This window comes from Urocitellus parryii, unplaced genomic scaffold (genome assembly GCF_045843805.1).
Source record: "Urocitellus parryii isolate mUroPar1 unplaced genomic scaffold, mUroPar1.hap1 Scaffold_164, whole genome shotgun sequence".
Taxonomy (NCBI): Eukaryota; Metazoa; Chordata; class Mammalia; order Rodentia; family Sciuridae; genus Urocitellus; species Urocitellus parryii.
The window spans coordinates 67094-206162 of NW_027552152.1; the positions used below are offsets into that span (position 1 = coordinate 67094).

At 48.7% G+C, this 139069-nt stretch overlaps 1 protein-coding gene across 1 annotated transcript; it reads right to left on the reverse strand.

Annotated features, from left to right (window-relative positions):
- Window positions 1-9481: 9481 nt before the first annotated feature.
- LOC113177158 (ubiquitin-protein ligase E3C) lies at window positions 9482-103130 on the reverse strand. Its single transcript, XM_077794489.1, has 23 exons — window positions 102967-103130; window positions 84336-84389; window positions 81420-81494; window positions 80862-81008; window positions 76550-76665; window positions 72378-72535; window positions 69160-69313; window positions 68579-68799; window positions 67457-67608; window positions 65004-65191; window positions 60409-60495; window positions 55241-55398; window positions 54866-55098; window positions 48522-48626; window positions 47769-47856; window positions 46171-46268; window positions 44800-44932; window positions 41334-41581; window positions 26740-26952; window positions 20213-20401; window positions 20041-20107; window positions 14515-14645; window positions 9482-10833 (listed from the first exon to the last, which is right to left on the reverse strand). Exons 1-23 carry the CDS (start codon window positions 103030-103032, stop codon window positions 10663-10665), a joined length of 3252 nt encoding a protein of 1083 aa, XP_077650615.1. The 5' UTR covers window positions 103033-103130; the 3' UTR covers window positions 9482-10662.
- Between the last annotated feature and the right edge of the window lie 35939 nt (window positions 103131-139069).

The window sequence follows — 139069 nt, forward strand, 5'->3', positions numbered from 1 at the left end:
TGAGCCCAGCAGATGCCAGCAGCTGTGATGACCTCAACTGTCTGCACATATGGCCAAGTCCCTGGAGAGACAGGACAGCACAGTGGGTTGTGCCTCAGGGCGTAGGTGTACTGGAAGGAAGTCACCTGGGCCCAGGCAGCTAGTGTCAGCACTCAGGTCCCCCCTCCAGTAGAGACTCAGCGCAGCGGAGGTGGACATGCCTGGTTGGTCCCTGGGTCCCCAGAAGGCAGGAGGAACGGGGCCCAGCAGCCCAGCCCAGATGGGACCGTGAGCGGGTTCCGCCCAGCACCTCTGGGAGCTCTGATTCCCGGAGGAGGAGGAGCCAGTCAGTTACTTAGCCTGTGCCTTGGTTGCTCATGGTCCCGCTGAGCGGGTGGCCCTGGTTCCTGGGAAGGTGACCTGAGTCATTCCTGAGAAACCCAGAGCATCTGCCGGGCCTTCCACGCCCTTGGTGGCAGCTGGCCACGGTCAGGGTGTGCCTCCCGAGGAGCTGCTCTACAGGTCTCTCTGCCAATTTGCTGGCAATGCCAGCTGTCCCTGGGAGCTCTGTACCCTCCTTCTAGACCCCCTGCTGCTCCCTAGCACTGTCCAAGTGAAGCCCGAGGCCTGCAAGGCCTCCTTCCTACACCTTCCCACACCAGCTCCTGAAGGTCCTCCCAGCCCTGGCGGCTCGCACCTGGCTCCACCAGGCTCTCCCCTCTGCACCCAGCTCTCTCCCCCATCCCAAACACAAGGGGACTGGACTCCCTGACTGTGCTGATAGAGGAAGCCCAGGGCGCAGAACAAGGCTGGTGCAGGACTTAGGCTCTGTAAATATTTATTGAAAAACGCAGGAGTAGGAAATGAAATCAATTCATCACGGTCAGTTCAGGTCAGGCAGATGACCACTGTAAATAGAGCATGCTCCGTGGATCTGTAGACCCCATGGTCTGTGGCCCGGCAGGATCGGAGAGCCAAGGGTCCTCCATAGAGAACATGGGGTCCAGGGGGCCCCCACCCCTGGACGGGCTTTTCTTCCTGCCTGCTGGGGGCTGCCGCTGCCCATGGGGGAAATGAACAGCTTCAGGGTGAGGCTTCTGCCAAATGCAGGGAGCCCCTTGAAACCCGATTTCAGATAAGCCACAAAATTTTTTTTTTTAATATTTATTTATTTTTTCTTAGTTCTCAGCAGACACAACATCTTCATTTGTATGTGGTGCTGAGGATCGAACCCGGGCCGCATGCATGCCAGGCGAGCGCGCTACCGCTTGAGCCACATCCCCAGCCCCACAAACAAATTTTTTACAAAAAGTATTTTTCACTCATGGAGAGAGATGTGCTTGAGCTCCAATCCATCCGCAGACTCTGTGAAGCCCTGCCCTGACTCGGTCCTCGCTCCCTTCTGCCCTGTGCTGCCCCAGGAAGGAAGGGCGCCTGGCAGCAAGAGCCCTTCTTCAACAGGCCTCAAAGAGTCCTGGGCTCCCCGCACGCGCGGGTGCTGTATCTGTGAGCGCTGCGGATTGTTCCCAGGCCCTCCCCACCAAGCCACACCACCAGCCCTCTTTTTTTTCCCTGGTACCAGGAATTGAGCTCAGGGCACTTGACCACTGAGCCACCTCCATAGCCCTATTTTGTATTTTATTTAGAGACAGGGCCTCACTGAGCTGCTTGTGCCTGTTTTTTTTTTTTTTTTTGCTGAGGCTGGCTTTGAACTCTTCATCCTCCTGCCTCAGCCTCCCAAGCCACTAGGATCACAGGCATGTGCCACCATGCCCGGCTACCACCAGCTCCCCCCTTTTTTTTAATTAAAAAAAATTTAAAAAAAAATATTTTATTTATTTATTTTTTTTTTTTAGAGAGAGTGAGAGAGAGGGGGACAGAGAAAGAGAGAGAATTTTAATATTTATTTATTTTTTCTTAGTTCTCGGCGGACACAACATCTTTGTTGGTATGTGGTGCTGAGGATCGAACCCGGGCCGCACGCATGCTAGGCGAGCGCGCTACCGCTTGAGCCACATCCCCAGCCCAAAAAAAAATATTTTTTAGTTTTTTCGGCCGACACAACATCTTTATTTGTATGTGGTCCTGAGGATCTAACCCGGGCTGCATGCATGCCAAGCGAGCGCGCTATCACCAGCCCTTTTATTTTTCATTTTGAGACAGTGTTTTGCTAAGTTGCTGAGACTGGCCTTGAACATGGCAGCCCCCTGCCTCAGCTTCCCAAGCTGTTGGATGGCTGGCGTGAGCCAAATCTGACTCTTTTAAATTTTGAGACAATTTATTTTAAATTGCCCAGGCTGGCTTCAAACTTGTGATCCTTCTGCGTAACAGGATTACAGGCATGAGCTACCAGTGACATTGCACGTGTAGCTTTAACAAAGGGAGATTGTAAGAGAGATGTGGTGGCGCAGGCCTATAATCCAGGGGCTCCAGGGGCTGAGGCAGGAGGACCACGAGTTCAAAGCCAGCCTCAGCAACTCAGAAAGGCACTAAGCAACTCAGGGAGACCCTGTCTCTAAATAAAATGTAAAAAAGGGCTGGGGATGTGGCTCAGTGGTTAAGTGCCCCTGGGTTCAATCCCTAGTACCAAAAAAAAAAAAGGGAGATGCTAAAATGAATTTGTATGCTGAAGTGTGAGGATGAGCCAGGCCTCCTGCCCACAGCCTAGGAACTGTCCGACCTGGCACTGGACACCACACAAAGAGCCTTGACCCACGTGCCCAACTTTCATTTGTACCCAGGGAGGCCGAGGCCCAGAGAGGGTCAGTGGTATAAAGGAGAATGTTTAAAGATTAAGACCATCGACAAGACAGGGGTGAAGCAGCCTGACGGCGCCCTCCCGTCAGGAATGTGGGGTCCTAACCCTGGACCCATGCCCGCCATGCAAGGTCTAGAGCTCAAGAGGTGCCGAGGTTGTGAAGGTGTCATCTTGGTGGGCTCTCCATGCCATCGTGTGTGGCTTCAGAGGGACAGTCATGGACAGTGAGCTGCATGGGCACCTGGCAGAGGCTGGGAGACAGCCCCGAGCCCAGGGGACCCAGGGGCTGGATTTGGAGCCCTGAAGGAGCAACACCTTGGTTTTGGTCCAGTGTCACCAAGACAGGACTTCCGCCTCAGAGAAGGGCAGGAGGGGCTGGTGCTGCAGGAAGCCACCAGCCCACAGCAATGGCCAGGAAGGCCTGCCACGGGCACCGGAGGGACCCTTGCTGCAGTGGGGGGAGGGCTGAGGCCGTGACAGGGTACGAGGTGGCGACTGCCTGTGTGGAGATGGCAGGAGTGCTGACAAGCAGGCGTCTGTGACACAGGTGTGTATGGCAACTTCAGACACACGATGATGGCTTGTGTGGATGGCTGTGACCATGGCGTGACCACTGCTTCACGAGGACTGCACGTGTGACGTGAGGTGTGCTCACTGCATGTGACATGGTGCGGTCATAGCGGTCCGTGGGGTGACTGCAGGGGGGACAGGTCCAAGGGTGCCGGTCAGCAGGTCAGCCCTGCCCTGCAGCTGGCCATCTACCTCAGCCACTTCCCAGCTGGAACCCAGGCCTGGGTGTGGAGGCCTCCTGTGCTCGGGGTCAGGCGTGGGCGCTGTGAGCTGCTGCCCACTCCCACAGCCCACTCCCAGTGCAGGCTGGACACCGAGAGGGCAGCACCAAGGAGCCTGCGCACGATCCCCTCTGGTGGAGGGGGGTGGCGGACGCGGCGGGCACTTTCCAGTGGAGAGAATGCCCAGGAGGATCAGTGCAGTCTGGGTCCCCTACACGGGGACCGTGGGAGACCTGGTGGGCAGAGAGGCAGCATGGAGAGAGTCAGCCTCCACTACCCTGGAGGTGGAGGAGGGCTCTGAGGACAAGGGTGGCCTTAAGGCTGGGAAGGCAGGAAGTGAGTGTCCCTGCGGGCCCACCGTGGGATCCTTTCCATTTCTTTTTTTTTTTGGGGGGGAGGGGGCACTGGGGATTGAACCAAGGGATGCTTTACCAGGAGCTACATCCTAGCCCTTTTTGTTTTTTTATTTATTATTTTTTAGTGTGATTTTTAGATGTCGATGGACCTTTATTTTACTCACTTATTTATATGCTGAGAATTGAACCCAGTGCCCCACACATGCCAGGCAAGCACTTTTACCACTGAGCCACAGTCTCAGCCTCCTTTTTATTTTCTTTTAAGTAACTCGCTAAACTGCTGAGGCTGGTCTCTAACTTGTGATCCTCCTGTCTCAGCCTCCTGATATTGGGATTATGGGTGTACACCAATATGCTTAGTTCATTTTTAATATTTTTTTTGTAATTGAGATTGAACCCAGGGGCACTTCTCTCTCTCTCTCTCCCCTCAGGATCTCACTAAATTGCTTAGGGCCTTGCTAGTGGCCGAGGTTGGCCTGAAACTTGAGATCCTCGCACCTCAGCCTCCCCAGTCACTGGGATTACAGGTGTGTGCCACAACGCTCACCTCATTTTCATCCTTTGATGATGCAAATCTCAAATCTCACAAGGCAATAGAACTGCTTAAGTCAATTTTATTGATATGATCCACAATCTGCAATCCACTTTTAAGGTCTATAATTCTGTTTTCAGTACATTCACCAGGATGGCAATGACCACCACCATCTGAGCATTTCCGTCGGCCCACAGAGACATGCAGCAGTCCTGAGCAGTCACTCCCTCCCATCCCCAGGCCCTGGTGGCCACACAGCACTCTCCTCTCTGTGGACTTGCCCTTCTGGTGATGTCCACAGATGCATCCGTACCGTGTGTCCTTTCGTTTCTGGCTTCAAGGCTCATCCGTGCTGTGGCGGATGTATTCTGTGAAAGGGGATCTTGCCATGGTGCCCAGGCTGGCCTCGACCCCCCAGCCTCCGGCAGTCCTCCTGCCTCAGCCTCGGCAGCTCTGCCACAGTGCTGCATTCTCACGTTTTCCCGGGGTGTGGATGGACCACTCTGTGCTGATGGGCCAGCAGGGGACAGGCACTTACATTTTCCTGGCCTGCGGACAATTGTGAATTGTGGCTTTCTGGACACAGATCTTGTCACCCAGGAGTGGAGCAGAGGGCCAAGGTGACAGACATGAGCATCAGCTGTATCTTTCCATCACTTTAATGGCCACCTCGAGGTGCGGGCCACAAGTGGCGGCAGCACTTCAGCTTCAGCCAGCAGCAGGCATGGGAGGCAGGGGACGTCCCAGGGTGCAGACCCTGGCCTGGCCACTGGGTGGCGCCAACGCCCCGTCCTGGCAAGCAGGTGAGCCCATCTCCCAGTCAAAGGCAGGCTCCCCCGGGGGTGGGCGAAGACCTGGGCCCATCAACAAGAATCTGAACGCTATAGATGGGAACTTGAGGTTCTCTTGACCAGCTGCGTCCTGGGCCTTATTCTGGGTGCCTGGCACTCAGTGGGCACCCACAACACCACACAGTGATGTTTATTCTGGGAGGAAGGTGGAGAAAATGACGAGGGAGACACACCAGTCTGTCAGACTGCACTTGGTGCCACAGGAGAGGCGTGAACAAGGAAAGGGAGGTGTGGGGGCACGCAGAGGGTCTGAGAGGGCGCTGGGTGCCGGGCGTGCACTCTGGGATGTCAGAGACCTGGGCAGCCACGGCTGGAGTGTCAAGCTCAAGGCCACCCTCACAAACCCAGGGAGGCCCATTTCAAAATAACAATGAAAAAGGCTGGGGATGCAGCTCAGTGGTCAAGCCCCCCAGTCCAGTGCCCAGCGTGGGGGAGGGTGGGGCAAGGAGGAGGGAGAGTGACTGTGAAGGTGTGACACAGCGTCTGGGGACTGAGTGACAAAGGCAGAGATGTCCAGTGGCACTGGCCCAGGGGTGCTGGTCAGCAGCACGGGGTGTGGCCTGGGCCAGGCCCTCCAGTGAGACTCTGCCGCCTGCCTCCCAGGAGCCTGGGCATCAGGAACCCTGCAGGAGACATGCCAAGCCCCTGCCATCCATCCTGGGCTCAGCACGGAAGACAAACGGAGAGTATGTACCTCCACACACCGCCGGGAAGGTTGACCTGGGACGCTGGACGCAGCCTCGGCAACCACAGGGCAGAGCCCCAGGGCCCTCAGTGTGCACTGGTGCCAAGAACTCTTCACTGACGGGCAAGGCCTCAGCTCCAAGGACAGCTGAATGCAGAGGTGAGAGACGGTGGCCACTAGGGGACCCCACGTCCCAAGTCCCAGAACCTAGGACGTGGCTTTATTTGTGGAGAAGGCTCCTGGCTGCTGTAACTGAGGATCAGTGGGCTTTGATTCCCGTGGACAGCTGTCCTCGTGAGACAGGCGGCCACATGGCTGGGGGCAGGACCAGAGCCAGGGGCCCTAGGCTAGGGGAGGCAGCAGGTGCTAGGAGCTGAGGAGGAGGCTCCTGCCCAGAGCTCCCAGAGGGAGTGCGGCCCCCAGAACTAGGAGCGCTGCTGAGAGCGCCATCTGTCCTGACTTGTGATGGCGGCCACAGGAAGCTACCGACAAAAGGCTTCTCTTCCCCCATGACACGCGCCTGTCCTGCTCCCCACTCTATACCCTAAGGATGCTTGCTTCTTTTTCTTTGGCACTGGGGATTGAACCCAGGAGCATTTGCCCTTTTTGTTTAATTTTGAGACAGGGTCTCCTTGAGTTGTCCAGGCTGGCCTTGAACCACTGCCCGAGCTGCTGGAACAACATCCAGCAAGGACGGTCATTTCTTTTCAATACCAGGGTCGAACTCTGGAGCACTCGACCACTGAGCCACATCCCAGCCCTATTTTATATTTTTTCTTTAGAGACAGGGTCTCACTGAGTTGCTTAGCGCCTCGATATTGCTGAGGCTGGCTTTGAATTCTTGATCCTCCTGCCTCCAGAGCTGCTGGGATTAATATTTCGGATGGGCATTGCCTCCTCTCAGTACCCAGGAGCGTGCGGGGAGGAGTCCAACATTAGCTGTCCATCTTGAGCCATGCACAGTAACAAGGAGGTTATCACCCTACATGCACACGTGACTCTGCACCACTGCAGCCAGAGGGAGGAGGAGCTGTGCTCCATTTCCGTACAATGTGTCAAAATGCATCCTCCCGTCAGATACAATGAAAAACCCAGACACCAGGATCCCGGGAACCCCCACCACACATTACTTCACAATCCCGGGCTATGGAAATGGATGGGGCAATGGAGCCCACATGGACCTCGCTGCCCATCTCCATCCAGCCTCCAGGTGACCAGGCAGGCTGTCCAGCAGCAACGAGGCTCAGGAAGAGACCTTTTCTGAGCAGCAGCCCAGCAGTCAGGGCCCCTAGGGTACAGCTGTGTGCCATCCGGGCTCTGTGGTCCATTCAGAACTCGGGCAGAGCAGGCAGGACAAGTCCCCGAGGCCAGGATTGTCACAGTGGTGGACCAGCACTGGCTTCAACCTGACGTCACCACTGTGCAGGCGCCTGACAGGAGAGACACCTGCCTGGCTTTGTGGCCTGGCACTGACTTCTCTCTGCTGTGAACACCAGGGGCACGCTGGGCACATGCCCTGCCACTGAGCCTCAGCTGGCCCAGGACCCTGCCCTGGACGAGGCTCCGGCTTGAGGATGGGCTGTGGCTGGCTTCCCTCCTGTCCAGGCCCGTGAGACTCGCTCCTTCACGGGGCAGCGCGTGCCATGTCCTTCCCCTGGACTTCTTCTGCACTCACAGCATGGCTATCGGCCTGGAGGCCTGGCTGCTGGCCGCCTTTACAGTGCCATCATTCTAGCTTCTGATTCAAAGTGAGAGGCGTGCAGCTCTTCCTTTCCCTGGGACACTCTGAGGCCACTGTTGGGCTGCTACTGGCCTAACTTCAACACAGTTGTGTCTCAGGGCACAGGGAGGCCAAGGTGGACAGCGACGGGGAGATGGTCAGTGGAGCAGTCAGAACACAGGACAGAGTTCACAGTCTTATCTGGATGCAGTTCATGGTGCCCCCAAACAATTCCACTTGTGGCAAAGACCGCTGCTCACAGGTCACCACCACAGACATAAGAACAGAGTTGGAGATGTCCTCAGACTGCTGAGATGCGGCCTCAGGGGATGCACACCTGTGATTCCAGCCACTCAGAAGGGTGAGACAGGAGGTTGGAAAGTTCAAGGCCAGCCTCAGCAATGTAGGGAGGCCTTAAGCAACTTATTAAAACCCTCTCTCAAAATAAAAAGGCCTGGGGAGGGGCTGGGGATGTGGCTCAGCAGTAGAGCCCTTGCCTGGCGTTTGAGAGGCACCTGGTTCCATCCTCAGCACCATATAGTACAATCAAGTCATTATGTCCACCTAGAACTAAAAATATTTTAAAAAGAAGTAACCTTCAACTGGGTGTAGCGGTGCAGGTCTGCAACCCTAGCTACTTGGAGGCGGAGGCAGGAGGATTACAAGTTTGAGGCCGACCCTATCTCAAAATACAATAAAAATGGCCAGGAGTGTGGCTCTGTGGTAGAGCTTGCCTGGCATGTCTAGACCCTAGGTTGGACCACAAAACAAACAACAAACAAAAAACCAACCTTCGGAGGCTTCTGGAATCGGAGATCGTGTGGTCAGTGCATCTTCCCACTGGACCTGTGTGTCCACTGCCTCGGCAGATGGCCATCCAGCACCAGAAGCCCTGAGGCTAGTGGGGCCACCAAGTGCACGACTGAACAGTCTATTGGCCGTCCTGGGAGGTACGCTTGGCGGCAGGAGAAGCTGAAAGAGCGTCCCTTCCTCTTTTTAAGGGACAAGACAGTTCACGTGGAGCACCCCCATGCTGTGCAGAGCTCACTGTGGCCCGCACGCTGGCACTGTGTGGCCAAGAAGCACAGCTGAGCAAGGGTAGACTGCAGGTCAGACTGGGCGGCCCTGCAGCTGGGCTGTGCCGCTCTGACAACGCTGCCTTCACAAGCCCGATGGCAGACAACAGCTCGTGGAAATGCCTGCCACAGCCAGCCACGAACTCAGCACTGAGCTGAAACCAGAACAGAACAGAACAGAACCGAACCGAGAAAGCAAATAAAAGGATGAATGAGTCCTCTCTGAAAAGTTCTCAACACCCTGAGGCAAACCAGAGACCTGGGAAGGGCTGGGGTGTGGCTCATGGAGAGCACTTTCTTAGCATGGGTGAGGCACCACATATAAATAAGTGAATAAAATAAAGGTCCATCCACAAATAAAAAAAAAAGATCTGGCAAGACAGCATCTGAGACTGGGCGGGCACTGGCCTCTCAACACCCTCCTGACCCTCACTGGCCAGCAGCCTGCCTGGGGAGCTGTCACCTCACTGCAACAGCCCTCCGGGGCAGGGCTCCAACGCGATCTTGGGGAGAAGATAGAGTGCCAACCCTCAGCCACTGGAACATGAGTAAGTAAGTATAGAGGGCCAAGGAAAGACACGGCCTGCGTCCCCGCCAGTCCTCTTCAGTCTCAGACATTCCAGGTCTAAAATACCAATAATCAAATACACAAAGATATGAGCACTCTGCATAAACAACCTAAAAAAAAAACCCCAAAGACAAATGCTATTTATTTGTTTATCAAGACTACAAATAGCATTTAAACACTTAATTTATTATTCAAATTAAGAAATTATACATTTTGTTTTGATAACGGTCATTGTCTTAAAAGTGTCGTTCTGTTTTCCCATTTAGAAGCGTATTGCTGATTCTGGTCTATTGACTTCAATGGCCGACAGGCCTCCAGCGGAGGGGACGCGGGAGCACAGGGAATGGGTCTGCAGCACTCCCCAGCACCAGCTCGGCTGCCAGAGCAGCGAGCACCCGGTGCTGCTGAGGAGACAGAGGTCCTGATAAAGTGCCTTTGTGAGACTCCCCCTCCCCACACGTGCCAGGAACGCCAGTCTCCATGTCAGAGCAGCAGCCGGAAGCACGGGAGTGAGGTACCCCAAGATGCCCTGGGTGATGGGCACTGCAGCCGGACTGAGGAGGGCGCGTGGTCACGGAGAGACGCAGCCCGCCACTTTGGTTCAAATGACTTTAATAGAAGCTGCAGGGCCTCCACGCCCCCAGCCACCACTCACTGCAGGCCACACGCGTGCGGTGGTGTGTGGACCCTCCTTGGCCTCCCCCGGAAGCTCTCCAGGCACCACGTGGAGACAGACAGACGAGAATGCATGACCACCTCACACCCCACAGCAATACCCAAGCCATCATGATGCAGGTCGACGCTACACTGAGAACAAGCATGCCGGTCCCACCTGGGAGAAATGGCGAGAGAAGCACAAGTACACTACCACCACCTACTGTCCAACCTAACCACGGGGAGGCAGCAGGAAGTGCCTTCAGTTTTAACAATTAGGCTGTAAACAATCAACCACAGGAGAAGCAGTGGCCCCAGAGGGCGGTGCCTTGGCCCCTCAGTCGGTCACAGACCGTGGGGTGCCCCACAGGAGGTGGCAGCCGCGGCTCAGAAGGAGTCTAACAAGGTCAGCAAAGCCAAAGCTTCATCTTTGGTTAATTTCACTGAGTTGCCACTAGTCTAAAAACTGTGCTCTTCTTGGCAAAGTTACTACATCAGCCACCTGGCACGAAACAACTGTTAAGCAATGTCCATCTAAATAAGTGACCATGTTGTAATAAAAATCATCTAAAAAATGAGGGAGGGAGGAATGCCAGGAGGAGGGAGGAGCCTGGAGAGCCGGGGTCCAGCCGGAGCACTCTCTGGGCCTGGGGAGGTGCTGGCTGCTCTGGGAGGGTCGGGTCCAGCTCAGCTCAGCTCAGCTCAAAGCCAGCAGCACACTCGATGGCATAGAGCAGCTTGCTTCGCAGAAGGGTCTCATCGTAAAACTCTGGGAGCTTCAGTAGGTTCATGCAGGTGCTGGCTGTGGGGAGCCGCTCGAGGTCAGAGCCTCCGTTGTGAATGCAAAAGGCTGGGTACAGCTCCTGGAAGACAGCAAGGCACAGGACACACCTTACCCACACAGTCCTGCAGAAGCACGCACATGAGCGCACACAGGGACACCCACTCCACAAGGAGGGGCCGAGGAGGACCTGCTCGGCATCAGCCCAGTGCTGTGCCCTGTGCTCCAGGGGCAGGCACACGCGGGCTTACTGGAGGCCACCTCTCCAGGGGGCAGGGTTCCCGCAGGCTCTGCTGTTGGACCTTTAGAGATGTGGAAGGTGCAAAGGTCAAGAGCTGACTTAGGGCAGGGTGGGGTGGCCATCAGCTGATGCAAAGATCAAGTGCTGTCTGTGTCACTGAAGGGCCATGCAGACAGCCATGGACAAGCCTGATCCAAGTGAGAGGAGGAAGGGAAGGAACCCGCAGACACTGGGGAAATTTAATAGAGCCCTCTACCTAATCCCTGGTCCAAGCAGGGAATAAAGGTCATCACTGGGAAAAGAGACCAAATAGAAAACCAAAGGAACTCGGGCACAGGGTGCACACCTACAATCCCAGTGGCCTGGGAGGCTGAGGCAGCAGGATTACAAGTGCAAAGCCACCCTCAGCAACTTAGCAAGACCCTATCTCTAAATAAAATAATTATGACTCAGTGGTTAAGCATCCTTGAGCTCAATCTCTGGTAACCAAAACAAAACAAAACAAAACAAAACTTACAAGTCTACATCCATTTTTTTTTTTTTTTGGTAGTGCAGAAATGAAACTCAGGGGCTCAAACATGCTGAGTAAAACACGGCAGCCCCACACCAACTCGCCAGCTTAAGTCGGAGCTGGATAGTCTGAATTTGAACAAGCTTTCTCTACTCCTGACATGATAGGCAAGTGCTCTACCACTGAGCCACAACCCCACCCCCTTCTAATTGTAGTTTATATGCTACTTTTAAATTGCTCATGAAAATGTTAGAACAGGAACCAAAGGACAACTAGAAATTACATTTAATTTACCACTCACCATTTTGAATATTCAGGGCAACTACTCTCTCAAGTGCTTGAAGAAACTAAAATGAAATCATCCTGTTTTTGAGGCAGAAAAGGATCTCTGGTGACAGGGGTGGTGAGTGCTGGCAAAGCCTCTGAGTAAGTGGGAATTCTCAGTGAATTCTGCAGTGAAACGCCACCCTGTAGGGTTTCCTTCCTAATGCTAACTGAATTTTCCACTTGCAGCCTAAAAGGTGAAAAAATGAAGTTCTTCATTGAAATCCAAGTCGAGGGCACCTTTCAGTGTACGATTAAACATAGTTTGACGGGAATCTGCATTAATCCAGAGTGAGAAAATCATCAATTTATTATGTGGTCTGATGGTAACTTAGTGCTTTGGTACAGCACTTTAATGATTTTTTTGGTCTGTAACAACCACATTTATTAAACACATTAAACTTTAATTAGCTTTAGCAGACGTTATTCTTCTGAGGGTTTTGTCACTTTTAGTGAGGCCTGCCTCTGCAGCCTGCAGGATGACAGCCCCTCCAGCCTGCAGGGTGCTGGCAGCCTCCTAGGGGCACGCCGAACCACGTCACAGGACAGCTGCACAAACACTTAGCGTGGAGAACTCTTAAGTTTTGTGTGTAGCATGTAAGACAAAGTCCAGAACAGGAAGACCATCTCCTAGCACAGCGCAGCGCACCTTCCTGGCCTAGCAACTCAGTCATGCCTGCGCAGGGCCCTGTCAGGGAGACAAGTTCTCACCACCCTTTGTTTGGGATTTTAAAAGCTAATGAACCAAAGCCTGGCACAGGAGCTGTATTCCCTGCGATTTGGAAGGCTGAGGCAGGACAACCAAAACTTAAAGGGCCAGCTTCAGCAACTTAGCAAGACCCAGCCTCAAAATAAAAAATAAGAGGGATGATGGAGATGTGATTCGGTGGTCAAGTGCCGCTGGTTTAAATCCCCAGAATTAAAAAAAAAAAAAAAAAAAAAAAAAAGAAAGAAAAGAAAAAGAAAAGAAAAGCAGGGCATGGTAGTGCACGCCTATAATTCCAGTGGCTGGGGAGGAGGATTGGGAGGAGGATTGGGAGTTCAAAGCCAGCATAAGCAACTTAGTGAAAATTAAATACAAAAGAAAAAAGAAAAAAAAAAAGGGGATGTGGCTCAGTGGTGAAGCATCCTGGGTTCAGTATCCAGCACCAAAAAGGAGCTAAGGAACATGCCCTCCCCAATGTCTATGACCCCTGTGCAGGAGATGGTCTGGAGGTCTCTGCGTGCCAAGGCAGGCTAGCATTCTCTTGCACTCTCCCATGCGGGTTTCCCCATGCCCACTGGTTGGCACTGACTGCTCACCAGGGTCAGGAGAGCATCCCTGCCCCACTCTCTTTGCAGGGGAACAGGACCCTACCTAGACTCTTCCTGGAGAGTAGTGACCTCGAGGTTGGCACTGTTTTGAAAGGAAGATTCCAGAAGACCTGTCTCTCAGGGCAAGTGTTACTGGTAAAATCACCTGTGGCACTGAACTCTCAAGCTGCATTCGGGCACGGTGGCACACGCCTGTAACTGCCCAATTCTGGAGGCTTGAGCCTAAGTAACACCATCTACTTGGAGACTTTGCCATAACTCGCCATCCTTGCCATCAGAGATCCTTTCTGCCTCAAAAAGGTAATGCTTTCATTTTAGTTTCTTCAAGTACTTGAGAGAATACTGCCTCATGTCCTCAGAATAACGCTGAGTGTTGAATTATTAATGTTATTTCTAGTTCTCCTTTGGTCCCTGTCCTAACATAAGATCAAGGCCAGCCTGGGCAACGTGGTGAGACCCTGTCACAAAATAAAACAATGCTCAATACGGCTCAGGAGGTAATGCCCTGGGCTCAATCCTCAGTACCAAAAAAGAACAGCAGAAAAACACACTTAAGTGGCAAGACTATTCTCGGTGCTGCACATGGCACCTGCACTCTTTCACTCGCCGATGCCCTGGGGGCGGGCAGGCAGTGCTCCCTGCCATGAGGGCCACTCTCCACCCATGGGAGGAAGAGCCAGCCAGGAGCATCCCCCGGTACAGTGCCGCTTGCTCACTCAGGACCACACACTTTTTGTGGTACAGAGACTGAACCCAGGGCACTTTAACATTGAGCATCATCCCCAACCCTTCTTAATTTTTTCTGAGACAGGGTCTTGCTAAGTTACCCAGGCTGGCCTGAATCTTACACCCTTCTGCCTCAGCCTCCTGAATTTATTTATTTTTTGGTACCAGGGATTGAACCCAGGGGTGTTTAACCACTGAGACACATCCCCCCTTTTTAATACTTTATTTACAGAGTCTCACTAAGTCGATTAGGGCCTTACTGCATTGCTGAGGCTGGCCTTGAACTTGTGATCCTCCTGCCTCAGTCTCATCAATTCAGTGAGGCCCTCTGCCACCATATCCAGCTCCTGCAAGCAATTTCAATTGCTAAAAATAATAATCCAAGTTATATGAGGTCAACATTAATACCCAGAGGTAGAGCTAGGCAACACGAGGTACACAGCTGCGAGGGTCAGGACGTTTTCTTCCAGTCATGCTAAGAACTGCCCCAGACCCCGAAGACCCACAGGACTCCTGCTTGTCCACACAGCTACTCCAGCTGGATGCAGGGTCACCCCTGGGCCACTCCAGCACAACGTGCGCTGCCGTGGCAGCAGGCTGGTGCTGGGCGCATTCCAGGCCGGGAACAACGCATGCAGGTGGTGTACCTTGAACCCCAGGAGAGGGGGGCGGGAACAGCTCGTCACAAACTTGAGCAGCTTGCGCTTCTCTTCATCAGTGAAACCTTCTACGACTCTCCAGAAGATTTTAATGACAGGGTGATCGGCAGAATAGCCTCCTACAATAAAACGGACAGACATCTTATTGAAAGTAAAACACACAGGGCTGGGGCGGGGCTCAGTGGCAGAGCACTTGCCTACCCTGTGTGAGGCTCTGCTCACATGACTGAGTCGGAGGCACTGAGTCTGCTCAACCCTTCACACCACATGAAAACAAATACAGAACACATGCAAAAGCAGGGTGCGCTTTCTTGCGCTCTGTGGCCCTGGGCTGAACCCAGGGCCTCGTGCTTGTTGGGCACATGCTCTGCCACAGAGCCACATCCCAGCCATTTTTACTGTTTCAGTGTCTCACTGAAGCGCCCAGGCTGGCCTGGGACTTGGGATCCTCCTGCCTCATCCCCGGGAGGGGCTAGGAATAGAGGGTGTGCTGCTGTGTCTGGCCAGCAGGGTCCCTGGGATGCTCTGCAGGTCTGAGGTCAGCAATCAGAGGGAACTGCAGGTTCCACCAGGCCTGTCTTGAAAGCTAATCCTAAAAACCATCTGGCCCTCACCCCAGAGACGGTGGGCAAAGCATGAGGGACCAAGTGTCAGAAGGCTGAGGCAGACAAGAACAGAACAGGAACAGGCAGGTGGTTGGTCACAAGACAAACACTGGTGGCACGAGGCTCTGCTTTCTAGGAACTCTGCTGGTCAGAAACCAACACCTGCTGAGCAAACCAGAACGTGCAGGGCTTCACAAGTGGTCAGCGCACCCAAACATGGTGGACCCTGGGTACTGGCCATGCCTAACAACCAACCTCACATGTGAGCAGGAGACTATTGTTGGGTCTGCTACTTACAACTTTTAATCTCCTTAAGTGCTTCCTAAAACTAAGATAATTGCTCTAGTTGTTCCCTTATTCTTAATACACTACAGAAATAACATCAATAAGACATCTTAAGTGCATCAATTGGCACCAAATGAATATGGTAATTCTTTAACCCTATTTATTGGAACAGCCAAGATCATTCAAGGTGGAAGGTTTCAGTGAGAGCGGGTCATTCAAACCACCCAAGACAAATTCTTGGCAAAGAAAGGTCAGATGGATTTCACTTTCTTAAGCTTATGACCTGAGAGTGAGGACAATGTGATCCTGGTGCGATTTGCCTTCTCATAAAATCTGAGCTCAAATTTAGAGCAAACAGGTTAACTACAGAATACACATACATACACACACACACATACACACACGATATTTAACATATTTAGAATTTGTATGGTAAACATACTTTTAGGTGTTTCATATACAAACAGCATTCAGCAGAACACAGGGAGCTGGGTAGAATTTGTTGTTATGGTGGTAAAATACATAAAATTCACCATTTAAACTACCCCACCCAACCCCACACTGGGGATTGAACCCAGAGCCCTTTACAACCCCTTTTGTTGATTTATGAGACAGGGTCTGTCTGAGGCTGAACTTGGGATCTTCCTCCCCAGCCTCCCCAATCACTGGGATTACAGGAATACATGACTCCGTCTGTATATCTTGATGGTTTCTTTTGAAACACAAAATATTTTAACTCAGAGGAAGAAGGAGGTACCGATTTCCTTTTCTGGATCACATGTTGGTATAACAACTACAATCCGACTGCTCTAAAGCCATGAAGCCCTGCCGCATGCTCTTCATAGATTCTCGAGCCCTAGCGCTTATCCTGAGTTCACCTTTGGGTGTATGTGACATAAGGTTCTAAGTGCAGTCATTCTCAGATGGGTACCGTCCCAGTACCTGCCGAATCGTCCTGGGTCCTTCTGAAAAGCCAGCTGACCAAACTGATTCCAAACTGGGTTCCGCTGAAGGCGCGCCTGTGCCTGGGTCGAGACCATGCTGCAGGACTGCAGTGGCTTGGTACTAAGTTCTGAATCAGGACTAGGTCTTTCAATCTTCTTCTACCAAATTACTTTGGCTAACCTTGATCCTTTTTAACTTTTAAAAATATATTTTTTTAATATATATTCAGGGGCAGTTTACCACTGAGCCACATCCACAGCCCTATTTGGTATTTTATTTAGAGACAGCGTCTCACTGAGTTGCTAAGTGCCTCGCCACTGCTAAGGCTGGTTTTTAAGTCAGGATCCTACTGTCTCAGCCTCCTGAGCTGCTGGGGTTACAGGCATACACCACTATGCCTGACTTGATCCTTTTTTAAAAACACAACACACATATTAGTTGTAGATGGACACAATATCTTTATTTTATTTACTTACTTATTTTTATGTGGCACTGAGGATCAAACCCAGTACCTCACACATGGTAGCAAGCACTCTACTCCTGAGCTACAACCCCAGGCCTAATTTTTTTTTTTTTTTGGAGGGGGATATAGGGATTGAACTCGGGGACAGTCGACCACTGAGCCACATCCCCAACCCACTTTGTATTTTACTTAGAGACAGGGTCTGAGTTGCTTAGCATCATTTTGTTGCTGAGGCTGGCTTTGAACCTGTGATCTTCCCGCCTCAGCCTCTCCACTCACTGCATCTGGCCCTAGGCCAAATCTTGATCCTTTATTTTCAAAATATATTTTAAAATCAGCTTTATTATTTCTACAAAAAACTCTGCTAGGATTTTGACAGAGACCAGACTAGATTTATAGATCAATTTGAAGGGAATTACCATTTTAACGATGGAATGAGTCTTCCAATCCATGTACTTAATCTCCTTTAATTTCTCTTAAAATGTTTGCAGTCTTCAGTGTACAAGTCTATATTTACTTTGCTAAGTTCATTTGGGTTTTATCCTTTCTAATGCTATGATGAGTGGAGTTATCTGATTTCATTCTTGGACTGTATACAGAAATACAACCGGTGTCTATGTATCAACCAGAACAATCCTGCTGAGTTTTTGGGGCTTTTTTTGTCACTTTATCCATGACAAGTTTTATTTCTTTCTCTGGCTTTCACACTGACGTCTTTCTTCCCACGTTCTCTTCGGTTTCCTACTGCCTGCCTGCCTTGTCGCACCAGCTAGAGACCCAGAGCCACACTGCAGGAATGGTGGCAGGCCACCCTGTCTGGTATGCCTGGCACTCAGGGTGCTGCCAGGGGCCATGCAGGGTCTGGGGCAGGCTCAGGGGCTCCCTCCCAGCCCGGCCGCCTGAGCATTTTGTCTTGAGTTCAGAAGCCTCCGGTGCTGGCTTTCCCTCTACCGAGAGGCTCCTGTGGGCTCTGTCCTTCCACTGCCCTGTGTCAGACTGCAGGAATGGACCTGCGGGTGTCTGGGTAAACACCCTGGCTTAGTCCCTTCAACTCGCCACAGCTTCAGTTCCCGTTCCCCAACCTTGCTGCAGCGCTGGGGGCTGAGCCCAGTGCTCCACCTGAGTCACACCCCCAGCCCTTCTTCACTTTCACTTTTAGACAGGATCTTGCTAAGCTGACCAGGCTGGCCTTGGACTCATGACCCTTCTGTTCCAGCTCCCAGAGTTGCTGGGACTGCAGGTGTGTGACAACGTGCTTGGCTCCTGGACTCAGTTTTCTGATGTTCTGCTCAAGATTCCTACTTATATGTTCATAAGGGATATTAATCTATACTTTTACTTGTGTGTATTTTTTGGTCTGCTCTGATATTAGACTAATGAAGACCACTGAGCAGGGGATCTTTTGATCTCCTTGGCCTGAGCTGAAAGTCCTGCCCAGGGTATGTGTTATGGCTTAAAAATTATTTGAAAAGGAATGTACACTAATTTCAAGATGTTTAAAAAAAAAAAAAAAGAAGAGCACATTGAAAATGTGGGATGACACAAACTGTTTCAGAATCTGCTGCGTCTTCCACTCCAAGTGTTTTCTATGAGCCACATAAAGTACTCAGCGTGTCAGGGCCCATGACAGTAGGGATGGGTGGCTCACAGCGCCCACCCCTTTCACACTCCCATTGAGCCTGGTGTCCAGGTGAGGAAGGGCTGCAAGGGCAGAGGGTGTGCTCGGCCTGGTCAGGGACTGGCGCGAGCCAGATCCACTTGCAATTCACCTCCCGGGATGCTCACACCCTGTGGAGGGCAATCCTCCACCTCGCGCCCATCTTCTACTGAGGCAATTGACGACACACTGCGCTCACTGTGCTCTGAGGTCAAATACACCAGATCAACTGCACCAACAGGGACAGTGCAGAAACACGTTTTTACTACTGATGTTACACAAACACACAAAATCCCAGAATATCTACTCTCAACACAAGCTCACATAGTACTAGAGAAATGAAGTACAATGGAAGACCACACCGACACCACAGTGGTTGTGTAAAATCTTGCATTAAGGGCGACCCCTTTCTTTTTCTTTCAACTATTACTGAGTAGACACAGGGCTTAAACAAAAGAAAGCAAAGCAAAACCCAGGAACTTGTAATACTCAGGATGTCGGAGGACTCTCCACGGGCCTAGGGCCATGTGCCTTCTTGGGGAAGTAGAGGTTTAAGGCTTTTTGCCCATTTGTATAAGTGGGATTTTGCCTGCTCAATGAACTTACAGAATATTAATAATATACTCTGGGTCCAAATTCCTTGTCAGATATATGTATTCTGAACATTTTTGACTCATTTGTGCCTTTTCATTTTCTTAAAAAGGAGAAAGGTATACATTTAATTTAGTCAGAAAGTAAATAGTGTTGTGGGAGGATTGTGAAGTGAAATCAAATTCCATGCATGTACGATTTTGTCGGGACTAACTCAATTACTGTGTATGACTACAATGCTCTAACAAAACCTGCAGGGTGAGTACTTAAGTCCTGGCTCAGTGGTAGAGTGCTTGCCCGGCACGCACAAGGACCTGGGTTCAATCCCCAGCACCATAGGGGAAAAAAGCCTCTTTATTAAGGCTGATTGTGTGCATGGGGGTGAGCCTATTTGTTTCTTGGTGCTGCACCTCTCAGCCACAGCCCTGGCCTCTAGCTCTCACCTGGAGACAGGTGTTGCCCAGCTGGGATGTCCCAGGTGTGTCCCCCTGCACCAGACCCAGCACTGCTTTTAATAGCAAAAGACCAGAAGCACGCCTGGGGTGGGGCTCAGGGGGAGCTTGCCTCCCACACGGGGACCCTGGGTTCCCCCTTCCATCCCCAGCAACACCCCTCTTAAAAAAAAAAAAAAAAAAAAAAAAGCAAATGCTCCCAAGTGGAAACTTATGGAGGGAGGATATGAAGAGAGGCAAAGAAGCCCAGAGACAAGGGGACAGGAAGAGGTTTCGCCAGGCACTGTGTCCAGCACTCTGTAGTCTTGTCTTTCTTTTTGGTGCTGGGGATTGAGCCCAGGGGTGCTTTAATAGTTAGCCATATCCCCAACCCTTTTTGAGACAGGCAGGGTCCTGCAAGTTGCACAGGTTGGTCTTGATCTTGAGATCCTCCTGCCTCAGTCTCCTGAGGAGCAGGGATTACAGGCGTGTACCTGACTAGCACTCCAGTGTTTGAGCAATGCAAATTAAACGTACCTGAATAGTTCGTAAAGGATTTTAGGTCCTCCAGACTTATGGGAACTTGTGCACCAGAAATTAATACCTGGGGGAAAAAAAAAGTCTGAATAGTAGCACATGAGGTAGATTTTAAGGAAGGCTTTTTATTCCTCGAGACGACTACATCCCTGAGCGTCAGCAGGCAGGGTACCTGAATCTCCTGCTGGTCGAACATCCGGAGCCACTCCAGGCTGACGACGTTAGCCAGGCCCTGTCGGAAAGCCAGGCAGTGGGGGCGGATCTGCTTGTTCAGCCTGTAGTCTGCCACCAGGTGGATGTACGCGATGCGGTTGGCACTGGTGACGGGGATATCCTTCCCACCAAGCTTGAGTTCAACCACCTGGGAGTAAAATACAGCACCATCAGGACCCTCCAAGCATGTGACAGGGCAAAACGAGGCTCCCTGCTGGTTTTTGAGAGCCACCATTCTGCCTTTTGTGAGCACTAAGGCAGCCCGCAGCAGCGTACCCCAGGGCTTCATTTTAAGTCAGTAGTCACAGTGGGCAAGGACACAAGTCCAGGGGTCACACAAGTAAAGGGTCCACGCGGGAGGAGACACCCTAAGGAACTAAGGCTGTGGGAAACAGCCACTCGAGTCCGTAGCACTGCTGGGCTTCCCCTGTGAGGAGCCGGGCTCAGGACCTGGCTCCAGGGCCTGCAGCAGCGCTGGTGAGCACAGCACTGTGGTGAGGACGCACAGCACTGTGGTGAGGACGCACAGCCAAGGGACACGGCTGCCCCTCGCTGTGCCCTTAAACCTCTCCCCAGGACGAAGCCGCACAGCCTGCTTTGTGCATCTGGAGTGTTGTGAGGGTGTAGCCGCCTGGCAGAACCCCACAGACCACCCAAACACAGCAGTGCCTTCTACACAAGAGCTCGCTTTTACTTTATTTTGCAATGCTTGGCTCAACCCAGGGTCTCACTCATGCTGGACAATGCTCTACAACTGAGCCACACCCCCAGCCTAAGAGTTGACTTTTAAAGTTCCTTGAAGGGGCTGGTTCAGTGATGGAATGACATATTGACAAGGGCGCTACTCTGGTGGACACCAAGAATGGCCCACAGTGGGCTCCCTAGCCTGTTTTGGTTTTTTGGGTACTAGGTATTGAACCCAGATACACTTAACCACTGAGTCACATCCCAGCCAAGCCCTTTTTATTTTGTATTTTGAGACAGGATCTTGCTAAGTCCTTAGGGCCTTGCTAAATTGCTGAGGTTGGTCTCCACCTTGCAATCCTCCTGCCTCCGGCTCCCGAGTCCCTGGGATTATAGGTCAGTGCTGCTGTGCAGGGCTTGCTAGCCTTCTCTCAGACGGCCCGTCATCAACACTCCCAATGACTTTCTTCTCACAGCCTTTAGACCTTGTACATGTTTCACATTCCCAGAGTGACAAGATGGGGCCGTCTCTAGGCGACGGCTCTTTACCTGATTTCTTACCGCATCACAGAAAAGCCATTTCAATCACCCTACATTTGCATAGTCTGCTTATTCTTATTTTTGTAAAGATTATGTACCTTTAAACCTCAGAGTTGAATTTGTTGAATTTCAACTCTTTGGCTCCATCTTTATTCTGATGAACTTGCAATTGTAGGAATAATGGGTTTGACAGTGAGCTTTCAAACCGTGGCCTCTGGGCGAGCAAAAACTGCTCCTTACCTTAAGTCCTTCACTTACACTCCAACAGTCCACCTGTTGGCCAAGTCTCACCAAACTAGCCATCACATTTACACGCATTAAACTTTAAACTGATAAAGGCAGGTAATGAATGATGATGTGCCTGTGTGATCTGGAAGACAAAGAACCACTGAAGTTCTCAGCTAAAGGAACATATGACCCTGCCTCATCACACAAAACTGGTATTTCTAACAACTTTAAAATGCTTGCATTACTTTTAAACCAAAATCCTCTCTTAGGCTAAATCTAAATAACTGGGGATTGAATTCAGGGGGCACCTGACCACTGAGCTACATCCCGAGCCCTATTTTGTATTTTATCTAGAGACAGGATCTCACTGAGTTGCTTAGCACCTCGCTGTTGCTCAGGCTGGCTTTGAACTCATGATCTCCTGTCTCAGCCTCCTGAGCTGATGGGATTATAGGCTTGTGCCACTCCGCCTGGCACAACTATGTGTATTTTAAAAGTCACATCAAGTGCCTACTGAAATTCAGAGTGGGAGGGCACACTTAAAGAGGCTCCCCCAGCAGGCACTGCACCTCTGGGCTGGTGACAGCTGGCTGGGGCCTGCAGCTGCACTGCTCACTGACCCTCTAGCACCATCTTTCTGAGTGAGGAGGTGGCCTGCCCAAGGCCACGGGGCTCAAGTGCGGCCTCCCACGTGGCAGATGACCCTCAGTGATCTGCTCCAGGAGGATGTGTACATACATCAGCAGTCTAAAGTTTCATGTACATTATTAAACAGCACAGACACAGCCATATTGATTATAGCAAAGAAAACAAATCTGGCAGCAGCAGCATTGCTGTGAGAGGGAAGAATGAACAATGAACAATGACCTGCCAGCAGGATGAAGGATCTGTGCATTAAAGACCTTTAAATCACAGTGTTATAAAGAGAGAACTACCTATGTTTATCTACCTCTACAGAAAAGCCAAAAGATTCTCTCCAAACTAGGTGGCTTTACCACTGACTTTCTCAGTTCTTCTAATGAGCATCTTTAGTGCAATTCTTCTCCTTTTTTTTGAGAGGGGTGCTGGGGTTGAAACCAGGAGCTCTCAACTACTGAGCCATACCTCCAGCCCTTTTTTGTATTTTATTTAAAGAGAGGGTCTCACCGAGTTCTTTAGGGCCTTGATGTGTTGCTGAGGTTGGCTTTGGGATTTTAAGTATGTGCCAGGGTGCCCAGTTGCAATTACTCTAACACATTGCCATCTACAACTCCTAAACTTAGTAGGCAATATGTGCTTATAGCAGACTCCAACACTGCCTGCAGGGACCTGATGGAGGCCCAGGTGGGGCCCAGCCCTGCAGGGCTCAGAGCTTTCACTCGCTCTCACAAGTTACCCAGGAGGCACAGAGCACATCACCCTGAACTCTGAAAACAAACCTCACCTGCCAACTAACCTTGGAATTTTGCACTATTGAGACTTTGGCTGTACACTACGAAGAAGACACCAAAACTAAAGCAGCTACATAAGTTGCAACAAAATTAAAACATGGTCCTGCATCTCTTGTCCCCCGCCCTCACACTTATTTTGGTACCAGGGATTGAACCTGGGGTGCTCAGCCACTGAGCCACATCCCCAGCCCTCCTTTTTATATTTTATTTAGAGACAGGGTCTCACTGAGTTGCTTAGTTAAGTTGCTAAGGCTGGCTTGGAACTTTCGATCCTCCCGCCTCAGCTCCCAAATGGCTGGGATTACAGGTGAGCACCACTGCATCCAGCTAAAACTCTTTATTTTTATGTGGTGCTGAGGATCGAACCCAGTGCCTCATGTGTGCCAGGCGAGCGCTCTACCACTGAGCCACAACTCCAGCCCCTAAAACTCTTTTCTGATTGTGACCCCCAGGTGCAGCTTTTCTGTGGGCTGGCTCAGAGCCGTCAGAGCTGGCTTCCAGGTCCTGCGCGCTCAGTCGAAACCTCTTCTTCTGCAGAGGTGCTCAAACGTGTCCTTGCTCCTGGTTTTCCCACCAGCTCTGACGCCACCCACTACAGGATGTCACATACTGCAGGCCCGACACGCCCAGCACCAGCTCTGGAATGACACAGGGGCTCTCCCTGGAGTCCAAGAGGAAGCTGACTTCCTAGCAGGTGAGACCCGACAGCAACCTGCATCTTGACCTTCCTCTTGCCCTGGGTTCTGTTTCCTCCTCCTCCATTTTTGCTGGAGCATCACAGTTAACGTTACAGTGGGCTTTGTCACACATGTGCACACGCACACCGTGACACCACACTCTGGCCACACCCAGCCCAGCACTTCTCTGCTCCCTCTCCTCCTCTCACTGGGTCCCTTTCCTCGACTGATCTTCCTTTGATTTTCATGAGATCTGCCCCCAGCTTTTCCTTTTTCCTCTCTAGATTCCACAGATGACCCTTGACCTTCTGAGTTTGGCTTATTTTACTTAACATACTGTTCCCAAGTCCCATCCACTTTCCTGAAAATGACATCATCTCATTTTTTCTTTATGGCTGAGTCGAACTTGGTTGTGCGTGTGCGCCACATTTCCTCCACCCACTCACCCACTGATGGAACCTAGGCCGGCGCCATGTGTGGCTGTTATGGACTGTGCTGCTATATACATGGGGATGCGCATGTCATATGACTTGAGTTCTTCAGGTCAACACCGAAGGGTACAACAACTGGGTCACGTCTAGCGGTTCGGTGTCTAGTCTTTTGAGCCTCAGCCTCCTGAGCCGCTGGGATCACAGGCGTGTGCCACCAGCGCACCCAGGTATTTTCTATTTTTGAGACAGGGCCTCACTAAGTTGTCCAGGCTGGCCTTGAACTTGTGATCCTCTTGCCTCAGACCCTCACGTCACTGGGATTACAGGTGCATGTGTCAACATGAGCAGCTCTAAGTTTATCTTTAAGTGATACATAAAAACAAAATTGTATGAATTTATGGGATACTATAGGTATTTGATACATTTATGCACTGTGTAATGTTTGAGCAGGTTAAACATACCCATCTCATCTACCATTTCTGTTATGGTGAAAACATTCAAACTCCTTTCTTGGGGCTAGGGCTATAGCTCAGTTGGTAGAGTGTCTGCCTTACATGCATAAGGCCCTGAGTTCAATCCCCAGCACCACAAAACAAGCAACAGACTTTCTTCTGGATTTTTACTGTGGTCTGTAGTCAGCCTACTGTGCACACCAGGTGTGATTTTGTGGTGTGGGGATGGAAGCCCAGGGCCCACACCCATCTTGCACCAGAACTTATCCCCATCTAGTGGAGGGATTTCTAAGCTGGGCAAAGCTCATGAATGACCCGAAGGCCTAGATTAGAACCGGGTGACAATATCCAAATGCAAAGTTTACAACAGTATATTTGTGGGTAAAATCTAGCTGTTAGATTCAGAAAAGCTCTGCTCTAGAGAAACACCAACACACCTGTCTTTCCTGTGATTTGACTTTTTACTCTGAAAAGGAAATGTGAATTGAGAAAGCACAGGAAGTCACTTACACACCTAACAAGTCTGGGCCACAAGATATTAACAAGTATGCCTTGCAACTCCTGCGGGAGCCTCTCGCGTCATCCCTGAGCAGTCTGACTGTGGCCGTTGTGTGGGGGATGACCAAGGCTGGAGCGGACAGGCCCTGCCAGCACCTCAGGTGCTTCTACCTCAGGCCATCCAGGCCCACTGAGCCCCACCCGCTGCCTGTGCTCTCCATGTCTAAAGCAGGGCTCAGGTGGCAGCCACTCATCTACACATCTCAGCATGCTGCACACATGTCCACTGCAGCCTTCGGCCAAAAGAAGGGCGAGGAACCAGAAAAAGGAGCCCAGTCCTGGTACCCACAACTGCAAAGAACGCATGAGAGTCCATGGTGTGAAATGTCCAGGAGGCAGGGGGAGAGCCTAAGTGGGCTGCAGTGCTGAGATGTGGCAGGGGCTACTGCTGACGAGCAGCTTCTTTTCTAGGACAAACACTATTTTGGTTGGGTGCAGTGGTGCCCACCCACCTGCAGTTCCTGTGAACTGGGAGGCTGAGGAGGGCGGACTGCAAGTTGAAAGCTAGCCTCAGCAGTTTAGTGAGGCCTGTGGCAACTTAGTGAGACCCGTCTGAAAATATAAATAAAAAGGGCTAGAGGGCAGGGGCTGTGGCTCAGTGGTAGAGCACTTACCTCACATCTGTGAGGCCCTGGGTTCAATTCTCAGCACTGCATATAAATAAATGAAAAAAATAAGGTCCACCAACAAGAACAAGTACAGGGCTGGAGCTGGGCACTGTGGTGCACACTTGTAATCTCAGCAGCATGGGAGGGAGGCTGAGGTGCTAAGCAACTCAAAATAAAATATAAAAACGGATGGGGATGTGGCTCAGTGGTTAAACATCACTGGGTTCAATCCCAATGCCAAAAAAAAAAGGCTGGAATGTGGCTCAGTGGAGAAGTGCCTCTGGAAGAGCTGAAAAGGAAACACTCTAAAGGTGGCTGACTCTACAAACACGCCAACACCACCGAGCTGCACATTCAGGGAGGCTCCAATTCATGCTGTGACTTCTCTCTCAGTAAAGTTGTCTCTGAGAAAGTTAAGAGGGTGCAGGTCAGTGGCAGAACACTGAAAAAAAAGGGGAAAAAACCCCCAAACTAAACCAACCCCCCCAACATAAAACTTAGTTTGAACCTCCAATATAGGCCTTCTTTTCCTTTTAAAAAAGAAAAAGTAAAGTAACAAGAACCACCACTCATTCAGCGAGGCCAGGAAGCCTTCCACATGGGCTGCACCTGGAGCGGCATACTCCCAAAGGTCCCGTGCTGGTGGTGCTGCCCCACGCTGTGGCACAGGAGCAGAGGACATGGGTCTTGAGAAGGCAAGCGGGCAGGCCGGGCCGACCTGTCACTGCAAGCCCCCCCCCCCCCCCCAGCTGCTGGGATTCCCGACTCCCAGCCACAGTGACTCTCTTAACTAAACCATGCAATCTCAGGTGAGTCAAAAGGGCGGTGGAGGAAATGCTGCCCCAGGGCTGGAAACAGACGCAGGGGGCCCTGCTCACCTGGGCCTCTCCCAGGTCGTTGTTCACCACGGTGAAGTTCAGCCCCAGCTCCTCCACGTCCTCCTCGTAGCTCTTGAGGAACAGCAGGTTCCTGTAGACCTCCGGGTCCAAGGAGGCCAGATGGTGGATGTCCACGTCGGCACTGGTGCCCAGCAGCTTGGAGAGGAAGAAGCCGGCAAAGGGCAGCTCCACCAGCATGTTTTCATAGAGAGCCTTCAGACAGGACAGAGCAGGGCAGAGGGTAAGCATTCACGGATGCTTCTGTCATGCTTCCTCAACCAAACAGGGTCCTAGGACAGCGAGTCTTTCTCTGAGGCCACGGCAGGGTGAGCCCATGGGCCAGGCCTCGACCGAGGCACTCCCTGGGAGCGTCCAGTCTGCCACAGCTCACTGCAGACTCGGGGCTGACACACAGTGCTGAGACAGAAGGGACGTGGGCCACTGCTCTGCACTCCCAGAGGGTCAGAGGGGATGGTAGACGTACAGCCCTCACTGATGTCCCAAGAATCACTAAGAACAAAGCAGCAGCAGGGATCCGTTCATAGCCCACAGGACAGAGCCTGGGCCAGGCTGCAGGCAGGGAGACTCCTTCAGAGTCCCCAGCTCCTGGCTCTTCTCAAGGTCATCCTCCTCCCTGCGTGTCTGCTTTGGAGGTACTGGAGACTAAACTCTTTCTCTAAAGACTGGCCGCTGACTTTGAGACCCACTCTAACCCAGCACTGACCCTGTTTCCAATGAAGTACCATTCACAGGCAGGGGATGTTAGGTGGTGAGCAGAGCTCCCCAGGGTCGCCGGCCAGACCACCTCTGCCCCACTGTCCCTGCAGCATAGCACACGTGTGGCTGTGTTCCACAATGGACGTCATGTGATTTCACAAGTTGAGAAATACCATCGATGCCCACCTTCATATCTAAGGATGTGGACATATTTATAGCATAGTTTGTAAGCAGTGAAACATACACAGCTAACCGGTAAAGCTTGAGGACGTCTTCACCTGGTCATGCCTGAGCAGGGACCCTGCAGACCAGGATGTGGAGCCCTAACCCCACACACGGCACTCTCGCCCTTCCCTCACACCCTCTGCGTCAACCCCTTGTTGCTGCTACGTGGTGGGCAGGGTTCCCTGGTGTCAGGACCTCCTGGAGGAGGCACGCAGCACGCAACCCTTTGTCTGAGATGCCCGATGCTGCCTGTTCTTTTGTTTTTTTTTTGTTTTTTTTTTAAGAGAGAATGAGAGAGGAGAGGGAGAGAGGGAGAGAGGGGGAGAGGGAGAGAGAGAGAGAGAGAGAGAGAGAGAGAGAGAGAGAGAGAGAGAGAGAGAGAGAGAGAGAGAATTTTTAATATTTATTTATTTATTTTTTTAGTTCCCGGCGGACACAACATCATTGTTGGTATGTGGTGCTGAGGATCGAACCCGGGCCGCATGCATGCCAGGCGAGCGCGCTACCGCTTTAGCCACATCCCCAGCCCCCTGCCTGTTCTTTTGTTTCTTGCTGTGTGATGTCTTTTCCTCTTCACCTGGAAGTGGACACACAAGCTGATGAGTAAATACTGAAGGACAGGCTTGGAGAGCACTCAAGGCTGGGCATGGGGTGTGCTTGCCCACATTAGGTACTGCCCAAGCAGTCTCCAAGGTGCCCAGGGCTGGTGTCAGCACCAGTAATGTGGGTGTCCGTGGACACATCCTCCTGGGCATGGCACTGTTGGCCTTCTCATCTCAGCCATGCTGGGTGTAGCAGGGGGCACCTCGCTGTCTCTCCTGGTAATTAAAGGAGTCAATCAAGCCCTGGTGCTAGCATATCACGCTCCAGAGACCCTCTAGTGAATGCAAGGTTCCCTGCATCACGTCAGGGGTTCCCGTGGCCCAAGGCTGTAAAATCCAACAAGAACCAGAATTTCACTGTGATGTTTTCAGAAGTCTTAGTATTTTGTTTGGACAGATGGGCCTGGAAGCCACAATAAGCCTTTCTAATGTAGCGGCTGGCTGCCACCTCCCAGTTCTCACTATGTGCAGGCGCCATGTTGAGCACAGTGCAGGACATCTGTGACCTCACATACATGTGGCTCTGGGACAAGGTCGGAGGACGGCTCCCACAGAGGCCAAGAGAAGACTGGGTTTCCTCCGTGAGCGCCTCGTCTGTGGAGGTCTGCGTTCACAGTGACCCCATGAAATGCTCCCTGTCTTAATTTCACAGGACAAGAAGCGCAGTGCGATTACCCTACTTGGTAAGTGGAGAACTTGGGCCTAGTTTTAAAGTAAAAAGTGCTCTCTAGCAGAGAGGTCGAGAACCCGTCTTGTGTTTGGAGTACATGTGGTCCTGGGACCCTGCCTGGGCCTGAGGGACACCAGCAAGGACAGACAGAGGCCAAGAGCTGCACTGGCCCTATAAAGAGGGTTGTGCTGAGGAAGATGTGCTGGGCATAGCCAGGAGCCCTTTGTCCCAGGATTTAGAGAGGCGCATGTCGCTGGGTGCCTCATGAAAGGCCCCGACAGACAGCTGCTTCATCTGTGGGGTAGCTTCCCACAGATGGCCCAATCAGGAGTCACTCTTCTGCCAGATCATGTCCCACACACTCAGGCAAAAGCAAATGGTCCACAGCAAACAGCTCCTGGGAGGTGGGGTGCGCGAGGTGCCTCTGGGGAGCTTCTAGAAAGCAGCCCCGGTACTCTGTCATGGTTCCCAGCACAGCACAGCATTCAGTCATCTCTTTCAAGCTTTCTATAAAGTCACGAGCTCCTAAACACACGCTGAAGCCTATATACTCCAATAGAGCGTGCTCACATGCCCCCCCGCCTTTGGTACCGGGACTGAATCCAGGTGTTTACATCCTTAGCACCTTTTATTTTGCATTGAGACAGGGACGCACTACGTTGCTTAGAGTTTTGCTAAGGTGCTGAAGCTGGCCTCCCACCTCAGCCTCCTGAGCCTCTGGGATTACAGAGGTGTGCCACTGGACCTGGCTCAGATGCCCTTGAGGTATGTCATCTAAGAACTCACCTGTTGCCATCACCAAAAGACCCAGAAACAGCTGTGAAGGTTTTCTCAAAAAGTAACGAACATTTCAATGTCATAAATCATGCTGGTCATTTTTTTTTGCCTGGTGGTGCTGGGGACTGAACCCAGAGCCTTGGGCATGCGAGGCGAGCACTCTACCAACTGAGCTATATCCCGGCCCCTTGCTAGTCAATTTTGACAGGCACTCTGGAGAGTGCTTTCTGCCCGGGCTGTCTCTGTAAGAAGCTCAGGATCCATCAGGTCACAGCAGCCCCTCCAGGAGACCCTGGCATCCCGCTGGGTCAACCACAGCACCCTGGCCTGGTGCTCTATTTCTCATCTGAAGACTAATGATTGCCCAATTAATTCTGAAAAGATGGCAAAAAAAGACCCCTTAAGGACAGAAGGAGTGATAAAACGGCAACTCACACTCAGTCATCTATCTACTGACAATGCCAATGAAAAGCTGTTCCCCAAGCCACGGCAGGTTCAGAGCAGCCAGAGCTGTTAACCCGGAGCATGGATGCGTACCGTCACCTCCAAGTCAGCACTCTGCACAGCACTGGACGGTGGGGCCCAGGTGTCGAAGAAAAGCCCTCATTTGTATAGCAGACTCCAAAAGTAAACTGCTAGCGTAAATCACCTGACGCTCAATATTGAAGGTCATTGTTTGCCATCTCTGCATTAGTAACAATAAACCAGCAAGATTCCTTAAATATATCAGAGCTACCTGAATTTTAAACAGAAATCCCACTGTGACTCATAAAATGCAAATGCATAGGTATAATTTTTTACATAAGGCAGGTTTAAACCTTTAGAGCATTTAATATACAAGCACTAATAAATGATAGCACTAAAAACTATGACTGCATCAGCTAAATGGATTATAAATTAAATTTCCATAATGTATGCAACTGAGATACAAATGTACGCATAAATCAAGGTATTTTCTAAACACAGGTTAATTATACAACTTAAAAACTGCCTATTTTTTATGCAAAATAATCCACTTAGCATTTTTCAGCCAGTTGCACAACACTTATTCCTAGAAGCATATCAATAACTACCTGTCATGAAAAAATAGCAATAGGTATATGGAAAAAACCTGTAACGTATTTTTCAACTGTCTGCCCTTTATGAGTGTTTATAGCTAGAAATTGTGCCAAAATGATTTGAAATAAAAAGGATTAATTATAGTAGAAGCCTTTTAATATAAGTGAGTGCAGTCGCTGTGCAATTAATGCAAATTGTGGCTCTATCAGGAGAAGAGATGTGAGCCACATCGCAGGTCATTCCTGTTTGCTGCCAAATAACTCCAGTAATTTACTACATTAAGAATCAATAAAAAAATAATGCTTTCCAAATGCATCTCTATTAATCTTCAGGTAGTTCTAAAGTGAACATTTATAACTTAATCTAAAAACTATATGAGATGATGTCTTGCTTTAAGGCCATCCTAACTGAGTAAGCAGATAATAATTTTAATGATTTCAAGTCATGATAACCACAGAGTTTAAAAAACAAAAAAGAAACATAAGGTAAGGATACACCATTTAACAGTGTGTGCTTTGGAACCAGCAACTGGGAACAGGAAACATGGCCTCTGGACTGGCTCCTCCCTGGCAGGGACACGCTGTGCCTTCAACCAAGGGCCCAGCATGAACATGGCACCCACGTACTGACAGACGTGTATGGAGTGCCGACTGCACACCAGGGCCCATCTTGCACTGGGACTGTGCACCCGTGAACTGGCCTGCGAGTCCTCCTTTCCTCACTCGACCTTTCTGGTTATGCAGGAATGTGTACACTGCAAGACCCACTTCAAGCCCTGGCCGACCACGATCCTCTTCCAGGCACCAGTCTACACTGTCAGCTCCTATAACACTTGTCCACACAGCTACCCCCACGCTCACACCCACACCTGTGCTCCTTGTGGTGTTCAGGCATCTCACGGGCAGGACCGTCACCTGGAGGCCGCCATGCTGCCTGAGGCTGGATGGGCTCCTACCCATTGAACCCTGCCACACCCAATGCTGAGCACAGTTCAGGTTTGCAGAGATGGACGGCTGCTCACTCACAGCCCAGCAAATGGCCAGAGCTGGCTTCTGCTGCATGAGGCAGGAGCAACTCGGTTACCTTGGAAATGTGGAAACCCCGCCTTTCCCAGGATGGCCCCCTCCCCTGTGGGCGGCTCCCAAGGCCCCAGGAGGCAGACGCCTGCATCTTCTTCTTTGAGACTCTGGTTTTTCCAGAAAGGCACTGAACCTGGCAGGCCCTGCTGTCTAGATTGCGGGGCTGCCTACTCCCGTAGTCTCACCCCGGCTGCCAGGACCAGGAGCCAACCATGGTTCTGATAATAGCCATGCCGGCGGTATCTCTCCTCTTCCTTCAGAAAACCCACAAGGAATGCTGGGAGGGTGGGAGGTGCAAGGCTGGCCTCTCACGGCTTCCTGTCCCTGATGGAAGCACAGGAGTCGTCCCACACCATGAAACCTCGGCTGGCTTGGAGCGGTCCTCCAGGGGCGGGCAGTACCACTCTGCTCAGCCACGCCCCAGCAGGGGCCTCTGCCGGGACACTGCTGCCTGCTGGGCTTCCTCTGGTTTCTGCCGTCTTCAGCAGCGCCCACCAGTGGTTCTGGCAGAGGCCTGACGGTGGTGTGAAGGGGTATGCCAACCCTCTGGCTCTTCCGCCCCTTTCCGACTCGCTGTCTTTCTGGGCTGGAGCCTCGGTATGTTCCAGAGGCCAGTTCCTCCGCTCACTCTGACTTACGGACATTCTCCTCTCAGCGCGTCGTCAGTTGCCTGCCGGCACCCCCCAGAGGTGTGGTCATTTTTATTCTGATAATGCCGACTTGTTTTCTCCCACACAGTCTTGTGATGCCATCCTCGATGCGATGCTCGGTTCTTGCCACCCCTGTTCCATCCTGGTCACCTGCTATGACCACCCCAGAGCCTCCTCCAAAGTCAAGGTCTTGACGAGCCTCACTGGTGTCCGCCCCCCACCCCCCATTCCCACAGGGACAGCCAACCACGGCTCAGAAAAAGAAAAGCATCCTTGGTGAACAGTGCTTAAAAAACAAAGGGCAGGGCACACCATGAGTGACCAAGACCCATCTCGTGCAAGGGCAGGAGGACTGTGGGAAATCATGAATGGCTAAGACTACAATGAGAGTACTCTGCAGGGGATTGGAACCGTGGATTCCGGTACACACCTGTCTTTTTTACTATATAATCCGAGGCATTTTTATTTCAAGGTTAAATGCAAAAGGAGGAAATGAATGTTCATAGGAAACTATGATCTTGACTTTAGAACTGTGAGTAGTACTCTGTTTACAACAGAAGCAATGAAAACTGGGACTATTAGTCTGCTACAAAGCTGGGGAGTGGCTCAGCTGGGGACTGCTTGCCTAGCATGTGAGAGGTCCAGGGTTCCCTCCCCACCACAGCAGAATGGTTAAAAATGTAAATAAAAGCAGGTGTGACACTCAGGAGGAACAGGCTTAAATGAAGCGATCATTCTGTGAAGTATCATTCTCTTTGATTTTTATGCTTCCAGAAACAGAAACATAACTCAAGAGCAAACACACTGTGGGCAGCTGGGGCTCAGGAGGCTGCCTGCAAAGGGTGCTGACAACAAAGCAGGACTTCTTCACTCTAACTGGCAGCTGCTAAGCCCACAGGACCTGCCAGCCGCCAGAGAAGCCCAGGTGGTGACAGCTGGGAAGAGCAGCTCAGGGCTCAAGGACACCTGGGGTACCAGAAGCCACCTGGACCTGCAGAGTGAAGCCTCAGGAAGCACAGTGGCATTTTATTAAGGGGCTCTAATCACACATGGGATAAATCTTCCCAGCTCTCAGTAAGGGTAACGTCAACTGTTAATCGCCAATACAACAATCTACGATTCATCAAAAGCGTGCTGAATTCCACTGAAATACACAATTATAAACCATGCTGAGGTTATACGATCTAATTAAAATTTTCAAATATATGACCAAGATATTATTGATTTACAGCCATTCTGTTCCAATTAAATCAATATTCTTCAGCAAGAAAAAAAGAGCTATTTTCAAATAGAATTCAAATATGATAAAGAATTGGCTTCAATAAATATTCTGAACTTAATTGGCTTAAATGGACCCAGGTGCTTCTATCTGTAGGAAAGTTCATGCAACATTACCACATCCTTGAGCTGTTTATTTATTCCCCACCGGGAGGCTGATTTACAGGCGATGGAGTGCAGTTGTGACCCACCCCAGAAGCAAGAACCATCTGCTAATGGAACTTTTAACTGAAAAGTGACCAGTGACACAAGGCAATTCTTCCCACAAGATCACTCTTGGAGACCTCTTTGCACTTTATCACAGTAAACAATCACTAACATATGCATTAAAGAAAATTTAAATACATTATGACCCAATAAATACCAATATCAATCAATATGCAGTTTTCCTCTCTTGAAGATTTAGTGTCCAGGTACCACACTATTAGTGCTACTGTCTACTTAGACCTGGACAACCTTAGCATGTTGATACAAAGTTAACCGTTTGCAATCAGATGACAATTGTGTGAGAAAATAGTACCTCTTTAGGAATTTCCATTCAGAAAGCTATGTAAGAAATATCTTAAATATGTGGAACTATAATTAATTGCCATCCTCAAATAAGTATTGTTTATAAGAATTACTTTCACTTTTTATCAATCACACACATCAGCGGGGTTCAGTGAGACATTTTAATACCCATGTGCAATGTGCACGCTGAACCACCCAGCTGCCCTTCATCACCCTCCACCCTTCCCAGCCTCTTGTCCTCACTGCTGGACACCCAGGCTGGCTTCTTCCAGCATCCACCTGGGAGAGGACAGGCTCCCACACCTGTCTGTCTGGCTTGTTTACTTCATAGGCTGTCCTTCAGTCCTTTTTTTTTTTTTTTAATAATTTATTTTTTAGTTATAGGTGAACACAATATCTTTATTTTTATGTGGTGCTGAGGATCGAACCCAGTGCCTCATGCACTCTAGGTGAGCACTCTCTCTCTTAGCCACAACCCCAACTATTTTTTTGTTTTGGTATTGAGGATTGAACCCACTGAGCCACATCCCCAGCCCTTTTTTATATTTTATTTAGAGACAGGGTTTGCTGAATTGCTAAGGGCTGAGGCTGGCTTTGAACTCGCAGTCCTCCTGCCTCAGCCTCCCAAGCTGCTGGGATTACAGGTGTGCGCCACTGTGCCCAGCCAGCCCTACTTCTTAGAGCTGAATGATACACCCGTGTGTACCTGTGCTCCATTTCCTTTGTCCACTCCTCTGCCGGTGGGCACCCAGGTCCAGTCTAGGCCTTGGCTGCGGTGGGCCAGTTCTGTTTTCGGTTTCTTGAGGAGCCTCCATCCGTATGTTCTCCCTAAAGGTCCAGTTTTCGCTCCCACCAATAGGGTGCAGGAGCTCCCTTTTCTCATTTGTGACTCATTCGTTCCCTTACTTTCTGAGGTGCTAGGGATTGAACCAGGTCTTGTGCACATGAGGCTGGTGCTCACCAGCTGGGCCGTGTCCCCAGCCCGAGTGCCCGTGTCTTTACATTTTCACCAGGTTACTTTTTTCTTTTTGATAACAGATAGCTTCATTGAGGTGAATCATTTCCTTGTGGTTTTAATCTGTATTTCCCTGATGGCTAATGATATTGAGCATTTTTTTCAGATAATTGTTGGCTTTTTGTATGTCTTTTCTTGAGAAGTGTCTCTTCAGACCATTTGCCCTAGAATTAAGAATTGTCGTTTTCTTGATTAAGAACCTATAGAGTGAAATTGTATAAACTGAGTGAATAAAGCATTGAGAAGGGCAAAAAACAAAACAAAATTGATTTTGTGCCAGGAGTAGTAGGAGTAGTGGGGCATGCCTGTAATCCCAGCAGCTTGGGAGGCTGAGGCAGGAGGATCCCAAGTTCAAAGCCAGCCCTAGCAAAAACCAGGCGCTAAGCAACTCAGTGAGACCTGTCTGTAAATAAAACACAAAACACAGCTGAGGATGTGGCTCAGTGGTGGAGTGCCCCTGAGTTCAATCCCCCGTAGCCACCCCCGCAAATTGATTTTGTAATGGTAGTTGTTTCCTGAGTGGCTTACATGTTCTGGATATTAACCCATCGGGTGAATAGCCGGCAGGTGGTTTTCCCATTCTGTGGTTGTCTCTTCACTCTGTGGATTGTCTCCTTTGCTGTGCACAAGTTTTTTTGTTGAACAGAATCCTAATTATGTATTTTTACTGTGTTACCTGAGCTTCTGGGATTCTATAAAAATATCACTGCCTATGCCAATATCCTGAGTGTTCTCTCTCATCTCCTTCTGAAAATTTTATAGCTTCAGGTCTTAAATTTGGGTCATTGATCCACTTTTTTTGAGGGGGCATGGGGTACCAGGGATTGAACCCAAGGGTGCTTAATCACTGAGTTACAATCCCCACCAGCCCTTTTTGGTTTTTGAGTCGGCATCTTGCTAAGTAGCTGAGACGGGCCTTGAACTCGAGACCTGCCCCAGCCTCTTCTCTAGGATTACAGGCGTGCACCACCACCTCCAGCCCCTGATCCACTCTGCGCTGATTTTCATACAGGGTGAGAGAGCGTGGACGCGTTGTTCTTCGGCATGTGGGTGTCCCCTTTTCCCAGCACATCTGTTGAAGACGCTGTCCTTCCTCCAGTGTGTTTCTGACACCTGTGCTGGGAATCACTTGGCTGTAGGTGGCGGGTTATTCTGGGGTCTCCAGTCTGTCTCACTGTGCCGTGTGCCTACTTTTCTGCCAGTGCCATGCTGTTTTGGTCAGTGTGGCACTCGACCACGTCTTGAAATCAGGTCTTGTGGAGCCTCAGCTTTGTTCCTTTTGTTCAAGATAGCTTTGGCCACTGGGTCTTCTGTGTGTCCTTGGTGTTTTGATGGGGATTTCATTGAGTCTGTAAATTGCTTTGCGTACTAAGGACATTTTAACAATATCAATTCCCCGAATTCATGAATACATGAGGTCTTCCCATATTTTTGTGCCTTCTTCCAATATCTTTGATCAGAGAAATAACTATAGGCTTGTTATTGGTTTTGCCTAAACTCCATTATTTTAAACAATTTTATTGAAATGTAACTTATGTGATCTTCATTTCTGGGAGTGAGGTTTAGCTCACAAACTCTCCTCCCTGGAACCTGCTTTAAGCATGTTATACACATTCCACAAGAGGGTGTTATGAGCAATCTGTCACCTGTCCCCAATCTACAATACTGCTGTCCCATGAGCGCTGCCTTTGCAACAGCTCAAATTATGAGCAGCATATCAATAAACAGAGAGGGAAAAACCAGGTCCCTCTCCTCATCAGACTTACATAACAATCAGTCTCTACACTAATCAAAATGGGATGACTTATATATTTAGGAAGAACAACTCTGTGACCCTAACCCTATCTTCTGTCCCTGCGGCAGGGGAGAACCACTAGGCACGGGGGTGGGGTGGTGGCGGGGGGTGCACATCAGGTCAGTCTGCAAAACTGAGGCTCACTCCACTCTCACTCCCTCTTCCTCTCTTCGCTGCTGATGATTTAGAGGCTTCTGGGCTCATCTTCACTGAAAGCACTACAGACAGCATTTACAGATCTCTGTGGCGATGGGAGAGGGCGGCTCCCAGCGGTACCCAGCAGATACCCCAAGGCCAGTGCACGGCTCCAGCTACAGAGGGAGCCTGAGTGGCTTGAGTGTGGTGTGTCCCCCATCAGTCTGTGCTGGGATGGGCATTTGGTGACACTGGGGACATTCGCAGGAGGGCGTAACACTGCCCCTGTGGCCACCTGCCCCCTGATCATTCTGGTTGCCTGTCGTGCTAAGTGAGCTCTTGCTCCCACCCGTGCTCCCAGCCACTGTGATGCCATCTGCCGTGAGGTTCTACCAGAGTCAAGCCAATGCCAGCATCATACCATCGAGCCTCTTGAAGTGTGAGCTTTATTTAGCTCACACCTCTTTTCTTTAACAGCCGAAATTTGTTACTGCCATAAGGGTAAGCCTAGAGAGAGATTTTGTTTCTGGGAGTGTCATAGTGAGGTCAGCTGGAGCCCAGTTACTAAACCTGAATAATGCCTAAAATCTGTGTTATTATAAAAGTAGTGACATCTGGAATCTGAACAAATGGGTAGCAACCTATAGTATAATCCATCTGAAAGAGATATAAATAAAGAAGAATTACTGCGTATTCAAGTCGACTGATGACCTTCCACTGCCCCCTTGCTCTTGAGGCCTGGGGTTTTACTACCATTTGCCACTAATTCACACATATGCACACCTCACTACAAAGCCACCACAATCAAGACATTCTTGCACTGGCATAAGTTAGATGAAGTGCTCAGCAGAGGGGAATTCAGAGTCCTGTTTATGGTCAACTTATTTTCAACAAGGGTGTGAAGAACTTCAGGGCCCCAACAGCAACAGTCTATAAAACTAACTCCAAAGCCAAAGGCAAGAGCCAAAAGGACAAAGCTGTCAGGAGCACACACAGGAGATGCACCCGTGTAAGAGGCTTCTCAGACAGACAAAAGCACCAAACAAAAGACAAGACCGTCAAGGGCACCACATGTAACTGAAAGCAAGGGTATGCAGCTCAGTGTCTGGAGCACACCCAGGGGCCCAGCCACAGGAACACGCCGCAGGCCTGAGTGGCAGGGGACAACACGCAGTGCGCTACAAGGTGCTCAGCATGAACAGTCCCCAGGGAGAGGTGAGACAGAATACTGTGGAACCTGTGCACCAATGTTCAGAGCATCAACCATAAAAGACAAAAACCAGACAATCCAAATGTCCCCCCATGGGTGAATGGACAGAAGGCACTGTGCCCACCCCTCAGTCTGTAACCCTCCATCAACCACGGCGGGAATGGAAACGTCTCACCATGTGTACAAGGCCTTGTGAAGTAGCTGAGCTTAGTCCACATCAGGCCGACAAAGGTTCCCTGAAACAGAAGGTGTGGCTCTGAAGGGAAGGTCAGAGGAAGGGTGGACAGAACAAACTTGGTCAACATGCAGGCAATCAGCCCAGCATGTTCTAAGGGAGACCTGGCCGGAAGCTGAGCCTGCTGGTAAAGTCTGTGGCACAGTCAGTGTGTTTCTAAAAACTGCTGCAGGGGAAGTACTAAGTATCAGGCACCTGTTGTTCATACCCATGTCTGTCTGTCTGTATTGGTACCAGGGAGCGAGCCCAGGGGCTCTTAACCACTGGGCCAACATCCCCAACCCTTTTTATTTTGAGACAAGGTTACACTAAGTTCTTAGGGCCTTGCTAAGTTGCTGAGGATGGTTTTGAAACTGTGATCCTCCTGCCTCAGCCTCCTGAGCTGCTGGGTTTACAGTATGCCACTGTGTCTGTCCACCTTCTTCTGCTTTTAAAGCAATGGAAATAAAAAGTACTTTCAGGCCACATAAACTTTGCACTAAAAACTTCCTCAAATGGGGCTGGGGATGTGGCTTAAGCTGTAGCGCGCTCGCCTGGCATGCGTGCGGCCTGGGTTCAATCCTCAGCACCACATACAAAGATGTTGTGTCCGCCGAAAACTAAAAAATAAATATTAAAAAAAAATTCTCTCTCTCTCTCTCTCTTAAAAGTTAAAAAAAAAAAAACCTTCCTCAAATGTAAAAAAATTTTACCTACCTGTTAACAATACACCACAGATCCATGGGTAACATAAAATATTAATTTTACTTAATAAGAATTTTATTAGCAGAAATGCTGTACGCAGAATGCAGTGACACTTTACAGTTGCCAGACATGAGCTGTGTCCTTCTGTGATACCTCAAGCAATGCACTCAAAATAAAAAATAAGTTAGGAATCAATATGTGGAAGGCCCAGGCTGGCTGGCAGAAGCTGGTGCTAGGGGGCACAGACAAGAGGACAGAAGAGGGCCAGCAGTCAGCCCTCAGGAGGGTGCTGTGGCTACCCGGCACCCTCTTGGGATGCTCTTATTCTGGCGTCTGACTCAGAGAAGATGGGGTAGGACTTATCAAAGTTGTTCTGTGAGTGCTGGGCCAGGAGTGCCTGAACACCAGGGAGTTCCTGCACACGCGAGAGGCCCTTTCCCTCTGTCATCCAACTGCCATGAGTCCCATGGGATCAGCTCATAACTCGCCCCTCATTTAGGAAAGTTTAAGCCAAAGTTCCAGCTCCCAATTTTACCAGAATACTTGCTTAGCCACGTTCTTATAGAATTAGCAACTACCAACATTAAGTTTACTTAAAATGCAAAAAGTAAAAAACAACAAAAAGCCCAAATATAAATGAACAACCCAGAAATATAAACTTGCAGGCCAAAGCTCCCTATTTTAGCCGGGTATGGGGACACATGTCTGTAATCCCAGCAGCTTGGGAGGCTGAGGCAGGAGGATCCCAAGTTCAAAGCCAGCCTCAGCAATTCAATGAGACCCTGTCTCTAATGAAATTTAAAAATGGGGTAGGGATTTGGCTGGGTGGTTAAGCACCCCTGGGTTCAATTCCTAGTACCAAACCAAACCAAACCAAACAAAAAATCTCCCCATTTAAAAATGTTAGTAACTAATAAATGAAAACAATGCTTTTTAGACTAAGGTTCATATGGGGGGGGGGGCAGTAGCAATGCTGGTCTCCAAAGCACACCCCCAGTTAGTGTGGGGATCAGAAGGGAAAGCTTAGCAGCTCCGGAGCTGGCAGGCCAACCCCCAGGCTAGCAGCTCTGGAGGCTGCCACACAGCAGCTCTGCTTCCGACGCTTCACCCTGAGGCCTGCAGCAGCCGTGGGCACTGTGACAGATAACCACAGGAGCAGAAGCAGGAGACAAAGCGGGAGGGACAGCCGGGCCCCCTTTAGGCGTGGTGCAGTGAAAGTCCCTCAGTTGCTGCAAACTTGTACCCATGTAAGGAATGCAGAATGCCTCTCCAATAGAACTGCAGACTCCCTGGCTTTGATGGACCCCAAACTTCCTTGTGTATTAAAGTAAAAGCCCACTGTGCCTGGGACTCGGGCTCTGGGAGCCACACCTCCAGTCATGGCGCTGCTAAGAGAGCTCCTTCCAGACCTCAGTGTCCCTGTCTTGTTACCCCTGAAGCTCCTGCTCTGTTACACGATCAATCGCCCTCACAGTGCAGGCTAATAAGCCCAGTTTGTACACATGGCTGGCAGATGTTAACATTTTGGCTTCGAAAGCATCACCAGAAAGAATATCATTCTCAGGCATAAAATTTTTTGTAGATTTTGCATAGAATATACACAACATATTTAAACTACACTGAATAACTGTGGGCTTGCTTCCATCTCATAGCACTTTAAAAATATTCACTTTCAATATTATCCATAAAGCAACTGAGAGAAGACTTGAAATGCTTACAGCACGTGCACCTGCGTAGCAGATAACCATTGTAAACCATCTCCAAACCAGATGCTATCTCGCTCCCTGTACTTGAAGGATGTAATCACTGCGCATGTAAACGTACTAAGATGAGTGTAGTTGTTACATAAATACATACTATTTAGGATTCACCAAGACAACCTTTAAAAATTCTCAACAAAGATCATGGATGAAGCAGAGACCATGACACACAGAAACAGAATGGCCACTTTACCTTTCCAAGCATCCTGCCTAGGAAGTAGTAATGTCTGGCAAAAGAATCTCCCACGAGCATCTGAGCAGCTGGGTTGGGGTAGAGAAGCCCTTCATTAGTAGTCTTAAAGAAGCCCTGGTTGGGGTTGAATCCTGACTTTAGTAGTTCATTTAGAAACTCCCTGAAAATGCCACCACCGTCGATGCCGGCTTCGTCCAGGCCGTGGGCGTTGAGCAAGTGCACGCGGATCCGCTTCTTCAAGTCAGGCTCTGTTCAGAGGGGGAGGGCAGGAGGGAGGGTTAGGGAAGGCAGTATAACACGTAGCACTGCAGAGTCCCAGCAAGGGTGCCCAACACTTCATAATGGGCTTCTAGAGTGTGGCATGCAAATTTGCCAAGTGGAAATGCCCCACCTCGGTCCATCCAGGAACCATTTTTTCTTTTCTTTTTTTTTTTTTTTTGTACTAGGGATTGAACCCAGAGGTGCTTAACACTGAGCCACATCCCCAGCCCTTTTTTTGTATTTTATTTAGAGACAGGGTCTCGCTGAGTTGCTGAGGCTGGCTTTGAACGCAAGATCCTCCTGAGCAGCTGAGATTACAGGTTTTAGTAGAATACAACCTATGGAAAATAGTAAACTGATTTTATGCTAATGCCAAGAAAACCATGTAATTACCTGTAATCTCAGCTGGCCTGTGAACCCCTTTCAAACAGCAGCACTGACAGTGGTGCGGCGCTCTGTTCCCCAGAGCTTCAAGGGCCCGTTGTGAGGAGGCAGCCCTCAAGCATGGCTGAGTGGAGCTTCCTCAGTTTCCTGAAGCTCACACCTGCACACGGCAACAGGCACTATATTTCCAGCTTCGGATCTAGCCCTCTAGGTGTCTATCTTGACACTACTTTTTCTTTTCCTTTTTGGCACTGGGATTGAACCCAGGGGTGCTTAACCACTGAGCCACATCCCCAACCGGATTATGTATTTTATTAGAGACAGGGTCTCACTGAGTTGCTTAGAGCCTCGATGTTGCTGAGGCTGGCTTTGAACTCACGATCCTCCTGTCTCAGCCTCCTGAGTTGCTAGACTACAGGCATGAGCCAATGCGCCCAGCGACATTATTTTTTCTCAGGACAAATTAGAAATACCTAATTACACAGTGAGGTTTTAGTGGAATACAACCTACGAAAAATATTAAACTGATTTTACCCTAATGCCGGCTATTCTTCAGGAAAACCATGTAATTATAATAGCCCATTAAGTGAAACAAAATCCGCCCACTGACACACACAAAGGGGGGAGGTTCTCAGAAACCAAGACAGGAAACCTGAGGAGCCCAGGGGAGCTTCCCACCCAAAGGAGCTGCAGCAGAGCCACCCAGCAGTCTTCGGGGCAAACAGCTCTCTCTGCACATGCTCATACGGAAAAATAACGTCCAAAAGGCCCACGCTGCTGCACAAGATCAGTCACCATTCCTGGGGGCACTGGTCCACTCACATGCAGACAAGACTATTCCCCAGAGAATCCTGCTCTAATGACCTGATGATACATGAAATAATCACATTACCTGAGTCTATGAAAATGACTAGCCAACAAAGCAATTCAAACCATTTCTCATAAATTAAATGTTTCAAGATGCAAAATGCCCAACACAAGCCTTAAATATTCAAATTCATAAGCCTAAATTAGAGAATATTTGTAAGAATTACAGCCTGGCTTGGTGGTGCATGCCTATCTTTCCAACAACTCTGGAGGGAGAGGCAGGAGGATCCCAACATCAAGGCCAGACTCAGCAATTTAGTGAGACTCTGTCTCAAAATAAAAATAAAAAGGGGGCTGAGGATACAGCTTGGTTGGTACAGTGCTCGGTTCATGTGCACAGGGCCCTGGGTTCAATCCCCAGCACCAAGGGAGGAAAAAAAGAACAAAAACAAACACCCCCCCAAACAAACAAAGGAAAGAAAAAACCCAAACCAAGTCCAACCAGCCCCCACAACCAGCAGGACACAAACACTGCCCTACGGCCTCCTCTCCTCTGCAGGTCCGCGCAAGTCCTGTCCCTCTGAAGGGCCTCCACCATTAAACTCCACACTCTTCTCTAGATGGGATGCCAATCACTCACACACTTACTGTTTTGTCACCTCTCATGGGGTCTGAAGGCAAATCTGACAAGTAACTATTGAGTACCTGCTGTGTGCACCGAGCAAAGGGGAGAATGAGTCTCCCTCAGGCAGGTCTAAGCACCTGAGTCAGGGACAGAAGCACCGACTCTGCCAATGAAACGACATGATGCAGAACCATGCCACCGACCTGTAAGGGCACTGGGGGGTCCCCGCGAGGGGACGGCAGCTTTTTCAAATGTGTGCTCCCCTCCAGTCCACCCAGACTCAGTTAGACCAGCAGGCAGGGCGCCTCGTTCCACCTCACATGTAGGATTTGAAAGACAACATCCACGGCAAGAAAGACCTGACGTGGGCAGAGTTCACGGCTCAGACTGCGTGAACTCACCGGGCCTCAGGTCACACTAGCGGGTTACGAGCAAATGATGTGAAAAACACTGGGAACGCAGTAGGGGACGGTGGGTCAGCTTCCTTCCAGTGGCACCACAGTGAAACAAGAGTAGCTCTTCAGTCCAGCTCAGAGAATCACCACAGGGCTGGGGTGCAGCCAGGGGCAGAGCACCACGTGGGCCTGGGTGTGATCCCGGGGCCACAAAAACAGACACTCAGGAGGGTAAACCCTCCATTTCTTTGCCTCAAAGGCAAGGCAGCTGCTGCTTCCCATCGGACAACCTACATCGACCACAGGTCTGTGCAAGCTCTGTTTTTGATTTCTCCACAGTGATTCATCACCCTGCCACGCAGCGTCACGGACAAGAGGTTCCAAAGTTACAGCTGTAGCACTGAACAGTGAGGGTCACACAGTAACTAAAGACCAAGCACGGCCTCACTCTCCAAATACAACCCCGACTCCTGTGTACTGCAACCCTTCTACTAACAGAAGTACCACTGAAGCACAGGTTCTATAAAGAAATAGGGAGAATGACAGCATTTATTTCAGCGCACTTAAAGTGACTTATAATTGATACTCACATAAACATGCATTTATATAAAAACACAGAAGGTAAATTGCAGCCACCAATGTTTTTAGAATTAAAGGTAGCAAAGTAGAGAGACAACAGTACTGTGTGGGAGAGTATTGTGCCTTTAAAAGATCAGTATTTTCTTGTATTTTGGGCCCCGTGCATGCAGGGGAGTGCTCTACCACCGGGCTCTGTCCCAGCCCTGAAGACCAGTATTTAAAAGGCTTCTGTTGGAGTTCCTATTATGGAGAGCACTTGCCTAGCACGTGCACGGCCTTGGTTTGACTCCCAGTGCTGTGGGCACCACCATGTCAGCACAGGAAAAGAGGTGGGCACAAATCCTTAACAACACTGTTTCCTAACACAGTTCCCAGCCCTGCCCCCCAGCAAACACTCACACAGAATCATATATACCATTTTCTGGGGAAAGTTTGTCATAAGCATCCTCGTAAATATAGTTTCTTCTTATTGTGACATTAATTCCATCCAGAAATGGGCCATCTCCTTGAACTTCTTGCTTATCTGCATAAATCAACCTCTGAAAGATCTAACAACAAAACAGGGAAAGTTTCGAGATATTACACAACAAGCAATAAAAGAGAAAAATTCTGAAGTGAAATTTAACAGCCAAGATACTAGATTTTTATCAACAAACGACTATTTATATTTCTAGTATTGCTGCTTTTCCCCATTTTACAATAAACTTTGAACATCCCATGCTGTATTTTCATTCATAAATCTTTCATGAAGGCTCAGGTGGTGGGGGAAGGAGGCACGGCTCTGCGAGAGCCAGTGTGTCTGTGCAGCGAGGCTGTTCACACAGTGTTCTGATGCTGGACCGTGGCGCGGGGCCAAGGGAGGAAGCACCAGCCGCATCTGAGCACCTTCCTGTCGCCCCGGGCAGCATGCAGCCTCCACAAAGAGCCTCTTCAAGCCTGGGGGCTTCTACCAAGTTTCACAACACAGGGAAGGGCTGGAGCTGGGCTCAGTGGCAGAGCACTCGCCTAGCATGTGTGAGGCACTGGGTTCCATCCTCAGCACCACATAAAACAAATACAATAAAGGTATGCTGTCTGTCAACAACTACAACTACACACACACCACACACACCCCCACTCCCCCCCCCCACAGGCAGAATACAAAATTTAAATTAAATCTGGAAAGACAAACACGAAGTTCTGCACATTAGAGAATCATCTGGAAAGGATGTAAGTTCACTTGTCCATTTCTGTAAAGTAGTGCTGGTGACAGGGTTGGCTTTCATGTGAATGTACAGAAGCATCTCCTCACAAGATTTTGCATTTTTAAAAATAATGCAAAATATAGGAAATAGTGAAGACAGAAGAGTAAATGCACTTAGACTCCATGAGAATTCTCTAGTTAACAATCCTTTGATCAGTTATAACTCAGGGGAAAATTGTTTTATTCTGTATAAAGAGGTATCTCTTAGGTCTTAAAAATTATTGCAGGCTCTTATAACCTAATAAGAACAACATAAATCCAAAACGCTGGCAAGGAGGGAGCCTAACGAGCCTGAGACAGGAGGACTGCAAGTTCAAGGCCAGTCTCTGCAACTTGGTGAGATCATCTCTCAAAATAAAAAATGTAAACAAAGAAATCAAAGATGTTTTTGCTGGTGTGTTAATTCTTAATGCTAACAGGACAAAACACAGAGAAGAGCCTGTCAGTGAAGAAAGCAAGGTGGGCTACAGCTCCCTGCAGACCACTGCCCAGCAAGCACAGGCCCCAGCACTGCAACTAACGCCCAAGGATCCAGGGGCTTACCTTCACTCGCTCCTCAAAGGGGACCACAAAGGGCAGCTCCGTCAGGACAGCCAGCTGCCGCTCCTCAGACACAGTCAGCGGTGGGGACTCCAGGCCCACTGCCAGGCACATCAAAGAATTAGTGGTCTGTGTATCTCATCCTTCCCATGTCCACTGCCCATTACCAAAGTCGGCATTCATAAAGCCACTCTTCAGAGGACTAAAATAACCTATTAATTCGCCTGTCTAGCTCCAGCTCCACAAACACACCCCAGGCCCAATCTAAAACCTGTGGGATGGGTCCAGCCATATGCACAGAGCCCATGCAGAGTGGGGTCAAAACTGAGCCTTCCCCGGCTCCACCAGCGGGAGCCCAATCTGACATGAGGACTCTGGATCAAGCAGCAATTGATGCCTTTACCAGCTACTGAATCTCACTGGCTGGTGTGGCTGCCAAGTGCAGATCTGAGGACGCTGCGCCTTGTGCATAAGCCCGCTCTTCTCCTGGGGGCAGGGGGATGTGGTGAAGGCCAGACGACCTGCTGGGCTAAGCGCTCTGTGGGCCTCAGCTGTACTTTCTACCAGGGAGAGCTGTGCACAGCACAAGGAGCCCTGGCTTGGCTCCTCTGAGCTCACTGCGGAGAAGAGGAGGACCCTGAACGCTCTCATCAGTTATCAGAAGCTCTAAGTAAGAGTCTCTTTGACACTCCATATATAGGTATATAAAGGAATTATAACCAATATATTAAAACTCCCCAAACTGAGTAATTAAAAAAAGCAAGTACATGAAAGATAACATCATTTATCAGCTGGGAAATACAAATTAAAACCATAAGATAGCATGGCACATCTTTATAAGCGGCTAAAAATGATTTTTTAAAAATGACGATTCCCGGGGCTGGGGCTCAGCGGTACAGCGCTCGCCTAGCATGTGTGAGGCTTTGGGTTTGATCCTCAGCACCACATAACAATAAATAAGATAAAGGTTTAAGAAAAAAAAAAAAAAAAGATAATTCCAAGTGTGGGCCGGCGTATGGAACAGCTGGAACTCTCAGACACTGCTGGGCCGAGTGCAAAGTGGTACAGCCACTTTGAAGCGAGTTCCATAGTTTCTTATAAAGTCAAACATACACTTGGCATAGAACTCAGGATTCTCACTTTCAGATATTTATTCAAGTGGGAAAAAAAAGATTGTTCACATAAAAATCTGCCCACAGATGGCTTAGTGCAGCTGAGTCCATCATCACCAGACTGAAGGAGAAACAACCGACTTCCTCATGCTGAGAAGTGGACCAGAACCTGAGGCACACCCACGGCAGAACAGGCTGAGCTCAGGGGCCAGGCTGTGCCTGACGCAGGCAGCCACTCGGCCCCAGCAGGGGGACTCTGCTTAGGGGCTTCCAGAAGAGGTGAGCACAGGACGGGAACCACCCTGCCAGCCTGGAGCTGCCCTGGGGAAGGTGCCCGGCACCCGGAGCTGAGGTGATTTTGAGGGTGGCTGGCTGGGGAGCGATGGTGCATCCCAGCCTCAGAACTGCACCCTGAAGGCACGAGCGCTGTGGCAGGAAACGGGACGCGACGGCCCGGCCACGGCAGGCAGTGCCAGTGGGAGCACTCACCCTCCAGGGTGGACTGCAGCGGGCCGATCCTCCCCATCCGACGGAACCTCCACACATGTCTGGATGCGGGCACGTAGAGCTGGGTGACCTGTTGGAGGTGACCAGGTCAGCAACACAGGATCCAGCAGCTCCCACTCATTTTAGTGAGCTGGGCCTCTGTCCTAAGCAGGCTGCCTTATCCCGCCCTCTCGCCCGATGGACCACACCCATGCCCCACAGGGCAGCTCCTTCTTTTTCCAGCATGCTAATGTGAGTGTGCTGCAGTGTGTTCAATGACACCCAGAGTCCCTGGGGTGGCAGGAGCCCAAAAGGGACCTTTGACCCCTCTTCACACCCCAAGATCCCCTTGGAGGGTCCTCCCTGCTGTGCCAAGGATGGTTTCTTTTTGGTGGGAAATTCTTTGTAGGGGCCCCAGCCTTGTTCAGGGGACGGCAAGAAGCCCCGAGGTGGACCTGAAGGTGGGCGTCCAGGAGAACACCACACTTGAACTGCTCTCCCACGCCCACACCTTCAGCAGGCCTGTCGCCTGCTCATTCTACGCTCTGCACTTCATCTCCAGCCCCAGGAGTCTGCAGTGAGCGCAGCCAGGAATTTCCCTGGACACACCTGATACCCTCTGCTAAGGCTGTGCTCTAGTATCTTACACGACCTGCTTTACACCTGGATCTTAGCAATACTTATGTCTGTCTCTGCTCCTTTAGAAAACTGATATGGTCTATCTCTCGTAAGTTGTAAAGAGATTATTAATAACACCTTATCTGCTTTAATATCTTCTTGTTCTGACAGCCAGTGATTTGGAGGACAAAAGTTTCTCCTGGTGTCTCTGGACTTCAGCATTTTCACTAGGTTGGTGATGACCTAAAGAGAAGAACAGGGGCTGGGTCAGACAAGCAGCCCAGCAGCTATCACCCACCACCAGGGCAGGGGAGAAGGCCACTGAGGCCACCAGCCAGGGAGCCAGGAAAGCTGCAGAAACAAAGCAGTCACCTGCCAACACACACAGGACCCCCCACAGCATGCACACACGATGGTCCTTAAAAGCCACACGGAGACAGTGATCACACTTTACAACACAAACCTGGACACACCAGTTTATCTGAATTAAAGTGAAGGCCAGCTCAATTTTCTCCACTGTGTAAAATTTTTCTTATCTTTCTGAGAAACACTGTATGGGGTGCTTTGGGGGCAGGCAGCCCCAGGATCTCCAGGGAAAACAACTCGGGCATCCTTCACAGAGCCTCTGGAGGTGGCCTGCCTCCCTGGGGTCTGGCGGGCAGACTCTGGCACATCCTACAGCTTAGTTCAAGAGCAGCATGCTCCTCACTGAGCCAAAGCTCCTCTCTGGCTGCACAGGGAGCTTCTATGAACAGAACCCAGATGACTACAGGGCACCCAGCAGGTGCCTGAGCACTGATCTGGGATCTGAAGTTATTTGTCAGTTTTTCAGCAGATGACTAAAGAGCTCTAACAGCACTACCTAAAAGAGACCCAAGTTCTATACTACACTTTTATTACAAGTAAAGTACCATGTAATAAAGGCAAACACCCAAACTGAAAAGCCAAAGTTTTAAATCTCTATAACCAGGATTCAATCATACAACTACTATGGAGTCAAAGAGAGATTATAATGGAATTTTCTGTTAAGGCCAGGCTTGTGTACACACTGCTTCCAATTAAATAAAATATAATTTGGAATAATCACAGAAGAAAACTAGAGTGATGTGAGAATTTCTGAACACATTCGCTGGATAAGCAAGACCAATTTTCAATGCAGCTTCCCCTTTAAAACAGCACCACAATTCCATACGTTAACATGTACCTGTGATAAGAGACTCAAGTGCTATCTTTATTAAGCACAAATCCCGGTATACAGGCATGCCAGAAATTCTATGTGCCCAAAGAAAATGGGTCAGACAGGTTGCATTTCACTCACTCTAAGACACTGCTTGGATAACCCACCAATGGGCAGAGAAAAAGGAACATTTGAGCACTTTGGATATGCAGGTGGAACTACAATGGGGAAAGCCTCTCAAGATCTAGAATTTGGCTTTTAACTGGTGGATATTCTACCAATTGAGATGGGGCTTCTACATGGTGGCATTTTAAGTCCTACCCTGATACCACAGCAGCACTTCCTTTCTGAGTACAGAGCCAGCTTCAGGCCGGCATCAGGGCCGACCTGGAGTTGGCCATTCCTGGACCCTGCGGTGCTCTTTGATGACACCTTCTCCTGCAGCTCTGGAGGCCCAGCGCTGGTTCTTTCTGACCCACGGCATGGTCAGTACTAACTGCTGTCTCTTCCCAGCAGGCATAAGGCCCTAGGTTCAGTTCCCAGCACCGCAATACGAAGACAAAATCCCCAAACCTTAGATTACATAAATGCTCAGAAAGTAACAAATTACTCAACACTTAGAAATGCATACACTGTTATGCAGTTCCTCTTATGACACTTCTGAATGAAACAACTGGTGTTTACACTATTGCAACCAAAAGGTAAGTACACAGTCCAAGTTTTTTTTAATTTAATTTTTATTTTTTAGTTGTAGATAGACACAATATCTGTCTTATTTATTTTTGTATGCGTGCGGAGGATCGACCCAGTGCCACACACATGTGAGGTGAGCGCTCAGCCACTGAGCCATAACCCCAGCCCCCACAGTCCAAGTTTTGAAAGGCAATCGGGAGAGGAAATTACATCGTCTCCATATGATGTGTAAGATCTGCTAAGCAAAACCCAAACCGTGTAATAAAGACAAACCCAGTCAGCATGGCTGATTCTTCAAGAGACTCAAAACTAAGCATACTCAGCAGCACTTCATTCACAGGAACTCAAGAAAATGCACACTGAGGCAAAAAGAGCAAGTGAGACTCTTTCCCATAGCTGACTCCACCACAGAAAGCCCATCAAAGCGGACCCCAGGAACACCAGTGGCACGACTAAGAACATGCACGTTCAGCGTTTCGCCCACAGCTCCAGCCCTCAGTACGGCCGTCATCAGAGTAACGGTGAATGCCTATTTTCCTCATTACAGTGACACTGTGGGGACAGGGACCCTCTGTGACCACTTGCATGGGCTGAGTCGGCGCATAGATGGTCAGATGACCCAGGGACTACTGACGTCGCAAGGCCTTTATTTATTGTCTGTTTAAAATTACTATGTGGCGGGGCTGGGGTTGTGGCTCAGGGGTAGACTGCTCGCCTAGTATGTGCGAGGCCCTGGGTTCGATGCTCAGCACCACATAAAAATACATGAATTACAGGTATTGTGTCCAACTTCAACTAATAAATAAACAAACAAACAGATGTTACTATATGTGGGGGCTGGGGTTGTGGCTCAGTGGTAGAGGGCTCTTCCTGCACATGTGAGTCACTGGGTTCGATTCTCAGAACCACATAAAAATAAATGAATAAAATAACTATCAACAACTAAAAATAATATTTTAAAAAATTATTATACATGGAATTTTGTTGTTTGTTGCTTTTGTAATACTGGGGCTCAAACCCAGAGCCTTGCACATGAAAAGTGATAGATCTTAAAAGATAACATATTCTCCAGTATGTGTTTAAAACACTACAAAATTACTTCTTAAAGTATACAGCTTAATTAGTGGTCAAGAAATAAAAATCATTGGGCATGGTGGTACACACCTATAATCCCAGCGGCTCAGGAGGCTGAGGCAGGAGGATAGAGAATTTGAAGTCAGCCTCAGCAACTGCGAGGCACTAAGCAACTGAGTGAGACCCTGCCTCTAAATAAAATAGAAAATAGGGCTGGGGATGTGCCTTAGTGGTCGAGTGCCCCTGAGTTCAATCTCCAGTAACCCACCCACCCCCAAAATAAAAATCAACAAACCAGCCTTCCAAGACAGGGGAGGATATGGTCCAGCTCTTCAAGAGCAAAGTATGGTAGAAGGCTCTGCCTTCTTTTTAACAGTGAGTGTTAATAGCAGCAGGCAGGGAATGTAGTTAGCATACTGTTGTTGCTTTAATTTTTTCCTGTATTAAAAAAGTTTTAAAAAAGCTGTGAGTGATGATGCACACCTATAATCCCAGGGGCCTTTTAGGAGGCTGAGGCAGGAGGATCACGAGTTCAAAGCCAGCCTCAGCAAAAGTGAGGTGCTAAGCAACTCAGTGAGGCCCTGTCTCTAAATAAAATACAAAATAGGGCTAGGGATGTGGTTCAGTGGTGAAGTGCCCCTGAGTTCAATCCCTGGTAACCACCCCCGTAACACAAAAAAAGTTAAAAACAAAACCAAAAACAAAACCCCAGAAAAATGCAAACGGATCACACCAAGGAAGTGAGAGTCACGGACACCACAGCGCTCTACCAGCGGACCAGCATGGAGAGGGAGGGCGAGGACTCATCTGTGGGCCACAGTGCTGGGTGGCTCCTCCTGCATGCAGGGGCACCCACGAAGGCGGCCAGCACAGCTCCGTCTACTCCAGTGCTAAGGTGATTACAGCTATAAATGACACTTCAAGAGGAGTTTATAAATTTGATAAATGCATAAACTGTTTTAGCAGTGTCAATTCAGGGCTTAGAAACTGACCTCAATTCTTCTAGTGACAAAGAAAGATGACTCTATCCACTTAAAATTCTATGTTCTGTGACCAGTCACCAGAGCCTCTCACACAAATTAGTTCAGGAGGACCATCACCAGCTGAAAAATGAAAATGGTTGGTGTAGAAGGGTCAGGCCTCATCTGCATGCAGTTCTGTCAAAGTCAGGGGTAGGCTGCAAGTCGCTGGCCAAGCGTGCTCACCTTGCTACTTGGTTCTACCTTGGATACTCCAATTTGGATTGGGCCCTATAATACCTAAAAAGTGCTGGTAAAATTACATTTTGGTTTTCAGAGGGCAAATGTGGAAGAGCAGCTGACTCTACCTACTGCCAGCTGTGCACCGCTATCCAGGGGGATGAGTGTTTTTCTATACAGAATCACTGTGGGAAGCGCATGGGCAGAGGCAAAGCTTGGAACACTGCCTAGAATGAGGACCCACTCTGGGGCAAGTGCTGCTGAGTATTTCATAATAAAGGTCATTTTTTTGTTGTTGTTTTATTAGAAAACCTAATAGCTTGATTATGGATTATGCCTTGATTTTTATCATTTTTAAGGACTGGCTTAACAGCAGGAAGTATAAAATGATTTGGGGTGGGATTTTCCATCAAAAAAACCCAGGAATCCTTTAAATGAGTCTATTCTTAGCCCAAGAGGTCTTGGTGATAATGATTTCAATTCTAAAGCAACTGGATGCCAAAAACAGTGAACTTTCAGGACTGGGGGTATAGCTAGTGGTAGAGTGCTAGCCCACCATGCACAGGACCTGCATTTGGTCCCAGCACCAAACAAAACCAAAAAACCAGTGATCTCTTCACTAATTCCTAAAATCTTCAATGATTAACGAAGTGGCAGTAAGTCACTGCAACAAAATTTTAATTTAATGCTTGAACAAAACAAAATAGGGCCAGGGTAGAAAATAACTACTATAGCATTATTAAATACAGAGATTTCTATGTCCTGAAAGATAAGCCTGTCATAGGAAACTATGACACTCTCCAGAGGTGCTGTAAAACAACGGAATCATCTGGCACAAGCACGGAGCCTGGTCTCCCACGTGAGGGAAAGCGTTTCCAGCAAAGATCCCAGAGTTCAATTAAAACCTAAAAGGAAAACACATACGCCACCCTATCGCTCTTATTCAGATGAAGCTCCCACAACAATTATAAGTCCTGAATAGGTGAGAGCTTATTTTTAACTTGGAAAAATCACATAACCGTCAATCTTTTAAGAAAGGATATATTAAGGGCTCAACATGTGAACTTCAACATCTACTTAGAGACAGAGATAAGTAATTAAAAAAAAGTGTGCAAACATGCATCACACCCATCTGTTCAAATTATGAATTCAATGATGCATTAGCCCTGTATTTACGCAATCAAAACATTATCAGTTACTTTCACTGCTGCTAATGCTCATGCTCCTAAGTGAAATGTGTTGTAAAATCAGGCAGAATGGGCTGCAGAGAGACTCTTGGACTTGTAGGATGAATAAGCATTCCTTAATTAGCCCATCAGGTTAAGTGCAAGCATTAATGGGCCTTTCCTAAAGTCTAGCTTGACATCTTCCTCCAAACATGGCCAAGAAGAAAGTTCCATTAGCAGTATTAATACAAGCTTAGTTGATCATTTTCATTCAATTAACTTCTTTCAATTAAATAGATAGCTTGACAAAAGCAGTGATAAAAGACCTGGAGGGACAGTCGATGGCTCTGCCTGAGCGCTGCCGGGCGCGGGGTCGCTGGTGGGAGAGGAGCTGTAAATCCAGCACTCAATTTGGGAAGTGCACCACGTCTGCCCGCCCTCCGTTAATGAGCAGTTTCAGCTGACGAGGGGCGTTTGCTGCTGACGAGGCAGCACCCTCCCTCTCCCCGCCACAGCAGTGACACTCCCAGTGGTGCTGGTTCCCAGCCAGCACCCAGCAAAGGAACATGCCCCCACTTTCTGCGTGTGAGAACGACTCATCTTAGCATGATTCATATGCGCCTAGCATTAAAAATGAGTGACCAATCCTACCTTTGTTACTCTGCCTTTAAAAAGATGAAAAACTGTAAAGCTGTTTGAGATCTATTAGTGAAAAATAAAAAGGAAAACATTTATCCAGGCACAGTGGCACACACCTATCATCCCAGAGATTTGGGAGGCATGAGGCAGAGAATCATAAGTTGAGGCCAGCCTCAGCAACTTAGCAAGGCCCTAAGCAACTCAGCAAGACCCTGCCTCTACAAAAAACAGCTGGGGGACATGGCTCAGTGGTTAGGTGTCCCTGGGTTTGATCCTTGGTACAAAAAAAGAGAAAACTTTAAAAAATTTTCATTTATACCTTATCTAATCAAAGAAAGTTCTTTGACAATTTACAAGATGCATGTGACAATATCAAAAACAAGGAATTAAAATGAGGCAAATATAAAAATAAAGGTAACTTTTCTTAAAAAGTTTTGTAAATTAAGAAACATGCCTGAAACAAATCTGTATTTCTACTCTTCTGAAATCAATCAGGCCAAAAACAAATCTAGGCTTACTTAGCCCCAGGAATACCTTAAACAACTGAATCCAACGCTTCTGCTCCATCTGTATACACTGCTGCATCTCAGCGCTGGTGGTGACACCGATGCTCTGAAAGGCGGTGACGTACTCCTCCCGCACCTCGGGCTTTGTTTCCGGGTAGGCCAGCTTGATGATGCCCAGGCAGGCGTCGCGCAGGCAGCGGGACAGGGCCACCAGCTCCTCCAGCGTGAAGGGCATCATGGACGACCGCCTCTGCCCTACAACTGCAAACACCCCCGTTTCCAACCAGCCCCCTTTCCCCTCTCTCAACATAACATGCACACTGCGAAGGCTTGGAAGCTGCCCACTCTCTGAGAAGACTGACAGCCTCCGGGCAGCAGCCAAGGAGCTCCTCAGAACGCTCACCTTCTATGGGGTCGCCGAAGAACTCATTATCGTGGATGGAAATCAGTGAGTGGCTGAAGAGGGAGCTGAAGAGGTAAAAGAGCGGGATGATGCGGCCCGAGTCCTCGAAGGACATGGGAGAGCCCCTGGATATCACCTGGAGCAGCGGCACCATCGACCTTGGGGTGGAGACAGGGAGAAAAAGGGCTATCCAGTTATTTTAAAATCACAGGTTTAGTTTGGGGTCTAATTAGGAAATGATATTAGACAAATGAAAACTACATTAATAGTAAAATGACTTGAAGGCAAGGCAAAGTCACTGGGGCAACACGGCCAGTCAGGGGTACAGACCTGGCTCTCCCTCAGGACTGCTCCTCCTGCCAGGGGGCACTCAGCCCAAGGCCGAGGCCCTGGAGAGGGCGCTGGGAGGGTGACGTGGACTTCCCTCCTACCAGGAGCACCACGGCCTCCTCTCCACTTGGCAGTCAGCAGAGGTCCAGAGACTCACGGAGCTCCCACCATCGGGAACTTTCCAAACAGCTCCACGCTGCAGTTTCTGCTTTCGGCTGGCTCATTTCAGTGCCCCTGTGCACTGCCAGCCCCACTCCTCTCCTGCTGGCCCCCTCTGAGCCAAGCAAGCACCGAGGTGGCACAGTGGTGGGGCAGCCTTTAGGGAAGGCAGGTCTCTACCACTCTGAAGAGCTCTGACCTGTTCAGTGAGTCCATATCTTTCAGTGGGAGTCTCTCCCTGCCCCTCTGCAAGTCCAGTTCTTCAACTGGTGGGCATTTAGTAACAGTTCCATGTCTCCTCGCAGGCCCATTCGCCTGGCTTAGCAAACCTACATGGTACCACCCTCACGCCTCCCTGACATGGCGAGATCCGCCAGGACCAGGTCCACAGGGCCAGCTGCCATTCTGCACGCCCGAACATGGCAGACATACCAGGCCAGGCACTGACGCTGGGCAGGACAATCAGTCAATCCGCGAGTTAAGGGAGGAAAGCCATCCATCCAAAATAAAACGCAGTGGGGACACACAAAAACGGACAGAGAATGGCAATCGTACCTTACCGTCAAAGGGAAGGCAGAGGCTAACTTAACTGTACAACCCTGGCTTTGTCCCCAGCCCGGCCCTCACACCTCCAGAAGGACTCCCCACCAGGCCTTGTGCAGCACTACCCACATAGTGGCGTTCAGCAAAAAATTTGCTGACAAGCAGAAGAAAAAAGAATTTAATGTCCTACGTTTAGGTGATATTCGTAAAAATAATGGTCAGTACCTTTTAGTTTCCTGGCCACTTAATGAAAAACCACAAAAATAACTGATACTACTTAGGAGGACACACTATTTAGGGGAGTACAGCAGCCAGGCGGGCAGTTTCCTGAGTCTAAGCAGTGCTGGGCCCACTTCACTCAGTCCCGCTCAGAGTCCTGTGTGCACGGCTCCAGAACCATGCTCCAGGGACACCATGTGGGTCATGTGAACCCCTGGGGATCAACCAGCACTCACTTGTTCTCTTTAGCCCCATGAGGACAGCAAGAGGAAGGGGTCCTTCTGACTGGGTAAAGACGGCCCGTGTGTGGTGGGGACCTGCAGCTGGGGCACGATGAAACAACCATGCTTCCTGCTGTAAACACAGACTCAGATCTCTCTGACCCAGGGTCCATCTCAGAAAACTTATGAGCAGATTAAAAGTCCATGATTTATAGAAATGGAAAAGACACTGATTTATAACTTGGGAAAGCTGGTTGAATTACTGTCAGGGACGAATCCCTGCCCCCTGTTTCTACCCTCAGAATGAAGGTTTGCACACTATCTGTGGGGACCCAGCAGCACCTTAAATAGTTTCCTGCCTTCTACATAAGCTGCCTACCAAGTGGACGAGCGCCTAAAATCCTGAGCACTACTCGAGATAGCTGGCCTATCTGCACATGCTGAGCACATGGGACAGAGCACCTAGGCGTTAGGCTCTGGTAGAGGGATGCCCACCAGAAAAGGGCAGCCAGCTGGCTGTGAGTTCCTGAAACCTGACAAGGAGGACACCCGGGGTCCAACTCCAACAGCAAGTATTTAAGGTGAAGTATGTGAATAAAAATATCACTCGCAAAAATGTCTGATGCGCTGAAACGGTTGCTCACTGGGACAAGTAGCTAGACACGCTGGCTGTGCCTAGCTAGCCCAGCTGCAGGGCAGAAGGGTCTCAGGCCCAAGTCTCAGAGCTCTCAACACATTCCCTCAGGACTCTGCTGTGCAAGTCTGGTTGCAAAACTATTTTCAAATTAAATTCAGTGCCTCTCTCAAAAACATTGTGTACTTCAGCCAGGTGCGGTGGCGCATGCCTGTAATCCCAAGGACCCAGGAGGCAGAGGCAGGAGGATCACAAGTGTGGGGCCAGCCTGGCAACTTAGAGACCTGTCTCAAAATAAAAAATAAGAAGGGCTGGGGATGTGCCTCAGTGACATAATGACTCTGGGTTCAATCCCCAGTGCCACACATTCAAAAAATTTATGTATTTCATTTAAAATTTTATTCTTGACAGCAAATATGAAACATATATAATAGGAAGATATCAATATACAGGACAGTTCTTGAGAGGACTTTATGTGAATAAATTGAATAAAAGAAGTTCTCAACTGCCTTTTTAGAAATATTGTTTTCAAAAACCCATATAACTTTATCACCTTATAAAATATTATTAATTTAATATAATTAACAATATCTCATTTTTCTTTCATACACAAGGACTCCATTTCCTCACCAAGAGACAAATGCCATAAACAAATCAGGCAGTCCTTGGTGGTGTCTCTGTTGCTAAGTGGGGATACTCACTGGGAAATGATAATTTCCTGTCCTAACAATCCTCAGTGTCCTTCGGCCCTAAGTAAACCTGTCACTCATGAAAACCCAGGCTCTCAGGGCTGACACAGGCAGGAGTGGCTGAAATTGCCTGGCACCACAGCACAATGGCACATATTCAAAGCCTCCTATTTCAGACAGAAATATTCTAGACATCAGGGTATCCTCCGTGGCTCTCATTTGTCTGTAGGTGCTCAAGTATGGCTCAAGATAAACCACTCCACCTTCTTGAGTTTCAGCAGATGTGGGGTCACCACTAAAAACTCCCTACTGCCAGGCACTGTGGTGCACATCTGTGATCTCAGCAACTGGGAGGACTGAGGCAGGAGGATCACACACCCTGTCTCAAAATAAAAAGTAAAAAGGGTGGGGATGTAGTTCAGGGGTAAAGCACCCCTGGGTTCAATCCCAGAGACCAAAAACTAAAGCCAACCAATGAAGAAGAAAAAAACAAGAACAAAACAAACCCTCTCTTTTCCTCACAGATGCTTAAGATTAAATAAAAGCAAAGCAGGACAGTGATGCTGTCCACAGTGACGATCCCCTTTGTTAGGAAGCACAGTTCGTGCAGATGACCAAATCCCAGTTCCAATCTTTCAGGGGCTGACAGGGACTGACTGAAAGGCACACATCTCAGCACAGGGTCTTGCTGCACACCACCCACATGCTACAGACCAAACTGGACTGCAGAGGAATGGAGTGCAGAAATCCCAGACCCTCACCCCAACCCACCAACCTCTCGTGTATATGAAAAACCAACTCTTCCTTCCATTCTTGCCCTGCACAGAAGGAGCCAGATGCCAGCTGGTGGTTGGTCAGTGACTGCTGTCCTCATCGGCCAGTTAGCAGGACATGCAGTTGCATTTTAGTGTTCAATAACTGAGTCACGTGTGTCCCTTCCTGAATCACAGTGCAGCCAGAGCAGTCGAGACTCTGACTGGGGAGAAACTCTGCAGCACAGTGTGGGCTGCAGTAGGCTCCCAGGGGTTGCTTTTTTTTTTTTTTTTTTTTGTACCGGGGATTGAACCCAGAGGCACTTGACCACTGAGCCACATCCCCAGCCCTGTTTTGTATTTTAGTTAGAGGCAGGGTCTCACCGAGTTGCTAAGCACCTCGCCTTTACTAAAGCTGGCTTTGAACACGTGATCCTCCAGCCTTAGCCTCCGGAGTCATTGGGATTACAGGCATGCGCCACGGTGCCTGGCTTGCTTTAATTTTGAGAAAGTGCCTTTCTAAGTTGCCGAGGCTAGCCTTGGATTTCTGTTCTTCCTGCCTCAGCCTCCAAGTAGCTGGGATTACAGGTGTGGCCACCATGCCCAACTCCCGAGAACAGGAAGTTAGGTGGTCCATTTTCATGATACAGCATTTAGTCTTAACTGGACCCAAATGTAGCACTGTAACTGCAGACCTTCCCTTTACCCACCCCAACTTTAAAATCTGCTGACTAGACTGGAACCCCAGCTCTTCCTATCAGGGCAAGGGGAAGCACTGCATCAGGGACAAAGGCAGGTGGGCTGCCCACCCAGGTGCTTGCCACCAGCTTAGGAGGCTCTGCCTCTGGCACAAGTAATGCTGTCCTTGCCCACCGGCTTCTAAGCACATGCTTGATATCTTGAAGCACCCTGGTATTCCTAACACTAGGAAATACCTTTAAACATGAAACTTTCCCTTGTTATACATACATTTCAAAATATGTAGATAAAGATTCTGGCTTTCAAGTTATATAATCATTCACATGTAAAAATCAAATTATTTCAAGAAGTTTTACAAATCAACTTCTGTACTGCATAATGTTAAATTTGCTTCAAATCTACACAGGCATTGTCAAAAGCATACTAAAGGACTGGGGATGTGGCTCAAGCGGTAACGTGCTCGCCTGGCGTGGGTGGGGCGCTGGGTTCGATCCTCAGCACCACATAAAAATAAAGATGTTGTGTCCGCCGAGAACTAAAAAATAAATATTAAAAATTCTCTCTCTCTCTCTCTCCTCTCTCACTCTCTTTAAAAAAAAAAAAAAAGCATACTAAATTCACATGGAACAAAGAAGTTTAAAATGACTAGGATAAAGACATATTCTGTTTTTGGTGGTGCTGGGGATTGAACCCAGGGCTTTGTGCATGTGAGACAAGCACTCTATTAACTGAGCTACTCTTAATAATGCATAAAAATAACTGTAAAACAAGGCACTAATTTTGGTGTGTGTGAAATTAAGACCATTCAGAATTTTTCCTCTAAAACAACAAAGCCGAGCACTTCCAAACGCCCTCCTGCCACACTGTGTCAGGCATGGGGGCCACAGCAGGAGGCCCACAGGTGAGCAGGTGCAGTACATACCCTGTGATCATCCGTGTTGTCATGGAAGAGATGAGGACCCAAAGGTGCCGCAGAAACCTGGCATTGAAGGCCAAACTGTAGAGAAGCCTGAAAAGAAACGGGAGTGGGGGACAAAGAGAGGCAGTCAATGCACTTCCTGTAAAGGAAAGCTGTACTTGAAGACAAGGCCCAATTAAGAACACAGCCACAGTGACCTCGCAGCGAGCTCCCGTCTGACATGACCCTGGCGCAGAGCCACCGGCGGGGCAGCCTGAGGCACCCACACAGGCTGAGGCTGCTCCCCCAACATGCTGTGACATGGTCTCCTGCTCACAGGGACACTAATGGTATGCACTTAGAATCTCTACCTAATGACCGACTGAAGTCACTGTCCTGAAACAAACACAAAAAATAAGTTTAACATCTCAAAAATTATTTCTATATAAAAAGACATTTTAAAACTAAGAAGTTTTTAACAGCATTTCCTCTATCACACCAATTAGAGACTGGAGAACTCTGAAGAATGGGCAGAGCTGGACTCTGAACTGGCTCTGGGCTGAGTGCTGCACTGTGACAGGAGACATGTTCCAGTTATAGCGGCATCATCAGAAAATATCTCCTATGAACATTTTTTTTTTTTTAATGCAAGGGTCAAAAAAAAATCTCAACATGTGTAACATGAATTCACAGTAAGACATAGGTAGGAAAATATGATTTTTAGGAAGGAATGTTGGCTAGATGTGGCTTGCCTATAATCTCAGCAACTCAGGAGGCTGAGACAGGAGGATCACAAGTGTGATATCAGCCTCAACAATTTAGTGAGAACCTAAGCAACTTAGCAAGACCCTGTCTCAAAATAACAACTAAAAAGGGCTGTGGAGGTGGCAGTACAAATAAAATAAAATACTCGTTAGTTTTATTTGACCTTCACGAAAGAATGCAAATTTTAACATGATCAATAGTTGATTAAATCCATTCATTATACTGAAAATATTAACAAAAGCAACCATGAAATCAACGGCAAAGAAATAAATTTATTTCTTTCTCCAGTACATCTTTAAAATCATTATAAATGTTTTTTATAAATCACATTATCAATATATAATATTTAATTCTGCATATACAATGAAAGAAATCTATTTTTGTCCATTCAAGTTATTAATAATCATTTTATCCTACATTATTAAAAGCATGAAACATGAACTTGTACAACTATGTAAAACAAATTAAAAAAACCCCAAACCAAAAAACCATGAACTTGTAAACCAAGAGTAAAAGACCATTTGCTGTTGCTAGACATCCACTGTGCTGGGCACACATAGCCCCTGTGCAGGGCACACAGCTCCAAAGTGTGATTAGCAGCACCAGGTGCTCCTACGCTGGCTCATTCTACTAGTTTTTGTTGGGGGGGGGGGAATCAAACATATAGAATTGATCTGGGATGTCTTGATTTGATGTATTTATATAAGAACTATAGGCAAATTATGGTGCCAACTGTCCTGGCCCCTCAAACAATACCTTTAATACTCTGTTTCAAAGCTTTTAGACCTGTTGCTAGAGCAAACAGTCAGGCCTAGAAGAACATGCCAGGCCATCTCTTCCGGGACAGACCAGGACGAGGGGCAGAGGTATGGTGCAGACACCCGTGGGTGTAAAAGGAGAGGGTAGGAGAAGTGGGACGGGTGATCGAAAACCAAGAGATCAAGCAAGGCTGGGAAAAGCAGCCTGAGCCACAGGTCAAGTCAGAGGTGACTCCAAATATCTGGTATGAAAGGCTCTGCTAAAAATGCACAGTCCAAGGAATAGGAAGTGTTTCTGAAAGCAAAGGGAGTCACCGTGAGGTTTAAGCAAGGTGGCTTTACTTCCAACAATCTAGTGTGGCAGACAGAAGGCAGGCAGGACACTGCTGGAAGAAAGTCTAAGTCCACTCCCCAGGACAGCGTGGCCCAGGGACTTCCTGAGAGGCTGGGCCTGCTCCAGGCATGCTGCAGGGTCCCTGCATGTGCTTAACTCATGTGCAAGGCACTGTGGCTCCAGGACTGGGCACAGACGGCACCATGAATGACGGGGACATTCGCCAGCACAGGACGGATGGAGGGCCTCAGGGAGGTGTGTGGATGTATGGGAACAGGTCCCTCCCTCTACCTCTCCATGAAGCTGGAGCACCAAGGTGTCAGCAGGCTAAAGAGAACCCGGAGAGTCGACCTAACCCAGGTGAAGCTGTTATGTGAAAGACATCACCTTGAAAATCAACTGAAAGAAAAAGGCTGAAAAAGTAAAGGAAAAAGAAGGAAAGCTTTCAAAACACTGAGACAGAGAGAGAACCCACGAAGGAGACCCCAAAGAAACCCAGGAGTGAAAGAGAAGGCAGGAGAGGAGCATCTGCGGAGGAAGTGGGTGGAAGGGCCGAGAGAGGAAGGATGAAGAATGTCGAATGTGGGGCTGGGGCTGAGTGGTGGGGCACTTCCTGGCATATATGAGGCATTAGGTTTGATTCTCAGTACCACATAAAAATAAATAAAAATAAAGGTCTGCCAACAACTAAAATATATATATATATAAAAAAAAAAAAAAAGAATGTAGAACGCCACACCCAGCCCGCCCATGAGGCCACTGAGGCCCTGCTCAGCTCAGAGTGGCGCACCTCCCACTGGCCCACAGAACGACACAGGAGGCACTCGGGCTACAGCCCCCCAGTGGGCACTTTCAGACAGGCTGCCTCAGGTCCCTGCCTGAAAACCCTGCTGCCACTAGACCTGGGGGACTTGGACAGTGTCCTCCTGGACCCATCCCACAAAGGAACCATCTAGGATCTAGTCACATTTTTAAGCAGTAATATATTTTTTGCAGCGTGGGGATTGAACCCAGGGCCTCCTGCATGCTTGCCAAGCACTGCCCTCCCAGTACAAGGAAAAAATAACTTTAAATCCAGATTTTCCTCAGACTCACAAGTCCAATAACAAGACATGCAATGTCCTCTCAAATAAAGAAGCTAGGACTGGGGATGTGGCTCAACACAGGCTCCAGGTTCCATTCCCAGCACCTCAAAAAACAAATGAAAACAGCAGCTAGCAACTTACTTTACTTCACCCACATTCAAGCAGCACAGAGACAGTAGGGCTGTGAAGACCTCCACACACATGCTCATTAGTGCCCACTCTGTGCGTTTCTCTAAACAAATACCATCAGATACTCTTATCCTTTCCCTCTTTTTTACACAAAAAGGAGGTAATTATGAGTACTGATCTCTTAATCTTCCTTTTTCATGCACACATCTGTCTTGGAAATCTTTGCATACCAGTCTAAATGGGACTCTACAATCTTTTACACTAACAATCAATGTAAAACAGAAATTAAAACTGCAAACCCCAGCTTTAGAAAGATGATGAACTGATATTAGCCAGACAGGAGTTGAGGATGAGTTACCAGCTTGGGATATGTCAATCATCTTTTAAATACTTAAAAAAAAAAAAATCAAATCTGAAAGGAGTTAAAATCTACAAAAGTTAAAGCAAGGCTATGTGTTATTTCATGAGCTCTGGAAACACTCTCAATACTGGTTTCCTGGAAGAGATAGGTGCTGTGCCCATGAGGTCCAGTCGGTACACAAGGGGCTCCACCCACTCAGCACCCTAAGCAGTTCACTGGGGCACTCAGTCCAGGGCAGTGCAGAGTCAACTACTGGCCACCACCCAAAGCAGCAGGCTCTGTGGCACATGAGAGCAAGGAGGCCCTGGCTTAGGGTCACCCCCAGCTCTGCAGCAACTGCCTGTACAGAGCCTAAGGATGACCTGGTCACAGTTCACAGTGCCCTGCCTCTCCCACTGCAGTGGGCAGCAGAGAGCCAGGGAACGTTCACCAGGCCACTCTGACAGCTGGTGCACTTTTCTCTTGGCCCTTGCCAGAGAATGCTTTCCTGGCCGACAGGACCCGCTCTGTGTGTGTGACAGGGTGATATTTTGCAGAGAATTCCATGGGAGACAGGAATCTGCACAGGTCCCACTGACAGGTGGTACTTTCTGCAGCCTGCCTGTGCGACATCAGCACAACGGCTGCTTCTGCTCTGCACTACACCCAGCTGTTTCTCAGATACCCAACCAGCCACTGTCACTCCAAGTGGAAGACACAGCCCAACCAGCCACTGTCACTCCAAATGGGAAGAAACAGCTTAGGACCACCGCTGAGACCATCTAAGCTCAAATGAACCACCTTTACAAAAAAGTTGGGCATCTGTTTTAGTCCCAACCAAAAGTTTATCTCAGAGCTTTGTAAAACAAACATTTACCTATAGAGTAAACTACCAAGGGCAACCTGATAAACCAGCTGTTATGAAAACAGCCCAAGAAGAAATGTTCACATACTGGCTCTGTCACAAAGGTCTGCGTCCAACTTTCAAGACAGGTAGCCTGGTCTACACTCTCGTTTGCAGGTGTTACAGAATCAGATGTGACCTGACTTGCTGAGGCAGCATGTATGGGGCCAGGAAAGATGCCAACAGTATTAGTTGGTTTAAAAAAAAAAAAAAAAATTCCATCTTCTACATAGCTGAACTGATGGGGACCTGCGCCCTGGCCAGGGCATGCTTGGCTCTGCACACGGACCCCAGAGAGACCTGCCTGACTTTGGGCACCATCATGCGGTGCTGCACCATCAGCGTGTGGCAGATGGAGGCCATCCGGGTGAAGACCTCCTCGCTGGCCGAGTCCCTCCACACCAGGTTCAGCAGGGCACTGGTCTGCTGCTTCGTGTCCAGCTTCTTCAGACATTCCTCGGTGATGTATGGGGCAGAGACTCTGCCGTCCTCCTGAAACACACAAGTCCTGCTGAGTGGCGGGCACTGCTAGAACTCGCCTGCCCCCAACATCACGCTTTCCAGGAGAAAATGGGGAACACCCGAGACCACGGACATTACAGGCAGCCTCTCTAGGTCACTGCTCGCGCCAGTTTTATACACTGGATGACACAGAACTGTCACATTCAGTTTTTGCCTGCCAATACGACCTTCTTCAGTATTGACTTTTTGGGCAGTGTGGGCACAGGGTATTAAGCCAGGGTACTTGACCACTGGCCTCAAAATGGCAATGCTCCTGCCTTAGCCTCTGAGTCACTGGGACGACAGGCGTGTACCACCATACCTGGCTTAGTATTTACATTTTATGAAAACTTCATTTCATACATGGTAGAGTGAGTTGTACCGAGACAGCAAACATGGTAAATCCATACTACTTTCAGAGGGCATTTCCATTTTAAATTATCAGAGATTATTTTAAGCAAAGTAAGTAAAAGTATCAAACAACTTTTTTTTTTTTTTTTAAATCAAAGGGCGTTCGTGGTAAATTTAGCCTTCACCATTTTAGTGGTTTGCTGAGAGAAGCCCTGGGCTGTGCATGCAGCTCCTGTGGGTAAGGCACTCCAAAGGTTCCTCCTCCTGCCCACAGCTGGAAACATCAGGCCTAGCTTGTCTTATCACTTACAATACTCGGCCAAACTTAACAGCGTCAACTGAACACTGCTTCACAGTAAAAGCCGAAACTCCACCTGTCAACCTGAGTCTTTAAGGAGCAACATGAATGTCAGACCATACACATGGGCACCGCTGTTCCGGAGTGTACAATTTTAAACTCAATTATACATGTAAGTAAACAGATTACACAGAATCCTAAGGACAAGGAAGTTTATTCAGGGCAAACTGACCCCTAAGAACCTCAGACAACCAAATCAGGCCATAGGCGAAAAGGATGTAGCAGACCTGGCTAAAAACAAAAGGAGGACTCTTAGCTCCCACGTGGCCACTAGTCCTCCATCCCAAGGCGGGCAGGAGAGAAGGGACAAGACCCAGGCAGGGGAAAAATGAAGAGGATCAGAGAGAGCACAAAGCCATGTGATCAATAGGCCCTGAAAGCTTACGTATTAAAAAAGAGGAAAAGTAAAGCATAGTAGCTTTTCCACAGACTTAACAAGAAAAAAAACCCTCACCAACAGCCTCACTGTCAGTGTCAGCTGCACACTCTCAGCCAGCGGGCCTGTGGTTCCCTCTGCTTAGGGGTCTCCACAGAGTTTCCCTGCGGCAACGTCCAGCAGAGGAGGAAGTGCCTGCCGCCTCCCTTGCTAACACAGCCTATGCCCTCTTTGTCATACGGGCAGTAGTTTACATAAATCTCCGTTTTCATAGATTCTGTGGAAGGCAACCTAAAAATTTTACTTTCTTCTAAAACCAAAAATTTTACCTATATTCTATCTACAGACCTCATTCTTTAGTTGACTCTACAACGGAATCCATATTTTGGTGCACAATTCTGAGTCTTGACAGATGAGACATTATCAGCACCCACCAAAAAACTCAGTTTCACTTCTTCGTAGGAGCCCTCAACCAGCCGTGACCCTGGCAGTGACCCTGTGCTGCTCTTCCCCTCCGGCTGAAAAAGCTGTCTGGTGAAGGACAGTACTGACCTACCCTCACGTCAACAGACACTGAAGTCTTCTTCCACCCAGACCACCCAGACCACTCTCAAGTGAGCAGTGTCAGTACGAGACTCCAGAGGGAGAACAAAACCCAGCAGCCTGTTATAGCCTCACCTCGTGCCATCTCAATTAGGAGGAAAAAATGGTCAGCCTAAGGTTTCTATCTAAGCAAACACAATGTCATGGGTGTCCATGATTATAATGCCTGTATGACTTGCAGTAAAACAGAACAAAGGGGGCTGGGATACTAAGTTCAGCTGCAGAGCCCTGGGCTCACTCCCTAACATCAGGGAAAAGGAGGAAGGGGAGCTTAAAGATGTGACCACGCATTCCAAAGTAATCCTGACATGCCTTCCACGCCCAGCAGGGCTCACAGGACAGGAAGGAGAGTTCACCTTGGGCTCAACAATCTCACGTGCAGGAAATGCTTCCTGAGCAGTAATTAATACACAAATGACCTGACTTAGCTAAGACCAAGCTACACACCGACACGTCCCCCCTCACACACACAGAGAAACCCACGCAGGGTGGTGGGTGTGAGGAAGGGCCCTGGGGTCAGGGAGCCAGAGAGGCTCCCGGTGTGTCTCAGGGCCTGGTGTGGACTTACAGGGCTGGCGGGCTTGTCGGCCTCCTCGCTCTCGTCCTCAGAGTCGCTGGTGGAGTCGTGGGAGCTGGCGCCGGCAGGGGAGGCAGGCAACTGGGAGAGGAAAGTCTGGAGCACGTGCAGATACACCAGCAGGCCCTCCTCAGAGAGCACCCCTGGAGAAACAAGCACCACAGCTCTAGTTAGTGCCACCCACGGAAGGGAACAGGTGTGACCTCCTCCTACCCTAGGAGGCGTTTCAGCCTGAACTGAGTGTTTAAAATTCCAACTGTGCTTTGCTATGAAGCAGATTTGGACCTTGTCCCAGAACAACCAAAACTCTTAGGTGTCCTGAAAGCAAAGAGGTTCCCTGGGGAATCCCGAGGATGCAGCCTGAACTCACGCTGATGAGGTGATGGGGGCGAGGGGGCCTCGACAGCCTGCCCTCCCACCCACAGGTACCAGGGAGCGTTCGAGGCGGTGTGCCCTCCTCACTCCCTGGCCCGATGAGTCTCTGCTTCTGGCTGTCCATCTGTGTCCTTTGTAACAGACTGGTAGCCATCAGAAATGCTGCCCTGAGTTCTGTGAGCTGCTTACAAATCATCAAACCTAAGGAGGGACTGAGGGAATCCAATTTCTGTGGGTTGGTCAGAAGATGGGTGACAACTACCATGTGCACAAAGTGTGTGAAGGCGGGCAGGCTGGCGAGTCTGAGTCCTCAAGCTGTGGGGTCTGTCCCTACCTCCAGGGAGACAGGCCAGAACTGAACGATCACAGGCCACCCAGAGGCAGCTAGGGTGAGCGAGAAACCAGTCTCGTCTTCCCTAGGTCCCTCGGCTCTAACCGTGCACGCATACAGGAGTTACCGCTCCCAGAAGCAAGCCTTCTGATTCCAGAATGGGCACACTAGAAAAACCCACGAGCATGTCGCTCTCGATAGATGGCCTCAGAGAACGCAGGCCGAAAGAGCAGCCTTCCCTTTGTGCCTGGAGACCAGCCCAGGGACAAGGCAAAGCGCCCTGCTCAGGCCCCACCCAGGAAGCCATCTTTACCACGTGACACTTGCCACAGCGCAGCCTTCTCCCGGCTCATCTGCTCATGCTACCTACGTAGGAGTTCAGGTAAAATGTATCTTGCATTTCATACCCAAGTAATTTTCGCCAACAGTTAAAACAAAATAGAAAAGCCACGGTGCTCCACGGCTCCTTTTTGAACATCTACTCTCTAGTAACAACAGTGCATTCAGAAAGGGCTCGTAAGGGAAAGCGGTCTGTACATCTGCTAAGGCCGGGATGACGAAGCGGAAAATCTGATCTGTAAAAGGTGCTGCCAGAAACTCCTCTGTGAAGGCTGAAAAAACTTGCTGCCTGGAAAGGAAAAGGAGAGCTTTGTGACACCAGAGCACGTGGCTCACCAAGGGACAGCCAATTAGCTGAACATTCCTCTGACTGACAGCTACTTCCTCGACCCATCCAGGTGACCAACCTGAAGTCAGCCTAATCCACAGCCTCTCTAGTCAGGTGACTGCCACATCCTGACAGTTACTGGGAAGCTGACAATAACCAGGCCACCAGAATCCCAGAACCCTGTGAGGCTACAGGACAACCGAGCACACTAGTGCTGTTCCTGTGAACTCAGCCACACTGATGGAGTAGAGATTGACCTTCAAGTCTATATGCACAGCAGCATCCCATAGAGACGCCCCTCCACCACCCCCTCTCACCCACCTTGCACCTTCTGGGCAGGAGCTGTAGGTAAAGTGCAACGGTTTTAGGACATTCTCCAGCAAAATTTTTGCTATAGGAACTCGAGATAAATCAGAATATTCAATACTTGATGGAAGCTTGCTGTTGATCAACAAATAGAGAGACCTATAATACCCTAAAAGAAAAGAAAAAAACATTTAAAATTGAGTGCTTTTTTTTTATATTGAGGAAAACTTTTATTAATCTATTTTTTGGACAGTACTAGGGGTGGAACCCAAGCCCTTGCACATGCTAGCCAAGTGCTCTACCACTGAGCCACATTATTTTGAGACAGTGTGTCACTAAGTTGCTGAGGCTGGCCTTAAACTCACAATTCTCCTACCTTAGCCTCCTGAGTGGTAGAGATTACAGGCATGCAACACTGCCCCACAACATTTCTCAACTTTTAAGTTCCTTTTATAAATCTCCACAAGTCCAAATTTAAGTAAATTCTTTTTTTTTTTAAGAGAATTTTACTTTTAATATTTATTTTTTAGTTCTCGGCGGAGGACACAACATCTTTGTTGGTATGTGGTGCTGGGGATCGAACCCGGGTCGCACGCACTCCAGGCGAGCGCGCTACCAGTTGAGCCACAACCCCAGCCCAAGTAAATTCTTCTCTAACATTTCACTAAGGAAAACTTGAAACAAATATGGAAGTCATCCAAATGGCACGTAAGCCTCGGCACCCACCACTCGGCACCAACAGCGTCAATGCCAGCCATCTATACCCTTATGTCTCATTGCATCTGTACCCACTCATGCAGAGGCAAATCTAAGACAGGGTTATTTCAGTATATCCTCAAAAGCTAAGGACACTGTGGGAATGTGTGCAGTGTGGCATTATAAAGGGACTGAACTCAGGGGTGCTCTGCCACTGAGCTAAACTCCCAGGCCTTTTAAAATTTTTTATTTTGAGATAGGGTCTGGCTATATGGCCCAGACTGGCCTTCAACTTGTGATCCTTCTGCCTCAGCCTCCCGAGCAGTTGGGATTACAAGTGTGTACCACTATGCCTGACAGTCGAGTAAATTAACAGTAATTCCTTGATACTGCAATCACCTAGCTAGTCTCCCACTGTCTCATGTTATGCATTTTGCTTAACTAGTTTCTTGAATCTAGGTCCTAATAAGGCCGATGCTCTCAACTGTCTCCTAAGCACCCTGGTGCCTAGTTAGTTAGGGTCCTTAGCGTCATGCTGAGCTCCTGGGTTTAGATATATTGCTATACCTCAACCTACTATAGTTGTTACCCTCAGGGACCCTCCAACTATCCTGTGGCCATCAGAAGCACTCTGCTCTATAACAGACAGGATGCCCCCATCCCATTTCCCTCACCCCATGGGAGACCAGCAATCTGCCTCATCTCCAGGGTCTAGTAAGATCTTTTTAGAGGAAATGATACTTATGGAGACCACAAACCAGGTACCAAGGAAGTGAGCCGATTTACAGGCCACTTACACTTAAGCACAAGTAACTGTTGGGATTACTCCCAAATTTGCCTTCCTACACACCTGACGTATTTCTGGTTGTGCACGAAAACCAGGGTTCTAGCCACATCACCTTTAAGAAAGAGCTGCCCTGTTCTTGTACAACACCAAGGGCAACGTGCTGGCATGGCTGTGAGCATCTCCTGGCTGCCCAGGCCTGTCTGACAGCACAGAGGAAAGGCACGCCACGCGCCTGCCTGGCCACTTTTCTGCAGGAGTCTTACATAGCCTCGCACTGAGCTCCGACTACTGTACTCGGTGCTGAACTCAGACCTGCGGCATGACCATCCTGACTCTAACCTGGCGGACGCTGACTACTAGTGACATCAAAGGAAAGCCTAAAAGCTCATTTGCTGTAAAACTTAAAAGACACAAATACATAAGAATTTCTTTTAAAGAAAACACAGCAGGACTTTTAACACTGCCAGGTGTGTTCTCATCAGATGACCTACGGCACGACCAGAGTGCAAAGCTCTCAGTGTACAGAAGCACACGGCATACATCAGAACACCGGCTGTGGTTACTAAGTGGGAGGCTCAAGCTGCACAGAGAGGTCAGCCAGGAAGCACCTTGTTAAAAGTAACACAGCAGCCACCCAACACGACGCCAGAGGTGGCAGTCGCAGTAAAAGATGTTTAAGCATTTCCTATTTTTAGACACATTTCAAATAATATATATTTCTAGGTTATCTCCCCTATACTTTCAGAAAACAGGAAAACTAAAATGCTCACTGAATGCTTATCCTTTAGTTGATATATATAACAATACATCAATTCATACAAGCACCACTTCTAACAATTTTTAAAAAATCAAAATTCACAAATTCCAATTTATCTTTAATTAACTCAGTAGCTTCTTTACGTTTTTAATGTGTGTGTGTGGGGGGGACACCCAAGCCAAACGGTGAGGCTGGACATCAAAATACAATTCAGCCTTCCCCGTGTTCACCAGAGGATCGCAGCACTTCAGGAGAAGAGTCGCAGAGCTGTCAGCCTCCATCATGGCGTGGCTCACCAGCACCTCCTGAGCTCCTCGGCTGACTAATGCAGTCTACTTTGGTGCCGACTCAGGCTTCAAAGCCCAGGAGTCCTAATGTGCTGGGCTTTCTACCTGTGAGGATACTGGGTTGGGGTTTTCTTAATTCACAAGTATTTAGAATATTATTTATTATCATAGTTTTCTCCAAAACCGTGTTGTTAATAATGTCCTTGGAGGAATTTCATAGATAGTCATTCTACTTTATGTAATGCACTTGAAGAACAGTTATCAGTGTTAACACCGAGTCAGAGAAAATTCAGATGAACTGCCCCACTCCCTTCTACCAGCCGTGTGAGAGCGCAGCATCCCCTGACAAGGACAGCCTGGGCAGGCCATCTCCTCAGCGCCGCAGGCCCTCAGCCACCTGCCCTGGGCTCCCACCGCTCAGGATGAGGGGAGCAACAGGGCGCCTGCTCAGGTCTGAGGAATAGCGGCTCCCAGTGAGGACACAGACCCTGGATTCAGGGGCCTGGGGCAATTTCTGAAAGCAGATGCTGCCCTTCCTCATTTCTAAGCCAAAAAATGTCAGCACAGAGAGTCAGCATGGCCCCATATTTTCAGAGTGGGGCTGAGCACGGGTGCTGGCGGCGGCTGCAGCCCTCCTGCAAAAGCAGGTGCCCCGAGAAGCAGGCAGGTCTTGTACACCACCCACAGGCCTGACCCCGCTGCTTACCATTGTGGATCATGTAGTGCAAGATCTGTTCAATTACGGACACCACATAGCTAGCATCTTGTAAAACAGGCAAGTAAGTATTCTCAGAGGAAAAGACCTCAAGCATTCTCATTGGAAGTGCAACATTCAAACTGTCATCATTACAGCTCTGCAGCAACCTGTAAAAATGAAAAAGCATTCACATACTTACGGGGTGGCTAATGTCACCAGAGTTCTCCCCTATTCCTCCTACTGGCTGTGAGTGAGCAGCTGGGACACTCTGTTGAGTGCCAGAGATCTCTGAAGACAGCAAGACTCAGACAAAAAGTAAGCAAACATTCAGACTTTGTTTTTGGTGCTGGGGATTGAAACTGGAGCACGTTACTACTGAGCCACACCCCAACATATTGAGGTTTTTGAGAAAGGGTCTGGCTAAGTTGCCCAGGCTGACCTCCAACTTGCCATACTCTTGTTCAGATGAGAGCAAGTGGACAGAATGCAACACAGGAGGAGAAGCATCACGATCCACTGACTGGGCCAACAGGAGCTGTCTCCTGAGACTGGGGGAGGGCCTCTTTCTGAGAGCACGGCTTCTCCTGCAAAGATGCCTGTGGGACCGCTGTGGCCCAGAGAGCACTTTCTGGCCCTGTGCCACCTACCCCTACCTTCCCTCTTATGAGGAGAAGAGTTATAGGCAGAAGGACAAGTTCTGCTGTCACAAAAATGAGTCTTATTTGAAAAAAGATTTAATGCCTTAAAAAAAAAAACACAACTTTATGGAGACATGATTTATCCACACTACTCTGCATCCATCTAAGGGGCCGAACCTTGCACTGGACAGACTGCACACACAGTCTCCAAAAGGTGCTTTCAGTGCCTCCAGAACACCCTCCCTCCAGCTTTTCTCTGTGGCTACAAATGAGGCTGCACTTCCTGCTATTCCCCATGGAAAGAGCCGCACCTCCCATTGAGCTGGTCTTTGCACCCGCCACGCACTGGCCTACTGATGGGAAGAGCATGGTGGAGGACACTCACAGGATGGACACCTGTCTCCTGAGGGAAGCTGCTGTTAACACTCGGGCACACCCGAGGGACTGGGCCTCACTCTCTTGGTAATCCAGGGCTCAGAGAGGCTATACACTTAACTTTGAAAGAAACCACTGAACCTCTACAGATGCAAGACAGGTCCCCACTGCTCTGCATCTGAACCCCTGGTACTGCAGGCCGTCCTCGTGTGCAGCTGTACGTCACTGAGACCTACCACCCTGACCACCGATCAAGACATTTTCATGTGCATATTAGCCAAGTGTCTGTTTGCATCTTGCTGTTTTTAAAATTGGGTTAGTCTGCCTCTTGACAATAAGGTAAACTGTCTTTTTCCCCTTTCCAAAGCCACACTCTGCGACTGTGGAGCCATGCCCTGTCCTCTCCCGCTCAGAGGCACTGTCCCAGCATCTTTCCCTCTGTACCGTCAAGGTTCCCTCCTCAACAAACACGCTGCCGATGCTATTGCTCTCTATGAACTGCACACTGGACCCTGCACAGCCTTACTAACTCCACCGCCTCCCCGCACCAGCCCCACCCCAGCCCTTCACTGCTCTCCAGGCCAGCGGCACTACGAGGGGAGGCGAAGACTGCAGGCCAAAAGCAAGCCACAGGGCGTCCTGCCCAGCTCATCCCAGGGTGCTCCTCAACCCCAAGACAGAAGCGGACTCAACAGGAAACAGAGTTGAGCCCATGCCTCAGAGCTATACACAGCAAAGGCCTCGGTCAGATAGAGATAGAAATGCCCCTGAGATGAATGCTCGTTCCATCAGCTGCAATGTCACTGGTCCCCTCACCGAGGAAGGACACATTCATTGGAGAATCTGATTTCTTCTTGGGGAAACTGGTATCACCTGACAGTCTAGGCTCAGCCATCAACTCTGACCAGCAGCCTCCTACCTGGCTGGGTCCCCCTCCTCTCAAGCATCCTATGGTGGGGCGTGCTCAGAGGCCTCTTTTTCTCTTCTAAACGGTCCACTCAGTCCTGCGCAGTTTTATAACTCCCCACCTTCAAAACCATCACAGCCTTCTAGTTGCTGAAACGGAGGCCTTGCATCCACCGAGGCTCTACTTAACTGAGCCCTAGTCTGTTCTGGCAGCACCGGGCTGGGTCACCCTTGGCAGTCGCCTCCTGGTGGTCTGCCTGTGCCCTCCCTCTGCTGCACTCACTCCAACAACAGCGGAGTTTCTGGCGAAGCACACTGGAGGCTGGGGAGGGGGCGTTCAGGAGACAACGCAGGTACTGTGTGGTCACCTAGATTATTTTTAAAAGAGAGGGAAAGCACATTGTGATGGTGACCCAACAGGCTGGGTGCCCATCCTGGGTGGAGGCGTGGGACTGCCAGAACTGCCAGACCAGACTCCTGGCCTCTAGCATCACTTCCACCTGTCAATCACGACACTGTGGTCTGCAGGAGTGTCGGCAAGGCAGCACTGGGAGTGCTTGGTATGCCATTCTTTACCCTAATAAAAACCTTCAAGGATGCAGAATGAGTTACCTCATCTTGCTCAAGCTCCCGGCTCCTCTGTGCTCCAGCATACAGCCCACGTCCTCCAGAACACCCGAGACCCGCAGGCTCTGTGCTGGCTCCCGCCCCAGAGCAGGGACATGCACGGCCCCAGCCACCGTGGCCTCCAAGGCACCTTTCTACCAGACCGTCCAGAAAGGCCACCCCAAAGTTCACAGCTCCTCTCCTCCTCCTTAGCCTCCCACAAACTCATTTATCTTTTTATATAAAACACCTCTATTTTACTTATTTATAGATTAGATAAAACCAAGAAGAGCAAGAACCCCCAGTTTGCCACAGCTGGACCTTCAGTGCTAAAAACCCTGCTTGCCACTTTGCAGAAACTCCATCAGTCCTTTTTTTGGGCACCAGGGAATAAACCAGGGCACTTAACCACTGAGCCACATCCCCAGTCCCCCATTTTCTTATTTGAGGCAGGATCTCACTAAGTGGCTAAGGGTCTAAATTGCTGAGGCTGGCCTTGAACTTGCAATCCTCCTTCTTCAGCCTCCCAAACTGCAGTGCTAACATGCATGTGCCACCATGCCCTACTAAATTATTTTTAATACAGGACTGACAGCCAATCCTAATGTTGTTCCCAGTAGAGACTGATGTAAAAAGAAATGTAAATAAGGTAAATATTCATTAGCTTTGAAAAATTAATTTTTATTTTGAAAATAAATTTACTAATTTAAGTGGATGAGTAGCTACTTACAAGCTGAATGTAGTATCACATGAAATTGACACAGAAAACCTGAATTTTTAGAATTTGTACAAGATGCCAATCTAGAGATACTAACAGCCCATGGTGACATCTGGAACATGAGTGTGTGAAGTATCTTCTGAGGCTGGAGGAGACCAAGAACGGGCCACCAAGAGAGCACTCCCATCATCTGGCCATGCAGTGGAGACGGAAATCCCAGGAGGCAGGCCCCACCCCCCACCTCGTCAGTTTACAACTAACAGTGGATCCAGTGACTCCAATGCCAAGCAAGACAGTCATAGGGCAGTACCAAGTCGAGGTCCTCTGACCTTCAGCACTGTACTGACCCTGGGGTCCAGCCCAGGGCCTGTGCCCACTGAGCACATGCTACCACTGAGCCATACACTCAACCCATAAGTCACTCACTTTTATAGGCAAGGAGACGAGTGATCTCATAAATCAGTAGTTCTACTTCTTTCTCATTTTTCAGCTCTTCAAAGATAAAAGGCAAGTCCACACCTTTGTCTGGTAATCCCCAAACCTACTGAGTTCATTCATAAATGACAGAGAGCCTGATGAAGCCCATTTCTCAAGAGGTGGCTTCCAAACTGAATGTGGTAGAAACCCTTACAGAAAGGAATCACCTCCCACCAGGAATCCTCTGAGTTGGCCAGTCCATTCACTGGCAACTCAAAGGCTTAGCACTTCACAAGATAATCCCAGGGAATCTTTGCAAGAAATACTATCTGGAAGATAGTTGTATCTGTGTTTTAACTTCTAAGTCTTACAGGCCAGAATTACCTAGAGCAATACATAGACTATTCCAAAGTCCTTCCATCCAAAATAAAACAAAAACATGGAAAAGCCACTGTCTTAGAAAATGAAAATCAAATTTACGGTGCCCAGCGCTGGTCAGGTTGCTGAAAGGGACAGTTTACCTGCAACAGAGGCTCATGAGCCTCTTTATCTGAAATAAGCATGTCGGTCTCTCAGATCCGTCCAGTTGCTTGACAAACAGGGAGCTGTGTTTAATTAAGTTCTGATACAGCCATATCTAGAATAATAAAATACACAAAACATAATTCTCAATCCATAAAATTTAAATGTTTGCCAATTTACATAGTAGCAATACACACTTAGACCTAATCAAAACCTGATAAGTAAGGTTCCTGAGTCTGGCTTTGCTTTTGGTACTTGCACTTTCCACCTTTAAATAATACATCATGGTAAGGCTAAATTAATAAAAATGTTACTTTAAAAAAGTGCACTTAAAGCTCATGTCCATGTCAAATCAGTTCATTTGCAAAAATCAGCAAGCATCATAGAAATACAAGAGAAATACAGCAGACCCTGAAGTTACAAGAGACAGTTGTTTCTTTTCTTTTCAAATATTTTTTTAGTTGTTGATAGACCTTTATTTTATTTATTTTTATGTGGTGCTGAGAATTGAACCGAGTGCTAAGCAAGTTCACTACTGCTGAGCCATGACCCCAGCCACACATCTGTCTTTTTTACCTCTTTCCTTTGGCACACACCTGCATGTGTGCATGTGCAGTTGCCTAGGCACCCTGGTTCTTCTGAATGCTTCTATTCCTTAGCAGAAGACAAGCATACGGCTCCATGCTTCCCAACAAAAGAACAGGTATATGATAGGAACGGAATGTGACTGGTGGATTAGTTCAGCAGGGGAACTGGATTCTGTCCCTTGCACCCAGTTTGCACAAAGCTGCTATAAGTGATCTGAAAGCGCAACACTTAGGAAGGAATCCCCTCTACTTCCTCTATGATACTCTTGTGAAGTGAGCTATTCTATTTTTTCTATTCCTAAGATCCATTTACAACCAGCTAGAATTAAAAGATGGCTTCCTAAATATGGCTAGTTATGAATGTGTCACAAATAGTTTCTACTTTCACGTTAATGTTTCTTTGAAATAAAATGCAATTAGACACTATAAATAACAGAAGAACACTATGTAAAACAAATTAGAGCCTGTCCTAAGTTGGAGGGAAATAACTGACCTGCTCTGCATCTGTGTGAGTTGACTACACATGTATAACCCTGAAGCACCAACAAGATCCAAATACCTCCCACATATCCCCACATAGTTCATCTTAAATTTTGCAATACCTATTAACAAGTTAAAATAAGATATACAGCAAGAGGCTGGGGTAGTAGCTGAGTGGAGTGCTCACATGCATGAGGCCCTGGGTTCGATCATCAGCACCACATAAAAATAAATAAAGATACTGTCCATCTACAACTAAAAAAATATTTTAAAAAAGATATACAGAAAGTATAACATCATAAAAATGACAGATGGACAATCATAGAAACTGTAGGAATCAGGTACCTCATCGGTTAATCAGCTAGTCATGTCTGACATTGAGGGGGTAAAACAACAACAACAACAACAACAACAACAACAAAAACCCAAAGTGGGGCTGGGGTCATGGCTCAGTGGTAGAGCATTTGCCTAGCCATGTGTGAGGCACTGGGTTCAATTCTCATGCACCACATATAAAAATGAAAAAATGTCCATTGACAACTAAAAAAGAAAGAAAAAAACCCCAAAGCAATAGTGATACTATACTACACTACAATTGACCACTTTCTAGAAAAGTTTTGTTTGAATTTCACCATCTTGACAGACATACTGTTATTATCCAGAAAGTCACACCATGGCAAACTGAGTTGTTTGACATTTTGTTGTTTTCATGTAGTAAAGGCAAATGGGCAAAGTTTTAAAAACCGTCTCCTCCGCATGCTATCTCAAGGGTCAACTGAGGCTCTCTTTATGTGCGCACACACTGGGGGTTAAACTCAGGGCCTTGCATTCGGGGCAACACTACCAATGGGCTATGTCCCCAGCTACTCAACTAAGGCTCTCCATTGTAAGGCTCTAAAGAAGTGAACAAAGGAGGCCCGAAGATGTGGAGGAGCCAGGAAAAGATGGTATAAAACGGAGGCAAAGCAAAGGCTTTCCCAGGATGATGTCAGGCCTGGAAAAGCACCGGGGCAGGCAGAGCACACGACAGGCCCAGTGCTGGTGTCCTGGAGACGCACACCAGGAACACAGCACGCAACTTCTGGAGGTGGAGAAAGGCTGGACCAAGGGAATCAGAACCAAGCAACTGAGAAGCAGGTGAACTGTACACCAAAAAATGCATAATTACAGCACACTAACTCAACAGAACTATTTTAAGTCATGATTCTAAAAAAATAAATTAAGAGAGGAGGTGAGAATGGGGAGCCTGTTTACTTTTTTGCATCAAGTAGCTTTGAAAAACTATCATAGAAGGCCCCACACTTGATCTTAGGAGTGGGAATTAGGGAACTAAAAGGGACAGGGGATGTTTTCCTGATGGAAGCTCTTGTGTGTTTGTTAGCAAATTAAATAGAAAACACTCAAGTTTACTTTTACTGTATGAACCAGGTTTGGTGACACTGCACTCAGCATTACAGGATCTGCATATGAGCTACAGGTTTGTGCATACGTGCCTGAAGCCTGGTGCTAAGGTGCACATTTACTTCCAAGTTTTCTCTGGCTGCACGTCTATGCAGGCTCACATTTAGAAACCACATGGGGACTGCAGACTAGATCTTACACACACAAAGAAATAGTGCTCTGGAGAGACACTCAAGTCACACATAGCAAACTGCAGACAGGAAGGAAGCCTTTAAAAAGCTTGCTATTAGCAACATCTAAGGCGAATGAACTGCGGCTGGGCTGCTGCAGATGGGCTCTTGTCACAGAGAGCTCTTTCCATGCCCAGTCTCACCTGCTCAGCTCAGGCAGCTCAGGTGGGCTTCAGGCCAAGCTCTATCCAAGACCTCTGTAGTCGTCTATGTTTATTTCACATGAGGATCTTTCTAGCATGCACGGTTTGTAGTGCAGAAAATGTTTTTTCTGTACACTGCGGACCCACCTTTTAATATAACTTGGAATTTCTATTATAGACAGATAATAATTTGTTTGTTGGTTGGTACCAGGGATTGAACCTAGGGGTGCTCAGCCACTGAGCAAGGTCTCACTAAACTGGCGAGGCTAGCTTTGAACTTGCGATCCTCCTGTTCAGCCTCCTAAGTTGCCAAGGTGCACACATTACAGTTGCGCACCACCCTGCATGGCACAGACAAATAATAATCTCTAAGCGTAAACATACACTTGACTTCATAATCATATACAAATGTCTATATGTGCTAGAAAATGAATGATTAAAATCCGCTCCCCCCTTTTTAAAAGATTATTCATCAATGGATTTATATGTATTTTCCACAATTAATGCACACTGGTTCTCCTAACCATAGCAAAAGCCCATAAAATTTTTTAGAGAAATACATTTGTGTTTCAGATGTTTTAAAAAAAGAGAGTCCAGGGCTGAGGGTGTAGCTCAGTGGCACAGGGCTTGCCTGGATGGGGGAGGCCCTGGGTAAATAAATTAGAGACCATATATTCTGGAGGTTGCTACTGTAAATACAGATGAACATGATGTGATAGAGAGATGGTCATAGTGAGCTGAGGCAGAGGTGTGGAGGGCTGTATCTGAAGAGCTTGCTGCTGACTGTGCAGTAGGTGGGGCACATTGGAGGGAGTCCACATGATATACTTTTTAAAAAAAATTTTTTAAAATTGTAGTTGGACACAATACCTTTATTTTATTTATTTATATATGGTGCTGAGGATTGAACTGAGGGCCTTGCACATGCTAGGCGAGCACTGTACCGCTGAGCCACAACCCCAGCCCCTATACTTTTTTTAATATTTGAAATTTTCTATAACAACAAAAAAAAATGAGAAGCCTATTAAGATGTATACTAGATTTTAAGAAGTAAAATACATCACCACAGGTGACCTACTAGAATTGGCTGAGGAAAGTCCATGAGGGCTCAGGTACCCTGGAGGGGATCTGGCTAGTTCTACCTTTTTTTTTTTTGTAGTACAGGGATTGAACTCAGGGGCACTTTACCACTGAGCCACATTTTCAGGCCTTTTAATTTATTTATTTACTTAAGTACAGGGTCCTGCTAAGTTGCTGAGCTGGCTTTGAACTTGAGGTCCTCCTGCTCCAGCCTCCTAAGTTGCTAGGATTCCAGGCCTGAGTCACCAGATCCTGACAAGACCTGATTCTTGATCAGATACTCACCATGTACATGTTAAGGAAAAAAAAAAAAAAAAAAAAAACAATACAAAAAACACAAAGCCCCAAAATACATACACCAAGACAAGTGAAAATATAGCAAACACTCACCAATCGTTTTGCATCTTCGCTTTGTTTGTAAAAAAACAGAAGCTGCCTTACCAGGAGGGTAAGATTGGGGGCACTAATGATGGAGAAAGTGCCACCAGACTGTGCCGAGTGTGCGCAGCGATCGAACGCACTTCTCTGGAGGGAATACTGAAAGGAAGGAGCAACACATAAGCATGAATTCAGAAGCAGAACTCTCCACACCGAGGCAGATGTGCTCACGGGTTGGTGGAAACCCACAGACGACCGAGTCGCTGTCAGAAGGCTGCGTAAAAGGTGCGACAAAGCACCCTGGATGCCCACTACAAGTACCTTTATTCTATTGTGATTATTAGTTGTGGTTTGTATTTTACTACTTAAAAATCACCTAAAAATTCACTTGTCTATAAATCTTTGTATAAATATAACTAATACAACTATTTATTAAGAAAAAATACTACTACCATTAACGTTAACTTTCAGGTAGAAAAAAATACATAAAAATGATACTTATAATAAGGCCATATTTAAAATAAGCTCTTGCAGATCCTTTTAATATTTGTGTTTTAGAAATAAACTTACTTGCTGTTTTCTGTCTCTGTAGCCTCGAATAAATGACTGAATAATTATTGCATTTTTTAATCTTCGCCTTTCTTCCTGAATAATGGAGGAAGAAAAGAACAATTGGTCAGAATCAGTGAATCACATTAACTAGAAAACAGTTTTAAAAAATAAAAGCCATGTAATTCACACTGTAACATTCATCCTTTTTTTTTTTCCCAAATATTTTTAGTTGTCAATGGACCTTCACTTTATTCTATGCAGTGCTGAGAATCGAACTTGGTGCCTCACACGTGCTAGGCAAGCACTCTACCACTGAGTCCCAGCCCCAGCCCCCCACAACACCCATTCTTTACAGTCACCAACACTGCACACACTTCTAGATTATTCAGAACCATGCGGCCATCCCACTAACCTTAGAACAACTCACCTCCCAAGAAACCCTGTGCAGCAACAACCCTGCCTCATTCCTGGCTGCCACCCACGGACACAACACATTTCCTGCCTCGCCGGAGTCTCCTGTCCCATGCACTTTGCATCATGGAGCCATACAACACTTGCTGCTTGGGTCTGCCTTTTTGTACAGTTCATAAACACTGAACCATGTGTCAGTACTTCATTCCTTTTTATGGACAAGTAATATTCCATTGCATGGACATCACACTTTTTGTGTACCCCTTTATGTGTGGAGGGGCATTCAGGCTATTTCCACTTAAGGCAATTAAGAAGACTGCTGCTATGAACATTCATTCCAGGTTTCTTGTGGACACAAGGTTTCATCTCTCTTGGATACACATTCAGGGTGCCCACTATGCACCAGCACCACGAAAGGACCTTCACATCCCTTCTCAGGATAACCTACAGGTGAGCACTGCTCCTGCTATACAGCTGCAGAATCTGACACTGCCATGAGGATGAGCAGCACAGACCCTGAGGAGCCAGAGCTCAAACCCAGGCGCGACCCTATGGCCTTCACACCTGCAGACCCCAGCGCTCAGCCACTCCTGGGACTCCAACACCAGAGTCCTGCTGGGGCCAAAGGCCTGCATCTCAGGTGCCTGACAGGCAGCTCCCAGTCCCAGTCTGCATTAGTTAAAGGTGACTGTGTCCCTCTCCTTACTCTCAGCCAAAAGCAAAAATAATGTTCTCTATACCCACAGATGTTCAATTATGATAATTTAAACATTAAAAACCTAGGCTGGGAGGCTGGGGCTATAGCTCAGGGATTAAATGCTTGCCTAGCATGTGTGAGGCAGTGGGTTTGATTCTCAACACCACATAAAAATAAATAAACAAAATAAAGGTCCTGTGTCCATTTACAATTAAGATGATGATGATAAAAACCTAGGCTGGGATGTGTTGCTCAGTGGTAGAGTGCTTGCCTACCATGTACAAGGCCATGGGTTTGACCCTAGCATTGCCCCCTGCTCTAAATCAACTGGTTAAAAATCTAAACTATGTTCAAGAACAACAAATGATAAGAGTTGGAGAATATATAAAAGAATTTAAAAAATCTAGAACTGAAAAGTGAAATTAAGAATTTAATGATAAATTTAACAATTAGACACTGTGAAAGAGATAATTTGTGAATCAGAAGTTAGGTCAGAAGAAAATATCCAAAATGAAGAACAGATGTGTGCAAGAATAAACATACAGAAGAGCATATAGGAAACATACACAAAGATGGATCCTGTTTCCAGCCTGCGCCCAAGAAGGAGAAGAGTAAGAATGGGATCAAGTATTGACAGAAGAAATAATGGTGGGGCATCTCCCCAGGCAGATGGAGAATGCCACCAACAAACAGATGACTTTTTGGGTCGAGCAGGGATTCTGAACTACTAGAGACACCTGATATTTTTGGAGACATTTTTTTTGGTTGTTCCAATTTTGGGGAGGAAGTGCTGCTGGCATCTGGTGGGTCAAGGCCAGATATCCTTCAATGCACAGGAAAGTCCCCACCACAATCGACATCTGATCAAAACCAACAGCGATATGAGTCAAAACCTCTGCACTGCTGTTGCTTTAAGTGGGAATGTTCAATGTTCTCCCTCTAGCTTCCCAAAGGCAGCTGCTGCTTCATCCTCAGGTTCTACCCTCTCCACACTCCTCAGAGAGCCCTTCCCCTAAGCTCCTGTCTCCCACAGGTCCCCAATTACTAGCTGTGATATACCACCTTGCAGCTAAGTACTACCTGCTGTCTTGGCCAGTGCCTGCTAATATCCCCTGGAGCAGGAGCCTGTCTCACCTACCACCTGTACACCCCAATAAGAAGAGTAGTACCTGACACAACTTGCTCTTGATAAATGTCTGTGAGATGCTCAAACAAGTTGCTAAAATAACAAGAAACTACTTAGAGAAGTAGGTCCTAAGATACCACAGCTGCTGATTAACCAGCAGTATTTTAGGAAATTATCTTCAGAAAGATGCAAGATATACCATCAGCTGCTTTCTGTTTTTACCCTCTTCATAAGTAGCTAAGATACAAGCTTAAGGATGAGTTTTTCTCCCTTAACTTGAAGAAACTCAGCACTGTACACTAACTTTTTCCTAGATCTTCTGGAAACCTTCCCATAAGCAACAAAGCCAATTAAAATCCCACATTCCATTTCCAGCGGACTTGGCCTTGTTATAGATAGACACAATGCCTTTATTTTACTTATTTATTTTTATGTGGTGCTGAGGATCGAATCCAGTGCCTCACACATATTAGGCAAGCACTCCACCACTGAGCTACAACCCCAGCCCCTGGACTTGGAGGCCTTTTTGGCCCATCTTTTCCTACAGTGGTTCCAGAATAAACGTTGTACTTCAAAGTCCAACACACCCAAAAGTGTTATACTAAGTCCCCCAATCTACAACAGATGCAACATACACAGGCTACTTCAAATGCTGCAGGAAAACACCCATCTGTGAAGAACATGACCAAGCTACCATTACCTCTCTTTTCCTTCTTTCTTCCTGAGTGCGATGTAAAAGAGAAGCCTTTTCTTCCTGAATCCAAAAAGAGAGAAAAGGAGGTTATAATTTAAAAGGAGAAAACACTCTCATACAATGATCATAGAATATTTTCACCCAAAAAAGATTCTAGGGTAGGGCTGGGATTGTGGCTCAGTGGCAGAGCACTTGCCTTGCATGTCTGAGGTACTGGGTTCAATCCTCAGCACCACATAAAAATAAATAAAAGTATTGTGTCCATCTACAACTGAAAAAAAAAGTGATTCTAAACATCATATCAAATTATCTGACTGAATCAGATGACAAGTGAGAGGCACAGATGTTAAATGGTACTTTGGAGACCAGAGACTAAACTAAAGCCAGCATTTCAGCAGCTTCCTAAGTGTAAAACCTGATGTATGAAAAATCAAATGCACAAGTGAGTACAACTAGGGAAATCCGAGAGAGGTCTGTGTGCTGCAACAATGCCAATGTTCTGGTTGTGACATCACACTGCAGCTCTGCAAGCTGACCCACCCGGGGCCTGGACATGAGAACAGGGCATCTCCACACTGCTCCTAACAGTTACAGGTGGGTCTACAAGGATCTCCATGAAAATGTCAATGAAAAATCAACTTCTTTACTGTCAGTAAATGAAAAAAAAAATTTTCACCCTAAGTAAAACTAAATTGTGGGGCAGGGACTGTAGTTCAAGGGCAGAACACTCACCTAGCATGTGTGAGGCACTGAGTTCAAGCCTTAGCACCACATAAAAATGAAACAAATAAAGCATGCTGTCCAGGTACAGCTACCAAATTTTTTTTTTAAATATAAAGTTTAATCTCTTATAAGGTATACCTATCAGAACAATGTCAGAGTAATTAAGCCAAGTTAAAAATAATATATTGATATGTGAACACAGGATACACAGAATCCAGTTTCCTTGCTATCAAGATACAAAGTCAAAGATCCTCCCAGATATTCTCCAATATAGAAAACTAAAAAAAAAAAAAAAAAAAAAACCAAACCCTTATTACAGGTCCAGATGCAAAATAAATAGAAAATGGTTTTAAGTTTATTTTAAAATATTTACCAGTGTACTAAACATTAAGTCTTTAAATTGACTTTTAAAACTTTTTAGACAGAAAAGTTATAAAAATTAGTATCAGCTCCCTTATCCCTTACATGTTCTATCTACTTTCCCATATGACCAAATGTAATCATCTACAGGAAATTAAAGCTGGTGCCATGTGCCAGTACGGTGGGCGGCTCATGGTGGAGTACTCCTGGAATCCCAGCCACTTGGGAGACCAAGACAGAAGGATCCCAAATTCAAAGCCAGTTGGGGCAACCTAGCAATCCCTTGTGTCAAAATTAAAAAATAAATTTAAAAAAGGGCTGGGGCTGTAGCTCAGTGGCAGAGTTCTTGTGTACCATGTGGATTTGATCCTTAGCAACATATACAAAACAATAGTTCCTAGTAGTATCCCCACCCCCACAAAAAAACACAAAAAACAAAACAAAGCAAAACCTGGCACAGTATTACTAACTGCACACGTACTTGATAAGAAATACATTTCATTTTCCACTAGTTCTAGAACCCTGTTAAAAGCCTCATGAAGGCAGGACACCACCTTCCGCCCAGATGCCTTGGTTAGTTCTTCTTAATCTTCAGTTTTTTCTTATCTTTAATTTTAACAGTTCCTCTTTGTCTTTCATGTCCTGAAGCTGCACTCAGTCTGAGTTTTTTCAACATTCTTTCATGATCACAGTGACTTTATACAATACTAGTATTACATTTTAATCCACAGGAGAGAGAGAGAGAGAGAGTGAGAGAGTGAGAGAGAGAGAGAGAGAGAGAGAGAGAGAGAGAGAGTGTGTGTGTGTGTGTGTGTGTGTCTCCGTGACTCCATACTTACCTCCTCTTTATGGGATGATAAGTGTGTAAGAAGAAAAGAGTCATGGAACACATAATAAATGCTGCAGACGAGATCCACCGATGCATGCTCAAACCACGGGCACAAGTTTCAGGAGAAACAGGATGTGCTGGTCTTAAAGTTTCTCCCTCAAGATATCCGTCAATTACCACGGGAGCTATGGTCAATTTCCACTGGAAAAGCCCTAAGTGACTGGGATACACCCCCAGTTATAAAACATGACCAACACTTGATACAATAGGAAGGACAGTAACTGTTTTGGTAATCTTGCCAAGAGAGCTTTTTAACTTAAATGTATTTATTTCAGGGGGAAACCCTGTATATCTCTATACTATATGGAAACAGTATCACTTATCATTATTAGAAAACCCTCTTGGAAATAAACACAATGAAAACAAAACTGCATTGCATATAGTTAGATTTTAATAATTAAATCTGAATTACATAATAATCTAATAAATTCATTTATGAAAAGCCCCATGAAATGAGGCTCCACAGAGCAACAAAAACTCCTCATAATCATGATAAAGAGAAAGAGGTACTAGGTTGCTTAGTCTAAGAGGAGGACAACTACTTTTAACATTCTGATTATCAACCAACACAGAACCTAACTCACAGGTCCATAATTGGGTCAGGCAAATGGCATTTGTCACCTTCTTTGACAGAACTGGATTCTGAATCCCCCCATACACACCACTCTCTAGGGCGGGTCCAACTGTGCCCTTCTGCATAGTGCACTGCACAGTATAGGAGCAGGGGAGGCTGTCTTGCCTTGCGCCACTGCCCACTGGTTCAAGAAACACAGAAACTTAACTCTGTACTATTCTCGGGGTTTTTCACAACTCCTTCCCTGTGCCGAGGTCTGCTTCCCCTGGGAAGGGTCACTTCCCATCTTCTTTTTGGGCTGACACTCCACAGAACCCGTCTCCCAGGCTCCAGGCGAGGCTTCCCTGCAGCCTTCAGCTGGGCAGGAGGGGGGCCCTGACTTCCTAAGGCTGGCGGGGTCAAGAGCCATACCCCAACACTGATGAGAGAATCATCTGAACACTTTTGCAAGGCAAGATGAACAGGATCGCCTTTCACATGGAAGAGAGAAGATTTTGGTTTCCGTCAAGTTTCTGAGGCTGGAACACACTGGAACAAATCCTCCTATTAAATCCACACTCCATCTCTGCTTTTCCTATCACACCACAGATCAGGTCATGACATCATCAGGAGATTTTAAAGGCTTTCTTCTAGTTTGAGTTACAGAGAGAGAAAAAAAATCTCTTCGTGGTTTTGTTTTTTCAGCCCCTTGTTAACCAACAGCAGAGGATGAGCTGATTCAGAACATCAGTGGGCTCGTCATTTGCAGCGAGCAGACCAATTCTTTCTCTTGCGAGAGTAATGGCTAACCCACACGCTTTGCCCTGCTTATCAATGGACAATGAACTAAATCATTACACCAAAGAATCCTATCAATTACTTATTTGCTTTGACACTGTCACGTTGAATCATAAATTTGGCATCAGGTTTCCGTTGGTCAGTTAGCAGCCCTAGCCTTTGCAACTCAATATGAAGGCACAGATAGAGTGTTCTGGCACCTGCTGGAACTCCCCATCACTGTGCATCTTCTAAAAAAGGTTGTTTTCAAGTCCTTCCTGTTTGTTTGCTTCCAAAGTTCAAAAGAGTTCTTAAGGCTGCAAAATGAAGATTTCAGCCCATAATGGGGCAGGTTCATTCTCTCAGCTAGTCCAAGAGAAACCACATTTGAGAACTCTTCCTCAAGTTTGATTTGCTTTCTTTGCAGAGAGGAAGTTTAGAAGACTAAAAGATGACTCCAGAGAGTCACTACTAGATGAAGACACCTGACAATGATTTTAATCATAATTACTAATACTTTCATTTATGGGACAATCTTCACCTTTGGACTGAAAATGACTTCCCCCACCTTTTTTTTTTCCACTTTTTAATTTTATTTTTTTTTATTGGTTGTTCACAACATTACAAAACTATTGACATATCATATTTCATACATTTGATTGAAGTGGGTTATGAACTCCCAATTTTACCCCAACTTCCCCCACCTTTTAACCTCTTATTTATGTCAGGCCCAGCAGTGTGTGTGTGTGTGTGTGGCGGGGGCGGGGGGGGGGGGGGGAGAAAAGCATAGGCATTATTCTAATTTGCAATTAAGTGACTACATGTGGCTTTTACTAGTAAATAATGGGCAGCTTCTGAGAGTGAAATTTTACCATGCCACTAAGAACAAATGAACAAACTAACCTATGATACAAAATAGGCAATTCATCCTATGGACTCCATATTAGCAATACAAACTATCCTTCTCTAAGAAGGATACAAAGGGGACTGACTGCAGTTATAGCTCAGTGGTAGAGCACTTGCCTAGCATGTGTGAGGAATATGAAAATAAATAAATGAAATAAAGGTATGGGTCCATCTAGAACAACAAAACAACAAAAATAAATAAAAAAATAAAAAAGGAAGAAAAAGAAGGATGCAAAGACCTTAGTTTATTTTAGTGATAAATTTGACTACATAGATATTCAAATTTTCTACCCAAAAAATATAACCAAGGTTAAAGACAGTGACAAAGTCTATAATATCACAAAAATAACTATTTGTAAAAGCATTCAATATGAAAAGACCAACAATAAAACAAAAATTAACCAAAGATACAAACAGTGTGATGAGAAATGAAAATCTTTAAAATACGAAAACCTCAACTTTAACGGCACACATACAAGGGTCTTCACTGCAATGCTACTTGAACTAGAGAAGAACAAACAATACAAAAAAAAAAAAAAAAACCCAAAAAACTGAAAACCACCTAAATAGGATTAAAATACATGAGAGCCAAACCGCAGGAGCAGGCTTGCAGGGCAGCAGGTCTCCTGTGCTGGCCGGAACCACCTCCTGACACACCACCAAGGGGACAGGAGGGCATGGAGCCAGGACCCCAGCCTCTGTTCCCCAGGGAGAGGCATCTGTAGACATGCTCAGGGGGCAGCTCCGGCCCGTGTGAAGCCCAAAGCCCGAGTCTGAGGGAAGAGCCAACCCTGGGGAGACAGTGGCAGGAGGGAAGGAATGAAGACTTTCAGCAGCTTGCTTGAATGTTTATTCTGAATTATCACCCTTGGACATGTACCTCTTATTTTCCCATGTTTTCAGAATGCAAAACTAAGGAAACAATAAGAAATTAAAGTTTTAAGAACAGCTTGATGGGCTGGGGATGTGGCTCAAGCGGTAGCGAGCTCGCCTGGCATGCGTGCGGCCTGGGTTCGATCCTCAGCACCACATACAAACAAAGATGTGTGTCCGCCGAGAACTAAAAAATAAATATTAAAAAAAAAATTCTCTCTCTCTCTCTCTCTCTCTCTCTCTCTCCTCTCTCACTCTCTCTTTAAAAAAAAAAAAAAGAACAGCTTGATATAACCAAGAAGTTCCTAAGTACGTGTCTGGGAGGAGAAGACCAACAACCCACTGAGACTGGGAGAAAGGACCAGGCTCCCCTGCTCCTCAGCTCGGCCCAGTTCAGCTTGCTCCCTCACACTCAGGGCTGGAGGGCCAGTGCCTCGCAGCAGTGATGCACAGCTTCACCGACACTTTAACCCAGGCACCCTGTTGGCCGACTGTTCTCAGAGCACGCCTCTTTCAAAGCTATCTCACACCACAGCTGCAACCCTCGCCCAACCTAGAACATATAAACCACAAACTTCACTATTTGCTCTGTGAGCATGAGGCACATTATCTTTCTTCTCAGAAAATTAAAGATGGTCAAATTTCACAGATACCACTTAGAAGTTTTTAAATGGGGAAAACTGCTTTCTTTATATAATAGCATGACATTAATAGTTTAGATTTAATTAAAACATCAGAACATAAAAAATTTTATGGTCAAAACCTGAAGTATAAGGGCTGCAGTTGTGGCTCAGTGGTAGAGCGCTTGCCCAGCATGTGTGAGGCACTGGGTTCAATCCTCAGCACCACATAAAAATAGATAAATAAGTAAAATAAAGGTATTGTGTCCATCTACCACTAAATTTTTTTAAAATCACATGATAATTTTCATAAAGCCAAATGCTCAAATTTACTGCTAGCCATTTATAATTTTTTTTTTTGTTGTTACTAACATCTTGATTAAAAAAATGTGAGGCAGCCGGTTTCATGTTTTGGGGTTATCTTTCATTAGCAGCTGTTACGGTCTGGGTGAGACAGTAGTGAGAAGATCTGAGGGGGAGTGATTGGGTTTTAATCCTAATGGGATTAACTGAGTGGTAACTGAAGGCAGGGGGGGTGTGGCTGGAGAAAGTGGGGCACTGGGGGCATAACTTTGGGGTATGTATCTGTATCTGGAGAGTGGAGACTCTGATCATCGTGTGAGCTGCTTCCCTCTGCCACACTCTTCTGCCACGTTGTTCTGGCTTATCTGGAAACCTAAGGAATAAAGCAGCTGTCAATGGATTGCCACCTCTGGAACCGTGAGCCCTCAAATAGACTTCTCCTCCTCTATTGTTGTTCTGGTCAAATCTGTCAGTCACAGAGGCAAAAAAGCTGAGTAAAACAGCAAAACACCTACTCCCCTTAGGTATGCAAACAAAACATCTAGCTTCATGCCAGCCCCGATCCATGCCTCCTGGCTCTTGCACACTAACACACCACTAACATTTTACTTGATTCACAGACTGGTCAGCTCAAATACTTCCCGAGGAGTAAAAGAAAATATTAAAAGTGAACAGAAGTATCTGTGAATAATGCACAGCCAACATTATGTGTGGTTTTCTCTTTCTGGGTAGACCTGCATAAGAGTTTATATGAAAACCTAAGAGCAATCAATTTCACATATGCAAGTAAAACAGTATCAGCCACCAATAAGCTTTTAAAACAGAATGCACAATGATTCCCAATTCAAAAACAGTTTTCAAAAAGACCAGAAAATAACTCAACCATATATTAGCATTGTTTCATTTCTAAGTGATAGGTGGGGTTCTAAATAGGTAAATCTGTATCTGTATTTCAGTATAACCCAAATGTTCTATCACATTATAGTCAGGAGAGCACATTTAAAACTAAGCAAAATGGGACTGGGGTTGTGGCTCAGCAGTAGAGCACTTGCCTGGCATGTGCAAGGCCCTGGGTTCAATCCTCAGCACCATGTAAAAAGTAAACAAATAAAATAAAGGTATTTTTAAAAAACAAAAAACAAATAAGCAAAATGCAGTTTAAATCACATTTTCATAAATTCCAAAAGATGTTATTTTCTTACATCAGAATTTAATGGTAAACAGCAGTATTCCAGGGTGGGGGGGCAATGGGAATTGAACCAGAGGCACTTTATCTCTGAGCCACATCTCCAGCTCTTTTTCACTTTGTCTCTCTCTCTCTCTCTCTCTCTCTTAAGTTGTCAATGGGACTTTTATTTTCTTAAATATTTTTAGTTGTAGATGGACACAATACCTTTATTTTGTTTATTTAGTTTTTTATGTAGTCCTGGGGATTGAACCCAGGGTCTCACACATACTAGGCAAGCACTCTACCACTGAGCTACAACCCCAGCACCCCAGCTCATTTTTAAATTTATTTTTTTAAGACAGGGTCTCACTAAATTGCTTAGGGCCTTGCTAAGTTGCTGAGGCTGGACTCAAATTTGCTACCCTCCTGTCTCAATCTCCAGAGCCACTGGGATTACAGGCATGTGTCCTTGCACCCAACAATGGCACTATTTTAATACCAAATCCACAGTCTTTTTATATCCATCAATAGGGAAGTTGTTATCTTAAGGGTGCCATAATCCAAGCAATGGAACATTATGCATCCATTAAAAGTAACAGACATGGGGCTGGGACTGTGGCTCAGTGGCAGAGAGCTTGCCTCACGCTTATGAGGCATTGGGTTCGATCCTCAGCACCACATAAAAATAAATAAAATAAAGGTATTGTATACATCTACAACTAAATGTGTGTGTGTGTGTGTGTGTATAAATACAAAAGGCATAAAAAAGTTCCTGCGGGATCACTAAGATATAGTGGGAGGTGAAGAATAATTCATTCTCTTACTGATTCTGAAAATAAGGGAGATGTTTAATCATGTTTAGACCAATTCTGAAAGGACACCAAGGAAACAGCCACAGTGGGAAGTGAAGGGTCTCTTAGTAAGAGAAGATGTCACCCTGTGCTCTTTAGAAGGTCTTCTTTAAATTTCCCCTCAATTAAAAAATTTTAAAAATTTTAAAGGCCACTAACTAGAGATTGGAAACATTTTTAAAGCAAGGAAGATTAGTGATAATCTACCCAACTTTCTCTTATCAAGAATTACAACTTTCAAATTGCAAGATGTGACCAAGAGAGCCCAGAAACGATGAACAGCTACACAGCTACGTCACAGTTGGTAGTTCAACATTTCTTCAGGTTCCTCTCATACCTGACAGTTCTGACTTTTGCTGTAAGCTTGTCCCACAGGAGAGAGATGTCCCAGAAACCATGCTACCTGCCAGCACACTAGTTTACTAACTCTTTTAACACAATCAGGTAACCTAAAGCTACATCATAAAGAAACTGAATTAAAAACATAGAACGTTTTTAAAATGTTTTCTAACAATAAAGTTTTATTTTAAAAGCTGTTGTGCATGTTTTCATAGGACATGAAAGCCCCTGTCTCTGCTCTTGCAGATATAGGAGTGCACACTTCAAACAGGAGGCAGACACCGGGGTGCAGGCTGAACAGAGCCTCCGATTCACTCCAGGATGAGCAGACCAGAGCTCACATGTCCAGCCCAGTGGGTTCCACTCAACTCTATGGACTCAGTTTCTTCTCTCATGGAATAGCCACCTCTGCTTCACAGAACATGGAAGGTTAACTGAGAGGTCCCATGGAAGGCGTCCTGCAACAGGGGTTAAGTACTGAGTACTGAGCACAGCAGGGTATCTAGCTGCAACAAATAAGGACTGAAAGAAATCATGCTGGGGCTCATTGTATCTTCACTCTGCAGTGAAAGAAAGATGCAGGGACAGCTCTTAACAGCATAGACCAGGGAACAGAAATCCACATAATTTCTCCAGAGAACAAAGTGTTTCAAGAGCCTTAATAACACGCAAGCAGTTCAACTTCTTTCTGCCATTTATCCTAAAAAACAATTAAAAATTGCTGGCTATCATGTTGATCACAATAAAACAGAAACAACCTAAAAATCCCCAAATAAAAGATAAGCATGTATAGCTTATACAAAGCTCACACAATAAGCATGCACAACAGCTTTTAAAATAAAATTTTATTGTTAGAAAACATTTCTTAAAACGTTCTATACTTGGCAGAGAGAACCGGGGGCATACAGCCCACGACCAACACAGAGACCAGGAACCACAGCAGGGCATCAAGAACTCAGGTGTTTCCTGAGGAAGGTGCAGCTACTCTGAGACCATCTCAAAATACAATAAAATGAATTGGAATGTGACTCTAGATTACCCCTGGGTTCAATCCCCAGTGCCATTAAAAACAAAAAAAGAAAGAAAAGGAAAAAAAGGAAGACTTGAACAAATGGAGAGCCCCCATGTTCCCAGACTCAATATTGTCAAGATGTCAATTCTTCTCAATTTGATCTACAGATTCAAAATTATCCAAGTCAGAATCACAAAGCAATTCTGTGAATACTGACAAAGTGGCGTGTGGAGGGACAAAGACTAAAGTCAGCAAAGGGACTGACACTGTAGAACTACAGTGATCAGGATGGTGGGGTCTTGATGAAGAGGAGACAGAACAATAGAACAGAAAAGAAAAGCCAGAAACAGACTAGAAACACACACACTCACAGAACACACAAAGCTGGTACAAGCCTCTACAGTGAAAATCACAAAACATTGACACAAGGAACTGCAGACACACATAGAAGAGGAAGAACTCTCAGGTTCACGGACTGAAGAACTACTGTTGGCCTGTCCTTAGGACCCCAAAGCAATTTACAGAAATCCCCATCAACATCAAGGACACCCCTCATAGATGGAGAAAAACAACCCTAAGACTCACGTGGATGCACAGAAGACCCAGTGGCCAAAGCTATCTTGAACAAAAGGAACAAAGCTGAGGCTCCACAAGACCTGATTTCAAGACGTGGTCGAGTGCCACACTGACCAAAACAGCATGGCACTGGCAGAAAAGCAGGCACACGGCACAGTGAGACAGACTGGAGACCCCAGAATAACCCGCCACCTACAGCCAAGTGATTCCCAGCACAGGTGTCAGAAACACACTGGAGGAAGGACAGCGTCTTCAACAGATGTGCTGGGAAAAGGGGACACCCACATGCCGAAGAACAACGCGTCCACGCTCTCTCACCCTGTATGAAAATCAGCGCAGAGTGGATCAGGGGCTGGAGGTGGTGGTGCACGCCTGTAATCCTAGAGAAGAGGCTGGGGCAGGTCTCGAGTTCAAGGCCCGTCTCAGCTACTTAGCAAGATGCCGACTCAAAATAAAAAAATAAAAAGGGCTGGTGGGGATGTAGCTCAGTGATTAAGCACCCTTGGGTTCAATCCCTGGTACCCCATGCCCCCTCAAAAAAAGTGGATCAATGACCCAAATTTAAGACCTGAAGCTATAAAATTTTCAAAAGGAGATGAGAGAGAACACTCAGGATATTGGCATAGGCAGTGATATTTTTATAGAATCCCAGAAGCTCAGGTAACACAGTAAAAATACATAATTAGGATTCTGTTCAACAAAAAAACTTGTGCACAGCAAAGGAGACAATCCACAGAGTGAAGAGACAACCACAGAATGGGAAAACCACCTGCCGGCTATTCACCTGATGGGTTAATATCCAGAACATGTAAGCCACTCAGGAAAAAAATAAAATAAAATAGGCAATAATCTGAATAGACCCTTCTCAAGAAGAGAGATACAAAAAGCCAACAAATATATGAAAAAAAATGCTCAAGGGCTGGGGTGGTGGCTCAGTGGTAGAGCGCTCACCTAGCATGCACAAGGCACTGGGTTCCATCCTCAGCACCACACAAATGTAAAACAAAGATATTGTGTCTACCTAAAAAAACTTAAAAATAAATATTTTTTTTAAAAAATGCTCAATATCATTAGCCATCAGGGAAATGAAAATCAAACCCAGAAAGAAATATGATTTCACCCCAGTCAGGTTAGTTATTATGAAAGAGGAAAAACAACAAATATTGGTGAGAATGTAAATCAGTTATAGGCATTATGGAGAACAGTACAGATGGTCCTCAAAAAACTAAAAACAGATTCATCTTCTGATCCAGCTACCAGGTACTCCCCTAAGTGTATATCCCAAAGAAATGAAATCAGCAGGGACTGGGGATGTGGCTCAAGCAGTAACGCGCTGGGTTCGATCCTCAGCACCACATAAAAAAATAAAATAAAGATGTTGTGTCCACCGAAAACTGAAAAATAAATATTAAAAAAATGAAATTAGCATATCTAAGAGACGCCTGCATGCTCACACTTAATGCAACACCCTCCACCGCAGCCAAGGCCTAGACTGGACCTGGGTGCCCACTGACAGAGGAGGGACAAAGGAAATGGAGCACAGGTACACTCGGGCGGATCACTCAGCTCTAAGAAGTAGGGCTGGAGGACAGCGAGTCGAGGGAAGTAAGCCAGACAGACAGGCGTGGGAGCCTGTCCTCCCCCAGGTGGATGCTGGAAGAAGCCAGCCTGGGTGTCCAGCAGTGAGGACGAGAGGCTGGGAAGGGAGGAGAGGGAATGCAGGGCGGCAGATCACAGGTACCAGGAGTGAGTTCTGGGGCTCCCAGCACAGTAGGGGTGCCTACAGTTCACCAGAACCTACTGTGCACTTCATGAGGAAGAGAGGAGAGGAGCCTGAAGGCTCCGCAGCAAGAGGTGACGGGGACTGGGGACAGAAAGGCTCATGGCCCTGATGTGACCAGTCCACGCTGGAGCCCCGTGTTGAAAAGGAGCACGCTTTTCAACACACACATGCCAATAAAAAATCTAATTTAAAAAATGATTGTAAAATATAAAAGTACTTGAAAATAACAGGAGAAAATCTAAGTGATGCTGGGTTTGGCAAAAACTTTTACAACACTAGAAGCATGATCCATGAAAAAAATATTGGTAAACTGAACTTCATTAAAATTAAAAACTTCTAGCCAGGAGCAGTAGCTCACATCTGTAATCCCAACTACTCTGGAGACTGAAGCTGGAGGATCTCAGGTTCAAGGCCAGACTGGGCCACTTAGCAAGATCCAGTCTCAAAAATACAAAAGAAAAAGGCTGGAGATGTGTAACTCAGAGGCAGAATGCTCCTGGGTTCAATCTCCAGAACTAAATAAATAAAAGTAAAAAACAAACAAACAACAACAACAAAAACCTTCTGTGAAAGACCCTCTTAAAAGAGAATGAATAAACAAGCCACAGGCTGGGAAAGAATACCTGCAAAGGACAGAGCTGAAAAAGGACTTGTATATAAAATACATACAAAATGTAAATGAAAATGTCAAAACACAGTAATAAGAGATGGGTGCAGTGGTGCACACCTGTAATCACATCAACTTGGGAGGTCAAGCAAGTCAGAGGCCAGCCTCAGCAACTCAGCAAGACCCTGTTCTCAAAATAAAAAGGGCTGGGGTATAGTTCAGTTAACCTGGTTAGGTGCTCAGGTTCAATCCCACATACAAACAACAACAAACAAATCCAAAAATGAAAACCACGACAATAAAAAAGCAAACAACCCAACTTAAACTTGGCAAAAGATCTACAGATACCTCTTCAAAAAAGATACGTAGATTGGCAAGTGGGCGTATGAAAAGACCCTCAATACCGATGGCTAAAACCAGAATACTGACAACACCAAAGGCTGACAAGGACATGGGGCAACAGGAATGCCCAGTCATTGATGGTGGGTGTGCAAAAGGCTGTAGTCACTGCTGAAGGCAGTTTGATAGCTTTCCACAAAGTGAAACATCTAGTTTTAACACAGAATCCCAAAGTGGTACTTCTTGATATTTACCCAAATGACTTGGAACTGATGTCCATACAAAGATCTACACACAAATGTTTACAGAGGCTTTATTCATAACTGCCAATACTTGGAAGCAATCATGGTGTTCTTCAATACAATATGTCCCTTACACAGGTGAGTGAATAAACTCTAATGCATCCACACAATGAAATACCATTTGGGGTTGGGGATTCAAAAAGACACAAGCAGATAAGCATACTGCAAAGTGAGAGAATTTGAACTGCAAAGGCCAAACCCACCAAATGCACAACACCAATAACAAAGTAAAGACTGTCAAGGCCATGCAGCCTATACCTTAGCTATTCAGGAGGCTGAGGCAGGAGGTTGCAAGTTCAAGGTCAGCCTGGGCAAATTAGCAAGGCCCTATCTTAAAATGAATTTAAGAAGGGCAGGGGCTGGTAGAGAAATTGCCTGGCATGCACAAACTCTGCGTACAAAGCCACAGAGACAGGAAAAAAAAATCTGTGGTTGCCAGAGGTTGAGGGGAGAGAGGGATAAACAAGCAGAACAGAGAAAGAAGATCTTTCTGTGTGTGCTATAAGGATCGACAGATGTTAGTGCACATCTGTCAATCCCAAAGAACGTCCAACACAAGCAGTGAATCTTATTTATACTATGGACTTGAGTTAACAATAATGCACTGACATAGGTTAATCAGCTGTCATAAGATCCACACTAAGGCAACATAATAACTGAGGAAGGGTAAGGCGCAAGACAAGGGACACATGGAAGTCAGCCATCTGCTCTGCTGTCTGCAAACCTAAACTGCTCTGGAAAACAATCTACTAGGGTTTTTTTTTTTTTTAGCCAGGGACAGTTGGACAGGGTGGCCATACCTATAATTCCAGGACTTGGGAGGATGAGGCAAGAGGGTAGCAAGTTCAAGGCCAATCTCAGCAACTTAGTGTGACTCCGTTTAATAATAAAAAATAAAAAAAGGCTGGGGATATAGCTCAGTGGTAAAATGCCACTGGGTTCAATTCTCAGAACAAACAAACCAAAAAAGACAAAAGAAGAAAAACAAGGAAGAAAGAGAGCACACCATGGTCCTGAACACTGAAGTGATCTCAGTCTACTGCCACTATTAATCAACTACCTTCGGCAACTCAACAGAACTGAACCCTTTGTGACCACACCCACCCAGTGACTTCTTTCCTTCTGCTTACACCTGACTCTGCCGGGGCTCTTGCCTCCTCCAGGTCTCTGAAAGCCACAACCCTTTCCTTCCTTTCTCCTCTGTACTTGAGTAATCCTTCTTCATTCCCCAAAATACTCCTTAGACCCTGAACCCCCTCTCCCTGGCTTCCATCTTCTGGGCCCTTTCTAATAGGTCTACTCCCTTGACTTCCAGATGGTCTGCAGGGTCCTTCCTACACTCTGACCTCTAACTCCTGCTACTCATAACCAAGGTCTCCCTAGTTCCAAATCCCAGGGGTGGTTAGTGCATGCCTCAGCCACCCCTGCAGCAGTCAGCACTGCTGGCCACTCTTCCCTCCTGTCCTTCCTAATCCCTTCCTGTCCTAAAATGCATGTTATCCTAGGACACAACATTCTAAGCCAAGGTCTGCTGACAGCCACCCAGATTTCTGCCCAAGTGCCTCCCTCCCCCATGTGTAATGCACTGCTGTACCCCACAAGAACCCACCACTCCTCGGGCGTCCCCTCCTAGCCCTGACACACACCTAGGCGCTCTGTGCCAGGAGACTCTAGCCCTGCTCCGACTCAGCTCCCAAATGGAACCAAACCCAAGCCGAGCAAGCTTCCTCTCCAGACTCTGGAACTGAGATCAATGCGTGTGATCAGGTAACCACACAGCCAAGATCCCCTGAGGGAGAAACAGCGCTGCCTGCAGAGGCAAGAATAAGCTCAAGAAAGATGCTAACTACCATGGTACCGACAACCCAGATTCTGTGAGCATCATCATCCCCCTTATTGACTTTTTTCCCTTAATTTTTGATTTACTAAGTGGGTTCAGTGGAGTTAAAATCAAATGACCCCAAAATGGTATTCTATGTACTAAGGAAAACAATGTGCCAATTAAAATATGTCATGTCATCAACATGTACCTGATTTCAGAAGTATTAGGAAGTAAAAGCTGTCTACACCTAGTGCTCCGAGGGCAGGACCGGGCCAAGCAGCTCGCACTCCCAGGTCAGCCCACGGGAGATCCACCAGTCTACTGCTATTTAATTTGTCACGTTTTATTTTTTTTTTTAAATATTTTTTAGTTGTAGATGGACACATACCTTTATTTTATTTATTTGTCTTTATGTGGTGCTGAGGACGTAACCCAAGGCATCACACGCGCCACAACCCCAGCCTCACTTGTCAAGTTTTAAATTTTACCTTCCCAGCAAGATTATAAGCTTGTCAAGACTTCCTCTACAGAGCCTTTATAGATTAATAAACACTACAAATATTCATTTAATTTGAGAAGATATATTTATTCAAAAGGTGATATCTGGTTTCCCACTAAGCTGAAGAAAGGGAAGACTCCAAATAATCACTGAAGACATGAAGAAAAGCTCACTATGATTTTTGTTTATTCAATAGGGAAAGGACTTTTGTAGACCCAAAGAGACTGAAGAACACGCACATGTAGGTCCCAGGGAGTGAGTCCCAACCCTTAGTTCAGTGAGGATTTATAGGTTTTGAGAAACGGATGTGACTCCCATTTTTGAGAAACCATCTTCTACCTCAAGGCCTGTCCAGAGGGAGGGGGCGTGACCTTTGTCCTCGGAGAAACCCACAGAGCGCTCCCAGGCACATACCCACCCTGCTGAGTTGTTTAACAGGAGAGATCTGCTGGTCACGTGTCCCTGACTCAGGCTAGGTGAGGACCCATAGCAACCCCCTAGCAATCACCAATCAGCGAGAGATAGGGAAAATATCTGAAATGCCAGGTGACCCTCCCAGTAGTTTCGTTAACTGATAACATGATTAGGCCTCCCAGCAGTTTAGCGCACACACTCTTGCAACTCCTCGTGGCCTAAACCAATCAGTTCAAATGTAGGCACCACTTGAACTAACCAATCACCCTTACCCGACTTGTTCCCGCCAGTGAATGTGCTAATCAATGTTAAGAGTTGTTTGATTTTCCCCGTAGTGTGAAATGATTGCTGTGTGATGTTGTGACGCATAGAATATCCCCCAAAACCTATAAATCCCCCAAAACCTGAACTAAGGGTTGGGACTCACTCCCTGGGACCGCTGCTTTGGAAATGGTTGTGAGTCAGGCTCGAGACTCTTGTGTGGGGGGAAAAAAAAAGACTCTTGTGTGATTGCATTGGATTTGGCTCCTGGAGGTCTACTGGGGTCCCACAAATCTGGCATTACAGTGCTCAATCACTGGCCACCAGGGAACAAAAGTAAGGCCACAAGGAATCCACAGCCCTCCCAGACTTGCCAAAATGAAAAGGACTCACAAAACCAAGTGTTGGCAAAGACTTGGAGCCTCTGACCCTCTCTGATGCCACTGGCCGCAGCACTGGCAGGCACGCTGCTGAGGGTGGCTCACGGATGACACACGACCTACAGGATAAGTGATGTCCACCAAGACACACACAACAAATGCCTTTGAAAAGCAGAGGACAGACTGTGGCATGATCACACAGTGGACCTGGGTGGCACATCTGGAAGTATCTCAGAGATGATGCTAAGTCAAAGAAGCCCGGCACAAAGAAAGGACAGGATGTATGCAACCTCACCTAGGAACAACAGGAAAGCTCATTTATGGAAAATAAGGTCAGAGGAGGAGTCACCCTAGGAGGAAGAACACTGAAAGAGACTCCTAAGAATGTTCTTCATCTGATGTGAGCACTGAGCCATCTACATATGGGTGTAAAAAACTTTTAAGCTAAATTTAGCCCTAGTTCCACCCAGATTCCTGTACTGGCCTGGGGCACCCACTTCCCTTTTGCCCTCTCTGGAGAATGACCTTGGGGACGCATGCCTGAAGAGAGGGCAACTCTGGGACTCTCTCAGTGGGAATGGGCCAAAGCTAGACCCATGGCCAGGAAGACTCTGCTACCTGCCCCTCACCCGTTCCAATTTCACAGGCAGGAGGACCACTGTAAGATGATTAAGGTATGTGGATCTGACAGGGTCAAGTTTTTAAAAGGAGGGAACTGTTTGCACAGTTAAAAAGCAAAATGTGCAGGTGCGGTGGTGCATGCCTGACTGTGGAGGCTGAGGCAGGAGGATCCCAACCAAGTTCAAAGTCAGCCTCAGCAAAAGCGAGGTGCTAAGCAACTCAGTGAGGCCCTGTCTCTAAATAAAATAAAAACAGGGCTGAGAATGTGGCTCAGTGTCCCCAAGTTCAATTCCTGGTAGGAGGGCGGGGAGCAAAATGTACGCACAACCTTGCCTGGAGATTCTGATCAACAGATAAGTAAAGATGTGTTATTGGGTGAAAAAACTCCAAGCCTGTGTCAGGACAAGCCAGGCACTCATGACCACAGAAGCCACAAGGTTCATGCATACAGGGGCAACATGGGAGGTGCTACTAGCTCCAAAAACAAGTATGCCATCTTTCCACCGCCAACTCTGTCAACTCCTAGAGTTCTCTCAAGTCCCCCCTGTAGAACTCTGTTCTGGTATAAAACTGTCAATAGTTCACAAGCCCCTTCCAACTCAATTATGCCTGACAAGTATCTATTTCCAGCACCTAGCTCTGCAGCTACTTCCACCAATCACCACCAGACACCTCAAATGTTAAAGGTGCTAGCACACTTCTCGCCCACCTGGGCCCAGGTCCACTTCCACTGCCCTCAGAAACCACCCTGGCTTACATCTTTTGGGGCAGTTCTTACTAGGACTTGAAAACCGGCCCGGGGTTAAAAGCCAACCCCGCTGGAAGGGCAACAAGCTATCCCCGAGGGGGGAAAGACCACTCTGTACACTGCGGCTCATTAAACTCGGCCAACTTTACCAGCACGGCAAGCACAGGGCCCACACGGCTGGGTCCGACGCAGGGGCGGAGCAGCGAGGCAGGGCCACTCCCAGGATCGCTGGCCATCATGCACGCGGACATTACGGGCTGGGTGGACACCGCCGGCCGGAGGACGCGGCGGGTCAGAGTGGTCACCTGCGCCGCAGGGTGGTGGGGAGTGCCGGGGGCTGGTAGGCGGGCCAGGGTGAACGCGGGGGGACACAGAGGGTCGACAGGGAGTCAGGGTGGACGCTGGGGCTCAGGTGGACCATCAGGACTCAGGGTGGACGCGGCGGTGCGGGGAGACGGCGGGGGGGTGGTCAGGGTGGACCACCGGGGCTCAGGTGAACGACGGGGGCTCAGGGTGGACTCGGCGGTGCGGAGGAACAGTGGAATCAGAGGGGACAACGGGGTCTCAGGGTGGACCACGGGGTCTCAGGTGGACCACGGAGACTCGGGGGGACGACGGGGGCTCAGGGTGGACCATGGGGGCTCAGGGGGACGACGGGGGCTCAGGGTGGACGACGGGGGCTCAGGGGGACCACGGAGACCCAGGGTGGACCATGGGGGCTCAGGGGGACGACGGGGGCTCAGGGTGGACCACCGGGGCTCAGGTGAACGACGGGTGCTCAGGGTGGACCATGGGGGCTCAGGGTGGACGACCAGGGCTCAGGGGGATGCGGCGGGGCGGGGGACGCGGGCACCGCAGCGGCGCCGCCCTCGCGCCCAGGCAGGCCCGGCCCAGCCCGGCGCTGCCCTCACCTTCCTGCTCGCGCCGCCGAGCGACACCTTGGGCCTCGTTTTGAAGTCCCCTTCGAAGCTGAACATCTTCGCCGCCTATCCCATCTGCGCGGCCCGGGGGGCGCGGGCGGCCTCGGGCGGGTCCGGCGCTCCGGGCGGGGTCTGCGCTCCGCACCCAGCCGGCGGGCGCGCGGGCGGCGAAGGGGCGGGCGGCCCCCGGGCTCCTGCCTGGTCCACGCCCGCCGCCGGGCCGAGCGAGGGGCGCCGCCGCGCCGCTGACCCCGCGCCTGCACCGCCGCTGCCGCCGGGACGGAAGATGGCGGCCGCCGCGCTGCCGTGCGCGGCCCCGCTAACGCGCGCGGCCCCGCCATCGACGGCGCGGCGCTCCTCCCGGCGGCCTCCGCGAGCGCGCCTCGGCCATCGACAGCGCGGCGCTCCTCCCGGCTGCCCCCGCTTGCGTGCGCGGCCCCGCGAGGCGCGTCGGTCCTGAGCGCGCGCGGGCGGCCCGGGACGGTGGGGAGCGGCCACGGGGGAAGATCCCGGGGCCCAGCGGCGTTGCGCCACCGCCGTGGCTGGGCTGCGGCGTCCGGGTGCTACCGATGTGACGCTGGGGTCAGTTCCAAAGCTGCCGCCTCGCCGTCAGGTCCCCGAGGGTGGTGGCCGGGCACACAGCGGGCAGACGCGGGGGCGAGTGGGCGGCCAAGCACCCGTCCGGCCCCGAGCGGCGGCGGCCCGTTGCAGCGAGCACCAGAGTCACCTTCTGCGGCGGTGACTTCGGTTACCCTAGCGACCACAGCCAAAGGTGAAAAATTCCAGAAGTCGATGATTAAACCCTGCCCCGTCCGAGTAGCCGACGGGAGCTCGCTGAGCTCTGCGGGGCCGGGAGGCCTGCCCTGTCCAGTGTCCCCCGCGGTGTGTGCTGTCTCCCTAGTCCCCCGGGGCCCCCTCACGCTGTCTTCAGGTCCTCCTCGCCTTACTCACAGTAGCCCCAGAGGGCCAGGGCGAGGGGGAGAGCTCCTTCAGCGGGAAGCTGTGTGGGAAGGAGCTCACGTGGGGCCAGCACTACCCACTGTGTCGTGTTCTTTTTTTTAAAATTTGTTTTTAGTTGTAGATGGACACAGTATCTTTATTTATTTTTATGTGGTGCGTCACACGTGCTGGGCAAGTGCTCTGCCACAGCTCTCAGTTGTCCTTTGAGTGTCTTGGGACATGTCCCCCTCAGATGGGAGGGGGGACCACTAGATGTCTACCTTTACAGTTCCTTGTATATCAATTATAACTCAATAAAACTGCTTTGAAAAAGGACCAAGCCAGAAGAAGTGGCACACGCCTGTAATCCTAGCAGCTTGGGAGGCTGAGACAGGAGGGTCACAAGTTCAAAGCCAGCCTCAGCAAATGTGAGGCACTGAGCAATTCAGTGAGACCCTGTCTCTATGTAAAATACAAAATAGGCCTGGGGATGTGGCTCAGTGGTCAAGTGCCCCTGAGTTCAATCCCCAGTTACCTGCCCCTACCAAAAAAAGACCCAGAACTATAAGTGCACACCATGCCAATGTTAATGCCCTGGTTTGAATGTTGGACCCTGTTTACTCGAGGTATACCATGGGAGGAAACTGGAAGAATGGCACAAAAGACGTCTCTGTAGTGTTTTGTGACTTACTGGGAATCTGTATCTCAAACTAAGAAATTTTAAATACAACCTAATACAATAATAATAAAAGTCCAATGAACCGCAAATGTATGTTTGTGCGCACGTGCGAGTGTCAGGATATTAAACTATTTGTCAATTTGAGAGGCTGCGAGATGCCCAAAAATATGATTCTGGGTGTGTCTATGACAGTGCTTCTGGAAGAGATTGAATCTGACTGATTGAAGAAGACCCACCCTCACTATGTGAGTGGTTCCATCTGACCCATCGTGGGCCTGAACCGAACAAAGAAATGCAAGGAAGGCAGCTCTCTGCTCCACGGCTGGGATACCCTGTCCTTGCACACTGGGGCTCCTGGTTCTTGTTCCAGACTTCAGGGCTTCAACAGCAGCCTCTGGCTTCACTCTGGTTCTGCTGGGTCTCTCGATGGCAGGCAGTGAAACCTCACAGTCCCCAGAATGGCACGAACCGATCGATTCCTAGTGATGAACCATGTGCACCCGCGCTGTTGGCTCTATCCTCTGGAAAACTAATTCAAATATATCTACCTATGCATATATGGAGGAGATTGCATGCGCTTGCGCACACACTTTCTATACTTCTTGCAGCTCAGGTTTCCCGATGCTTAACACTTCTTGTTGCTCCAGTGGGAAGTATTTACTCCTCTTATTTCTGCTTCCTTTCTTCTCTTGCTGTGCTCCAAGTGAATCTAATTTAAAATGAGCAGTGTATTTTAAGCTATTGCCTATGGAAGTTTGTGAGACCTTCCCAATTTATCTGAGGATCCTTTCTGAAAACCAGAGACTATTATAGATGTTCTTCACCAAATTGCAGGAGAGAAAAGGAAAGAGCTGCGTGTGCCAGGAGGCTCTTGTCCATTCCCTTCCATCCTTAGTTCTCCCACCATTCTGACTGTTGGTAAAAACTGGTTATATTTTTATTTTAAGGATATACTTATGTTTTGATTTATACACACACACACACACCAGGGATTGGACCCAGGCCCTTAGCCACAGACACAACCTTTTTATTTTTCATTTTGAGACAGGGTCTCACTAGGTTGCTTAAAGCCTCACTAAGTTGCTGAGGCTGGCTTTGAATGCACCATCCTCCTACCTCAGCCTCTGGAGCTGCTGGGATTACAGGTGTGTGCCACCGTGCCAGGTATGTTTTATTTTTTATTTTTTTCTGTAGTGGTACTGAACCCAGGGGCACAATGTCACTGTGCTGCATTCCGAGCCCTTTTTATTTTGAGACAGGGTCTTGCTGGGTCTTGAACCTACAATCCTCCTGCCTGAGCCTCCAGAATAACTGGGAGTAATAACTTAGGGGAGTAATAAATGTTAATTATAAAAACACCAACATAAGCAAGGAGTGATGTGTCCTGTCTGCCTTGCCTCCTCATCCTACTTGAGATGATGGATGTTTCTATCAGGCACTTGTTATCTCTACCTCTGTCACCTACCTGTCCTCTGCTATGACAACTCACCAGGCCTTGTGTGCTTGAACAACACACCTTTGTTATCTCACAGTCTGGAGGTCAGGAGTCTCCCTGAGCTCAAGCCAGGGTGTCTCAGGGCCACCTCCCTCAGGAGGCTGTAGGGGAGAGCCTGTCCTCTGTGGTTTCCGGCTCCCACAGGGCCTGCAACCTGTGGCTCACTGTCTCTCCCACCTCTGCTCTGTCTCCTCAGCCCTGGCTGCCTCCCTCCCTCCTGTAGCACCCTGTCCCTCTGGGCCAACCTGGCAATCCAGGATAATCTCCCTGTCAAAACCCTCAATTAAAGCCAGGCATGTGATGCACACCAGTAATCCCAGTGACTCAGAAGGCTGAGGCAGAAGGATCGGAAATTCAAAGCCAGCCTCAGCAAGTTAGCAAGGCCCTAAGCAATTCAGTGAGACCCTGTCTCAAAATAAAAAGGGCTGCAGATGTGGCTCAGAGGTTTGCTTAACAAAAAACCCTTAATTTGGATGTGGAATTCTTTATGGGGCCGTTATTTTGCTTAGAGTTTCCTACTTTTAAATGAGAACACATTCCCTCCCTTTCCCCAAACACTTTCATCTTATGTACCAACGTATAACCATAAGTGTCCTTTTAGGAGAAATAGGCTGCATGGGTCAGTGGCAGCTCAGAGCCCTATCAGAGTATGTGATACATGCTAGTGCCTTGATTTCTCCCAACATCCCCCTGTTGTTTGACATGTATATCAAGGGGCTTTTCTCCTGATATGATTTCTGCTGCAAGAACACTCTTGCAGGTAGGTGTGAGTTATTTCTGCAGGGTGAGCCCTCTAAAGTGGCACGGCCTGTCCAGCATGTGCAAGGTGCTCACCATCCCAGATCAACAGGGAAAGGCAATCAAAGCCACATGAGGTGACCTCACACCTGCAAGGAGGGCTGTCATCAGAAGGACAAGAGGCGAGCACTGGTGGGGTGTGGAGGAAGGGGCCTTGCACTGCCACTGGAGAAAACAGATGCAGGCCCCTCAAAAAATCAAAAACAGCTCCCATGTGATCCAGCAACCCACCCCAGGGTATATGCCTAAAGGAACAATCAGCACCTCAGAGGTGTCGGCCCTCCCGTGTTCTGTGCAGCATCAGGCACGACATGGAAAGGAACTGTCCATCAGCAGGTGGACGGGAGAGGAAGCTGCCATGTGCATGCACAGGAGGATGCAGGCAGCCTCAGGAAGGGGGAGCACTGGAGGAGCAGGAAGACACCTGGCTGGTGGAGTGTGCCAGGTGACCCAGGGACAGGTTGCTGGGTCTTACCTGCTTATGAATCTGAGCTGTTGTGCTCACATCAGCACAGGACGGGTTCCCAGGGGTGGGGACGGAGCACTGCTGGTCCCTGGGACCAGAGCCTCCGTGATGCACGCATGACACCCAGCAGGACATCTCCTGTTCACACAGCGTGTTGTTTCTTTCAGAATTGCAGATTGAGTGGGTCATAAGTGTTGCCACCACAAAAGTGAAGAGATAAACATGCATAAGCCTAACTGCCAGCTCATGCACCTTTAAATATAGATCATTGCAATTTTTTAAAAATTATACAGTTCCCACTCAATTAGTGGCGTGGCAGAGCCGGAGGGTGTGCAGGCTTCACCTGTGGCAGTGAGGGTTACTGCTCCCCACAGACTGCATACCTGCTTCTCCTTTGGGCACCATCCTGGACCCACCAGTGAGCAGCATGGGTTTGGAAATGGGTCCCCAGGGAACATTCACCAAGTTAAGGCCACGGACGATGTGCACCCACGGCTGTGAACTCACTCCTTCCAGGAAGTCCCTGGCCATCCCAGGTCCTGTCTTGCCGCAGTCTGGCTGGGCACAATTCAGGAGCCACTTGTCAAAAGAAACGAACTTTATTTTTAGAACCACACATGCCAAACAAAACAGCTCCTCAGGAAAACCTTCAGAGTCCAACTGCCACCACCGGCTTCCCACAAGCCTCTCAACCTCCCCCACTCCTCCTGCTCTTGAGGCCGATTGGCTGGGTTGCATGGGCGGAGCCAAAAAAAGTCCCCCAATGAGCAGCTCCATGGTCTGAAAGGGCGGCAAAACAGCCCAATGAGCGTCACCGCAGAGGAGCCAATCAGTTAGCAGCTAGAAGTTGCTGGGGCTGCTGTGAGCCAATCATCAGCTGGCAGCTGGAAGTTTGCTGGGGCCCCTTCGGCTGTGGCTCTCAACATCTCCTCGTCTCTGTTTAAACAACAAGCATGTGGCTTAGGGACTGTGCCTGCCTTAGGTTGTCCAATAGCACATATGGTTCTTACCCATTATCTGATGAGCTGACCTCAAGGCGTCAGCCTCCTGTCTTAGGTTGGTACCATTGCAATTGGATCTTACCCGTCACTGTCCAGTATACAGCCACACCTGTGGATAGGTCTTTGTATCAGCGGGGGGGGGGGTGAGGTTCTTTGCCTCACCTCTGTTGGTCCCCATGACAAGCAGAAGGGAGGAAGATACACCAAGCCAATTGACGGTTCCTTTTGGAAAAATTGCACCACTGATGACATCATCAGCAAAAATACCCCAACACTACCACAAGTTGCTGCACCAACAGATAGTTCACAATGCATACAAGTGATACATAGTCCAGGCAAGTTCTGCAGGCAGTTCAGTGATGGCTATTGCAGAAGCTGTAGATTGGTTTTATTTTTGTCTTCACCGGCACTGGGATGAAGATAGGAATTCTGGCAATAATGGCTAAAGAAAAAATTATATAACATTCCAGAAGGCACTACAAGAAAACAATTTTCTTTTCTTTTTTTAGAAAACAATTTTCTTAACAATGTACCTTATCTTCAACAGAATTATTAAATATTATGAAAAAGAAAGGTGAAAGTAAACAAACAGATCTGTTAACCTCCTTTTTTGTTCATATATTAAAACAATCCTCATCAGCTGTTTACCCAATTTAAATTAAATCATTTAAATCACGTGAAAAAAAATTTGGATCCATTTTTTCATGAGCGCTCATCATATATGATATATGGACATACGTACATTCAAACATATAACACAAAACACAAGTGTGCACACATAATATAATACATACAACACATAACGGAATAGTAAAGGCCTTATAACATTTTACAGGTGAAATCTCCATTGCAATGTTTAAAAACTCTATGGTCGGGGCTGGGGATGTGGCTCAAGCGGTAGCGTGCTCACTTGGCATGCGTGCGGCCCGGGTTCGATCCTCAGCACCACATATAAATAAAGATGTTGTGTCAGCCGAAAACTAAACATTAAAAAAAAAAAAAAACTCTATGGTCAAAAAAATAGAACTGATCAGCAAAACAATAACCTAGGTCTGTATGAGCTCAAAAAACAAAATAGAACTTCATGATATGGGAAAGGGCAATAATAAAATATATATTGAAAAAAGTATCCTGGTTCTGTCGCAGATGTAAGAATAGCCAAACTGGAGTTTTGGATATCAGTTGTTATGGATTTGAGCCAAATCCTCTTCTTTTTGGTCTGTAGAAATCGCTTTACTTAATCTTTCTGGAATCCAAATCGGCTGCTGTTCTCCCTGTGGAAACACATAAACAGACCCCTGACTCCAGACAATCACTGGGTCAGAACCTTAGTTAATCTCTCTGGAATCCAAATCGGCTGCTGTTCTCCCTGTGGAAACACATAAACAGACCCCTGACTCCAGACAATCACTGGGTCAGAACCTTAGTTAATCTCTCTGGAATCCAAATCGGCTGCTGTTCTCCCTGTGGAAACACACAAACAGACCCCCGACTCCAGACAATTACTGGGTCAGAACCTTTCCATTGTCCTGTTACAATATCCTTCCAAAGTGCCGTAGGCTTATGTACATTTTTTGGACACATATGACTTTCTGCAGCACTAAGCCCTGATGAATCCAAATTTAAAAAGTTTAGAGTAAAAAGGGTTATTTTAAGTTTATCTTTGGGGAATATATACCCCTTCCCAATTCCTTCTTTTTGCTTTAATAAGTACATTTTAATAGTTTGATGAGCTCTTTCAACTATGCCTTGTCCCTGTGGATTGTATGGGATTCCTGTTATATGAGTAATGCCAAATGTTGAGCAAAATTGTTTAAAAGAGGTAGAAGTATAACCAGGGGCATTATCTGTTTTTAACTGTTTTGGAACGCCCACAGTGGCAAAATTTTGTAAGCAATGAGCTATAACATCTTTAGTTTTTTCTCCGGCATGAAGGGAGCCCATCAAAAATCCAGAAGAAGTATCAGCTGTAACATGCAAATATTTTAATTTTCCAAATTCTCGCAAGTGTGTGACGTCCATCTGCCAAAGATGGTTAGGTATCAATCCTCTAGGATTGACTCCAAGATTAACTTGTGGTAAAAAGGTCACACAATTTTGACATTGTTTTATTATTTGTCTAGCTTGTTCCTTAGTTATTTTAAAACACTTTTGTAAAGTATTAGCATTAACAAGGAACTTTTTATGAAAATTTGTAGCTTCTTCTGGTGTAGAGAAAATATGTATGTCATGTGTAGTTTTATCTGCTAAATCATTGCCCAAACTAAGGGCTCCAGGCAATCCTGTATGTGCCCTGATATGTCCTATAAAGAATGGATCTTTTCTGTCCCAGATTAGACTTTGTATAGTGGAAAGCAAAAAGAAAACAGTAGAGGAAGGGGAAATCCTACCAGCATCTTCAAGGGATACTATAGCATTAACTATATACTGACTATCGGAAAATAAATTAAATACAGAATCTTTAACATAACAAAAGCTTGTAATACTGCATTAAGCTCTACCTTTTGAGCTGATTGTTTGAGTACTAAAAATGTAAAAGTTTGATCAGGTGTAACTATTGCTGCTGTACCATTATTCGACCCATCAGTGAATATATTTGGAGCATTTATGATAGGTGTTTTTCTTGTCATTTTTGGAAAAATTACAGGATGCAATGACCAAAAAGACAATAAAGGATTAGATGGTAAGTGGTTATCAAATGAAACATTAGATTTGCACATGATTATTGCCCAAGTATTTAACTCATTAGCTAACTCATCAATTTGATTCATAGTATATGGAGTAATAATTTTATTGGGAGAAATTCCAAACACTCCCTTTGCTGCTTTTATTCCTTTGAGTATTAATTGTCCTACAGCCTCAGGATACCTAGTAAGAATAGTGTTAGGAGAATAAGATAAATGTATCCATAATAATGGACCTTCTTGCCAAAATACTCCTGTAGGAATATTTTTTGTTGGTAGTACAATAAATAATAAAGGCAAACTTATATCAATTCTATCCAAATGCATGTTTTCCATATATGTTTCAATGATTTTTAATGCCTTTCTTGCTTCAGGCGTTAACATTCGGGGCGAATTTGGATCTAATGGACCTTTTAGGATATCAAATAAAGGTCCCAACTCTCCTGTTGGTATGCCTAGATAAGGCCTTATCCAATTTATGTCTCCTAATAACGTTTGAAAGTCATTAAGTGATTTGAGTTGATCTACTCATATTTGAATTTTTGGTGGACGGACCATGGTTGAGGATAATAGAACTCCTAAATAATTAATTGGAAAATTTAATTGTACTTTATCTATTGCTATCTCTAGATTATAATTTTTTAATAAGTTTGTAAGTGTGGCATAACATTGTAGCAATGTGTTTTTATCTTTGTGTGCTAATAATACATCATCCATATAGTGAAATATTTGTAGTTCAGGATTTTGATTTCTAAGTGGCTGGATTACTTTGTTAACATAAATTTGACACATAGTTGGGCTACTAGCCATCCCTTGAGGGAGTACTTTCCATTCATATCTCTGATCAGGACCTTCATGATTCGGTGCAGGGATAGTAAATGCAAAACACGGACTATCCTCAGGATGAATTGGAATTGAAAAAAACAATCTTTAATATCTATAACTAAAACATACCAGGTTTTTGGCAAAGCAGACAATTGAGGAATCCCCAATTGAGCAGGTCCTATAATAATCATTTCATTATTAATGGCTCTTAAATCTTGCAATAATCTCCATTTACCAGATTTCTTTTTGATGACAAAAATGGGAGTATTATGGGGAGATACAGAAGGTTGTATATGTCCTTCCGCTAATTGTTGTTTGACCAGGTCATGGGCTGCTTGTATCTTTTCTTTAGTCAGGGGCCACTGAGGAACCCATACTGGTCTTTCTGATTTCCAAGTAATTTTTATTGTCTCAGTGGCCCTTTTTGAAAATCCAACCCATGTCTGTCTGTTCCTTGATCTATTTGTATTGGTGCTGCTATACCTTGTTCTTGTTCTCCTAATCTTTTTTCTTTCCTACAACTTGTCTAGCCATAATAGTGGGTGCATTTTGATTGATGTTATTTGTTAATGTCAAACCTAATTGATCTAGGATATCTAGTCCCATAAATTTATAGGAAGATGGTCCAATACATATGGCTGTATAGTTCCTTCACATCCTTCAGGATCCTTCCAATCTAATACTATTGCACTTCTATGGGGATTAGTTGCCAATCCTAGACCTCGAAGCGTTTGAGTGGCTTGTTGTAATGGACAATGTTTTGGCCATTCTTGATGAGAGATGATGCTAAGGTCTGCACCTGTATCCAGTAGCCCATTAAATTCATGTCCTTGAATATTTAGTTTTAGCATGGGGCAAGAGTCTAATATTAAAGAAAGCATAGCCCAATCTACACCTGTGGAGCCTAATCCCTTGGAACCTCTTTCTACAGTACGACTGGAAAATTTATCATGTAGGCTGGGTATTATTAGTAACTGTGCTATTCTATCTCCTGATGAAATTACTGATATACCCTTTGGAGAACTGGCTATAATTTTTATTTCACCTTCATAATCAGGATCAATTACCCCAGGACTTATCATAAGTCCTTTTAGAGTAGAAGAACTGCGTCCCAATAATAAGCCTACTGTACCTTTGGGAAGAGGTCCTTTTACCCCTGTGGGAATGATTTGAACTCCCATCTCTGGAGTTAGTGCTGCTCTGGCGGAGGTGCAGATGTCCAACCCTGTGCTCCCTCTGGTTTGTCTGATGAGGGATCTGATGGACAATGTGTCCTGGGCACTACCCTGATGGGGTTGCTGGGTTCCTCCAGTGCTCCGTATATTTGTGATTTTGGGCCCCGGAGCATTGGGCCCCCCTGTCCATTTTTTGGCAACGGAGCCCAATGCCTTTCTCCATGATATCGTGGATAAATACCTGGTCCTTGTTCGTTTTTTGATAATGGAGTACCCTCTATGGTGGTTTGAGAACGGCATTCATTAGCCCAATGTCTCCCTCTACGGCATCGTGGGCAAATACCCGGTATTCTACTCCTTTGATACCTAGTTTTGATAAACCCTCATCCTATGGTGAAATTCCTTTTAAAATGTCCTGTTTGTTCACAATTGTAGCATGTTCTTGGCCTGGCATCTGAAACCTGTTTTACTGCAGGTGCCACGACTTGCCCTTGTTCATTAATGTCTCTACATAATTTATGTGTTTAAATCTTCGTGTTTCCATGGTCTAATGACTTCTGTGCACCAACGATTCGCTTGCTCATAAGCCAGTTGTTTTATTAATGGCATTGCTTGTTCTGTATTCCCAAAAACTCTGGTAGCTGTTTGAATCAGCCTATCCACAAATTCAGCGTAAGGCTCATTAGCTCCTTGTATTACCTTAGATAAATGACCTTGTAAACCTCGATGTCCTTGTAAAGTCTTCCATGCCTTAACTGCATCTACAGCAATTTGTGCGTATACACCAGGATCATATGCAATTTGTTGCTGCTGATCCTCATAAGGTCCCTTTTCTAACAACATATCTAGATTTCTCTGAGGATAACCAGATGCTGCATTTCGCCTAGCCGTCTCCTTGCAAAATTCCTCATTGGCAACCTTCCATAACAGGTATTGTCCTCCATTTAGCATAATTAGCCCAATTATTACCATATTAGCCCAATCTGCTGTCGTCATGTTCAAGTTGGTAATGGATTCGACCAAGCTTACAGTGAAGGGTGCTTGAGGACCATAGGTTGTTACAGCCTCTTTTAACTGCTTCACTGTTTTGAAATTTAAAGCATGGTGAATTTGCTGCCCTCCTGCCTCAAATACAGGGCATGTTAATATTTGAGATCCTGTCTCAGGATCCCAACTATCAACTGCAGGGTTTGGGGGCCTCCCAGCATATGGAGGTGGCGCTATTGGTTGGACACTTACGCCCTCTGGTGATAGAAAGGTGTTAGTAGCAGTCTCCTGTTGTAACTTTCCCCCTGATGGCTTTTTCTGCTCTAAACTTTCTTCCTCTATCTGACTAGCTTGAAAGACCTTCTCTTTTACTTGAATATTTTCCTCATTCTGATTAACTTGAGAGACCTTCTCTTTTACTTGAATCAATATGTCTTCTCCTTCCTCTACCTTTGTCTGATCTGAAGGCTTTGGACTAAGCAAACCAGATACGAACATCCACAATGGCAATGTGCAAACTGGCAGAGTTCCTGGGCTTTTCTTTTCTATTCTTTTTAAATCTTCACCATGATGGTTCTATTGTGATATATCTAACAACTCCTCCTCAAAAAGCCATGGGCTACATTTTTGTATTGTATCAACGTATGCCCTGACTGCTCTTGATTTTACTGAGATGCCTCCTTCCTCTAACAATTTACTTAACACTCTTTCAGTTTTTTTTTTACTAATTTCTGATCCCATATTTCTACTATAATACAACCCAACAAGAAAACGCCTAACAAAACTGAAACAGAGTGAAACAAAATTGGAACAACACGAAATCATTATATCAGCCTTTCTATCCTCCTGAAATGTCCATCCGTCCTTTCTCCCTATCTGTTCCTCAGATGTGAGCAGTTTTTCTTCCATCTTACACATCTCCAGGGACAGGCAACTTAAAATAAAAGTGAAGCAAAACAAAAGAGGAAACTTAGAATGGCTACCCATCCTCTCGCCCTGCCCTCAGGGGCCAGCAGTTTACCTTATCACTTACCCTCAGTCACTCCCCGTGTGGCCCACCAAATGCGGCAGTCTGGCTGGGCACAATTCAGGAGCCACTTGTCAAAAGAAACGAACTTTATTTTTAGAACCACACACGCCACACCACACAGCTCCTCAGGAAAAACCCTCAGAGCCCAACTGCCACCACCGGCTTCCACAAGCCTCTCACCCACACAGCAGCCTCTCCACCTCCCACAATCCTCCTGCTCTTGAGGCCAATTGGCTGGGTCGCATGGGCGGAGCCAAAAAAGTCCCCCAATGAGCAGCTCCGTGGTCTGAAAGTGCGGGGAAACAGCCCAACGAGCATCACCGCAGAGGAGCCAATCAGTTGGCAGCTAGAAGTTGCTGGGGCTGCTGTGAGCCAATCATTAGCTGGCAGCTGGAAGTTTGCTGGCAGCTGGAAGTTTGCTGGCAACTGGAAGTTTGCTGGGGCCCCTTCGGCTGTGGCTCTCAACACTGTCTGGCTACCATGTCCACTAGAGCTTGTCAGAAGGGACACAATGAGATTAGCCATCACACTACAATTCTTCAGTGATAAGTTCCAAAAAGACATAACTGAATACAACTATAAGGAAATAATCAGAAAACTGTCGTTGCAACAGTGGGGATTGAGTTGCCACAGGGCACAGGAGCCTCCAGGCAGCAGGCAGTCACAGACACATCCTCTAAGGGGCTGGCCTTCCCAGGACAGTCCCTCTGTTGTCACTTCCTAAAATGCAGACCTAGTTTAGTATAAGTTGTGTATGACAATTGTAATGATAATAAAATTATTTTAGAAAAAGGGGTTTCTTTAGTAAAAGGCCAACAGTAAGATGCTCTGAATTTGAATAGCATCTATGTCCATTACCAGGGAAAGTTAAAACCCACACACAAAAATATGAGGTCATTTGAACAAGATTAAAGCCCAAGAGAATTAGAAGGTGAAAGGCAAACAGAAAAGGAGAGCAATGGACAGTCCAGCAGCAGTCGTTGGAGACATAAATGCCCACTTGGAGAATGGAGAGATGTGGGGCGTGGTGGTGCACACCTGTGATCTCAGCAACTCAGGAGGCTGAGGCAGGAGGCCAACAGGTGTGAGGCCAACACCAACAGAACTGCACCCAACACCAGCAGGGCACCTTCTTCTTAAGTGCACGTGGAAATTCCCCAGGACAGACCCCATGCTGGGTCACAAGGCAAGACTGGGTGTGGGGGAGACATACACCCACAATGGGAGGAAACTAGAAATCTGGGAAACTCATACCTGTGCGGACAACATCACCCCCTCAGCCACTGTGGGTCCTGGAAGTCAGGAGGGGGCCAGAAACACCCTGAGATGAGTGAGAATTGGGGCAGCCACCAGCAACCTCTGTAGGGACTCAATGGTGTCAGAGGAGAGAGACTTCGGTTGCCAAAATGCAAGCCACCTGCACAGGCCGGCCAGAGCCTTGCTGCTCTAGCTCCTCCCCACCAGGGGTGGGGTGCACACGCCCTCCACCCGGGTGGAGGCTGGTGGGGGAGAGGGGCCCAGGCCTGCTCTGCTCTCTCCCAGGAAGTAGCAGTGGAGTCCTTCCTGGAGGTGCTGTCCCAGGTCCGCAGCTCGTCTGCCTTTCCTGCTCAGCCTCTGGCACCTGGGCCACTGGGAGAACTGCCTGTGACATCAGCTTCGCAGTGGCCTGGACAGCTTCCAGTCTATGCTGGGTCAGCCTGGCTTGGCCTTTGTCTGTGGAAGCCCATTCGCCCATGGACAGATGGGGATGTTCCCCTCACTGCAGGTTCGTGTCCCCGGACTCCTGCATGGGAGTGGGGTGGGGGCTGCTGCAGGGCCCTGGGCCCTGGGCCTGCGCTCCTCCAGGCACTGCCTTCCCCACCTGCATGTCTGACCTGAGTTGAACATCTCCACGAGAGGTCAAGGCCACACTGCAGTGGGGGTCCCCAAACCTCCCCCTCTGCCGGGAGCTCCTCTCAGGTGTTGTAAGTGCGGCTCATCTGCTCACAGGTCACAACCCACATCTGCATGAGGCTCTCAGCTGCTGGAAGCCAGGGCACTGCCCAGGCGGATGGCACTTGTGTGGGGACCACTCCCCCAGGAGCTGCAGTCACCCACTGAGGTCAAGATTGTACAGCCCAAGATGACCATCTTCCTGTGCTGCCCAGGGTGGGAAGCATCTGCTTGTGCTGTGAGCCACTGCCACCCCTTGAGATGACCTGAGATGCCCCTGGTGGGGCCTGACCCCTGGGAACTCCACAGCCTAACATCAGCCTCCTGACATCAGCTCAGGCCAGCCTGTGTTACCTTCTCTCTCTCTCTCTCTCTCTCTCTCTCTCTCTCTCTCTCTCTCTCTCTCTCTCCCTTGCTTTCTCTCTAGGGATGGAACCTCCCACTCCTCCTTTTCATACTTTGAGGCAGGACCTCACTAAGTTGCCGAGGCTGATCTTGAACTTGTAATCCTGCCTCAGCCTCTCAGTGCTGGGCTGTGAGTATACACCACTGCTCGGGCCTGCACCACCTTCTCTAGGCATGTTCCCTGTGGATCTCTGTTGGGCTCCCATTTCCAGGATGAATTTAAAACTTAGGTGTGGAGAGCAGGAAGTGGGATTGGACACACAGAGAGGAGTTCCAGCTAACAGCGGCCTGAGGGGCCAGGGATGCAGTAGGAAAAGGCGTTGGAGGCCCAGCTGTTAGGAGGAAGCTGCTACCTGAGACAGGCTGCAGTGGTCAGCAGGCCGGCCAGGGAGGACAGCGAGCAGAGGCCGGGCTCTCACTGTCCCATCTGTGTTCTCTTTTTTCCCAAACAACTCTTCAGAGGACCGTGAGGCCGGGAGTGGTGGCGCATGCTTGTAATCCCAGCGACTCGGGAGGCCGAGGCAGAGGACTCTAAGCTCAAGACCAACCTCAGGAACTTAGCCAGACCCTGTTTCAAAACAAATCACTTTTAAAAGCTGGGGATGCGGCTCAGTGGTTAAATCCTCCTGGGTTCAATTCCCGGTGCCAAAAAAATAAAAAGGTGAGGAGAGTGAGGACCTTGGAGTTTTGGCTAAACGCTGAGTTGTGTCTGATACACAATGACCTGTCTGCCACAATTTCACGATTTTGTTGTAGAGATGGCCTGGTTATTCTTCAGTAAAACCTTATTTGTTCTGTCAATTGCACATTAAGCAATATTTACAAATGTTCAACTTTCAAAGGAAAATAAGGCTTGAGGTGTTTTCTGGTAGTAAAACATTGTTCAGAGGCAGGGGACTTGGGTCCCAGCCCCTCTCTGCCTCTCCTGACTGTGTGACCTTGTGTAAGTCACCTGACTTCAGCGACTTCTCCACCAAGTAGACTAAATTGCACACCTGCTGAGGGCGTAGGCCTGGCCCAGACACGCTCTGAAGGTCTGCAGTTTGGGGTACAGACCCTGGACAGGCTGGTGGGTGTAGCCATCTCATGGCAGGGAGCGTGCACTCAGAGGGAGCATTGCCAAGGGAGGATCAACAGAATGACCAAGTTCTGACACTCTGCTGTTAACGCACACCCATGCTGTTTCTGTGCCCCACCGTCATCTAATTTTTAATCATTTTAAAAGGTTAGGCAATTAAGAGTGTGTTTGGCAACCGTACCAAGTAGCCGGGCTGCGGGTGCTCCACACTGCCTTGGCCGGTTCTGAGCCACAGGATGGTCAAGGAGCAGCCCTCCCCAGGAAGCTTGGCCCATGCACCAGGCTTCAGGGCTGCTGTGTTTTGGAAAGATACGTGGGCACCTCTGTTCAAGGCCCCTGAGAGTGCTTGAGGGCTGGTGCACAGGGAAGGGGCACCCAGGCTGCCCTGTCAGGGCCATATGGCCTGCTGTGCGGACTCCCTTCCCCCTGCAGCGGCACAGCAGCTACACAGGACCATCCACCTCTTACAATGTGGGGACTGAGGCTCAGAGACAGAAACAGGCCAGGGGGTTCCCAGCTGTGTAGCAGAAGAGCCAGGACTCAAATTCAGTCTCCAAAGTCTGGTATTTCCCCAAGACACATTGCCGCCCGACCTACAGGCAGCCAGGGTTTAACTTCTAGCACCTCGATGAGGCTTTGCCTCAAAGACACCCATAAAACTTTTTTCTTGTTTACTCTGGGGGGGAAATGCTGTAAAACACGCTGATGTCGTAAAGACAGCATTGCAGAGAGCACTCCACTTAAGTGCTTTCTGAGAGTTAAACATCGGGGCCACAGATGCTGCCAAAGAATGAGGACATTTTATTTAAAATTACACTGGCGCAAGACCATCAAAGCATCCTTAACAATTTCATTAAATTGAGATACAGAATAGTTAGGGTAGTAAATCTCTCCCATACACGGAGTTCATCTGAGAGCCAGGGCAGAGGCAGTGAGCCTGATATAACCACAGGCTGCAGAAGTTCAGGCCCGGCTGAGGTCCTGCTGAGGGCTCATGTGTGACCAGGCCATGGCAGGATCGGACACTCTGCTGTTAACTGAAGTCCACGGTCGAGGCCCCCGTGCCCTTGCGGGTGGAAACAGGCATGATGCCTACGTGTGGATGGAGAGAACCTGGCGGTTCTTCCCATACAGGATTCTGTGACTCAGATGTGGTGAGTCCAATGGGCAGGCTGCAGCTGCTACTGGAAAGAGCTCGCTACTCGTGGCTTCTGGGGCAGGGTGGGCACACAGAAAGCACCAGGTGGTCTGGGGGCAGAGGGAGGGGGCCCAGAAGCTTCTTCACTGAGGCTTCTGGGAAGGAAGGGGCCAAGCAGGGTGAACAGACCTGCATTGCCCAGTCTTGGGGCTGCCCTAGTGGCCTCCCTGCCCTGGAGGAACGAGACTGGGTGGCCAGTGTTCACTGGTAGGAACTAGCCAGCCTGGGAGAGACGCCCTCCAGGATCAGCACGGCCCAGTTATCAGAGCCTCAGACACAGCAAATAAAAGACACAGTTAACACAGCATCAGGGGCTTGGAGTCAAACCTCTGGCCCCAGCTGCAGGGAACCAGGTGCCCCCTGAGACCTGTCCCTCATTCATAGCCCAGAGCCGGTGAAACCTGTGTTAGACAGTTCATCAAAAAGTCCAGTGTAGTGTTGGGCATAGTGTAGGGGCTCGAGTATCAGCTGTGGGAATCTGGAGTCGTTTAGAACGTCCAGACACTCTGGCTCTCCCCTCTAGACGGGGCCTGCTGCTCTCTCCTGGAGCTGCTGCGGGCTGGGTGTTCCCATCAGCACATCGTGAAGCCTCTGCTGCTTCCCGCCTGCTCCTTCTCTTGGTCTCCTCGCAGGGGACAAGGACATTGAGGGCCTTTGTCTACAAGTTGCACACAGTAGTGCTGCCATGGCCCATTGGCTGAAGCTTGTCCCACCGTTTCCAGAATCACCTGAGTGCCAGGAGGTCAAGAGGTGGGAGGCGAGGTGGAGGCTGGGAGACCCTCTGCAGAGAGCCACGGCCTGCCCACCCTCCCTGCACCCCTGCTGAGCTGGGAGTCAGCAGGGTGAGGTGCTTTCCTGCAAAGACTCCCTCCGCTGGCCTGCCTGCCCTGCCCGGCCCTCAGTGTGGATGGCGGATTAACGGGTGAAGCTAAATTCTGCCTAATGGAGCAAATACCCTAGAAACTTCTCAGCTTATGGTGAGGGATGCTACCAGGGTTCCTGCTGTTGAGTGCCAGTATCAACCCATCGGAAAGTGAGGGAAGGGATTGATTTTTCAAAGTCTGTGATGAAATATTTCAGACGCACAAAATGACTAAAAGGATAAAATATCAAGTTCCAACGCACCCATTCCCCAACTTCAAGATCAGACACTCTCTTCTCTGAATGCACCTGACCCCTTCCCTGCAGAGGTGGCCCAGACCCGCTCTGCTCAGCATCCCCAGATGGGAACAGTAAGGCTTCCACCTGGACTTACATGATCCCTTTACCAACTTGGCTTTGATTTCAGGACAAATGAGAACAGTCATTTACACTCATAGAGAACTTCAGGGCTCACAGAATACTTCCACTTGTATTTTCTCATTTAACCCCAAGAACAACCTGTGAATAGTCAAGGTAAGTGACAGAGCAGTGCTGAAGGAGCCCCACCCTGACCTTCTCCAGGGGTCTCCTTGGGTTCTGACTGGCTCTCTCATCTCCCAGCCAGGCTTTCCTTAGGGGAAAACCTCATCAACCTCATTGACCTCACCTGTGGACCACAGGCGCCTTTTATCATCACACAGCGCTTTTCCTTTTCCCTAGTAAGAACGATTTGTAGCCATGTACAAGACTCATCATTGCCACCTAAACATGACCCCAGGAACTGTCCAGCCCCTCAGCTTCCAGAACCTTGCCGGCACTGAGAAGTGGAGCCTGCTCCCCACCTCAGCCTGCCTCTGTGGCCAGGACTGCGTGAGTCACTTCCAAGGACTCCACACCTGCCCTCGAGCCTGCTCCTTCTCCCCTGGGGCACCCGGAAGTGAGGGAGCCCAGCTACCACAGAGATGGTGACAGCATGCAGGTGACCAGCGTTCTGAAAAGTCCAGCTCCTGGCCTAGTGGGCTTCAGCCAGCCCCGCTGCCACCAAACTGCAGCCTCCTGGGCAGGAGGAATGCGGCTCTGTGCCGGCACGTCCCGGGTTACTCTTAGCGCAGAAGGACGAGCTAAGAGGACTGTACCTCTCTGTGGCCAGCAGGTGCAGGAGGCAGAGGCCTTGGGACAGTGTGACTTAGCAGCCCACAGGGGCCAGTAGGGTTCTCTGGGCTCTTGCCTGATCCCCAACTCTGGTTCTCACAGGCTTGCAAACGGCAGAGCAGCTGGAGGTGCAGCACACACCGGAGAGGGAGAAGGCGATGGCTCTCGGCACCCTTCCAGGAGGGTCTTGGCAGAACCACCCCCACTGAACCAGCTGGTCAGCTAGGGAATACCAGTGCTGACCAGCTGGGACCGAACCAAGTGAGAAACTGGGGGACCCTCGAAAGGGGGATGGGCTGGAGCCCTCCCAAACCCCCAGCTGCATGGTGGGAGGACACAGAGTTGGGACACACAACTGCCACACTAGGCCCCACTTAGAGGAAAACCCTCACATACCCTTGGCATTGACTTCAGACATTTTATTTTTTTATTTAAAAACATTTTTTTTTGGTACCAGGGATCGAACTCAGAGGCACTTGACCACTGAGCCACATCCCCAGCCCTATTTTGTATTTTATTAGACACAAGGTCACACTGAGTTGCTTAGGGCCTCACTTTTACTGAGGCTGACTTTAAACTTGAGATCCTCCTGCCTCAGCCTCCCAAGCTGCTGGGATTACAGGCGTGCACCACTGTGCCTGGCTTAACTCCAGTTATTTTAAGTGCAATTTTACTGAAACATAAAACTCCTTATAAACTTCTGATGCTTAAAAGTCTCATGCAACTATGAAAATAAAATAATTTACAAATTTTAAACAAACCAAACTATGGAAGCCCTACAATTCAGGTCAATGATGTTGCCATGATGCGCCGTGTGGTGTGGCTGACACGAGGTCTGGGCTCCCACCGTGAGCGGATCCGCTGCCGCTGGCTGCAGCCGCTCTGAGTGCAGAGCCTTTGGTGTTGCTTTGCCTTTGCCTTCCGTCCAGTCTTTCCCTTAATTTTCTTTCTTTCTTCTTTTGAGCTCGGGGCTCCTTCCTCGCCCTCCTGCTGTTCTCAGCTGCTTTCCGTTCCTCACAGGGGCAAGTTCAAGGGTGAGCCCAGACGGCCTGGTGCTCATGCAGTTAGCTCTTGACACACGGATCTTCAACCTGTGACTGCAGGATGATCACGGGACGATGCGGGAATTTGAGGTCCCCTGTGCCCGGGCCTCCTCCACTTGACACACGCATATTGCTGTGCTTTGGACCTGGAATGTCCCTAAGTCTCAGTGCAGCAAGCCTTGGTCTCCAGTGCAGCCAGGTTCAGAGGTGGGGCTGTGGGAGGTGACTGTGACCCCATCCTGGATTAATCCACTGACAGCTACGCAGGCTCCTGGGGGGATGGGAACCGTAGGCAGGTGGGACATGGTTGGAGGAAATGGGTCCCTGGGGATGTGTGGCTAAGATAAGAGGTGTGCCTCCAAAACCCCTGGTAATGCAGAAATATTCAGAGGTGGATGAGAGACCACGAGAGCTGTAGCCTGGTGAGTGCATCCTAGTGCGCCGGGTTGACTGAGTGGTCACCATAGGTGGGAAGCGTGTGGTGGAGGAGGTGGGCCCTGGGGGCTGTGTGGTGAGCCGTTTCTGTGTACTGTGGCCGCCATTACAAGATGGCGCTGATAGCACCGTGGCCTGTGATAAACAACTCCTTATTTTGGGAGAGTTGGCACGTAGCTGTAAATCACCCTATGAGAAAGATCCACGTGGCAGTTATGCATTGGGGCTTTATCTGCTTTATTAGGGCTGGGGCACGTAGCAGTAGTAGTAGGAGTAGTAGTAGCAGGAGTAGTAGTAGTAGTAGTAGTAGTAGTAGTAGTAGTAGCAGTAGGAGTAGTAGTAGAAGCTAAAAGACATGTCAATACAAAGGCCTGAATAAACAGCTGAGAGAAGAAAAAGTATCAAGGACCTGAATAAACTGCTGAAAGAAGATTCCTGAGTTGCGTCTTCCTTGCGGGCAAGGGGTCGCGACAAGTGGTGCCGAAACCCGGGAATTTATTATTTTTTCCCCGCTCTCTCTTTATCTACAGAGGAGCGTCCCCCGCTTTCATTTGCGGATTCCCATTTACCCGGGAATTTATTATTTTTACCCAGCTCTCTCTTTATCTACAGAGGAGCTGCCCCGCTTTAACCGCGGATTCCCACTTACCTGGGAATTTACTGGTGCACCACCCTTGACTGCTGAAGGTTCTGGATCCTGGGTTCCAGGAGGTTTCCCAGTCCGGGCCACCAACTGCCGCGTCCCCTCGCCAGCAAAGGAAACACGACACAGGATTCTTCCTTCAGCAGTTTATTCAGGTCCTTGATACTTTTTCTTCTCTCAGCTGTTTATTCAGGCCTTTGTATTGACATGTCTTTTAGCTTCTACTACTACTCCTACTGCTACTACTACTACTACTACTACTACTACTACTACTACTCCTGCTACTACTACTCCTACTACTACTGCTACGTGCCCCAGCCCTAATAAAGCAGATAAAGCCCCAATGCATAACTGCCACGTGGATCTTTCTCATAGGGTGATTTACAGCTATGTGCCAACTCTCCCAAAATAAGGAGTTGTTTATCACAGGCCACGGTGCTATCAGCGCCATCTTGTAATGGCGGCCACAGTACACAGAAACGGCTCACTACAGGGCTGCCCTGCAGGGCCTGTCTCCCCTCTATCTCTGCTTCTTAACCTCACCAGGAGTGGACAGCTTCCCTCCCCTGGGCCCTTCCGCCATGATGTCCTGCCTCACCGGGGCCCAGGGCAAGGGAGCTGGCCACCTATGGACCGAGACCTCTGAAACCTCAAGCTCCAAATGAGCCCTCCTCCTCTAGGTTTAGGAATGGGGAGTGACCCAACAGTATTCTGGACACTGTGGTCAGCACTGTGCCAGCTGGTGGGCCTCACTGCTGATCCACGTGGCACGTGGTCCACCAAAGCCCTCTGGGACCGCGGCATGTTCTGGCTCTGCACTGCTCGACACAGGAGTCACCAGACGCGTGCCACAAGCACCTGTGTCTGTAGCAATCGTGGAAAGACATTTTTTGTTTTATTCACATTTGATTTTAAAGGGTCATAGGCCTCATGGTTATCATATTGGACAGCACAATTAATCTATGCTATATGTTCTTTTTTCACATTTTTTTTTTTGCCTGAAGCCAATAACTGCCTCATTTTTATGGGCCTTCTTTCCTTTGACACTTTTACCCGAGCTCTGCTAGCCTCGAGACCTCTGTAAAATGCTTTCCAATGTGTTTAATGCCTTTGTCTCATTCCGTTTGTGCTGCGGTAACAAAATACCTGAGGCCAGGTGGTGCATAAAGAGCAGACGTTCATTTCTCCAAGTTCTGGATGTGGGAAGTCCAGTCGGTACTGGCATCTGGTGCCAGCTCACACGAGGAAGGCAGAGGGCCGACCACGGGCCCTCCCGCCTGTGAGGGCCGAGTGCGGAGCTGCCTCCCCAGGGCCACCGCCAGTCCCTGGCTGCCCGTCTCTGCGTTTTCCTGCAGCTCCTTGTCCCTCTGGTTGCTTCCCTTCTCTGGTCTCTGCTGCTGATGGCCCTGCCTAGGGCCGCAGCACCCTTGCGGAGTCTGAAGCTCCTGCTGCCCGTCTGGGGTCCTCTCCCGCCTCACAGGCCTTCGGAGACCCTTTGACCTCTTCCTTGTTACTGCCTTTCTGGCTGCAGCCTTCCATCGTGAGCCGACTGGGGCCCTAGAACTCTCTGGGACGCCGTGGGTGGTGGGGCAGTGGCTGGCCGAGGTGGCCTTCTGTGGAGTTATTTGGTGGCCCTTGTGACCGTTCATCAGAAACCCACAGGCAGTGCTGCACCTGGTTCCTCCCAGCTCAGTGCCCCAGGGAGGCTCCCTGCTGGGGGCTCCTGCCTGGGGTGGAGCTTTCCGGGCCCTGTCCCTCCAGCCGGATCCTGCGCCCAGCTCCCGCCTCCTGCTCCAGCCTGCCCCCAACATGGGGTCTTTCTGGTTGGTGGATAATAAGGCTCGGACCCCTCAGGGGAGTGGGAAGGGTGGTCGCCTAGCTGTGGGGTTGGGGAGTGGGGGTCAGTCGTCTTCACCTGGCCTTTCCAGTAGTGACCGTGGCCACCTGCCTGGCTGCTGCCCTCGGGGGGCTCTGCAGCACCCTTGATCTCATCCCGGGGCCTGAGCAGGGGCCCCCAGGGCCTCCCGCCCACTCTGTGCTCTTACAAATGAGTCAGGAGGAAGTTCATGTGCGTGTGTCTTTCCACAGTTGAAGGTAGAAATACGTGGGTTGAATCACCTGAAGGGAGTTTTATGAGCCATGAAGGAGAGACCCGCACGGCAGAGAGGTCGCGGGGTCCCCCACGCTCCAGCTGACTCCTCAGGACCCACTCTGCCCCTCTGGCTTGGGTCGTCCACCTCCTCCAGCCCCAAGGTCAGAGCTGTCTCCCAGGGAACCTCACCGCCACCCCTGCTCCTGGGACTAGGCCCCGCGCTCCTCCTCCCTCTCTCTGAAGTATCTTATTTATGCATTTATTTCCTCCTTCTTCCTCTTCAACCGCGGGTGGAACCCAGGAGCCCTCTGCCACTGAGCCCTCTGCCACTGAGCCCTCTGCCACTGAGCACTCTACCACTGAGCCCTCTTCTACTGAACTCTATATCACTGAGCATTCTACTACTGAACTCTATACCACTGAGCACTCTACCACTGAGTACTCTACTACTGAGCACTCTACTACTGAGCACTCTACTACTGGGCCCTCTACCACTGAGCCCTCTACCACTGAGCACTCTACTACTGAGCACTCTACTACTGAGCTCTATACCACTGAGCACTCTACTACTGAGCACTCTACTACTGAACTCTATACCACTGAGCCCTCTGCCACTGAGCCCTCTGCCACTGAGCCCTTTACTACTGAGCACTCTACTACTAAATTCTCTACTACTGAGCACTCTACTACTAAATTCTCTACTACTGAGCACTCTACCACTGAGCCCTCTACCACTGAGCCCTCTACTACTGAGCCCTCTACCACTGAGCCCTCTACTACTGAGCTCTCTACCACTGAGCACTTTACTACTGAACTCTATACCACTGAGCACTCTACTACTGAACTCTATACCACTGAGCATTCTACTACTAAGCACTCTACCACTGAGCCCTCTACTACTAAATTCTCTACTACTGAGCCCTCTACTACTGAGCCCTCTACCACTGAGCCCTCTACCACTGAGCACTCTACTACTGAGCTCTCTACTACTGAGCACTCTACTACTGAGCTCTCTACCACTGAGCACTCTACTACTGAACTCTATACCACTGAGCATTCTACTACTGAGCATTCTACCACTGAGCACTCTACTACTGAACTCTATACCACTGAGCACTCTACTACTGAGCACTCTACTACTGAGCCCTCTACCACTGAGCCCTCTACTACTAAATTCTCTACTACTGAGTTCTCTACCACTGAGCCCTCTACCACTGAGCTCTCTACTACTGAGCCCTCTACTACTGAGCACTGTACTACTAAACTATATACCACTGAGCACTCTACTACTGAGCCCTCTACCACTGAGCACTCTATTACTGATCACTCTACCACTGAGTACTCTACCACTGAGCACTCTACTACTGAGCGCTCTACTACTGAGCTCTCTACTACTGAGCTCTCTACTACTGAGCCCTCTACTACTGAGCCCTCTACTACTGAGCACTCTACCACTGAGCACTCTACTACTGAGCACTCTATTGAATACTCTACTACTGTGGAGCTACATTCTCAGTTCTTTTTTTTTTTTTTTTTCTGTTTTGAGATAGAGCCTTGCTAACTTGTCCAGGTGGCCTTGAAGTTGTAATCCTCCTGCCTCAGCCTCCTGAGTCACTGGGATTACAGGTGTGCCACAACACTGGGCCTACTTATTTATTTTATTGACATGTAATAACAGTGCCTGTTTACGGGCTCTTCCCTTTCTGTTTCCTTCTACCCTCCCAGCCTGGGTGGGCTGTGGTGAGGCTGAGGTGAGGCTGAGGCATTCTGAGCCTGACCAACTGGCCCTAGATCCTTTTAGACTCCTGCTAGGAAGAAAGGGTCATTTCAAAGTGGAACAAGGTGGAACTCTAACCCATGGCTTCTGAGAGGTGCTCCGAGGTCCTGAGAGGGCGGCTGAACAGAAGCCTTGGTACAGAGCACCCGCCTCACGAGAGGCACGAGGACTGGACGGCAAGCAGCCCAGTCCCTCCTTCCGACTGGAGAAATATCTGTAGATCCCTGAAACTCAGTCAACAAACACGTACTGCTAGCCTACTGCAGCTCAAGACTGGGGTAATTACTGGGAACAGGTGCCCATGTTTAATGTAGCTACTCAGTTTTTAAGTATTGTGGAAGGATCAGCGGATTCTGAAGGAAGAAGGAATACCCGAGCTGTCCTTGCCAAGGCGCGAGTCCTTCTGAGCTTTTGATAATGTCACTGACCCTAAAAAGAAATTCATTTTCAGAAATTTATTTTTAAAAGCCACGAGCTTTTCCAGGAGTCTCAAAGCATAAATCACACCTTCATAAAACAACTCTGCCTGTGAGATGAAATGAAATCCAGACGGGGCCACTGCCGTCCCCGGCCCGACCGAGGCCACCGTCAGCCAGGATTCTCTGCTCCCAGAGAAGAAATCACCAAAGCAGGACAAGGGCCAGAAAGTGCCGGCGCTCACAGCGGGCACGCCTCTGCCCCAGCCTCTGCTTCCCTGAGGTCCGGCCATCGCTGCGCCAGTGTCCTCTCCGCCCCCACCTCGGCGCGGCGGGCACGTGGTCCAGACCTGCCACAGGACATCTCCACAGGCTTTGTCCCGAGGCAGCCCATGTCGGAGGCTTGTCACCTCAGCCTGGTCAAGGGCAGCACAGCCTGTGGGGGTCCTGCAGCAGGACACCTGTGCACCGGCGGGGCCCACGCAGGCCCGAGAAGCCGGAGCCTTCAGAGGAAGTCGGAGCCTTGGACCCACCTGGGGGACGGTTCTCAGGATGAGGTAGACGTGGCCACTCAGGCTCACGGGTGAGAACCACATGGGGCGATGGGAGGATATCGAGTTGTCCTGAGGTAAGTAGAAGACACAGTGTACACTGTTAGGGTCCCAAGGCAGAGGTGTCCCGTCTCCAGTGCCACAAGGTCCGGTCACTTTGAGTGGTGGGTGCTGACGTGTGGGGCCTCGGTCCCCACTCGCTCTTCTGGGGAGTCTCAGGCGATGATGGAATGAGCTGCAGGAGCTGATGAGGCCCCCTAGGGTGCCCTGGCCACCCTGCTGGGGAGAGGTGACCCAGCAGGAAGCAGCAGGGGCACAAGCGCCCCTGCCCTCCCTGGGCTCTGGGTTCCCAGAGCAGCAAGTCACCGGGTCCCCATGACCAGGGATTCTGGAAACCTTCTCCATCTGTCGAACCTGCTCCGCGGGGCCCGAAGCCTGCCAGAGCTCAGGCCAGGGTGTCGCAGGCCAGCGCCCTCGGGAGGCGGCAGGGACAGCCTGTCCCCTGGGTGTCCGGCTCTGCAGGCCCGCAGCCCTGGCTCCCAGTCTTCTCCCTGCAAGCCCCTCTCTCCCTCCTCTGCTCTGCCTCCTCAAGCCCGGCCTCCCGCCTGCCTCCTGGGGAATCCAGGAGAGTCCCCCACCGAGGTCCTTATCACCAACATGCAGGGGTCAGGGGGCACATCACAGTGTGGACATTCTTGGGGCCACTAGGCTGCGACCCCAAGTGTCGACTTAAAGTACTGGGAGACTGTCATAGTGAAAAAGGAGGAGGGGTGGGGGAGGCAGAACCGAGCTTCGCCGGAGCAGAGCTGCAGCCAGGGACCCACCAAGGATGTGGGTCAGTGCGGACTCTGAGCCCAGACAGGAGGCAGGAACAGTTCCACCCACCACACTCTGCAGGTTTCATACAAGTGTCCACCAAAACTATCCCCAGGGTCTTTGGGACCAAGAAGGGAACCATTCAGCTGAGATCCCTGAGCAAGGCAGTTCTGAGCACCTACTGTGTGCTGTCCAGGAGCACACCATGTTGTGGAAGGTGCATGAAGCAGTCAGGCTGACACTGCTGGTCTGGGGTCAGGTCAGAGGGCATGGGGGGTGTGGGCACCGCTGAGAGGGAGCACTGGGCACAGGAGGGCCGAGTGCAGGGCCTGGCCCACGTGAAGGGGGCAGGAGGCCGGCTGGACACCTGCACAGTGACAGGGGACAGACATTCCCCCAGCCTCTGTGGCCCAGACCTTGGTCAGAGGGCTGGCTAGTCGTGTGGACACTCACACGGTGTGAGGGTCACGCGTGTGCACACAGGCACAGGTAGGCATGATTCCTACACGCATGTGCACATGCCACAGGGTGCTGGGTGGAAGGAAAGAAAACCCACGTGTGCTGGGGAGAAAGGACCCCAAACACTGTCATCCACGGGGAGTTACGGGGCTGGGCAGGGGCGCAGTGGCAGAGCGCTTGCCTGGCACGGGTGAGGCCCTGGGTTTGATTCTCAGCACCACATACAAATAAATGAATAAAATAAAGGTTCAGCAACAAATTAAATGAATTTTTTTTTTAAAAAAGGGAGTTACAGAACCACAGCCGGTAACGTCCTCGAGTTTAAACAATCCTGCTAACACCCCCTCAGGTGGCAAACCCAAGACAGGGTCAGGGAGCACACGGTACAGACCTCCACATCCCTTAGCCCGTGACCCGCCTGGCTTCATGAAAGAAGGTCGAATGGTGAGAAGACGCTAAAGAGACCAGACTCTCATCACCTTTAAAACCAGCTCCAGGACGGCTCCTCCCAGCTCAAGAGACCGAACGTGGTAGTGAGGTTTACTGAAGAGGAGAGAGAGAGAGAGAGAGAGAGAGAGAGAGAGAGAGAGAGAGAGAGAGAGAGAGAGAGAGAGAGAACACGCCAGGGAGTGGACTTTTATTGGGGAACAAAAAATTCTGGGGAAAATCCCATCCAATGAAGGTTAAGGGGGGCAGCATCCCCAGGTCGGGGGCAACCAATGGGTCTTGGGGGCAGTGGCCAGACAGGCCTCTGCACGGACAAGCCCTGGACCTGGAGAAGGTGGGGAAAGCACTGACACGCCCCAAGCCACAACCCAAGTTAGAGGGTGGACAGCTGCCCTGAGGATCCTGGGGAGAGAAGCCCAAAGAGGGACAGAGGGAGCCCGAGACTGGTGGGCTGGGGGCAGACATGTGCCTGTGAGTGGAGCATGGCAGGCAAGACTGTGAGGCGCCCCAGGAGGGCTGAGGTGGAGGCCAGCCAGGCGGAGGCCAGCCAGGCGGAGGGAGATCAGCCTCCCTTGAGGGCAGCTGCGTCTCATCTGGCATTCTAATGGGCGCTCGGTGAACGCGTGGTGGCAGGGAGATGCCAGCAAGAAGAGCTGGCCATTCTGCACAACGCCAGTGTCCATGCCGGGTGTCTGGTGTGTGTCAAGGGAGAGCAAAAGGAGGTTGTGGGAGGCCGTCCTCCACTGATCTGAGTCACCTCCCTGGCTGGGTGAGAGGCGCTTAGGCACAGCTGCGTCACAGCACTCCCCACCCTTCTCCTTCCTGGGGAATGTCACCACCCCTCCGTCCCTAGATGGCACAGCTCCCGCCCGCCCACCAGGTGAGCTTCTTTCCTGGCTCCAGACGCTGCTGCCCACAGCTGTGGGCCCCAAGATCCCCAGAGCATGGAAAGCCCCCGGCCTCTGAAGGCCTCTTCCTGTCCTGGTCACCTTGTGGGCTCAGACCTTAGCTTGGGCTCCTGTGCAGAGAGGGCAGCTCCCCTTCTCCTCCGTGCTAACCTCTCCCTCTGCCCTTGACCTGCAGCATCCTGTGGCCTCAGACTGCGTCCTGGGTGGCTGCTGCCCGCTGTCCCTGCCGTCCCAAGTACCCCCGTGTCCCAGCATGCAAGTCTGATGGTGGCTCTGCTTCGGAGAGAGACTGACACGTTCTCAGCATGAATCCCCGGCCCTGGCCACCCCTGGTCAGGCCCTGGCCTTGTGGTTCTCAGGACCCTGCCCCCCTTCCCCCAGGGCCAGGGCCAGGAGCCGAGTGCTGGGGCCGCTGCGCCACCAGGCCCTGCCTTCTCTGACCCGCAGCAGCGGCCTGCAGATCTCTCTCCAGACCCCATCTTTACCTCCAGACAGACTGAGACCACTCCTCGCCTCTCCCACTGGCCTGCAGGCCCGGGTCAGAACTGAGGCACCCCAGGGACTGCCACCTGGAACAGCCACACAGTGCAAGGGATGTTGAAAAACATGCTTTAAAGTAAACGATCACCGGTAGGCAGGTGAGGGGGGCCAGGGGCTTCCCGAGGCTGGACACAGTGGTGTGTGTGGCCCGAGCACCCGCCTCCCATCCGCCCACCGGTCTGGTCCAGAACTCGGGATGCAGTCGCTCTCGGTCCCCGTCTGGAACAAGCTGACCACACGACCCTGATTCAGTGGGCTTGGGGCGTACCCACGCAGCCTCCTCTGTGTGAAATCAGTCAAGGTTTAATGAACAAAGACCTGCGTGGTTGCCAGAGCCGTGAGTCAGTCTGTGCACTACCTGCGGGATCACAAAAGTACAGCAGTTACAATTAACGGCTTCAATTTTCAATGCAAAGGCCTCGTGTCCAAGTGCCAGGCAGTCCATCCTGCCGTCCTTATCTCTCTTTAATGATGATGGATGGGCCTGGAAGGATGTCAGCTGCACCCCGTCTCCCAGGCGCTGCCCCCAGGTGCCCACTCCTCCTGGCCGTCGGCGGTGAGAGGCAACATGGTTTTGATGAAATCCAAATTTATTAGGGTTATTAAAAGTCATTAATTATTTGGCACCATCTAGATTTCATTTGCTTCATCCTTAATGAAAATTGACAGCTTTATATTTTTAGGTGTAAAAAGTGGGATTTAGCTTTAAATGCTTCCTGTCCTATCTGCAAGGCCACGGCCTCCCCACCTGTCCCTCGTGCCTGTCCCGACCTGCTCCCCGAGTACTGATCTGTACGGCTTTCCTCCCAGACCCACCGTCCAGGTCTTCTCTGCATCCTAGCCCGGGACAGCCTCCCAGGCTCCGAGGGCATGCACCCCCACGCCCACTGCGCACAGGGCTGGGCTGGAAGCCTGCTCCTCTGAGAAGGAACTCGGCCTCGTCGCACGTCCCCTCCTGCTGGTGGTAAGACAGTCCTCCTCACAGAGTGTGGGGCCACTGTGTGCGGGGCGCCTGGACCAGCCGCCTGTCCTCTGCTCCAAGGTTCAGGGGGCAGGCAAGGGTGTGAGTGTCCTCAGGGGCCCTGAGTGCAGGAACGCCCCCTCAGGGGCATCAGGCCGGGAGCCTCCCTCCTGGGGGCAGGGTGCGAGCTGGGTCCTGATCTGGCTTCCTCTAAAACTGGTCAGCTCCCAGGGCCCTGTCACCAGCTGAGTGGGGCCATTCTTCACCCAGCTCATCACTGCCCTTAGAACACCCCAGCACAGAGCGATCGGCAGCGCGCCTGTGCCCGGCAGGCCTGGGTTTGAAAAGGACTGAACACGGGAAGCGCAGGGAGGATGCCTCGCAGGACTTCCAGTCTAGTCGGAATTCGGCTTGGGGAGGGAGGCAGCTACGAGGGAAGCCTAAGTCTTTTCTTTTTGATTTCACTTGCTCCTTTTAGTTCTGCGTGACAGTAGACCATACTCTGACATATCATACATACATGGAGTAAGACCCCCACTCAAAACTCAAATTCAGAGAGGACAATCTTTTGACATCATCACCCCCCAATAGACAGATAGGGGGGTAGATAAGTAGGTACAGGTAGGTAGGTAGGTTAGGTAGATAGACAGGGAGGGAAGGGGGATGTAGATGTAAGTAGGTAAGTGGGTAGGTGGGGAGGTGGGTAGGTGGATAGATAGGTAGGTGGATAGCTGGGGAGGTAGGTAGGTGAGTAGGTAGGTGGGTAGGTAGGTAGGTGGGTAGGTAGGTAGGTGGGTAGATAGGTAGGTAGGTAGGTGAGGTAGGTAGGTGGGTGGGTAGGTAGGAAGGTGGATAGGTGGGTAGGTAGGTAGGTAGGTAGGTGAGGTAGGTAGGTGGATAGGTAGGTAGGTGAGTAGGTAGGTGAGGTAGGTAGGTGGGTGGGTAGGTGGGTAGGTGGGTAGGTAGGTAGATGGGTAGGTGGGTAAGTAGGTAGGTGAGGTAGGTAGGTGGGTAGGTAGGTAGGTGGGTAGGTAGGTGAGATAGGTAGAGAGGTGGGTAGGTAGGGAGGTGGGTAGGTAGGTGGGTAGGTAGGTGAGGTAGGTAGGTGGTTAGGTGAGTGAGGTAGGTAGATGGGTAGGTAGGTGGGTAGGTAGTTGAGGTAGGTAGGTAGGTGGGTAGGTAGGTGAGGTAGGTAGGTGAGGTAAATAGGTAGGTGAGGTAGGTAGATAGGTGGGTAGGTAGGTGAGATAGGTAGGTAGGTGGGTAGGTAGGTGAGATAGGTAGGTAGGTGGGTAGGTAAGTGAGATAGGTAGGTATGGGTAGGTAGGTAGGTGGATAGGTAGGTGAGGTAGGTAGGTGGGTAGGTAGGTAGGTGAGTAGGTAGGTGAGGTAGGTAGGTGGGTGGGTAGGTGGGTAGGTGGGTAGGTAGGTAGATGGGTAGGTGGGTAAGTAGGTAGGTGAGGTAGGTAGGTGGTTAGGTGAGTGAGGTAGGTAGGTGGGTAGGTAGGTGGGTAGGTAGTTGAGGTAGGTAGGTAGGTGGGTAGGTAGGTGAGGTAGGTAGGTGAGGTAAATAGGTAGGTGAGGTAGGTAGATAGGTGGGTAGGTAGGTGAGATAGGTAGGTAGGTGGGTAGGTAGGTGAGGTAGGTAGGTAGGTAGGTGGGTGAGGTAGGTAGGTGGTTAGGTGAGTGAGGTAAGTAGGTGGGTAGGTAAGTGTGTAGGTGGTTAGGTAAGTGAGGTAGGTAGGTGGGTAGGTAGGTGAGGTAGGTAGGTGGTTAGGTGAGTGAGGTAGGTAGGTGGGTGGGTAGGTAGGTGGGTAGGTAGGTGAGGTAGATAGGTGGTTAGGTGAGTAAGGTAGGTAGGTGGGTGGGTAGGTAGGTGGGTAGGTAGGTGGGTAGATAGGTGGGTAGGTTGGTGAGTAGGTGAGTGAGGTAGGTAGGTGGGTGAGCAGGTAGGTAGGTAGGTAGGTGGGTAGGTGGGTAGGTAGGTAGGTGAGGTAGATAGGTGGGTAGGTATGTAGGTAGGTGAGTAGGTAAGTGGGTAGGTAGGTAGATGGCTAAATGGGTGAGGTAGATTTGTGGGTAGGTAGGTAGTTGAGGTAGGTAGGTGGGTGGGTAGGTGAGGTAGGTAGGTGGGTGGGTAGGTAGTTGAGGTAGGTAGGTGGGTGGGTAGGTGAGGTAGGTAGGTGGGTGGGTAGGTAGGTAAGGTAGGTAGGTAGGTAGGTGGGTAGGTAGATGAGGTAGGTAGGTGAGGTAGGTAGGTAGGTGGGTAGGTAGGTGAGGTAGATAGGTGGGTAGGTAGGTGGGTGGGTAGGTAGGTAAGATAGGTAGGTAGGTGGGTAGTAGGTAGGTAGGTAGGTTGGTAGGTTGGTAGGTGAGTAGGTGGGTAGATTGGTGAGGTTGGTAGGTGGGTAGGTAGATGAGGTAGGTAGTAGGTGGGTAGGTAGGTAGGTGTGTAGGTGAGTAGATAGGTGAAGTTGGTAGGTGGGTAGGTAGATGAGGTAGGTAGTAGGTGGGTAGGTAGGTAGGTGAGTAGGTAGGTGAGGTAGGTGGGTGGGTAGGTGGCAGTAGGTAGGTAAGGTAGGTAGGTGGGTAGGTAGGTAGGTGAGTAGGTAGGTGAGGTAGGTGGGTGGGTAGGTGGGTAGGTAGGTAAGGTAGGTAGGTGGGTAGGTAGTTGAGGTAGGTAGGGGGGTAGGTAGGTAGGTGGGTAGGTAGGTAGGTGAGTAGGTGGGTGAGTAGGTGGGTAGGTAGGTATATGGGTAGGTGGGTAGGTAGGTGAGGTAGGTAAGTAGGTGGGTAGGTGGGTAGGTGTGTAGGTAGGTAGGTGGTTAGGTGAGTGAGGTAGATAGGTGGGTGGGGTAGGTAGGTAGGTGAGGTAGATAGTTAGGTGGGTAGGTCGGTGAGGTAGGTAGGTGGTTAGGTGAGTGAGGTAGGTAGGTGGTTAGGTAGGTGGGTAGGTAGTTGAGGTACGTAGGTAGGTGGTTAGGTAGGTGGGTTGGTAGTTGAGGTAGGCAGGTAGGTGAGGTAGGTAGGTGGTTAGGTGGGTGAGGTAGGTAGGTGGGTAGGTAGTTGAGGTAGGTAGGTAGGTGGGTAGGTAGATGGTTAGGTGGGTGAGGTAGATAGGTGGGTAGGTAGGTAAGGTAGGTAGCCTTGAACAAGTGACATTTGGGTAGAGGACCCTCTGTGGAAGTCCCTCCAGTGTTGGGGCTTCTACTTTTCTATCTATTCAGATTTTTATTGACACCTGAGAATCAAGGGAGAGAAAGACGGGTGAGCCCTGCTTTTCCTTTTGTCCCCAGACTCAGGCCAAGGGACGTGGGAGGGCAGGGTGGAGTGTGCTGGCTGAGCCACAGCCCTCAATCCCCAGGGAGAGCCATCCCATGGCTCTGGAACGTGCCTTAAATGTCGGCACGGTCCCTCTGGGAGTCTGAGAAACAGCAGGTTCACCCGGACCTGCCGGCCACGCGGCCACTGTCTCTCTGCTCTGCCTGCCGAGAGGCAGCAGACCACAGGGGGCCCCTGCTAGTGTCCCAGCCTTTGCTCACACACACAGAAATTGGGGGGAGGGGTATCGATCCATCGATAATAAATCACAGTCACCCGGGGATGTCGGTCACACAGGACGGCGGAGGCCAGGTGAGGCTAAATCTGGCTGATGCCCTGTGCCTCTGTGCAGGGCGGCTTGTGGGTCTCCATGTCCTGGGAGCTGCCTGCTCTTCCAAAGGGATGGCAAGCCACCGGGGATGGGACCCCTGACCTACCACAAAGCTGGCCAAGGGGGTACTCCAGGAGGACCCCCTCACCACAGCTCTCTGGCAAGCCTCATCCCTTCACTCACCCTATTTTTGGCATTTGGGGTTGAACCTAGAGGCACTCTACCACTGAGATGCACCCCCAGCTCCTTCAATTTTGAGACAGGACCTCGATAAGTTGTCGAAGGTGGCCTCTGACTGGCGATCCTCCTGCCTCAGCCTCCTGGGTCTCTGGATTACAGGCATGCACCCCCACACCTGGGTTACTCCTAAGCATTTTTAAAAAGTTCTAGTGACCAGATAGGCACGGTGGCACACACCTGTGACCCAGGCCAGCCTGGGCAACTTAGCAAGGCCCTGTCTCGAATTTAGAATAAAAGTGCCGGGAGGTGGCTCAGCGGTGGAGCTTGCCGAGCATGTTGACGTTTCTGGGTTCAGTCCCCAGCACCATAAAAGGAAGAGGGTGTGGCAAACCAGTGACTCCAGAAGAGAGCCTGAGTGCAAACTCCAAATCCAGGCCACAAACCGGGCTTCCTAAAACTGATGCAGTGTCATATGCTCCCAGCTGTTCTTGTAAAAGTGCTCAGATTTCCAGAACTGAGCAGATAGAACCAACACGTTCTGCGTCCTGGATCCCTCAACATGTGCTTCTCGTCTGTGTGGGTGAGTGTGTGTGCGTAGATGTGAGGATACCTGTGGGTGCGTGCAAGTGGGGGTGGAAGTGAATGTGACTGTGTATATGGGTGTGTGTGTATGTGGTGTATACAGATAGGTGTGGGTGGGTGTGCAGGTGTAAACGTGGGTGTGGGTGTATATATGTAGGTGTGTGTGCATATGTGGGTGTATACAGGTAGGTGTGGGTGGGTGTGCAGGTGTAAACGTGGGTGTGGGTGTGTATATGTAGGTGTGTGTGCATATGTGGGTGTATACAGGTAGGTGTGGGTGGGTGTGCAGGTGTAAACGTGGGTGTGGGTGTGTATATGTAGGTGTGTGTGCATATGTGGGTGTATACAGGTAGGTGTGGGTGGGTGTGCAGTTGTAAGCGTGGGTGTGGGTGTGTATATGTAAGTGTGTGTGCATATGTGGGTGTATAAAGATAGGTGTGGGTGTGTGTGCAGGTGTAAGCGTGGGTGTGGGTGTGTATATGTAAGTGTGTGTGCATATGTGGGTGTATACAGGTAGGTGTGGATGGGTGTGCAGGTGTAAGCGTGGGTGTGGGTGTGTATATGTAGGTGTGTGTGCATGTGGTGTATACAGGTAGGTGTGGGTGTGTGTTTGGGTCACTGAGTGAACGTTTCCAAGGGAGCCAACAGCAGGTCGTCAGCCGTGGGGAGGTCTGCCCGGGAGGGTCACCTTCCCCTGCAGCAGAGGAAAGGGCTGTTCTGAGACGGGTGGGAACTGGCATCGTGTGCAGACTAGAGCGGGTGGAACTGGGCCCGACTAGGCTTCTGGGAGTTCATGCCTTTCCTGGGGTCCAGAGAGGTCAGTGCAGGGGAATGGACCTGGCCAGGCCCTCACAATGGGGTTTTCCTGTGGGCTGCTTCCCTGTGTTTGCCGCAGCTGACCTGGAGCAGCCTCCCTGCGTGGACCGGAGGGGTCCAGACAGGCCACGTGAAGAGGGACGGGGCTGGCGCCGTGGAGAGCAGGGTACAGGCTGCCGATCCTCACACAGCCGGGTACCAACTCTCCGTGTGAATCTCCCCCGCCGTGGCCTTAGCAGCACCACGTCAGGGAGAGCAGGTGGAGACCTGGCCCGACCGCACGGGACTGCGTCTGCCACTTCAGCTTGAAGTACCTCATCCAGGGCACGTGGGGGACATGAACACGGGTGGTGTAGGGTATGATGTTTCAGAAGTACCCGTTTTTTGTGATACTGGGGGTTAAACCCCAGCTCTGCGTGTGCTGGGTAAGGGCTCCACCATGTACATGACACATGTACATACATATCCACACACATGTGCACACATGTGCACACACATACACTCATTACATGCACATGTGCACATGTGCAAATCCACGTGCACACATGTAAACATACCTACCTGCATGCTACATGCATGCAAACATACACATGTGAACACATATGCAAACATATACACTCATACATGCATGTGTGAACACATTACATGCAGGTGCATGCATGCATGCATACAAAAATACACATGTGTGCACACACATGCAAACGTGCATGTACACCATATACCTGCAAACATGCATACACACGTGTATGCATGTATGCACATGCAGGCTTACAAACACCAACACACATGTGTCTATACATGTGTGAACACACATGTACTCCTACATGCACGTTCATGCATGCATCCATATATGCAAGCATACATGCACCTATGTATACATGCATGTACACGTGCAGAGATGCACACATATATATACATACATGCACACATGCAAACAATATATACACATACTCACATTCCCTTACCATACACATAAGTACACAGATACTCAAATCTGCACCACACCTACCTGTATACACCACATGCACACACACCTACATATACACACCCACACCCATGCTTACACCTGCA

What these genes read in the sequence shown, in the direction of transcription:
- LOC113177158 (XM_077794489.1), bottom strand. Translation starts at nt 103,032, where the DNA reads ATGTTCAGCTTCGAAGGGGACTTCAAAACGAGGCCCAAGGTGTCGCTC. An exon ending in TCGGCGGCGCGAGCAGGAAG is followed by an intron (nt 84,390 to 102,966) that starts GTGAGGGCAGCG and finishes TTTTGGATTCAG; the next exon opens with GAAGAAAAGGCTTCTCTTTT. An exon ending in CTCATGAGCCTCTGTTGCAG is followed by an intron (nt 72,536 to 76,549) that starts GTAAACTGTCCC and finishes TCATTTTTACAG; the next exon opens with GTTGCTGCAGAGCTGTAATG.